At 45.9% G+C, this 144,179-nt stretch overlaps 1 protein-coding gene and 1 pseudogene across 1 annotated transcript; one reads left to right on the forward strand and one right to left on the reverse strand.

The window, feature by feature from the left end:
* Positions 1–41,966: 41,966 nt before the first annotated feature.
* Positions 41,967–99,207, forward strand: LOC149345536 (uncharacterized). Its single transcript, XM_089586107.1, has 3 exons — positions 41,967–42,074; positions 71,535–71,646; positions 98,637–99,207. Exons 1-3 carry the CDS (start codon positions 41,978–41,980, stop codon positions 98,977–98,979), a joined length of 552 nt encoding a protein of 183 aa, XP_089442233.1. The 5' UTR covers positions 41,967–41,977; the 3' UTR covers positions 98,980–99,207.
* A 16,618-nt stretch (positions 99,208–115,825) lies between these two features.
* On the reverse strand, positions 115,826–117,349 carry LOC149345537 (uncharacterized; annotated as a pseudogene).
* Between the last annotated feature and the right edge of the window lie 26,830 nt (positions 117,350–144,179).

Raw genomic sequence — 144,179 nt, forward strand, 5'->3', positions numbered from 1 at the left:
CGGTATCTCTAACTTCAGTTGCGTGCAAGACACTCGAACATATTTTGTTCACCAGTATAGCAGCACATATGGACGCACATTCATTGTATAATCCTCCTCAGCATGGTTTTCGAAGGGGCCTATCATGTACTACGCAGCTGACTGAATTTGCGCACGATTTGGCTGAGGCACTGGACAGGCGACTTAGCGTGGACTGCGTGTTTTTGGACTTTAAAAAGGCCTTTGATACCGGGACGCATTCTTTACTAATTCAAAAAATGTCTTTTTACAATATTAGCCCTCAAGTGATATCATGGGTAAAAGATTACCTATGTTTACGGCAGCAGTTTGTGGTTATGGATGGCGCCGAGTCTCAAAGAGTGCAGGTTGTGTCTGGTGTTCCCCAGGGCTCCGTGTTAGGACCACTATTGTTCTTGCTCTACGTGAATGACATTGGTGACGGAATAGTATCTCAAATGCGGTTATTTGCGGATGACTGCGTTCTTTATAGTGTTGTCACTAGTGATCGAGATGCGGAAATGTTCCAAGAAGATTTGAACAGAATCTTAGAGTGGTGCGTTAAATGGAATATGAATTTGAATTTGTCCAAGACTGTCCATAAGAAGTTTACAAGAAAGAAAAACCCTGATGTGTATTCATATGTTATTAGGAACACAATGTTAGAACAGGTATTCGAATTTAAATATCTAGGCGTTTATTTTACTCCTGATTTGAGCTGGCGCCGTCACGTCGATTATATCTCTGCTAAAGCATGCAGAAACTTGGGATTTCTTCGCCGAAATGCAAGCACTTTTCCACTGTCATGTCGTGACATTTTATTCAATACTTATGTCAGGTCGGTTCTGGACTACGCGTGCACTGTCTGGGACCCGCCTACTGCTAGAGATAAAGATAAGTTGGAGAGGGTGCAGAACATTGCCTCTCGTTTCGTGTCTGGCACACGCGGGGCTCGTTACAGTGCATCGCGTACGAAGGATGCACTCAACTGGGAATTGCTTGACACGCGCCGAAAGAAGTTGCGTCTGAAGCTGTTTCATGCTGTTTATTATTCAACTGTTTGGGTTGAACGCGAAAGGTATGTGCAGGAGCCTTTTTATAGATCCAACCGTGTTGACCATGTTTTTAAAGTCCGCGAATTCGAGGCAAAAACTGAATTGTTTAAAATGTCTTTCTTTCCGAAAACCATTAGAGAATGGAATAGACTACCGAGCGATCGATGTTGTGAGTGTGACATCAAATGATGCGTTCTTTCGTTCTTTAATGATGTGATGCGATTGTGATGTGTTCTTTTGAAGTGAGATGTACATGGCGAACGCTTTATGCTTGTAACTCTGCCTGCGAGCGGAGGTGTCATGTGTGCTTCTTTGTTGTACATTGCCCCCCCCCCCACTGTAATGCCATGGCGCTGTGGGTTCCCTACTAAATAAATAAATAAAGAAGAAGCCTGCATGAATAGGAAGCAGGATAAACATGACGCCGGTGCCACTGCAGCCTAGCCCACTGAAGAGTTGGTCCATGCACGTTTATTTATTTTAATTTATTTATTTATTTATTTATTTATTGGATGGGCAATACATAGTACTGCCCGTGGGACAGGAGAAAATTTATTTATTTATAAATACTGCTGTCTCTGAGGAGAGACATAGCAGGAGTGGGTAAATACATGAGTAAAAACAAGTGACATGGGTAGCATAGAAATAGATAACACAGAAGTATTAAAAACAGATCAACGGGCCAAATTGTCAGGCAACTGAACAATAAACTCTTCAATTGGCAATGAACGAAGTGAGCCATCCAATCCATTCCAAATTTCAACGGTTAGAGGGAAAAAAGAAAATTTAAAACAATATATATGTGGTTTGAAGGGAACAATGTTTAATGGGTGATTCCGTCGGGTTGCACGTGCGCTTGATGACGCAAATGTGAAGGGTGCCTGAATGCCAGATGATGTTTGAACGATCTTGTGCAGCATAATGATGCGTTCACGTGTGCGCCTATGTTCTAAAGTTTGTAATGATAAACTGTGCATATGGGAAGAAGGTGAAAACTTGCAATCATACCGGCTGAAGATGAATCTTATTGCTTTTTTTTAACTGATTCTAAACGGTCATTGTCGTGCGCTTAATGAGGGGACCAGAAAATTGAGGCGTACTCCAGGATGGTCCGAACTAGAGATTTGTAAGCAGTTAATTTACATTCCGTCGTGGTATTTTTTACGGTTCGTTTGAGATAACCATGTTTGCGAAGTGCTTTCCCAGATATGTTATTTATGTGAACATTCCATTTTAAGTTATGCGAAAATATAACGCCCAGGTATCTGAACTCACTGACGTGGGTCAAGCAGTTACCGTTGTTACTGTAAGAGAAATGCAGCGGATTCTTTTTGTTACCAAAAGTGATTGCAACTGTTTTAGTGGAATTATTTTTCATTTGCCATGCATTACTCCATTCACAGAACAATGAAAACACTTTGTTTAGTTCCTGTTGATCATCGGCGTTAGCAACGCTGCGGTAAAGCACACAGTCATCGGCATATAGGCGTAACTTCACTGCGGTGTCGCTAGTAACATTAGCTATATCATTATTAAAAATTATAAAGAGTAGAGGCCCAAGCACCGACCCTTGGGGCACACCTGAAGTTACAGTGACTGACGATGACTGTGCGTGGTTAAAAGTGACGAACTGGGATCTTAAGTATAAGTAGTCGGTTATCCAGTCCAGTAACTTATTGCCGTTAAACATGGTGCGTAGTTTACGAAGAAGCTTATTATGGCAGACCATGTCAAAATGGTTTGGAGTAATCTATAAATATTGCATCGATTTGATCACGGCTATTTAATGCGGAAGCGAGGTCGTGAGTAAATTCAATGAGCTGAGTGACAGTACAAAAACCAGATCGAAAACCGTGCTGACAGTGTGACAGTAGATTATGACAAGTAAAGAACTGAACAAGGTGCTTGTGAATAATGTGCTCAAGAGGCTTGCTGCAAGTGGAAATTAGGGAGATCGGTCGGTAATTACTAATTTGTTGTTTATCGCCAGATTTAAACACCGGGATGACATTGGCAATTTTCCAAGCCCGGGGAACGGAGGATGTGTCCAGTGATTTGTTGAAAATCACTGTAAGGTAACGAGCACTCCATTCCGAGTACCTCTTTAAAAACATGTTAGGTATGGCGTCTGGTCCCGCACTTTTAGTTGTGTCAATTTTTACTTACATATTGTGAACCCCAGCGTAACTTACTTCGAGGTTGGGTAACTGGTGTTCCGAGCTATGAATGAAGGGAGGATTGGTACCATCATCAAGACGACACAGAGAGTGAAGGTAGCTATTGAAGGCTTCAGAAATTGCTACGGGATCAGCGCAAGGCTGCTCGTTGATAATAAAGGGTACAGAGTCACGGGAAGAGGGTAATATTGTTTTCCAAAATTTTGATGGGTTCTCTTTCATGAATGTCGACAGTGTTGTGTTGAAGTAAAAGTGTTTAGCTTGTGTCATTTTTGTCTTTAGCTCCGACGTGAGTGAAAGTAGTAGTGAATCGCGGCTTTCGTTTCCTGGCCGGCTGCGCTTTCGCAAGTGCTTGATGCGTCTTATGAGATGAATTATGTCTCTTGTGTACCACGGATGCTTCGGGTTATGTTTCACACATTTTTTGGGGACGAAATGAAGCACACAGGTATGTACTAAATTATAAAACTTCTCTAACAAAGCATCAACACCACACGTTTCACTGCCTGTCACAAAATCACCGAAAGACGACGCTAGCAGTTCAGTAATAGCGCGGTCGTTGGCACGGGTAAAATCTTTAACAATATTGAAATTCGGCTTATGGGGCTCACAAACCACATTAAATTGCATGAAAACACCCTTGTGATCTGACAGTCCGTCGACTACATCACACTGAAATCCGTATTGCAGTAACTGTTCATTAACAAAAACAAGGTCAAGAACAGAGTTTACTCGAGTTGGACATTCAACGACTTGTGTTAAATCAAATGATATATCCATATTAATTACATCCGAACTTTTCATGCGTCGTAATTGACACGTGGTCTTGTTGACTCTGTCATTTCCGTTCGCACGTTGCTTCTGCTTGTCTCCTAGTTTGCTGTGATTGCCTTTATAAGCACCCTGATTTTACAAAATAAAGTCAGTTGGAAGACTGCGCTTTGTGTGTGTGTATTCGTGCCTTTCTTTTGTCCCGTCGTCTTCGCGCAGTTTTGTTTCGCTCTAATTAATTAGGGATTCACAAACAGCCTTGTCACGACCTGTTGAAATTAACAACGTCCAATCGATACATGGAGCATCGAAATCACCTGTAATGGTCATTTTATACTTGTGGAGCCTGTGTTCCGCTATGTATTCTGTAATGTGCGAGAAAATGTTTTCCGAACCGGGCGGCCAGTACACAGTACCCACAACTGTCACGAAACCAGAAATGTTTATCCGGCACCAAACAGACTCAGTGTTCGGAAGTTCAGGCAATACAAAAATTTCAATGACTTTTCTAATGAACAGAGCTATGCCCCCTCCTCTAGCAAACTGCCTGTCGTTTCTGATAACCGAGTAATCTGGAGCAAAAGTTCTACATCTGATATGGAGTTGTCCAACCATGTTTCTGTTACGCAAATAACTGACGGAGTGTAACACTCTACAAGCCAATTGAAATCTTCAATCTTATTAAGCAATCTTCTAGCATTTAAGTTCAAAAGAGTCAGTTTCTGCTTTTCTTTCTGCTCATTTCTACCTTTCTGCTCATTAACGAGTCACTCTGTGTCCCTAGGCACTGCAGCACGTGCAGCCTTGACAAGCCTTTTGGCAACATCATCCCAAGTGTAACGAACACTGTCGACTATCAGGGAATCGTATTGCAACCTATACTTATCTGCTTCTTTGCGGATATCAACCGAGTTGTCCCAGAGAGCCTTCCTAATGTACCGTACACGGGCAGAAAAGTCTTCACTAATGTGCGTATCAGATCCTTTTAGTTTTCTGGCGTTTTTGAAGAAGAAGAAGACTTTATTTCCACCATGTGCAGTACACAGATGGAGGACGACGGAAAAAAGCCGTCAATAGGCGGCTTGACGAGTCCGTCGCCCCACTTAATGAGCAGCGTTTGGTCAACAGCAATCAATTCACACAGTCAAACAAAAGAAAATGAAAACACTTGATCAGTGCAGAATAGAAGCAAAACAGAGTGGTCCGAAAAATGAAATCCCAGGATAAGTAAAATCAGTTATTCATCCTCAGTAAACATAGAGCGAAGCTTAGCAGTGGAGCAAATAAATAAATCAAAGTTAGTAGACAGATAATGGTTTAACAGTGATGGTAAAGAATAACATAGGCGTTCCATGCCAGAGTTCAAACGGGGATGGAAAGCTTGGTTCTAAAGTCTAGCAGTTTAAAAATGACAGGTCTCGCCTTTTCCGTTGTTTGCTTTTTTGTTCTTTATATTAATGATATTGTTCGCATCGATAGCACTGCTAAGTACATAATTTATGCAGATGACACTAGTCTGTTTTTTTCGGGTACTTCAACGGCTGATCTCGCAAATCGAGCTAATAAAACCTTAAAAGAAATAAATACTTGGACTGCTGATAATCACTTAAGAATTAACGTTAGTAAAACTGCAGCCGTCATGTTCCACCCACGTCACAAACACTTTGAACTTCCTCTAATTGAATTAAACAATACCAGAATAGAATTTGTGCAGTCTGTGAAAACTCTGGGCGTTTACTTTGCAGCAGATATGTCGTGGAATGACCATATTAATTACGTCGTTCAGAAACTTTCCAGAACAGTTGGTATCATGCGCCGCCATTGCTTTAATTTTCCTACGTCAGTCAACATGTTACTTTATCACTCTTTGTTCTCTTCCATAGCCAGCTACGGATGTATGGTGTGGGCAACAACAACAGCTGAAAATATTAACAAACTCACTGTCTTACAAAAACGTATTATACGCATTGCATGTAAAGTGCCGTATTTCTTCCACACTGCGAGCCTTTTCCACCGACACAACGTTATTCCAATGAAATCCATGTATAACTATAGGCTTTGCTATAAATATAAACTCGCCATAATGAAAAATGATGACTTCTTACTTACACTTGCTAGGTTAGAGCAAAGCAGAACTGTGTATGATACCCGCGCAGCAGAGCCTTGGAATGTTAAGAAATGCCGTACAAACTATGGCAAACAAATGTTGCAGCATACCTTACCGACACTTCTGAACCAGTTGTACTGCCACAAGAATCTTGATGTCTCCAATATTTCTCTGAAAGAATTGCCCCAAATATTCGTGTAGTTCTTTTTTTTCTTGCTATTACCATTTTGAGTGCACCTGTCAGTTCTGCTGTCCTTTATTTTCTCCTCCCTGTGTTTGACTTTATAGTCTCTTTGACCTAATATAGTTCTTTTTTCTTTTACAAGCAGAATGTACTGCTTACTGAACGTACATGTGTCATTCTATGTACAGAACATACGAGTTTTTTCTTACTATTTGTTTGATGTCCTATTCCGCCGCCGTCAATGCTGCACTGTAAGAGGAAGCCAGGACCTCTCAAGCTGTCTATACAGCTTTTTCCCTGGCTGTCCTCGCAACACCTATAGTTGCGGAAATAAACCTTCAAACCTTCAAACCTTGCCAAGCCTGTGACAGCGTTCAATACCTTCACATTGGATTCCAAGTTTGGAATACAGTAACTCCGATACTGAAGCTAATAGCCCCTCAGACGTTTCATTTGATCGTTCCTTCAAGCCATAGATGATTAAGTTATTCCTACGGGATCGGTTTTCCAGGTCATCATTTTTGCGGTCAAGTTTGGTAATGACATCTTTAAGGTTCTTAACAGTTATCTCAAGATCATGAACACGCTGAAGAGCGTCGTTAGCAATTGAAGCCAACGCCTCTATGTGCGTAATACGCTGTTCAAAGGTAGCCATTCTAGAGTTGAGCGCGGAAAGCTCTGCGCTGATTTGTGCTTGTCCAGCTAGCAGCTCCGTTAGCATTTCCTCGGACTTTGAACCTGGATTTGTCTCGGCATCGCCGGACAGTTGCAACAAAATTCTTAACGAATGCAGTAGGCGCGGCGGCAGTACCAAGATGAGGGCTGCAAACCCTTTTGTCTTCTTCATCCAGGTTTTTCTTGGATTGCCGCCTTTGCTGGTGGGGCAGCCACCGACGGACTACTACGCATCTTTATCGGACATTGCGGTTCTTTGCATCGATCCCGTCAACACGTCAAGTCATCCGGCCGTATTCCAAGATTTCTACCACAGCCTTCCCAGCGGCGCCACTGCTTCGTCGACGGAAGCAGCAAGAGCATCGGCATCAGCAACACCGGACTGTATAAAAGAGGCGTGCCACGAAGCACGCGGCAGTGACAACTGCGTCCGCCGGAACGGACGCGGCGCGCGTTTTTTCTTTCCTTTTCTCTTTCCTCTGATCTTTTGACTCTCCTCTATCTGCACGAGGCAGCGGTGGTGGCTTGGCTCGAGCCAGTAGCAGGCCCGTGCAATTTCCTTTTCATCCTTCTCTCAGTCACAACAACAACAACGCGGCAGTACCAAGATGAGGGCTACAAACCCTTTTGTCTTCTTCATCCAGGTGAGCAGACACTACGGAAAATGTCTGCGTAGCAACAATGTTTGCCTTCTTTTGCTGCCGTGCCCACGGCCCGTGCTTGATTTGATGTGTAGTTTATGTGTTTCACTGCGATTCTTGTTGCTCCTGGGGGCGACATCGAGGCGAACCCCGGACCTGATTGTTCGATTTCGGAGCAATTGAAGTTGATTGCGGCAGACATACAGGAAATAAAGAAAGGAAAAAATGTAACAGACCAGAAGCTCAACGTTATTGAGAAGAAGCTGGAAGAGATGGGAAGCCTTCAGGAAAAAGTCATGGAATGCAGCTGTCAGTAATGACAAAAAAAAATTGATGACTTAGAAAATAGAAGCCGACGATCAAACCTGATTGTTTTTGGCATAAAGGAGCAAGAAGAAGAGTCTGACGAACAACTTCAGACAATAGTAACAAAAGATATTCTTGAAGATAAGCTAAACGTGACGGCATCAGGTATTGAAAGAATACATCGACTCGGTAGACGAAAGTCAGACAATGAAGGCAAAGATAGACTGGTGATCTTTAGGTTACTAGACTATCGTGATAAAGTGAACATTTTAAAGCAGTGTTCTAAACTTAAAGGATCTACCTATTCGATTAGTGAAGATTTTTCACAAAATGTCCGAGAGGTGAGGAAAAAGCTGTGGAATCGAACCAAAGAAAATCGTGACAGCAAAGAAAAACTGAAGTTGACGTATGATAAAGTTGTAATTAATGGTTGTCTTTTCGCCTGGGACAACGATAGCAACGACATCGTTGAACTACAACCAAAAAAACGAAGAAAGCGAGGTAGAGCACAGCATGGAACCACGGGCCACTCGGTCAAGGGGCCGCAAACGTTGATCAATCTAGACGTGCGCAGTCTTATCAACGAATACGACGGTCCAGAATCTTGCAATCAAGTCATGATGAATGAAGTAAAATGTAACGAAATATTAACAAACACGTCTTTTCGTTGTCTCCATGTGAATGCGCGGTCTGCCGTGAAGAAAACTGCTGAGCTTGAGTACCTGTTTAAAGGGTAAGGTAAAATTAGAAAAAAAAAGTTTTTTTTTTCCTTTGCAATTTCAGAAGTTAAATTCTTTCTACACATGTTCCATGATTGCACTTTCCTCAGAAAGCCATATTTCGGGCTGAAAAACGCTTTTTCCGAAGGCTCTGGCTAGAGTTCCGTCCAGACGGAACTACAATTTGCGTTAGAGTTCCGTCCGGACGGAACTACAATTTGCGCTAGAGTTCCGTCTAGACGGAACTGCATGTAGCGATGGTGTTCCGTCCAGACGGAACTGTATCTGACACCATACAGTTCCGTCCAGCATTATCTGCCACAAGAGTTATGTCAAGACGGAATTAAAGCTGGCGTTAGGGATTGGGAAATCAGTTTGCTTGGATACTTTTGCATGTTTATTTAAAAAAGTGTCAATCCTGTTCCGTCTAATGTGTTACAGGATATTCTGCTGCATCATTTTATTTTCCAAGCAGTCAGTGTGAAATGGCAATAGAAAAAGTTTTGGCTTGGGTTTGTTGGTGCGTTTGCATAACGCTTGTTGACCGTTTGTGTACGTCTTTGTCTTTTTTGCGATACATCATCTTGCAGCACAAACAGCGACAGGGCTTCACATCACTTCGAGAAGAGTTTCTGCACTCTGCTTCTAACAGTGTCGTTTTACCGATCCTGCATGCGTGCACGGAAGTTATACCTTCGAGGATGCAACTAAACGCCGTACGCGGACATATATTTTGGTGCCGTATACATGCGTAGAGAGAGCATCTGGATACAGCTTTGTCAACTGGTTATTACAGAGGCAAAGAAATGCTTTATGTGGGTAGAAATCACCCATTTTGTATAGTATGGACAGTACGGACATTAGACAGCTTTAGTTTTACGTACGTAGAACCTTCACGCACGTAAACGTGAGCAGTCTGCGTAGCGAACGCTCGTGTCGCTTTGTGCAGTTTTAGCTACACGTAAGGGACGCAAATTGTGTAAATCTGCCATAGAACCTAAAAAAGTACAGATAAAGAAAATTAATTTTGTTTAGTCGAGCTGCTTGGAGCGGAGCCAGGCCATGCCACAGTGCCGGCGCTAAATACTTTCCCCCTTTTTTCTGACAAAAGTTGAGCGATTTCATTCCACCGAACTGCATGTTGTGTAAGAAAGAGAGTTGGGGTTTGCTGCCTCAGCGGCTAGCGCTGCCGAAGGAGAGGAAGAAGACAGAAGACGAAGCTGACGAAGCTCGGGTACGCGCTTGCGAACGCCGGCCTGCTGAGCAGCGCTGCTGGGACAAGGACTGTGGCCGTCCACACTAACTGTGCGAGTTTACACATTACAGTTGCATGTTATCTTCAAAGGGATTACATTCCTTTACGTCCCGCAGCATATTTAAATCATTGCTTTTCGAGAAGCGAAGGCGCGCTGGTATCCCACACAGGCTGGCGACGTGTGCGTACGGAGTCAAAACGTGCACCGTTTTGCTTTTCCCGCTGACTGTGCGGAGGGTCTCGCGATATCCCGCGAGGTTCTGAGCTTCGCGTGGTCTCGCGAGACCGTCGGCACACTCGTTGCTATGACGACCACAAACGCTTCTCCGTCAGGCTTAGGAGCTGCTGAAAGGCTTTCTATGTGGAAAAGAAAAGCTAGTTCTCACCTAAAACTTCATGCGAGAGCAAGAATGGACCAACTGAAGGCAAATACAGCAGTTTACAGCACGATACCACGTCGAGGGATTAGCGACGAAGCTGTTATCGTTGTGAAGCGGGCGGCCAGGGCGCCGCCATCTTGCCAACGCCACGTACGCAAGCAACGTGAAGACCGCAACGCAAAGATCCGAATCTCACGTACGTCCGTGCGACCCACGCAGACACTTCACATTCTGCGCTTGCGCACTGGTGACCCGTAAGCGCTCTACTTACGTGAAGCTTCTACGTAAGTGAAACTAAAACTGTCTATTGTATGGACGGAACTCTAGCTGCAGTAAATATTCCGTCTGGACGGAACTGCAGCAGCGGCAAATGTTCCGTCTGGACGGAACGCTAGACACTCCGTTTTCCGAACGCAAGTAGTCAGCGGCCACACCCCCTTTCCGGATACCCTCCGCGTTTATCGCCAATTTTTTCAACCAAAAAGTCCACCACCTGATTTGAAAGCTTGTCTGAAATCAGCTACATATAAAAAATTGTTTGGCAACTATTGTTCAGCTGTCTTTTTTTAGCCAAGATAATCCTATGACGCTGCGTACTTTTCCACGTTTCTTCAACTTTCATGCAGCTGCGTCCGAGTGCTTTCCCTTCCAATGAGTATTGTACTTTATGCCGGTGTTGGTTGTTGTTGATAAGATGACATGCCTTGGGCAAAGAAGGCCTTCGGCAGGCGTGAATTTCATGGCAGCCGCTACACAAATCGCGAAAAATCAAGAGGATGTCCACGACCTAATGGGACGCCGAACGCCAAACGCGCCAGCTCCTCGACATCAAAGCTTTCAAGATTTTATGTGTGCTTCCAGGAAGAGGATGTGCTACAGAGCAGCAGCGAATATGCCTTAATGGACATGTACGGCATTTGTGCCACAATTACACAGAGTTGTGTGTGTAGACAGTGCGGTGGAAGGGTTGAGCTCACCGAAATTCTGACAAAGCGCGCGTTTGTTAGGCTTCAGACCCTAAGGATGAAATCACTGGACGCTGTTATTTCATTTAATGATGGTAGCATCGCAAAGGCCAACGTTTCGATTGCGTGTGGATTGAACCCGGGGCGCAACACCATCGAGTGGCTCAGGCAAGCTGACCATAAGCGTATATACTTTGCGGACCGAGTAACACGACAGCTCACAAAAAAGGCCCAGCAAGCAAAATGACAAGCCCAAAGGCATAAAATTGACTGCGACAGTGTCTACGAAGTAAGAGGCTATTAAACCAATGGCTATGAATGTGTTTTTGCGGATAAAAAAATTGTGTTTCACATCTTTTTTCACTTTAGGCTCAATTATCTCAAAACAGTGTTTTTTCTTACAAAGGTACCATTATTTCTATTGTCTTTTAAGACAGACAGCTGATTTTCTTTTGCAACCATCTACATAAGTGTTGGCAACTACTGAACTAGAATTAAGCAATTTCACTGAGTAGTTTTTTCGTTATGAATTTTCAAATGTGAAAATAAAGCCGAAATTTAAATACTAGAGGTAGAAATATCATTAAAAATAAAATTACCAACGCATTTCAATTATTCTAGTTCAGTAAAAAGAGCGCAAAATTTGGAACAAAATGATATATATATTACCAGAGTACACCTATTAGTTGGCGAGAAACATGTACCTCAACATGGCCTAAAATGCATGGGAAGTATAGGGCTTACCCTGTGCCCTTAACAAACTAGACAAGTTTGAAGTGTTTGATTACGGAAACCTGGTACTCTTTTGATGAAGTAATTAATATGCGCGGGTACAACTCGTTCTTCATGAACAGATCATTAAATCGTGGTGGCGGCGTTCGTGCTTCAGTAAAAAAGTGTATAAATTGTAACCTAGTGTCAAGATTTTTTTGTGTCACTTCTGACTACGAAATGGTTTGCTTAAATTTTGACCATACTATTATTGCGGTTTGCTACCGGCCTCCTGATGGCCGCACTGCAGAATTCTTTTCTTTCGTTGACGTATTTTTGAATTTTGTGAACTCTAACAACTTCTGTGTCATTCTAGGCGGCAATTTTAATGTAAACCTGCTTTCCGATAGCAACACAGCAAAAGATTTTATTTTGCTGCTCTCCGCAAACGGCTGCATTAACACAATTGGTACGCCTACAAGAGTTACTATGCATACAGAATCACTCATTGACCTCTTTATTACTAATTTTGATGAAAAGAGCGTTGTGTCCGCTGTCTTTCATTATGACCTTAGTGACCATTTCCCAATTATGCTCGGGGTGAAACCAGGTATGAAGTACAAACCAGCGCGTGCTTGCTTTCATCAAGCGATTACTGAGAAAAACCTTGCTTCTTTCAGACAGGCTGTTTTAGATGTAGATTGGTCTGACGTGCTGTCTATGACAGACGTGGAAGCCACTTATCAAAGCTTTCTTGATAAATTTAAAGCATTTTACACCGCACATTTTCCGTACAAGGCGCACGTAAGACCTCGGAAAGGGCGCAAGGAGTGGATGACGTCACAATTGCTCAAGGAGATACAATCTAAAGAAAAAATGTACCAAGACTTCATTAATACACGCGACCCCGATCTATTAGCAAGATACAAAGTCCTCAGAAATAAGCTAAGCAAAAAGTTCAGGCGTGCTAGGGATTCGTATTACTACGTCAAATTCGAATCATGCCACGGTGATTCTCGAAAGTTATGGAACCAGATTAACAACGTTGTTTTACGCACACGCCAGACTAGCCCTCCTCAAGAAGTACTTATTCAAGGACGAAGTGTAAATGGGCAGGAGCTAGCAGAGGCGTTTAATCAATATTTCGTCACGCGAGAATACCTAAGTTCGTCAAACATGCCATATGATGCCCACATAAGTCAAAGTAGCGATTCTATGTATCTAAGTCCAACTACATCTTCCGAAGTATTCACTGCATTCATGAACATGAAGAACAGCAGATGCCACGATGCGGATGATTTGCAGATACGGCCTGTGAAGCATGTGCTAGATATTCTAGCACCAATTTTAGCACATATATTTAATTTAAGTTTGGAATACGGAGTGTTCCCACAGCGCATGCAAATTGCTAAGGTGACAGCTCTGTATAAGAAAGGTGATAAGCTTTCCGTTTCAAATTATAGGCCAGTTTCCGTGCTGCCAATCTTTTCTAAAGGACTGGAAAAAATTATACACACGCGAATATCATGCTTTTGTGACAAACACCAAATAACAGATTCGCAGTTTGGTTTTATCAAACATAAATCTACCGAGACAGCATTACTAAGCCAAAAAGAGTACCTCTTACAGTGTTTCATGGACAAGAAACTTGCCCTTGGCGTTTTTATAGATTTTTCGCAGGCTTTCGACTACATCAGCCACAACATACTTTTGACAAAACTGTTCGACTACGGTTTCAGGGGTCGTGTTCACGCGCTTCTTACGTCATATCTTGCATATCGCGTTCAGTTTGTTGATATTAATAGCTGTCGATCCTCAGTAAAAAAAGTACCTGCTGGCGTACTTCAGGGAAGTATCCTTGGACCGCTTCTTTTTAACTTGTATATCAATGATATCGTTAATCAATGCCTGCATGTGAAGTGCGTTATGCATTCAGATGACGTCTCACTGTTTTTCTCATCAAGCGCATGTGAAGATGTGATAAACGAGGCCAATAGGACACTAAGTACACTCCATCAGTGGTCCCTTAATAATGTGTTGAAAATTAATGTAACTAAAACTAAGGCAATTATGTTCAAACCAAAAAATAAAAACGTTATTCTACCATTCGATCTTCAGCTAGGTTTGGAAACGATAGAGGTTGTAGTTAATATTAAGATATTAGGGGTTCATTTCAACAGCCAGCTAAGCTGGGACAATCATGTTAACGCTGTCATCAGTAAGCTTTGTCGTGTCACAGGTATCATTAACCGGCATCGTCACTTACTTCCATGCAAAGTTAAACTTCTCTTATATAATTCGCTCTTTATGTCCCAAGTGAACTATGCACATTTAGTTTGGGGAACAACTGCAGGTACCAATAAAAATAAGATTTATGTTTTACAGAAGAAGGCTTTGCGTGCAGTACTTAATGTCGGTTCTCATATAAACACATGCGATTTATTCCACCAGTTCAATGCCATATAAGTATCTGAAATGTTTAATCTTAGACTATCTGAAAGATACAAGAAGGACATAAAACAAAATATAAATTACTTGCGTGACACGGCACACCTTTCACTAAATGTACAAGTTTATCCTAGCAGACACAGCGAACTATGGCATATTCCAACCTACCGCACAATATATGGTACACATAGTCTAACAAACACGTTGCCCCGTCTTCTAAATAAGTTTCAAACTGCACAAGTTGATCTTTCACGTGCATGCCGCCAAGTTATACACGATGTATGTTCCACTTTATAGATTCATTGCTTCTTTATCCCTTCACTGCTTCTTTATCTCTTTCGTTTCCGTATAGTGTTGACCTGATTTGAGTAACCGAATTTCTGTTGTTCGATGACGTGTATATTTCTGTTTCCTTTTTTTGTTACCATTTTTTCTTTTACACTTCATTCCTTGTCATTTCTCTAATAATACGCAAAACCATTTTTGATAACTATTGTTTGCATTTTGAGATGCTACTTGTTTAAAACATTTATGTTACCTGCTGCCCTGCAATGTAGGGGCCGAGGGACACGTCAAGCCAAAATTTCTGGCTTTTTTCCTTCGGCCCTCACCATGTGTACATGAAAAAATAAGTTGAAAAAATTTAAGAAAATTACACGCAATGTGCTGAGGGGCTGGCAGCAGCAATAAGAAACGATTATCGCTCCTATAACATTTGAAAGCATATTTGTGGCCTACCTGCAAAATGAAGCACACGTGTTTGCAAGAACCGTTCGTCATGCCGCTACCAGACCCACTGAAAAGGATTGGCTGGTGTGTCGCTTTTATATCCCGTCGGGTCCATGTCGATGCCGTTCCGAGGTTGTGCCATGCGTGGTCAAGACAGGCGAGATCGACGGAAGATGAGGCTATGGTTGCATTGCCATCTATCGGTTGACAGCAGGAACTGAATGGAGGGCTCGTGAGCGTGCATTTTCCATGAAGGAAGCTTGAAGAAGAAGCATTGCTCAGGAAGTATGGTCCAGCGATGCTTGCGGCTATCTGCAAAATGAAGCACACGTGTTTGCAAGAACCGTTCGCCATGCCGCTGCCAGACCCACTGAAGAGGATTGGCCGGTGTGTCGCTTTTATATCCCGTCGGGTCCGTGTCGATGACGTTCCGAGGTTGTGCCATGCGTGGTCGAGACAAGTGAGATCGACGGAAGATGAGGCTATGGTTACATTGCCATCTATCGGTTGACAGCAGGAACTGAATGGAGGGCTCGAGAGCGTGCATTTTCCATGAAGGAAGCTTGAAGAAGAAGCATTGCTCAGGAAGTATGGTCCAGCGATGCTTGCGGCTATCTGCAAAATGAAGCACACGTGTTTGCAAGAACCGTTCGCCATGCCGCTGCCAGACCCACAAATGTAATTAGACTCACAAAGGTAATTAAAAAAAGGTAATTAGTCTCCTGACGAGGCCCTGGCCCGACTGAGAGCAACAGCAGCGGATACAAAATACATGTAGACAGTACACATACAATTGGATATAATAATCATCACCGCGTTAAAATGCACATGAAGGAAGTTCAAAAAGAAAGAAAAACGTGTTATTGTTAAAACTTTGTACAAAGATATAGAAACCAGAACATAATAGCTTTGCAATTAGAAATTGTTATTCATAGGGGTTTGGCCTGCTATTTGGAGTGAACAAAAGTTGTATTCTGCGTTTGAAAGTTCTCAGACTTCTACATGATTTTGCGATCTCGAGAATGTGTTGATAATTATTACATAGTTTCATAATTTGATAATCAGTTGTCTGTTTTGCGTAATTTGTCCTTGGGTTTTCTATGACAATGAAAATCCTACGCAAATTGTGACCAGTATCTCTGCTTAGGTAGTGACTAACAAATCGACTGTAATTACTTGATACTTCAGAGAATATCCCCTTCAGCGGCGGTGTGTACAATTGTACACATCAAATTTGGCGCCTCGTGACGCCCCGCCCTTGCTTCAAGCGGGATGGTACATCACGTGGGCATGTAAACATGCCTCCTAAGTGGACAACTAGCGCCATCTAGTTTTTTCGCACCAAAGCTGAAGCCCAAGCAAACATTGAAAATGGACGCCACCGCCTTTTACGGAGCAGCGCGTGAGTGTATTGGAATTCTTTTTCTTTTTTCGTTTGTAAATCATATTTAGAACAATGGTGTTTATATCAGCGTAATATGTAAGGTTTGGGCTTTTCACGTGCAAAATGTTTTTGCAGCATGTGTTAAAGATGGCTGTGTGCCGCAGAGTGAAAAATGCGCGTGTAAAATTGTACACATGGCGCCTCAAGGCCGCCTCACCTGACAACGCTCTTTCTGCTTTTTATTTCATTTCTAAGTGGTTATGGAGAACTTATGCACATCTTTTATGTATTATAGGTCTTAGAAAGCACTCAGTATGCCGTCAAAAAGCATCGACTACGTCCGCTCAAGCTCTTTTGGCCAGAATAGCCGATGGAAACATCTCGAATGGGGACTTCTCAGACGATGAATTCGAAAAATCTGCCGAAATTGTGGTAAGTTTTGCCACTACACAAAAGCAGTTTTAAAATTTACTTCATGATTATTTCTAGAACTCTTTTATTTTATTCTAGCCTGCTTCAAACGGAGATCCTGTGCTAGTCGACCACAACATCAGTAGCAGTGACGATGAAGAGAATGTGCAGCCACCGCCAACGAAAAGAAAGAAAATCATGGTCAAGTGGATTAAGAAGAAATTCTCACCGGTGGACACTGAGTGCAAGTTCATCCCTAACAGAGGATCAGCTGTCCTTGAGCCGCTTGAGTACTTTATGAAGTACTTCCCAGGGAAAATTTTTGATGACCTGGCACGTTTTACGAACATTTACACGCTGCAAAGAGATGGAGTTGAGTTAAACGCCACATCGGAAGAAAGCAATGTTTTCATTGGCATTATGATACGCATGGGAATCTTGAAATTTCCGAGAATCAGGATGTATTGGCAGCAGGACACAAGAATATCATGTATTGCGGATGCAATGACATCCAAACGATTTTTCAAGCTGCGAGCGGCACTACATGTTACTGATGCCAGCGCTCCACAGGATCCACCCCATAACAAGTTTTGGAAAGTGGCACCAATCATTGAAGCTGTCAGAAGTCGATGTCTTGCTTTGGAACCCCTTGCAGACAGCAGCGTAGACGAACAGATTGTGCCCATTACAGGAAGGGTCCCCGCTAAGCAGTTTGTGAAGAACAAGCCAAACCCCGAAGGAATTAAAGTATTTGTCCGCTGCAGTTCGGACGGGATGGCTAATGACTTTGAGTTATATCAAGGGAAAGGCACTGGCGTAAGCAGCGACCATTCACACTTGGGCCTCGGCGGATCAGTTGTGATGCGGCTCGTGTAGGCGCTCCCACATGGTCTCAACATGAGATGCTACATGGACAATTATTTTTCTTCAGTGCCGCTTTTCCGAGAGCTGCAATTGATTGGGATTTTGGCCTCTGGTACGGCCAGGGCCAACAGACTTCTAGGCTGTGAGCTCAAGAGTGAAAAGGAGTTGAAAACGGAGGGGCGCGGAAGCTACGACTTCAGGATTGCTGAAGAAGAAGACGTAGTGATTGTTCGCTGGCACGACAATGGTCCAGTCAACATGGTCTCTACATTAGTAGGAATAGGCAACATCACCAAGGCGAAGAGGTGGAGTGAAGCAGCAAAAAAACATGTTGAGATTGACTGTCCGCAGGTAATCGCCCAGTACAATCAATTTATGGGTGGCGTGGACAAGCTCGACTTTTTGATGTCCTTGTACCCCACCATTCAAAGACAAAGAAATGGGCAGTGAGAGTAATCGCCCGCTTCATCTCCTTCCCCATCTGCAACAGTTGGCCTGAGTAAATTCGTGATGCCAATGCAGAGGGACTTCTCAAAAGGGAAGTGAAGGATGTAATAGCGTTTCAGTCAGACATTGCACGGAGCTTCATTGTAAGCAACAGAACAGCGCCTAACAGGAGGGGAAGACCAAGCACGTGCACAACAAAGCCTGCCCGAAAATCACATGTCGGCACACCTCTGCCGACAAACTCCACAAGATTTGACGGAAACAACCACTGGCCCATTCACATAAACGTCAACTTTCCGCAAAGGCCCCAAAATGCGGGCTGTCTGTCAAAGTCTCGAATCTGCTGTCGTAAATGCGGAGTTTTCCTCTGCCTGAGTGCCACCAAGGACTGCCACTATGAATTTCATCACAAAAAGTAGGAACCATCCAAGTAGGCAAGCTGAGAGGCATTGGAAATGCACTCTTAAGTACTTGAAAAAAGTTAACAGTACCTGAATATTGTTGTTCCTTGAGTAAGTGGACATAGACATATTTCGCAGCATAGAGGCGCCATGTGTACAATTGTACACATCAAAAAAATTTTTGTTCGCTCAATAAACATGTTTTTTTTTTATTACTCAGTTCGGATCGTTATTTAGAGGCAATAGGCGAAGGAATCGCAATTTTCTTTCGTGTTTATCTTAATTCGCGCCCGAAGGGGATATGTACGCAGATAATTTCTGTGTGTATATTTCGTGAAAGGGTCGGATATTTTGTGTTCTCATTAAGGTTACAGGGTGTACATTTTCTTTATATAGTGTTCTAATCGTCCTTCGCTGCAGTGCAGATAGCCTATCGTTATCGGTCTTAATTCCGGTTCCCGATATTAAGGCACTGTAATTAAAGTGTGAATGCACAAGTGAATAATAAAGCTGCTTTTTGAGCGTGGCAGGGACAAAATTTCGGAGGCGGCATAACATTCCAATAGATCTCGCTACTTTCATTCTTTTATTTTCTACATGATAGGACCATGTTAGGTTCGTCTGAAAAGTAACGCCTAAAAAGGAACGACAATCTACGCGCTCAAGCAATGCATCATTAAAGTTCAGGTTTATATCGAAGACATTGGGCTTATTTTTTGAAGAAAATATCATGTATTTTGTTTTCTTTGTATTTATTTGAAGCTTGTTTGTTGATCCCCATAAACTGAGTCTATGGAGCCTTGCGTTTGACGTGGCCTCAAGTGCCTCAAGGCTCTCTCCGGAAAAAAAAATACACTTGTGTCATCAGCATACAGCAACACTTCTCCCGCTGACGAAATGTTAACGATGTCATTGATGTACAGAACGAACAACAGCGGCCCGAGTATAGAGCCCCGAGGAACACCGTATTTAATGTTACCTTTCCCCGATGCAATGCCGTGTATGAATGTGAACTGGGACCTCGCATGAAGATAACTGCGTAAAAGACTTTGTGTGATGCCTCTAAAGCCATATGCTTCACGCTTGTTGAACAAGATATCGTGGTGTATAGAATCGAATGCCTTTCGAAAATATAAGTAAATTCCAACTGTAAATAAGTTAGCTTCAATATTACGAATGATTTTGTCTTTAATACGGAGCAGGGCCGTTTCGGTGGACTTTCCTTTTTGAAATTCATACAGCTGTTCGACGATAACTTTCTTTGACAATAATAAGGTACTAAATCGATTATATAGGATACGCTCTGCCACTCTAGAGAACAGTGATAAGACTGAGATTGGTCTGTAATTGTTTAACTCATTGTATTTACCACCTTTGTGAATTAAAGTAACACGAGCAATTTTTAATCTTTGTGGAAAAACACCAAGGGATAACATTTGATTGTAAATATTTGTTAGGGGCTTTGCGATTACACTAGCAACTGCTTTAATCGGTAGGGCTTTAATATCATCTTCACCAGCTGCGGACTTGTTGTCAAGGAAACTTAACAGAGAAATAACTTCATCTTCAGAAGTAGGAGCAAGAAATACACTGTCATTTACGACATCGTTAATATAGTATAAAGGGCTGCACTCTGGTTGGTTATCGGGTACGGTCACTGGAGCTCCGACATTGATGAAATAATCATTAAATAGACTGGCTAACGGTTCGCGAGAATATATTTTTTCATTTATTTGTAGTTCAGACGGTAAGTCTGCTGTCGGGGCGGTGGTCAACTCGCGAAAAGCTTTCCACGCTCTGCTGCTATTTCGGGCTAAGTTCTCAAGTTTACGTTGAAAAAACGCGTATTTCGCTTCCTTAAATCTGTTTTTTAAACCTGTTCCTGAAGTGTTTGAATTGATGCAGTGTTTCAACGTCACGTGTTTTTAGAAACAAACTAAACGTTTTTTCCTTTTGCTTGATGCGCTTATAAAGATCCTCAGTTATCCATGGTTTCCGGGCTTTTTTGTACTGAAGCACAGTTGATAAAGGAAAGGCAGCATTATAGCGGTGTTGCAGTGTGGAAATGAATGCATCGCATGACTGAGAGGGATCACTTTCAGAGTACACATTTACCCATTGTGAGCTAGCATCTAATGACGTGAACAAACTTACACTATGGTGATTAATATGTCTTGTAGTGTATTTTGTACTCTGAGAATTTCCATCCATGGGAAGTGCTGAAAATATGGATAGATGGTCGCTAATATCAGAACACAGGACACCGGACAAAGTTGTGTCCTTTGGAATGCTCGTAAAACAGAGTTCAATCAACGTTTTTGAATGCGTGGTTACTCTGGTGGCCTCGGTAATTAGGTTTTCACAACTATTTGCAAGCATAACTTCCAGAAGTTCGCATTTCGGTTGTTCAGCTGAAAACAGGTCAACATTGAAATCGCCGACAACAACCACAAGCCATTTTTTGGCATTTGCAAGAACCAGCAGTCTTTCAACAAAGCTAAGAAATTTATCAAGGATGCCATGGGGAGGGCGGTAAACCGCATGAACGAGTACATTACGACACAGAATTGCAACTGTTTCAAAATCATTGTTGCCGCATGTGAAATCTTGCAAACATTCAAAATGATGATGCTCCCGAACATAAATGGAAACGCCCCCACCGCGTCTTTCCGAGCGATAAACAGAAATATGTCTATAATCACAAAAACTGAATACCTCTGAGCTATCAGAATATCAGGTTTCTGAAAAAAACCAAGAAGTCAAAAGCACACGCCATAAGAGAAATACGTTCCGATTTCCACATGTTTGTTTCGGAGGCTTCTCGCGTTCATATGAAAGACAAAAACGTGCTTCCTACGCAACCAGTTTTCACTGTTATACAGTCTCTTAAAGGATTCTGTCGTGTAAGTGGCCATGATTTGATTTGGATGCCGCACTGGGCATGAACTGAGCGCTAGACAATTCGTTCGAGGTCATCTTCATTTGAGATCCTAAAAGCAGTTGCACCAGGGCATTTGCGAACGAAGACACGCCCTTCTGAAATCCAAACATACTGATACCCATTTTCTTTCGCTTTACGTTTTGCGAGCTAGCGCAGACGCTCGTTGGTTGCCGTCAGGTTGTCAAAGAATATGACGCCGGGTTTCTTAGACTGCAATTGCTTCCTTCTTTCAAACCATTTTGATCTCAGAGTTCGCGACAAAAACCTGACAGTTACCACATCTGGCCTGCCGGGTTTGGAGGGCCGTCTGTGCAATCCTTCAATGTCATCTTTGGACAGTTCTGCGGTCTCAAGGTGCTGAGCTATGTTATTTACCTCTGTCAAGAGGTCCTCATTTTCTTGTGGCTTAAGATCGTGGATTTCAATGTTTTGCCTTCGACTGTATTGTTCTAGGTCATTTATCATTTGTTTTAGTCGAAGCACAGCTTTCAGTTCTGGTGAACTTTCCATAGCCTCTACCCGTCGACGCAAGTCGCTAATTTGTTGGTCGTGCCTGGTTTGTGTGGTTCTTATGTCGTCATAAGTATCCGACAAATGCTGAACGGATTTCTCAATACTTGCTACAGTTTCGTGCAAGTTCATAAACTTATCCAATTTAGCTTCGAGTGCTGGAATTAGGGACAGTTTTCTGTTGATTTCCGCCAGTTCTGCCTGTATATTTTCAGACGGATTTTCTGTTTCATGTTCGCTTGCAGAAGGCTTGCAAGATCAGCATTTTTGTTTTTTTTTTCTAGTTGATTCTTTCATTTGTCGAAAGGACCGTTCTGATATGCCACTGCACTTGCCATGATGGAACTGCAAGTCACATTCTGAACATGTCATTACCAATTCGTCTGCATCAAAGATTTCATGGCAGGACCAGCACTTATCAGGCATAACACACTTTTAGCAAGCGACGGCCTAAAAACCGAACAAGAAAAGACGGCAAGGGCAGCAGCAGTAGCAGTAGCTTATTTGACTAATAGCAAATGCAATGTGGCGAAGTTTTCCACAAACCTGCAATGAATTGCGGGATGCGTTTAGGCACAGTAACGTTGAATCATGCTTCCGCTACCGCTGCTGCCCAAGAAATGAAGAAATCGGGATCAAGATCGTTGCTTTTGTAGACGGGGCTGGATGACGATTTGTTCACGTGGCCTTCGATGTAGTGGTGACAACAGCGCGTCGGACAACGTTGTTCCTCGGGTATACTTGCACGGCGGCGCTATCTGCAATGAATTGCGGGATGCGTTTAGGCACAGGAACGTTGAACCATGCTTCCGCTACCGCTGCTGCCCAAGAAATGAAGAAATCGGGATCAAGATCGTTGCTTTTGTAGACGGGGCTGGATGACGATTTGTTCACGTGGCCTTCGATGTAGTGGTGACAACAGCGCGTCGGACAACGTTGTTCCTCCGGTATACTTGCACGGCGGCGCTATCTGCAATGAATTGCGGGATGCGTTTAGGCACAGGAACGTTGAACCATGCTTCCGCTACCGCTGCTGCCCAAGAAATGAAGAAATCGGGATCAAGATTATTGCTTTTGTAGACGGGACTGGATGACGATTTGTTCACAGTGATGGTTAAACAGCGCAAACACACACAGACCAAGAAGGAGACAAGGCACACACAGCGCTGAACAAGTCCAAATTGTAACTCATAAAAGACGCCCATGTACAAGAAATAAACTGTAGAAGAACTGCGGATTGGGCTATTTCCTGTACATGGGCGTCTTTTATGTGTTACAATTTGGACTTGTTCAGCGCTGTGTGAGTCTTGACTCCTTCTTGGTCTGTGTGCGTTTGCGCTGTTGAACCATCCCTATGAATCTACACCAACTAGCCCAATCTGCAGTTCTTCTACAGTTGATTTGTTCACGTGGCCTTCGATGTAGTGGTGACAACAGCGCGTCGGACAACGTTGTTCCTCCGGTATACTTGCACGGCGGCGCTATCTGCAATGATTTGCGGGATGCGTTTAGGCACAGAAACGCTCAACCATGCTTCCGCTACCGCTACTGCTCAAGAAGTCTGCTGTTATATCTGCCCAAGAAGTCTGCTGCTGTTAGATGGCTGTTATATCCTTGGCAGGCTACGTCATTGACCAGCTGTGCAGCGAGATTCGCTGGTCTAGCGAGAAGTTAGCGAGGTGACTGGATTGCAGATATTAGAAGAAAGAGGGAAGCCCGATGCTATCACGCAGGGTATCAGCTGGCAAATCCAAGGGCAAGCACATGGTGGTATCCACGTGCCCATCGAGAAGCGAAGAAGCCAGACCAGACGAGAAGATTCCGCAGGGGCCGTGGTCACCAAAACAAGCGATGAACTGCATGAAGAGGAAGCAGCGGATAAACATGATTCCGGTGCCACTGCAGCCTAGCCCACTGAAGAGTCGGTCCGTGCACATGGCTGTTATATCCTTGGCAGGCGACGTCATTGACCAGCAGTGTAGCGAGATTCGCTGGTCTAGCGAGAAGTTAGCAAGGTGACTGGATTGCAGATATTAGAAGAAAGAGGGAAGCCCGATGCTATCACGCAGGGTTCACCTGGCAAATCCAAGGGCAAGCACATGGTGGTATCCACGTGGCCATCCAGAAGCGATGAAGCCAGACCGGACGATACGATTCCGCAGGGGTCGTGGTCAGCAAAACAATCGATGAACTGCATGAAGAGGAAGCAGCGGATAAACAGGATTCCGGTGCCACTGCAGCCTAGCCCACTGAAGGGTCGGTCCGTGCACACGACTGTTATATCCTTGGCAGGCGACGTCATAGACCAGCAGTGAGCGAGATTCGCTGGTCTAGCGAGATGCTGGCGAGGTGACTGGATTGCAGATATTTGAAGAAAGCGGGAAGCCCGATGCCATCACGCAGGGTATCACCTGGCAAATCCAAGGGCAAGCACATGGTGGTATCCACGTGCCCATCCAGAAGCGGAGAAGCCAGACCAGACGATACGATTCCGCAGGGGTCGTGGTCAGCAAAACAAGCGATGAACAGCATGAAGAGGAAGCAGCGGATAAACATGATTCCGGTGCCACTGCAGCCTAGCCCACTGAAGAGTCGGTCCGTGCAAATGGCTGTTATATCCTTGGCAGGCGACGTCATTGACCAGCAGTGTAGCGAGATTCGCTGGTCTAGCGAGAAGTTAGCAAGGTGACTGGATTGCAGATATTAGAAGAAAGAGGGAAGCCCGATGCTATCACGCAGGGTATAACCTGGCAAATCCAAGGGCAAGCACGTGCCCATCGAGAAGCGAAGAAGCCAGACCAGACGAGACGATTCCGCAGGGACCGTGGTCAGCAAAACAAGCGATGAACTGCATGAAGAGGCAGAAGCGGATTTATTTATTTATTTATTTAGTAAGGAACCCACAGCGCCGTGGCATTACAGTGTGGGGGGGGGGGGGGGGGGGGGAGCAATCTACAAAAAAGAAGCCCACATGACACCTCCGCTCGCAGGCAGAGTTAAAAGCATAAAGCGTTCGCCATGTACATCTCACTTCAAAAGAACACATCACAATCGCATCACATCATTAAAGAACGAAAGAACGCATCATTTGATGTCACACTCACATCATCGCTCGGTAGTCTGTTCCATTCTATAATGGTTTTCGGAAAAAAAGACATTTTAAACAATTCAGTTTTTGCCGCGAATTCGCGGACTTTAAAAACATGGTCAACACGGTTGGATCTATAAAAAGGCTCCTGCACATACCTTTCGCATTCAACCCGAACAGTTGAATAATAAACAGCATGAAATAGCTTCAGACGCAACTTCTTTTGGCGCGTGTCAAGCAATTCCCAGTTGAGTGCATCCTTCCTACGCGATGCACTGTAACGAGCCCCGCGTGTGCCAGACACGAAACGAGAGGCAATGTTCTGCACCCTCTCCAACTTATATTTATCTCTAGCAGTAGGCGGGTCCCAGACAGAGCACGCGTAGTCCAGAACCGACCTGACATAAGTCTTGAATAAAATATCACGACATGACAGTGGAAAAGTGCCTGCATTTCGGCAAAGAAATCCCAAGTTTCTGCATGCTTTAGCAGAGGTATAATCGACGTGACGGCGCCGGTGCTAATGCAGCCTAGCCCACTGGAGGGTCGGTCCGTGCACATGGCTGTTATGTCCTTGGCAGGCGACGTCATAGACCAGCAGTGTAGAGAGATTCGCTGGTCTAGCGTTATGTTAGCGAGGTGACTGGATTGCAGATATTAGAAGAAATCGGGAAGCCCGATGTTATCACGCAGGGTATTAGCTGCCAAATCCAAGGGCAAGCACATGGTGGTATCCACGTGCCCATTCAGAAGCGAAGAAGCCAGACCAGACGAGACGATTCCGCAGGGGCCGTGGTCAGCAAAACAAGCGATGAACTGCATGAAGAGGAAGCAGCGGATAAACATGACGCCGGTGCCACTGCAGCCTAGCCCACTGAAGAGTCGGTCCGTGCACATGGCTGTTATATCCTTGGCAGGTGACGTCATAGACCAGCAGTGTAGCGAGATTCGCTGGTCTAGCGAGAAGTTGGCGAGGTGACGGCATTGCAGATATTAGAAGAAAGCGGGAAGGCCGATGCTGTCACGCTATCACGCAGGGTATCAGCTGGCAAATCCAAGAGCAGGCACATGGTGGTATCCACGTGCCCATCCTGAAGCGAAGAAGCCAGACCAGACGAGACGAATCCGCAGGGGCCGTGGTCAGGAAACAAGCGATGAACTATATGAAGAGCAAGCAGGGGCTAAACATGACGCCGGTGCTGCTTCAGCCTAGCCCACTCATAATGGTTCCCTGGGTCAGTGGACGCCTTAATCGTGTTTATAGATACGTGGGGTGATGTGAGAGAGAGAGATGTGAGCCGCAAGCATTCACAAGATTGTGCCAGAAACGCGGCGCTGAATCCATAGGCCATCGGCGCTCATTGCGTTCATTGGCGTTGGCGTTGACCACGTTTTGCGGTCTTCATTGACGTTGGCGTTGACAACGGTTTACACTCCGAGACTCCGGCTGGACGTGGCGCGGATCGAATGCTTGCGCGAAAGCTGCTCTCTTCACCTATGCCGACCGCTGAATTCAACGACGGTCAACACCGCTTTTGCCTGGATTTCGTCTTTGAAGTTCAGATAACGCCGTCGGAGGCATCAGCAAGTTCCTTTTTGCCTCTTTCTGTGGACCTTTCTGCGTTTGGGCTCTCGCCGGTACACACGGCCCGCTAGGCCTAGCCACCCTGCTCTGACGGGGCTGTGCGGCTTCTGCTGAGTGGATCCTTGGCCCAACATTGGACATGGAATTAACCATGGAGTGGACCATTATAACCCGCGAAGAAGTTTCGCACCAATATGGTTAGTCCACCGTCGGTGAATCGAAACGACGCGATCACGAACGACAGAGGTATGACCCAGCGGCACACAATGAAACCAATTTCGCCCAGGGACAGGGCGGCATGCGGCGCTCTGCAGACTCCTCTGAGAATAGGCTTGGTGGCCTACTTGCTCGACAGGCGGTGGGTTCGAACCTACCTCGCGTACCCAAGAGCCTAACCAAGATGGTACTCCGGCCATCAAGCGGCCCCCTTATAATCGAGAGGTGTGGCCAACTCGGCATCGTTCAACTCATTCGTGACGCCGCGGGGCTCAGCTTGGCGGAATCTTCTGAAGACTGCATGCTACTCAACTTCAAGCCACACACTATGCTGATGGCCACCCATTCCGCGGCACGAGTGGAACGCTACTTAAGCATCGAGGACCTCACCTACGGCGACAACAAGATCGCCATCACCTCGTATGTCGCCACGTCGGACGGCAGTGGTAAAGGTGTGATCCAAGGCGGACGCTGTCATCCTAGCGAGCCTTCAGCATCCCAGAAATCCTCCAATATGTGGAGTCTGGCGCATCGGTGCGCAGTCGCAGACGGTCCTCATTCTCTTCAACGGTGAGCGAGTTCCCCCTTGGATCAGCTTCGGCGATGGCATGATTCGCTGCTACCTCTACAAAAAAAAAATACGAAGTCTGTTCGTTGTGCCGACAACTCGGACGTCGCATAGACATTTGCCCGGACCAGGAAAACGCTCGCTGCCGCGGATGCGGCATGGCCAACCCTCCCGAGACGCATACCTGCGAGCCTAGGTGCGCCTTATGCAAAAAGGGCCATGAACAAATGTCGCAACAAATGCCGCGAAATGTACAGCACTGCATGCATTGTCAGAAAACGCCGCTGGGAACAGGAACACCAACTTCTGATCTAGCATAGCCAAAAGACGCCTCCGTCTAATGAGAGACCGAAAAGGAAAACAGCGCAGCAAAAAGACGCACACAAGAAAGACTGACACAGGACTTGCGCTAACTTCATCTGATTTTATTTACTGCAAAGCCAGCAAATATATAGAAAATTCAAGGCATGCGCAATAGAAATACCGGTACAACAGCATCAACAGCGCATGCCTTGAATTTTCTATATATTTGTTGGCTTTGCAGTAAATAAAATCAGATGAAGTTAGCGCAAGTCCTGTGTCAGTCTTTCTTGTGTACGTCTTTTTGCAGCGCTGTTTTCCTTTTCTGTCTCAAATAATGCACCATCTAGCCCAAATTGACGTTCTTCTAAGCCGTCTAATGAGAGACGCAGCCGCTCCAAAAGCAGGGGGCGGACGAACTATAGACATCGATCCAGCTCCTTTCCGCGACTGGAACAGAAAGGCAGGTCCGCCTCCAAATCAAGGACTCCGTCACACCAGCCACCGAACCTGGGTTAGAACCAGGACACCGTCGGCACTCAAAGGGTAGGCAGGGAATATAACTCCAACCCCTCTGAGGTAGCAGACCTGAAAGTGCCGGTAGGGAAATTACTTCGAGAGGTCGGGGACCTAAGGAAAGAAATGCTGCTCTAAAACAGCAACAAATGCAGGCTGGGTCACCGCCTACGCCCGGTGGCGCAAGTAACCCTACCACCTCTACCTCTTCCGGAGCGGACATGCATGTTGAATCAACGCCCCTCCCCCCCCTATACGAAAAGCAGGCGGTTCCCTTTCCGAGGACCAAAAACTAGCCGGCAGCATTCACAAAATTCACGAAAAGGCTGGCCTCCTCCTTCTCGCGCCGGGCGCGCGTTCTTGATTGGTCAAAACGCCGGGAGTGGCTTCCAGGAGCTTGCGGGGAGTTCTGTCGTGGCGCCGCCGCTGAAGCTCCAGAGACGAGGGGGAGGATATCTCTTAGCGCACGCAAGTCTACGCCCTCTCCGTCAACATGGCGTAGAAACGACTCCGACGGTCTAGACTCTAGAACAATCGACGGCAATCCCCCCTCGCCGCGTCGGCGAGCAGTGGGGGAGGGGGCGGCCACATACACAAGGCTAGCTCTTTTGCTCTCCTGGGTTTCCTTCTCCCCCGTTTTACGTCCTGCGCTGGCGAGATACGTCTGCGCGACGCTGTTTTTGTTTCTTTGTTTCATAAATGCGCCGAATATTGTGACAGACATGCTCATGACATGCGGATTGGGTGTCTAATGCTTGTTAAAGAAAAGTGCCAATAACGCGCTTAGGATGTGTAGATAGTGAATTAAGCGTTGAGGACTGCTGTACTGCTGGCGCGTGAACTAAATATTTTGGCGCTTCAGTTAATATCTGAAGGGTTCAAATGAAAAGCGCTGAGATTAAATACTGTGGCGTTTGGACCAAATTAATCGGCAAATACTGTTGTACCATACCATTGTATTAGCACCACCAACGGTAATGACGTCTTTCTAATAGTTCGAGAGGATGAGAATGACATAGAGGCACTCTAAGGCTCCCGTGTTTGTTCCGCTGCTGCTGTGAATCCTTTCCTGTTATGCGTTTGCTGTTGTAACTGATTGGAAATGTCGAAGAATATGCAGGGCCTAAGACTGACGAAGTTCTGAAGGTAGTTACTGGAATTCATGACTGTCAAACTATTGTTCACACTAGATTACACGGTGTGGAAGCTAGGCTGACAGATATCGAAGGAACAGTCGCATCACTAAAGTTTTACAAAGAAAAGGTAGAAAAGTGTGAAGCAGCAATTCCTTTCGCACAGAAAGAAAAGCGGCAAACAAACCTGGCAAACAGGACGCGTGGATGCACGACTCGTGATCAGAAGCCGTCTGTGATATGCAGTGAAGGTGTGGTATATTAAATGCCGTTATCAGACGTGGTGATGCCTCAATCAGCGATTGATGGAACACGCACGCGACGTCAAGAACGGGAGAGAGAGATCACTTGTTGACCACATTCATTCACGCGATTATAAAAAAAGCAATTTAATGTCGTAGAGGAAGAAGCGGCACACATAACAAAAAAAACTGGACCATCTAGAAAATCGGAGCAGCCGGAGTAACATTGTCATCTTTAATAATGAAGATAGCACATCCTTGGCGGAACATGTCACGACGGAAATGTTTAGGGACACGCTCGCGGCAGATGCACGGTCGCTCGAACGTATTCACAGTATTGGAAGAAAGACCACGAACAGGAAACGACGCGTAACAATTCTCTTGAATGATTCATGGTGAAAACAGTGCGGAAAAAACAAACGGACGACGAAAGACACAACACAAGCGGTGACTCGCAACTGATTTTTAATGGTAGAAAACGTGCTTTAAATGCTTTCCTAATCAGGAAAACATCAAAGGTGAAAGAACACAACCAAAAAACCTGATCAAACATGACGGTGACAAGACGCACACACCATCTCATGGCGCATGCGCGTGAGACAGTTAGATGTCTCTTCCGGATAAATACGAGAGCTCTTTATCATTAAGAGCGATGGAAGGATCGCTGATGCACCCGCCACTGTTATCGTGCATATGAAATGCCTCTATAATTTCACGTGTTAATCGATCTTTATGCATGGCGAGGATGACGGTGTTAGAGAAAAGAGGAGTGCATGTGCCTTCCTTCCAATGACGGGCAAGCAGCGGTGATGCAGGAAACATCGTTCTAAGCCGCACTCCTGTTTTTCACAGGCACGACAACTTGGCCGGTCCATCGTCTCTTCAATTGACCGTCGTCATCCCCGGAGGCTGTAATCACACGCCGCGATTTAACTGCTGCGCAGAAGATCTGCTCCGAAGCAGCACTTCGTCGAGCTTCAAGGCACCGCAAGGACCGACTGACGTCACACGTGCCAAGGCTGACAGCTACATAAGCCGAGGAAGAAGTGACCTGCTTTCACTCTGGCAGCAGCGGTGACACACAAAACATCGTTCTAAGCCGCACTCCTGTTTTTCACAGGCACGACAACTTGGCCGGTCCATCGTCTCTTCAATTGACCGTCGTCATCCCCGGAGGCTGTAATCACACGCCGCGATTTAACTGCTGCGCAGAAGATCTGCTCCGAAGCAGCACTTCGTCGAGCTTCAAGGCACCGCAAGGACCGACTGACGTCACACGTGCCAAGGCTGACAGCTACATAAGCCGAGGAAGAAGTGACCTGCTTTCACTCTGGCAGCAGCGGTGACACACAAAACATCGTTCTAAGCCGCACTCCTGTTTTTCACAGGCACGACAACTTGGCCGGTCCATCGTCTCTTCAATTGACCGTCGTCATCCCCGGAGGCTGTAATCACACGCCGCGATTTAACTGCTGCGCAGAAGATCTGCTCCGAAGCAGCACTTCGTCGAGCTTCAAGGCACCGCAAGGACCGACTGACGTCACACGTGCCAAGGCTGACAGCTACATAAGCCGAGGAAGAAGTGACCTGCTTTCACTCTGGCAGCAGCGGTGACACACGAAACATCGTTCTAAGCCGCACTCCTGTTTTTCACAGGTTGGTGTCTTTCCGTGTACTTAAGTATATTTCTGTCATTCCTTCGTGTCCCTTCTGCTGCCAAAAGTGTGTATTTTGCTCTGAATGATGAGTGATGATGACTGCTTAACGTGTGTAGCGTGCAATGTAGAGGTCGACAGTGAACATTACCTAAGATGTAATCAGTGTGAATACGTCTACCACTTAGGAAAGTGTTGCGGCACCTCAGAAACTCAATATAATGCAATGAGGGAAGTGACACGAAAGACATGGCGATGTCAGACATGTCGTGTTAGCAAATCAAGAGGTAATGCGAAAGGAAAGCACAAGGCTGACGCAGCTGAGATCAGTGTTGCGCAGCAGAATGAGGACAGGCCTGACATCAGCTATATCTTATACGACATTCAAGAGAAGCTCAGCGCTCTCATGTCATTGAAAGACACTGTTGAAAACATTGAAGCATCTGTACAACTAATGTCGGATAAATATCACAAAATTCTTGCTTACACCGCGCGTCATGACAATGAGATAAAGGACATCAAGAACAGAGTCCAGGCGCTAGAAGCAAAGACAGGCATTGCATTGCCGTCCGTACAGGAGCAACTGAATGATTTGGAATGGCGGAACCGCAAGCTCAACCTAGAAATACACGGTATCAAGGAAACAGAAAATGAGGACCTGCTAGCAAAAGTAAATGATGTATCGCAGTCACTGGAAGTCACACCCCTCTCGAAAGCAGATATTGTATCAGTTCATCGACTGCCGTCTAAGCCAGATAAGACGCCCGGTGTTATCGTACGGTTTGCTACACAAAACACGCGGGACGAATGGTTTCAGAAAAGGCATGCGCTTAAAACATCTGGAACTTCAGTTTACATTCAAGAAAACTTGCCTAAGCATTGCAGGGCTCTTCTTTGGGACGCGGAACAATGGGCGAAAAGTCACAACTTCCAGTATGCATGGCACAGGAATGCAAAGATCTTTGTCAGGCGGAAAGATGGCGAGAATGCGTGGCGCGTCAAGACAGTAGATGACCTGGCAACGATAGAACTGTAGTTTCCATGGTTGTTATTTGGTTAAGCGGATTCTTTTTTCTTTGAATGTCAGGTGAATGTTACATAGATCCAGATGATATATACAACTTTCTTGGTGCAGGTTCCCAAACTTCGTTTAAGGTATTTCACGTGAACACGCAGTCGGCAAGAAATAAAAGTACTTTACTAGACACATTTTTCAGTCAGTCAAGAATTCAATATCAGGTTATAATGTTCTCTGAAACTTGGTACACATGTGATATGGACGCTTACAGACTTCCTGGTTATAATACATGCAACTTGAACAGAACATACAGTCGTGGAGGGGGTGTATCCTTATTATTACATGACACCATAAAGTATGAGCTGCTGCCATCTTTTACACTTTGCACTAGAGATATAGAAGTGCTATCAGTACTATGCGACAAAACCATACTGGTAACAATATACAGGCCACCAGAAGGAAATTATTCGCCTTTTTTTGTGTTTCTCGAACGTCTTTTTACATATGTTAATGAGAATAGACTTCATGTTGTCTGTGGCGGTGATTTTAATCTTAACATTCTTTCAAATTCATCAGCTGTGAAAGAGCTCAGTCTTCTACTTAATACACATTACATCAAAAATACCATTAAACTACCCACAAGAGTTACATGCAGTTCTGCAACGCTAATTGATTTATTTCTAACTAATTACGAATTAAACCAAACTGTGTCAGGAGTTAAGGCTTACGGCTTCAGTGATGATCTTCCAATTTTTATGTGTGTTAAGTTAGGTAGAAAACGAATAAACACCGCGCGATCTGTTTCGTATCAGAACATTTTGCCTTCAAGTTTGATAAGGTTTCGTCAGGATCTACAGAACGTCAATTGGTCTTATGTGATAAATGCTGCAAACGCAGGTGACGCTTTTTATTTGTTCCGTGACAAATTAAGTACGCTTTATAATCAATACTTTCCTGTTATAGAATATCGTACCTCTAAAAGAATTCGAAAACCTTGGATAACGACTCAATTGTTAGCCAAAATTACGATGAAGAATCAACTGTTTCGCAAGTTCTTAGCCACCTGGGAAGTCAGCGACTTGCGAGAGTTCAAAAAATACCGCAACAATCTTAATAAAGCACTGAAGGTTGCTAAAGCAAGTTACCTTGAAAATTAATTTCAAAGTACCGCCAGTGACGTTTAATTTACGTGGAAGAAACTAAACAATCTCTTAAATCGGTCAGCATCTTTAAGGTCTGTAGACGATCTTGTCATAAATGGTCGAACAATATCCGGTTCTGACTTAGCGAATGTATTCAATGAATACTTTACTAATTTGCCGACACCCACGTTGACCGGTGCTGCAAGTTCTTTTATAAAACCTAACCACACAAACAATATGTATCTCCATCCAGTAACTGAGAACGAAGTAATCACCGCGTTTACGTCCCTCAAAAACAGTTGCAGCTGCGATGCGTATAACATGCAAATCAAGCCTATCAAATTTGTACTAGACATCATAGCCCCCATTTTTACTGATATATTTAATATGGATTTCAGAGATGGTGTCTTCCTTGCATCAATGCAGTTAGCGAAAGTAACTGTCATCCATAAAAAAGGTGATAAAAATAATCTCAATAACTACCGTCCTATTTCTATCTTGCCAGTCTTCTCGAAAGGACTTGAAAAATTAATTCACAAACGGCTCAGATCATACTGTGAAACGATGAATATACTAAGCGACGATCAGTACGGTTTTCGCAAGTACCGATCAACTCAGTTAGCTCTTCTTAAGCAGAAAGAATATATAATTAAAAATCTGGAGGCAAAGAAATTTGTACTAAGCATATTCATTGATTTCACTAAAGCATTTGACTACAAATCGCAACCTTCTTACTGACAAATTACAATATTATGGTATACACGGCCCACCTTTAGACTTACTGAAGTCTTATTTTAGTAATCGCTCCCAGTACGTAAGCATAAACAATCACCCATCATGTCCGTTGCCAATTAACTCTGGAGTTCCTCAAGGCAGTATATTGGGTCCACTTTTATTTAACATATATCTTAATGACATTTCAGCAATTGATGCACGAGCAGAATTTGTAATATATGCAGACGACACCACCATATTACTCTCATCAGACACGTGCACAGAACTTCTTGATACCGGTAACTCAATTCTACATAACATTAGTAACTGGACAAGGGTCTAGTAATTAATGAAACAAAACTAAAGCCATCATTTATCGCGCAAAGTCTCGATCTGTTCCGCAAAACACAACACTTACCCTCAATAACTGCACAGTAGAGCTAGTATCTAGTTTTAAAACGCTAGGCGTATTATTTACAGAAACCTTGTCTTGGGACGCCCATGTGGACCATATAGCTTCCAAGTTAGGAAACATGGTAGGTATTTTTCATCGCCATAGAGACTACCTTCCAGAGAAAATAGCATTAATCTTATACAATTGTCTGTTCATGTCGCAGATAAATTATTGCATTCTTGTATGGGGTACTACCACATTAAGCAACAAGTTAAAACTGTCCCGGCTCCAAAATAAGGCATTCCGTGTTATAACCCGGTCTGCCTACGATCATCCGATTGCACCCTTGCTCCATAACCTGAATTTGCTAAGCGTTAATGATATACATAGATAGCAGCTTTGTAAATGTTTGATTCGTGGCAAACTACAGCACAATAATTATCTTATTAACCTTGGTGAGTTGGAAATCAAAGAGCCATCGGGTTATAACACGCGATATCCCTTATACTGGAAAGTAGAGCATTATCGAACTAATTATGCAACACAATCTCTAAAATATCAGATACCAACTCTTCTCAACAATTTTCTTCAAGAAAATATAGACATTCCTAACATTCACCTCAAACATTTAAAACAATTTTTTTTCCTTCATGATAATTCACGACACTATTTTTGTAATGTCCTTCTTAGTTTTATATCTTAAGCAATTTGCAGCTGTATCATACGTTTGTGTCCTTATCGCTATTTTCAATGCTCAGCGATTAAGAACCTAACCGTTTTTTCCTTTGTTTTCCTATGTCAAATGATGTGCTAGATATTTTTATGTGCCTTCATTGCTTCACATCATAATATGCTGTGCTACTCATGCTCCTTCCGTACCCATAATTTCTTCATTGTGTACATTGTCGACTTGGCCTATCACTGCATTTTGTGTTTGCTCCTAACCGAAATTTGTTTATGCGAAGCATACTACTTTAGCTACCACTTCAGCCCTTCACCGTGGTTATGCGCCTCCAAATCACGTGATACATGACGTCACACCAAGTGACACAATGATGTCACGACAGTAGAGAAACGGGGGCCCACCTCGCGCCGTCGCTGTGGTTGTGCGCCTCCAAATCACGTGATACATGACGTCACACCACGTGACACGATGACGTCACGACAGTGGAGAAACGGGGGCCCACCTCGCGCCGTCGCTGTGGTTGTGCGCCTCCAAATCACGTGATACATGACGTCACACCACGTGACACGATGACGTCACGACAGTGGAGAAACGGGGGCCCACCTCGCGCCGTCGCTGTGGTTGTGCGCCTCCAAATTACGCGACACGATGATGCTTCGCATTCTCCAGGCTTAACCAAGTTCAGCCTCAGCCATTTGTTCTTTTGCGCAGATACTTGAATCTATTGTATATTTGTAACTATTGTCTTCATTATTCCTTGTTACTAGCTTCTGATCGGTGTTCGGTCTGTGTTCACTGCTGTTTTGCCTTTGAGGGGATAAGGCCTTAGTCAAGCTGCGTACGCAGCTTTTTGCCTTGTCTCCTCCATTATATGTAATGAAAGACTAATAAAGACAATAAAGACGGGCAAGATTGCATGAGGAACCATTGGACCGGGAATTGTAATGTTCACTCAAACGAACATTTATGCATCGCCCCGTCTGGCCTATGTAAACAGCTCCGCAAGTACAAGGGATCCTGTACACCACTCCCACCCTGCATGGGACAAAGCGACTCTGATGGTTGATCTCGCAACCACCCATCGTTTTCTTTTTTGTGTTTGTCCTCTTCGCTTTTATCTCCACTTGCCTGCACACGCGGTGAAGTTTGCTCGGAGCTGAAAACACAACGTCAACATTGTATCTACCTGCGACATTCTTTAACCCGTGCGCTGCGCCATGAGTGTACGGCACTACCACAAACTTCTTTCTTTCCAGTTTCGACTTATCACCCTTCTTCACCCATGCAATAAGTTTATCACATGCCCGAGAGATCAAATGGGAGGGGTAACCGCTTGACCTTAATCGGGCAGCCTGACACAACGCACTCTCATTGATTCTATGTTCACAAGACTTGGAAATGGCGGATTTAAGGCACGAGAGAATGATGCCATTTTTTACTAGTTTTGTGTGACCCAACTTGTCACCGTCATGTTTGATCAGGTTTTTTGGTTGTGTTCTTTCGTCTTTGATGTTTTCCTGATTAGGAAAGCATTTAAAGGGCGTTTTCTTCCATTAAAAATCAGTTGCGAGTCAGCGCTTGTGTTGTGTCTTTCGTCGTCCGTTCGTTTTTCCCGCGCTGTTTTCACCATGAATCATTACCAACTAGCCCAAATCGCAGCCTTAATTATCTTGAATGATTTCTCTGAAAACGTCACCGTCATTCTTGTCTTTTTCAAACTGTAACCCGATGCTGTATCTATTAGTGAGGATTTTTTGCCAGCTCTAGGGGAAGTGCGGTAAAAATTATGCCAGTCGTTGAAGGTTAGTTGGGCGAACGGCGAAAACATGAGCTTTCGGTTTTATGAACGTAAAATCGGCGATGAGTAGTACGCGTGGGACCGCGTGCAAAACAAGAGAGCTCTTCTTAAACGTTAACACGAAGATAACGACACTGTTCCGAAAAGCACTGAAAAATGACCGAAAAGCACCGCGGCTCCCAAACACTGTTATGCTTTAATGCACTCAGAATCGTAAATAAAAGAGAAAAAAAAATAAAATAACGTTGGCCTCTATACTCTCCTGACATTGCGGTGATTACGGAAACCTGGCTGCACCCCGACATCCATGATTCTGAAATAGTTGCGGCTTCTTCGCACAGCTTGTGAAGGACGCAGAGGAGGCGTAGCTCTAGCAAACAAAAACAGTATCTCGCTTTAACGACGCCTAGGCATAGCCGTCCACTAAAGTGTTTGGTGCAGTCTTAATATGTGCGGCCCGTCGGTTCGCTTAGGTGGCGTGTACAGGGGCCCAACACCCCTGTCAAATACACCATACAATTATAAAATTTCCTTATCAATCTTGCCGGAATAGACTGCGGTAGCCTAAAGTTCGAGGGAAGAGAAAAGGAAAGCTGTGGCCTGTTGATCAGTCTAGTTTTTCGGCTTTCATTGCAACAACACGGCGTCGCTTCGAGCACTTCCTTCAGACTGGCTCGTCGCCAAAGCCAATACACAAAGGCGTTCAAGCAGTGCAGAATGTTGGGCGAGTTGGTAATACATGTTGCACTTAGCAAAGCGCAATTGAAAGACAGGGACAAGAACAAGAAGCACACAGGACAAATGCTTGACATCAATTACAGTAGTTCTTTACTGTTTTCAGCGCCCAATAAGCTCTCACAAATGTGTGGAGCTGTCAACGAGGTGAATGACCATCCTGGGTGCAGAACGAAGCATGCCACCCGTTTCACAACTTGCGTCACAGGGGTGGTCTACGAGATTCCGCTCTCGTGCAAGAAGTCTGACATACCTTATAGATGACATACCTTAGAGCATACCTTATAGATGACTTGGAATCTTTGCAAAACCGTGCCGTTAGATTCATCTTTTCTGATTATTCTCGTCATACTAGCGTCACCGCACTAAAGGCTCGCGCCGAATTTGATACGTTATCACATCGCCGCAAACTATCACGCTTGACCCTTTTCCATAAACTTTACCATCATGTTCTGCTCCATAACGATTTTTTTCAATCACCTGAATCTTTTCTTCCACGTCGCGACCACCCGCTGAAAGTTAAACGCATATCATGCCACACTTCTTCTTTTGCTAACTCTTTCGTACCACGTACTATAGTCGACTGGAATAATCTACCATCACACATCGCTTCTGAAAGGGATCTTAACAAGTTTCACGACCTTCTAACCCAAATGTCTGTTTAGCTTTACTAATTGATTGTACCACTTGCTGCATTGAGCTGTTTTATTATTTTTTGTTCCTGCGATTGTTATTGCCTCTAAAACGCTATCTGTTCTTTTTTCGTGTAAATTATAATGTATACTACAGGTTTTTGTTTGTTTCTTGTTTTGTTTTCTACATGTGCTTTTTGTATTTATGTTTTGCACCTTGGTGCTTGCTCATTCTTATTTTGCGTTGTGTGTCATTGCTCCCCCCTATGTAATACCCTCGATTGAGGGCCTTTAGGGGTTTATTGAATAAATAAATAAATAAATAAATTGGCCAGACAGGCAGGTGCCTGAACGATAGGTTGAGGAAACACCGTCGTGCTGTGCAAGCTGTAGCAACGGATGGGCGCCTAGCAGAACACTGCAAGTCATGTAAAAAATGTAAAGCAAATGAGCCGCAGCTCAATGCCACACGCACGTGCGGTAAAGGAAAAAAGAGGCTTGACAGAGAAATTATAGAGGCTTATTGCATTAAAAAGAAAGCTGAAAAATGTATCAGCACTCCTTCCCTGACCTTATCACGCAAAAGAAATTGCTTACCTTGATGCCTGTTCACGCGTAACCCACTTGTAATAAAGCCGATTTATTGCTTGGTTTATAATTTGTTTCCGCCCTCTATGTATCTGTATATATGTGTTTTTTTCCAGAGTAAAGAACTAGTTGATGTCAAGCGTTGGTCCTGTGTGCTTCTTGTTCTTGTCCCTGTCTTTCAATTGCGCTTTGCTAAGTTCAACACAAAGGCGGCAACTGGTTGCACATAGACCCACATCGTGCAGTCTTCCTGACTACCTGTAGCTAAAATTAATGGAGGACGTCATTAGCGAATTCATCTGTAGTTATTCAGAAAACAATAACCTAATCTACCTCGAACAGCATGGCTTTAGGAAAGGCCATTCTGCTCTAACGCAGCTTTTAGAAATAGTGCATGACTTTGCGGAGACAAATAATTCCTGAGATCAAGCAGACGCTATATCTATAGATTTCACCAACGCTTTTGATCGCGTCCGTCACACTGAACTGATTGAAAAACTTAGACTTATTGGCATTGACTCCATCGCCGTTGCGTGGATATTAGCTTATTTTCACTCCGACCACAGCATGTATCCGTAAACGATGCTGGATCTGACAGCCTTTAGGTGTTTTCTTGCGTACCACAGTGGTCGATCATGGTCCCATTCCTCTTCCTAGTCTATATTAACGACATCCCATCACGTGCAGATCCTAACGTAGCGATGTGACTTTTCGCAGACGATTGTGTTGTCTACAGTACTGTTCTGTGCCTGGGCGGTCAAATGAGACTAAACCTCTCACTGGACAACATTGCAAATTGGTGCGAAAAATGGGGAATGAGGTTCAACACCAGCGAAACCGCATCCATCAGCTTCACCCATAAAAAGATGCAATTTAAGAGGCACAGCTGTAACACGTTCCGACGCAGTAAAATTTTAAGTGCGACCTTATTCTGCAAGCTGAAATGGGACGCTCACATTGATAACACATGTGAAAATACATTCAGGCAGCTCAATTTCTTGCGTCGGAAACTAGCTACAGCCCCGTCTCACGTAAAATTTACCGCATATAAAACCCGCGTTCAGCGTTTACTTGAGTATGCCAGTATCGTATGGTCCCCGCCCCAGACTTACCTAATAGACTGAGTAGATAGAATACAGTGGATGGCACTCCACTTTATTTATTCCAGACAATCGCCGTTTGACAGTATCACTGCTCTGCGCAAACAACCTAATATACCGACCCTAGTATCAAGACGACGTGCCGCAGCCATAAAATTTATTTTTCTCCTTTACCACTGTCACACAGATAATGCAAGTTATATCATGCCACCCTTCCAACATTCTGACCGAACATATCATCTTAAGTGTATCATACTCTTTTGTGCACGATGTGACACATTTAATTAGTCACTTCTTCCATCCACTTTTGAAGCATGGAACCTTGCGCCAGAAGAAATTGTGAATGTTGACTCCGTTGGTTTGTTTGAAACTCAAATCAGTTCGCTTTTTCATGAGTAGGCCTAGCTGCGATTATTTTTGGTTCCTTGTTTCTCCGCATTTGAATGTTCTGTAATCACAGCCGAATGAACTGTTTGCTGTTGACTCTTTCGCATAGCATTATCTGCTTTGCATTGCCTTCTTCGCGCAGTTATTCTGCTTGCTTTTACTTCTTCCCTGCGCATTTTTAATTTAATTTGAATGCTTTCTTCTGCGTTGCACTTTGTGCTTTTTGTTATGCTTACTTTTTGTTATTTTTAGTCTTAAATGATTACTAACAAGTTTTATATTGAATGCTGTTCTTTCACCTTGTACTATTCGCCTCGTGACCCACCCCTGTATGAGCCTGTAAAGGCTCACAGTATATATAAATAAATATATATAAACAAACAAATATGGCGGACTTGGGCAACGAAACAAAATAAAAATGATATGTTATACAGTTCTTTTATGGGACATGTAATATTTGTATTTTGTAGGAAATTGAGCAATGAAGCAGAGCCTTCCATGTCCAGCAAAAAAACAAACACCTGAAAAATCCTGATATGAAACTCCTTTTCTTGATTCGCGCGATCTCTACCCTAGTTTGGGTTTACATAAAGCGGCAGAGTTTTGCATTGCGAATTTAAAAAAAAATGAGCTCCGAAACAAACAATGCCTTTGAAAACGAACGCGGGTGGGAACTGTTCTCTGAAGGGTTCGTTAATGTTCCAAGTTAACGTGGTGCTTGAGGACGGAAGGAACGAGCGTTCCCGAGAAAAGTGTGTCACTTCACGCAGTGAGAGCAAGGAGCTCGTTGGTCGGCAGATAGAAAAAAACACAATGTGCTTTTTCTGTCACTTATTTTGTGCGGTATCTCTAAGAAAGTTTGCACGATTGTCTTTATTTTTTGGGTTCTTTATAGCCTGCACATTTTTTGATGGACTATCTGCGCTCATACTTTTCGTTGCTGCCTCAGCCTGCACGGGCACGGCCGCGTCACAGCTCTTGAAGCGTGCACATTGATCCTTGGCTCATTCTAAGAAAGACCGCTGGTGCAACCTCCCGCGTGAGAGAAATGTAGCAGCCCTCCCCTTACCCGGTTTCCGCAAGGGGCATCTATCGGGCCTACAAGGTCGCGTTCTTTGATGACGAGCGAAGTTCCTCGTTGCATAGCGCAAGGTCCCGCTCCGTTAACGCTCCCACTTGGTTGTCGTACAACTCGCCCACACAGCTCAAGAAGCGATGCTCGGGTCGGGCACCCGGAAAACCTACTTTCATTCCACTCACGCTTGCGAGTTAGCCGCCCTTTGGTGCGCACTTTTGACCCGTACGGATTTCCCAGGAACTGGCTGCTCGTCCCAGCCAACTGCCGCTATATAATCTCGGCCTGGCATTGTGCGCAATAATGTCGTGGCCGGCTGCAAGGCGATATGGGTTGTTCCGCGGGTGTTGTGCTCCTCTGCCTTCTGGGAGCAGTGAGCGTCGCCAGTGCGTACACGCTGCTCGAGGCGGCGCAGGTGGTCGAAGGTGAGGAGGCTCTCTCTTTTCTTCCCTCGGGTTCTCGCGCCACGCGGCTCACTCAAAAGTGCAGACAGCCTCGCAGCTTAACAATACTGTACGCTCATGATACCAACGCCTTTAGCACACAGTGCTCCTACCATAAATTAGCAATAAGAGTCAATGATTATTTAAATAGGTTGCAGAATTGGTAGACGGCAAATAAAAGTAAGCTTCAGTCTCACTAAAACCACGTACATAATATGTAGGCCCATTTCAATATTATAAATATATTTCAATACTATAAAACCACATTCAATAGTCAATATTATGAAACCACTCTCCAACCACAAATTTCTAGGTGTTTCGTTCAATGGAAATCTCTCATGAAATATGCGTGCTTTTAAATTTAGTGAGAGGTCATAGTAAAACTGTAGGTTGTCTTTATAAAATTACTAATTTAATACCCACTCATTTCAAGATTTAAATGTATTATGGTCTGCTTTATTCCAAAATATTCTTGTTCAGGGAACCACTGGAACTGTTAACTATAATAGGCTGCCTTTTGTCCGAACAGTTCTGAGAGCCGCTATTATGGGAGACCGCGAGGTTTGGCTACAGAACACTTATGCGAGATATGTGCTATTCTACCAGCGCAACACATTTATTATTTTCTTTTACTGCTGCACATTCATGATTTGAAGAAAATAGCGCCAGAGCATGCATACCACGAAAAGACAAGGACGAGACACAAAGCGCTAACTCACAACTAATTTTATTGAAACCAGGCAGCGCCTTTATATGGCTAAGTTTCACTGAAAAAGAAGGAGGAGGGCAGGAAAGGTAAAGATATCGAAGCGACCATCACAGCGAGCACACATGAGCAAGCAGTAACCAAAACCAAAACAAAAAAGTTCACAAAGATTATTTAAGGGCGGCATCTAAGAATTCGAACTCGGACGAAAAAAGTGAAACAGATGGGGTGCTGACACACCTATTGCCAAGTTTCCTTATGTGAAAAGCCTCCAGACATTCACGTGCCTTCTTATCTGCGCTTTTGTCAAGAATCTTAGTCTGACTCAATCGTGCCTCGCATCCGTCGCAACCCATAATATGCGCTACCAAATGTGTATATTTATCCTTTAAATCTGATAAATTTCGGGCATGTTCCCCCAAGCGCTCATTGATGCAGCGCCCAGTCTGGCCGACATAGGTCTTCCCACACGTTAAGGGGATAGCATAGACCACTCCTGCGGAACTTCGCCATATAAAGGCGCTGCCTGGTTTCAATGAAATTAGTTGTGAGTTAGAGCTTTGTGTCTCGTCCTTGTCTTTTCGTGGTTTGCATGCTCTGGCGCTTTTTTCTTCAAATCAAGTATGCACCAACTCGCCCAAAAAGAAGTGTTAATGCTGTACATTCACCGTAGCAGATTGTATGCCACTCTAACTGACAGGACTGCCGCAATGTACCATCTGAGAACGCCGTACCTATCACTCGGACTAACTACGGGAATCAGAACTTTAGTTTCCAGGTGCCATTTTTCATCAACCAAATTTCACTAGACCGGGAATTCGTGACATCACCTGAGGTATTTAAAAAATCTATAAAAACATATTTGGATCAGAATCCTTACAATTTCTTGGCCTATACTCGTTGTAATACACATTTTTGACCAGTGGTTTTGCTTCTATGTAAACGTCGTGTGGCACAAAATTTGTCACTGATGCATATGGATTATATTCTCATTTGTAAGGAGTATATTTGCTGCTACTTTATTTGTATTTTCTGACTGGCTTGTACAAGTATTGCGTTCAGCAGGATGCGTTGTTGGGCAAGTTGGTTCATATTGCTTTAGAAAGATGGGATGCGCACATGAGACAATCACAAGAAAGAAGGCGGGACGGGCGCAATCCCGTCTTCTTTCGCCCGTCCCGTCCCGTGTTCGTGCCCGTGTTCGTGCCCGTGTTCGTCCCGTGTTCGTGCCCGTACCGTCTTCGTGCGCCCGTCCCGTCTTCTTTCTTGTGATTGTCTCATGTGCGCATCCCATCTTTCTAAAGTATTGCGTGATGTATTCAATTCATGCTTGTTTGTGTCATATTTATGGTTTGGTTTGGTTTATGGGGTTTAACGTCCCAAAGCGACTGAGGCTATGAGAGACGCCGTAGTGGAGGGCTCCGGAAATTTCGACCACCTGGGGTTCTTTAACGTGCACTGACATCGCATAGTACACGGGCCTCTAGAATTTCTCCTCCAAAGAAATTCTAGCCGCCGCGGCCGGGATCGAACCCGCGTCTTTTGGGTCAGCAGCCGAGCACCATAACCGCTGAGCCACCGCGGCGGCTGTCATATTTATCGGATTTCTGGGCGGAAAATCGTGGGGCTAGTCGGTCCAGTCAATGCTAGAGTTTTACAGAGCAGTACGTCTGGGGTTCTTGAGGTACAGTACACCCGTACTTTGAAACACGTGCAAGACTAATAGGAGTTCCCTCCAGACAGCGCAGGATCAGACCCTTCGCACATGTCTGGGTCTCCCTCGGTGCGCATCAACACTGCGAAGCATTGAACTTGCCAAAGAGGAGCCATTTCGACCTATGTTGCGCTAGACTCCCTGCGAATGTACATACATCATATTTCAAGGATTCCACAGCATCACCTTGCGCCTGTGCTGCCGCAGAGATTTCATTCTGCGTTTGCAAATGCAACAGTTCACTCTGGCAGCACGAACTCCTTCTCCACTGTTGTGTCTGCGGCTCCCATGTGTGCGCCTTGCTATTCAAGGAATAGAGAAGAAATCAAATCTCTCAAAGCTAGCCATTAACCAAATGACACTGTCCATGCTACGCTTTGAATATTGGGACCATACTGACGTCTATAGGGATGGCTCGGTAACCTCTACTAGTTCTGATTGCGCCGTGGTCGTTCCTGCGAGGAAGACCAAAACTCGCCAACAAATTTCGCATCGGACTACCTCTACTGGAGCAGAATCGGCCGCACTTCATGAGGCGGTAAAGTACAGTCTTTGTCAAAAGTAGCCAGGCTGCACGTTTTCCTTCTCAGTCGTATATTAAAGCTATTATGCCAGCCCTCAAGCTCTAAATCTCTGTATGGTAAGAGGAACCCTTGTTCTCACCATCAAATAACTTTTCAGTCTTTATGGAAGCCATGAGGGCTCTGTTATACGGATGAGAAACAAACCATGCAGCCTGGTTACTTGTGACAAAGGTTGTACATCTCACAACAATCACCTCAAAAAGGGGCTGCTTTCTGTGATTCCAAAGCTGCCCTCCAATGTCTTCAATCTGCCTTGAGCCATAGCGACCGTGAGCAACTTGAGGCGGAGGTGCGACATATGCACCACCGGGCAATCGAACGGGGTCACGAAATCAGCTTTCAGTAGGTACGAGGCCATAGAGACATTGCTGGCAACGCCTTAGCTGACGATGATGCTCGATCGGCTCCAGGTGGAATCAGCATTGTCTGCATACTACTAACAAGAGCTAACGCAGCAAGGCACCTTAAACTGCTTTCCCGAAACGTGACTGTGTAGTCGTGGCCTAACCCTGGAGGTTGGAAACCCCGGTCCATATGCATCAGCAGCGCGAACACAACACAGAGAGAAGAAGGAGAAGATAGTACAGAGCGCTGAACTTCCAACTTTCCAACTCCGGTGGCAACATTTCGACTATTTGCTTCAACTTGAAATACCATTCGGCCTCCCCACTGTGATACTACGCTGCTGCGCCGCATGTTGCCAGGAGTGGCGCTCACAAACGCCTATTCCAATCTCGTTGCCAAGGCAGCCGCTCCAGCGTGTGAGCAGTGCAGTTGCGGTGAAACGATCGGGCACCTCCTCTGCGACTGTCCTCGTCTTAGTCGAGAACGCGGCTTACTGGCTGCTACTCTCCACCGCTTGGACTCGCGTCCTCTAACACAATCCAGGATTCCGGGGCCTCAGACACAACCTTCCCCACAAAGGAAAGCGGTGAAGGCGATCAAGAGATTCTTAAAGGCCACGGGGTTGTGTTCCCGTCTATAAAGTTTAAGAGGGTTTAAACTGGGCTAGTTTGTAGTTAACATGGTCAAACATATTTTCGCATCAAAAAGGATTTTGTCTCAGCTGCAGATTGGTTTACCTTTGTTAATACTCTTCCAGGAATTGCATTTATTGTTTGGAAAGCAAAACGAAAGGGTCAGTTACAGAAGTCCCTTTTCCCGATTCCATGCAGTAAGCTTCCCACAGCTCCCTGATTGTCTCATCTCTGGATTTTAGCAGAACTGTGGTTTGTTGGAACACCTGGTGCAATGCGCCGCCAGATTTGGAGGTGAGTTAATCTGGCGGCCCACACATCCTCGGCCCAACGCTCCTGCACAGCACTCGACGAATCTGTTTGTGTGATTCACGCCACTAGATTCCTCTTCTCTAGGAATGGTTCCTTCCGGTACCTTTGCGCAGATTTCTTTTTTTTTTATTGGCGCGGAAAAAAACTACTTGACCTCATGCCTTTCAGCAACTTTTTCCAAGTTTTGAGAAAGTGCATGAATGTACAGAAGGGCGAAAGGCCTTTTCTTTTCTTGCTTTTTGCCTTGGTCCGTTCCTTTCACGAATCTTTTAAGCACTTTTTCTGCTACTGATACAAGCAGAGGTTTCGGATAACCGGCTTTTTACAGTCTTGCTGCCTGGTTGTTCAGACTACTTCGCATCTTGTGGCTGCCGGACTTTTTTATGACCTGCTCGAAACATGTCATTGCCATGTTTCGCTTGATAAGCCTTGAGTGGGCTGAGTGATATGGCAGTAGGCTATTCCGCTGCATGTTGCGTACTCCAAGTACGAGTGGGTTTCCAGAGATATAGCAAGATCAAGGAACAACAGATTGCCGTTTCTGAGAACTTCATGAGTGAATGCCAGCCCTTGGTGGGCTAACATGAATTGTTCCAAACTTTTTTTGTCCCAGGTTAGGTGTGGCCACAGTGTTGTCAGCGCAGACTAAAATGTCATCGACGTAGCGGAAGCACTTTGTGAAAGCAAGCGGAGCCAAGGCTTCTTCAAGTTTCTTGTCTCCTCTGACAAGGAAGAGATCACAGGAACAGGATCTATGGTAGATCCAATACATATTGCCACGTATCATTGTAGTGTCCGTTCGTTCACGCAAGGCCGCAGGAAAGAGGTGTTATCATTTGTGTTCGTGACGCGAGAAGCGACCGGACTAATCTCGATTGATCACAGCCATGCCGACCTGCATCTACGTGTTTCCAGATTACTCTAGATGATCTGGACCTGTTATCTCGAAGTTTCCTTGCCGGCTTTAAATTGAACGATGCCGCGAGCAGCGGGCATTTGTAGTTTGACGACTGACGAGCACGTTTGTTGCTTACGCCGCCGCCGAGTGATTAAGTTCTTTTGCGGGCGCAAATCAGCCCAAATAAAGAGCTTCGTTTCCAAGACTGGTTGGCGTCTTCCTGACCCTTTGGACTACCTTCACTACAACGTGACAATATCCCGTCACTTTAAGAGAATACCTCTCCTTTCAGCTCTACAAATAATGACGTGAGATATGTATTCAAAAGGCCGAGGAAATCTATAGTCCTGATCCCCCACTCATTCATAAACTTGACAGAATCAAATTCGTCTATACACATTTCTACACTTTCTAGCATTTGGTCCCAGGCAACACTGTAGGATAGGTCTGTGACTTCAATAGGAAGCATGTAACACTAGGCTCTTTTTTCGGGTATTCGATGACCTAATTCGAATTTGGGATTATGAGCGGATCTTTCACACGATGCTTGTTAAGATGGATCTCCAGGTACACAGTAATTTTTCTTTGCCGGCTTCCCTTATCTTCTACTATCGCTCGAAGCGAGGCGACTGGTTTTTTTTTTATCGTGTAGAAAGGTCTGAGAGTTAACTTCGTGCTTGTCTGCACTTCTTTTGCTAGTTTTTCAAGGCCAAATTTTTCGCAAAGCTTTGCAGCATGGTTCCGGTATTCCTTAAAGGGCCCGTGCCCACCCCAGCGCAGCAGACACTCTCTACCTCTCTTTGAGCGAGCCTCCTCTCCTTCCATTCCCTCCTCGAAATTCTTCTCTCCCGCTCCTCGTCGAGTAGGCTCGGCAAGGCAAAATCACCCCTTCCTTCTCCGGTGTAAGCCGGAGGCGTGGTGTCTGTGGAGTGCGTCACAGGGCGACGTCATGGCCCCGCCTTCAATAGAATTCTTTTCTTGGTTTTTGCATTTTCTCCGCACACTGAACGATCGAGAGGCGCGATCGGCTCGACCACCTAGACTTGTTAGCGAGCGCATCCTTTCATACATCTGTTTGTCATTCCCAGTTAACGAGCCACCTTTTCATTTTCTTTTAGGCCTCCCCACCGTTTCACGAGCGGAGGGGCGGAAGTCGGTTGTGTTCGAAACACACGGCGAAGCGCGGACCCGGCAACCGCCCGTTTGCTTTTCTCCATGCGTGTTTGTGTTCTGTGTGTTTGTGTCTTTTCTCCGCTCCAAAGCATATGTCAGTCATTGGAGTCAAGGCGTACGCAAGATGCACGAAAGATAAGGGGTGTGTGTGCGGAGCGGTCAAGTGGGCGAGCGAGGGAAAGGCTCTGCTGCACTACTAATTAAAACCTTGTTTTGGAGGGCTCGCATAGAAGAAAAGAAACTGAGAAGGGAGCGCGCACGCAGAGCGTCTCGTGACGTGATCACGGCGGGGGGGGGGGGGGGGGGGGGGCGAACCAACCCCCGAAGTTTTACTATTTTTTTACTTTTTATGGCTAGGGTTCAAGGCTGTCGCCGCACGCTCCCTCCGCAGTTTTTTTTTCTTGTTCCTTCATGCGGGTTTGTAGGCATGAGCCAGAACAGAAGGCGCTGCGGAAAGCCTTGTGCAGACGACGCGACGCCAAGGCTACGCCCAACCTTCTCCCGTCAGTCAGAACGATGCACCAATGGAGTGCCTTTAGCGAAAGTAGCTCCCCTTGACGTCAGCGGGGTGCAGAGTAGTGGGCCGGGCCCGTTTTTGAAGGAAGGAAAGAATGAACGGGCTTTGATTTGAATTTTCGCAGCTTTTCGGGGCGCGCATGGCTCTAGTATTTTGCAGAGGTTATCTTCGTTGCCTCATCTATGCAGTGGTCTTGTTTTTCAAAAATGTCCGAACCCTGGGCAGTGGCCCTTTAAGCCTTCTTTCGCACAGGTGCCTGGTGAAATTTTTAGAGACCGCTTCTTGTGTTTCTGTCTCATAGTCGCCTGCTTTTACTACGGCAACCAGGCCTGGCGAATAGAACAAATGGATGCACGACTCGTCATGAGAAGCGTATGCACATGCATTGAAGGTTTTTTATATAAAAATAAAAAAGACACTCCTTTTATAGCTTCAAACTGTCACATCACACACATGCGGAAACCAAAAACCTGTCTTCATTTTGATAAAGCTTGATAGAAGGGTCACTTACGCAATCTTTACCCTTCTGTTTGATGGAAAGCGCCTCAGCCAACTTTCTTTTTTCAAATAAAGTAAGCCCCGAGTCTGCGTTTGTTGTGTTGTCTTCTTGTCCGTTTCTTTTTGTGCGTAGTACCCCCTTTTATTTACCATGATTGACCGACTAGCCCAACAACGTACGCACTTAAGGTGTCTTATATAAGATACGCTTATCATGCGGGTGCCATTACATCGGCAAGACGGGGAGATGGCTCAATCAGCGATTGATGGAACACGCACGGGACGACCAGACCGGGAAAGAAAGATCCCTTGTTGACCGCATTCGTTCATGCGAATCTAAAATGGGGAACTCATTTTTTTGAAAAAACTGCTGTGGTAGCAAAAAGTAGCGACATGACGCAGTAATCATTGCGCGGGAAAACGTGGGACAAAGACGAGAGGCACAAGCGCTAACTATCTACACAGCGGAATTATTGCAGATCAGGAGCATATATACACTACTCATACAGCAGATAGAAAGAAGCAGAAACATAACAAAATGCCACATTCCGTCATGCCATCAAATCGAGCTCTTTCTTCGATAATGACAAAGACAGTCTGCTGACGCATAGATCTCCTGCCCGAGCTATCTCACACGCTACCTTGATTTCTCTAGTCAAGTCGTTATGATGCCGATACAAAATGAGTGTCTTGTCGAACAGGGGATGGCAGGATGGTACTGCGGCACATTTTTTGCATGCGGCCGCCAGGTGGCCGTCTGTGGTGATGTTACCAGCTTTAATGTTGTGCTCTAGGAGGCGCACATTCAAACACCTACCCATTTGCCCTATGTACACTGGCCATCAAAAGTAATTGGAAGGCGACTTTGTAAAAAAAATTTCATGTCTTTAAATCTAAAGCATAGTGGTCCAAGCTTGTTGGTGCACAGTGCCATTCGCAAAATCACAATTAGGCTGCACATATGTATTCAAGGATGCATGAATGGGGGGCCAATGATTAAATTTTTTCTTGAATATTGCCTTCCATTTACTTTTGACGGCACCTGTGCAGCCGACCACATGAAAGGTTAATTTTCTATGCCACTCCCTTCCTGCAGGACGGGGAGGCATTTCCGTGCTTAAATCTGCAGTGAAGTTTCGCGTTCGGGTAGGGCAGCTGTTTCTGCTCGCACTCAAAAGCTTTTTAGGGGCCGTGATTACTGATTTCATTCCAGAACGCTGCCCTACCTTCCTTAGATTGACCGAGACGTAGGGAATCACGGCTTCCTTTTCTTTCTTTCTTTTTTCTTCCATTTTCCTTCTCTCCTCTGTCGCTCATGTGTGACACAGCTGTTCTCCTGCGATGCAGCCCTTCGGCTACTGAGACAATAACATGTTTGGGATAACTCACCGCCTCCTAACGTTCTACCTGCTTTGGCGCATTATCTTCCACAGCATGTTCGCATGACCTGCAGAGAGCGCTCGACTAGAAGGACAGAGCAATGCCCCTCTTTACAAACTTTGAATGAGCATTGCTGTAGCTAGTTGGTTCTAGGCTCATACATCCAGCACGTATGATTGTGGTTGAAACGCAGGCACAGATCTGTCTGGCGCGGGCAACCCTTTAGTAAACGTTAGAGGCCTAAAGCACGCACTAAAAGAGTCCAAAATACGCGGTACACTCGGGTCAGTAAAAACAGGTCACCGAAAACAATTAAAAAATCATCAAAGTACCTAAAATTTTTTAAAATCCTAAGGTCATCTAGCCGCTCAAAAAGAGCCTTGTCACAGTAAGCGAAAAACATATCTTTCAAAATAGGTGCCGTACACGAACCAATGGAAGCACCCTGCTTTTGCAGGTAAATGTGGTTGTCAAAGGCAAAAAACGTTGACGTCAAGTAAAAAGATGAAAGCTCTAAAACAACTCCCCGTACTCATACCACTGGCGTTCTGAAATCAACGGCACGCACAGTAAAAAATTTTGCACCCTTAAAGGTGTAGCACTCATGGCTGCACCCTTTTCACACCCTCATTTTTTCTTATTTCTTTTGGAAAAGGGTGCGCTGAGCACGTTAGCACCTTTAATTCACCCATGGACGCTTCAAAGCTGCACGGGTGCAAGGGTGTTGTAGCTCCTTCGGTGCAAGGGTGCGTGAGGATGTACAGTATTCTTTGACTTGTCGAACAACATTCCAGTAGTTTAGTCACGGGTACTTTAAAATGATGTGTGCTATTCGAGTTTTCCATGAAAAGACAGCTGCAACCTTGATGCGAGCAGCTATGACTGAGATCTGCGTCCCCAAAATGTTATAATTAACTGAATTATTTTAACTGAAGTGGTAAGGGTGACTAAGCCCTTCACGCTGCAAAAGAGCACTGCGCGCATGTTCTCCGGCTGCTTCCTCAGGCGACTACTTATTGCAGTCCTTCAATGTTCCTCCAATCCCATTGTGCTATAGCTTTCAGTTGCTGTTCACATTTATCATAAAAGAAAGCAGGGCATCACATCTTTCAGAAACAAGTGCGTGAACAGAAACATACGCTATAGTCTGCGAGTCACTTCTTTCATTTCCTGTCTTGCCCGGACAAACTACGGCACCCAACACATTGATAACCTTCTTTGGAGGAGAAATTCTAGAGGCCCGTGTACTGTGCGATGTCAGTGCACGTTAAAGAACCCCAGGTGGTCGAAATTTCCGGAGCCCTTCACTACGGCGTCTCTCATAGCCTGAGTCGCTTTGGGACGTTATGCCCCATGAACTAAACCAAACCAAACATTGATAACCAAATTTTTGCAGTTTGCAATGTGTATCCTTCCATAATTGACGAAGCTGAAACTTGTAAAACCACTTGTCATTTCAAAAAGAAAATGAAGATGCTCTTTATGCGTACTGCTGACCCATCAAATACTTGTGATATGTAGTGTTTACAGTGATATCCTTATTCCTGTCATATTTTTTTTGTGTTGCGAACTGTTGCGTTTATTTATTTTTTGTTTATTTATTAGTTAACTGCACCGCCCCGCAGTGCATTACTACAGGGGGGTACAGACTTCATTATAGGTATAAAACAATTATTGCAGTGCATGGCAAAATGCTTCATTAGATGTAATACGTACAATGCTAGATGGCAAACTGTTCCAGTCCCGAACAGGTATAACAAAAAAAAGAATAACGCAGAACGTCACCCTTGCAAGAAAATTCCCTGACCTTCAAGCGGTGGTCCAGTCGCTTTGTTATATAATGAGGTGCCTGGATATATTGTTCGCGGTTTATGCCGGTTTTCGAATAATAAATCTCATGGAAAAATTTCAATCTGATGTACCTTCTGCGGTCCTTCAACTCTTGCCAGTTAAGTTTCCGTTTGGTTCCCGTCATACTAACTTGCCGATTATAATCACCAAGAACAAATATAACAGCCCTATTCTGAATTTTCTCTCATTTTCCTACGCACTCAGATGTGTGTGGCTCCCACCAAACACATCCATATTCAAGTATGGAGCGTACATGACTGAATTACAGCTGTGTTTTTAAGTAACTTGGTAAATGGCGAAAATTCCGCCGTAGAAAACCCAAACGTGATGCTGCCTTATTCGCAATATAATTAATGTGCTTATTCCGTCGTAAGTCCGATGTAAAAAAGACGCCTAGATACTTAAATGAATTGCTTATGTTTAGAGTAAAGTCGTTAATTCTATACCTATACGGATGATTAGTACGTTTTCTTGTGAAGGTGACGTGAACAGTTTTGTTTATATATAAGGACATGTCCCAACGTACACACCAGTCTGTTACAGTATCTAAACCAGTTTGCAGGATTTGCGAATCAGAAGTGGAATTAACTACTCTGTAAACAACACAATCATCGGCAAACATCCTGACTGAAGACTGTATGCCAACTGAAATATCATTTATATACAGCAAAAACAAAAGTGGTCCCAATACTGAGGCTTGGGGAACTCCCGACGTAACTGGTGCATACTGTGAATAAATACCGTGTAGTGTAGTGTCGCGTCGCGAACGGCTAGCGGTACGCCTCGGTTCAGTCCTGAGGCAGCGATCAGTCCCAGCGGCAGCGATCAGCGCACACGCACGAGCATCGGCGCTGTTGTCTTCGTCCTCTTCTTCCTTACGCCAGCCGCCCAAGGTTCGGGAGCCGAAGGCCTGTCTTACAACTGCCCCCGGGCGAAAAGGCGCCATCCTGGCGGCCTAGGGTGATGTGACGATGGCGGGGTCGTAGTATGGTTTGAGGCGGTCGGTGTGGACAATTTCACGGCCTCGGCGACGATGATCAGTAGACGGTGTAAGGGGTTCGATGAGGTAATTGACGGGGGATGTCTTCTTAGAAAATGCGGTAGGGGCCCTGGTACTTGCTGAGAAGTTTGGAAGAAAGGCCGGGACTTGAGGAAGGAACCCAGAGCCAGACCAAAGAGTCAGGAAGATAAGTTGGAAGAAGGTCAGAGGGATCACGGGTGCTTTTCTGCAGCTGCTGGGCGTGTGAAGTGAAAGACCGGGCAAGCTGGCGGCATTCTTCGGCATAAGTGGCGGCTTGAGAAATAGTCGTAAATTCAGAAGCATCAGGGCGGTAAGGAAGAATGGTGTCCATAGTACAAGACGGCTCACGGCCGTAGAGGAGAAAGTATGGAGAGAATCCGGTGGTGGCTTGAGCAGCGGAGTTATAAGCATAGGTGACGAAGGGTAGAACGCGGTCCCAGTTGCAGTGATCGGAAGCCACATACATGGCCAGCATGTCGCCAAGAGTGCGGTTAAAACGCTCAACCAGGCCATTTGTCTGCGGATGGTAGGCAGAGGTGGTGCGGTGAACGATGTTGCATTCCTGAAGGAGAGCTTCGACAACTTCAGACAGAAAGGCCGGACCTCTATCACTCAGCAACTCTTTGGGAGCACCATGGCGAAGAATGATGCGATGGAGGATAAAGGATGCAATGTCGTGGGCGGTACCATATGGTAAAGGCGACGTTTCGGCGTAGCGGGTAAGATGATCGATGGCGACGATGATCCAGCGGTTGCCGGCCGATGTGCTGGGGAGAGGGCCGTAGAGGTCGATGCCAACACGCTCGAAGGGCTGCGCTGGGCAAGGCAGCGGTTGCAAGGGAGCGGCGGGTCGGCGAGGTGGGTTTTTTCGGCGCTGGCATGCGGTGCAGGACTGAACGAACTTGCGCACATAACGGTACATCCCGCGCCAGTAGTACCGATGTCGTAGGCGGGTGAAGGTCTTCAAGAAGCCGGCATGGGCACACTGGGGATCATCGTGGTAGCAAGAGCAAATGGTGGAGCGGAGATGGGTCGGAATGACAAGCAGCCACTTGCGACCATCCGGAAGGTAGTTCCGGCGGTAATGAACTCGTCTCTGGTGGCGAAATGGTGGGACCGACGACGCAGAGCACGGGAAGGAGGTCGAGACGATTGGCCAGATAAGAAATCCAAGAGGCAAGCGATCCACGGGTCTCTGCGTTGCTCAGAAGCTTTATCAGCGGAGTCGAGCGTCAAAGAATGCAGGGCGGATATAGAAGGCGCTGTCTCGGACGGCAGAGGGGAACGTGAGAGGGCATCAGCATCGGCATGTTTACGGCCGGAACGATAGACAACGCGGATGTCGTACTGTTGAAGGCGCAGAGCCCAGCGCGCCAGTCGACCAAGAGGACAGCCAGCAGAGGGCGTGGTGATCGGTGACAACGTCAAAAGGGCGCCCGTACAAGTAAGGGCGGAATTTGACGATCGCCCACAGGATGGCTAAACACTCCTTCTCGGTGACAGAATAGTTCGCTTCAGCTTTTGTTAGTGTCCAGCTGGCGTAAGCGACAACATATTCGGCAAAGCCAGGCTTGCGCTGCGCGAGGACTGCACCGAGGCCGACGCCGCTGGCATCGGTGTGGAGTTCCGTCGGAGAACGAGGGTCGAAATGACGCAGAATTGGCGGAGTGGTCAAGAGGCGACGGAGTGTCGTAAAGGCTTCATCACAGGCTGGCGACCAGGCCGAAAGGTCATGGCCGGAAAGGAGCTTGGTCAGAGGGTCGATAATAGTGGCGAAGTTGCGGACAAAGCGGCGGAAATAGGAGCAGAGGCCCACGAAGCTGCGGAGGTCTTTTACAGAAGTCGGTTTCGGAAATTCTTCTACGGCCCGCAACTTTGCCGGGTCCGGGAGAACGCCATCCTTGGACACGACATGTCCGAGAATAGTGAGCTGCCGAGCTCCGAAGCGACACTTTTTTAAATTGAGTTGGAGGCCAGCGTCGGTCAGGCAGCGAAGAAAAGTCTCAAGGCGCTGTAGGTGAGACGAAAAATCCGGCGAAAAGATCACAACGTCATCTAAGTAACAAAGGCATATGTGCCACTTAAGCCCGCGGAGTAGGTTGTCCATCATGCGCTCCAATTTGGCGGGTGCATTGCAGAGGCCGAATGGCATGAGATTAAATTCATAGAGCCCGTCGGGTGTGACGAATGCAGTTTTTGGGCTATCGGCCTCTGCCATCGGCACCTGCCAGTAACCAGAGCGCAAGTCCAATGAAGAGAAGAACTCAGCGCCCTGCAGGCAGTCGAGGGCGTCGTCGATACGAGGGAGAGGGTAAACGTCCTTGCGTGTAATCTTGTTCAGACGACGGTAGTCGACGCAGAACCGGATGGAACCGTCTTTTTTCTTGACAAGGACCACCGGCGATGCCCAGGGGCTTTGCGACGGCTGTATCACGTGGTGCTTGAGCATGTCGATCACCTGTTCGTCAATGATGCGGCGCTCAGCGGCTGACACGCGGTACGGACGTTGGCGCAAAGGGGCATGGGTGCCAGTGTCAATACAGTGGGAGACGGTGGTTGCGCGGCCCAATGAAGTTTTCTGGTAGTCAAACGAAGCTGCAAAACGGTGCAGGACGGCGACATGTTGGGCCCGTTGGGTAGGCGTCAGGGCGGCGTCGACGGAACGGTGAAAAACATCGAGAGGGGACGGATTGGCGGTTGGAACAGGCGTAATGGCGCTCACGTGAAGGCCGGCCGTGCTATCGACGAGGGGGTAGGCTGAGGCGGGATCGAGCACGGCAACACTGCCAAGCGATTGGCCACGGAGCAAAGTGGTAGGACAGGAGAACGGGTTGGACACATAAATAGCGCTTGAGCCACGAATAATTGTCAGCACGGCATGAGGCAGCAAAACACATTTTTGGTCAGCGCAGCGTAAAGAGGGCGTATATGTTACAGTTGCGTCGGAGAGAGCAGCACAAGAAAGACGCACGAGCACTGAAGAAAAAGGCGGAACGTCAGTGTCCTCTGAGACAGCAGCGTCGTGCACGTCTAAGGGAGCGTCACGGAATGGCGATAACTCAAGCTGAGCAGGGGCGCAGCCAATAACAGCGTGATGTGTGGAAAGGAAGTCCCAACCAAGGATGACGTCGTGAGATGAGCGGGCGAGGACGATGAACTCGATTGTATACGGGACGTTCGCGATAAGCAGGCGGGCGGTGCAAGCGGCTATGGTCGAATGTCCTGAGCGCTGGCGGTGCGGAGAGAAACGGCAGGAAGAGGCGTCATCACTTTTTTGAGTCTGCGACAGAGGGTGTGGCTAAGAACAGATACGACGCGCCAGTGTCAACAAGTGCTTCGACGGCGACTCCCTCAACGAACACGGTGATGATGTTGGCGGAACACGGTGATGATGTTGGCGGGCACGGAGACAGGTCTTGAGCGAGTCGCTGGCGGCGCAGTTCTTGCCTCCGGAACTGCGGTCGTTAGTTTTCCGCTTGCGGAGCGGGTGGGCGGCGGAGCATCGGAGAGCGGGAACGTCGCCCAGGGGACGGCGAGCGGTGAGAGCGGAAACGGTAGCTAGACGAAGACGGATCGGGAGGCGGCTCATGTGACACAGGCGAGGAGGTCGGGGATAGATCGTAAGTCGGCTCACGCCTATAAATATACGGACGATAGTCGCGACTGCGGCACAAGCGAGCCACGTGGCCAGCGACTCCGCAGGCGTAGCAAATAGGGCGGTTGTCTTGCGTACCCCAGGGGTTGAGAGGCTGCGGCTGTGGTCTTGGGCGAGCAACCGGACGATAAGCGGTTGGTGCAGGTTCGCTGGGGCTCTAACAGGTGATGGGGAGGCCCGTAGGCAGGCGCAGCAGGCGAAGGCCGCGGTCGCGCCACAGCATCCGCGTAAGTTAATGGAGCCGTGATCAGTGGCTGCTGAGGAGGTGGAGGAGGAGAGGGCACTACCTCGGCGACCTGCTCCTGAATGACACGCTGGATGTTGGGAGTGAGCGGCGGCGCAGGAGTAGGTAGGCTGGTCGAGGCCTCGTCAGGAAGGCCTCGTCAGGAAGAATGCCAGCAGCTTTTTCCTTTTGTCTCATCTCGTGGGCATGTACTGTGCATACTAGTTCATGTCTGAATAAATGATTGATTGATTGATTGATTGATTGATTGATTGATTGATTGATTGACAACAAATGTCACTAAAATGGCATATATAAACTTAGAGAAAGTATGCGCGGAAGGGTATCTGTTTCAGCCGGCGTCTTCGCTTCAGCGGACGCGGTTGTTGCGACGCGCGTCTGTTCTTTCACTCTTTCTTCTGTTCTCTTTTTAACTCTCCTCTATCTGCACGCGGCAGCGGTGGTGGCTCGGCTGGAGCCAGTCGGCAGGCCAGTGCACTTTCCTTTTCTTCCTTCTTTCAGTCGCAACAACAAATGTGACTCCACAGCAAGGAGGTGCAAAAACACCGTGAGACACACATCGGGGTATTATAATTATAGTTCGAGATGCCGGAACGTTAGTGCAAAGTTAGAAATGTCGTCGGCAGCTTTTCGTAGGAAATGTTTTGCTTCCATTCAAGAGTGCACCCGAAAAAATAAATTGATCAGCGCCTTTTAAAGCAATAAAAACCTATGAAACTTTAAAGCCGTCGGAAAAAGGGTGCGATAAGCACTCTTTGCACCCTTTTAGGTGCCCAAAAAATACAGGCACAGCTGTAGCGATCCTACTCCTGCTATGGGTGCGACGAGCATATTTTGCACCCTTTTCGAAGGGTGCAAGGGTGGAGTTATACACACAGAAATGCACCCTTAAAGGTGCAAATTTTTGTACAGTGCACCGCACTCGTCAATTTCAGCCTCGACACAGGACAGCAGACCAATATGCGGCAAATAATAAAACAAGTCTTTGATATGAACAGAAAAAGCTGGGATATTTTTGTGGTTAGTCAATCTGTAGTAGCCATCGACTGCAGATGAATCTTTTGTCAAAGAAAGGTCAACGAAGAAATTTCAGGTGCCCTTGCAAAAACTTCGCCGCGCACTTTTTCCACGTACCTGACTCAGAAGCGATGACGCGAAAAGAACATTCCACTTTCCGGGTCTCACCAGAAAAAAACATGTCCAGAACGTCAATGTCAATGCTGTCTACTTAGTTCAGAACGTTGATCAGGTTGAGCTGCTCACACAACTTCTTCGCTGCGACTTGACCTTCAAATCAAATCAGTTTATTTTGCCCCCTAGAAATTTCAAGATGGAGGAGACCTGCACGAAAAAGCTGCCCATTGACAGCTTGACTGGCCCGCAGCACCCAGTTTGGCACAGCGGCAGCATCCGTTACCAGCACACACACATGTAAAAAGAAAGATAACTCATGTACAGTACAGCATACAATGCAAAAATGTCAATCATCATTGGTAACTTCAAGCGAGAACAATCATATTTAAATAATATTGCAAACAGAGCAAAACACGAAAAAAAGGAAATAAACGAAGACATACACACTGACCAGGAAAACATTAAAGTATCACAAATGAAATAAAACAAAATATTTTATGTATTCATGGATATGTTACAGCACTCATGGAGTTCACAGGTAGGTAGTAATGCTCAAAATATTAGTTATGTTACTATGTGTTCGTACAGAGCACGAAGCTCCTTATACGTGCACGAAAATAAATCAAAGTCATTCAATTCATACTCGTTCAGTAAAGATGGAAGCAGATAACAGAGCCCTTCTTTTAACAAATTTAGGTTAGGAGTGTGCAGAAGCCAGGTTTCTTTATGCCTTGTTTTGTAAGCGCAGTCTCTTACTTGCATTTTGGCAATCCTATGCAAGTTGTCGATATTGTTTCTTGTTTCTCTTTTAACTCTGAAGCTTAACCGATATTTATAAAGGTTGACGATTTTAATTATTGTTGAAGCACGGAAAAGGTTCGCACTGGGAGCTGCATAAGGGGCATTGTATATATGACGTGTCTATTTCTTTTGCAGTAGGTGAATCGTCTGTAGGGTAGAACGTGGGGCCGTTCCCCAGATCAAATGGCAGTAGTTAAGATGAGAGCAAAACAGTGCGTTGTATAATAACAGTTTCACCTGTACAGGTAGTAGGGATCGCATGCGACCTATAATTCCAGTAAATTGAGCTAGCTTTTGTGATAGATGATTTACATGACCATCCCACGACATATTGAAAGCTAATACCACCCCAAGACATTTAAACTGTTCGACAATATCAATTGTATGGTTATTGAGCAGAATATTTAGGTTTGGAGGGACATACATGGTCTGTTCTGAAAGTAGTAGGACTCATTTTTTTAAACAAAATTTATTCAAGAGAATAGTACAAACGATTACAATTTTCCAAGGTAGCAGCACCCTTCCGCACCTACACGCTGCTGCGAATGAGTTTTACAGTTTTCGTACGCCTCCGGGAACGCCTGCACCGGAATGATGTTTAGCTCCCTCGTCACGGCGTGTTGAACCACCTCTAGCGATCCGTGATGTTTCCCCTCGAGTGTCGATTTTATTCTCGGGAACAGAGAAAAGTCTGGCGGGGCCAAGTAGAGGCTGTAGGGGTGCTGAGGCAGCGTTGCCGCCTTGTTCTGGGCAAAAAATCGGGATCCTCATTCGCACGATGAAGAAGATCCTACCGGTTGGCCTTTTCCTCCTCTGACAACACTCCCGGCACCAACTTCGCGCACGCTTTCCTCATGGATAAGTTTTCTGTCACGACCTCAAAAACTTGGGTTTGAAGAATGCACAAGTCATCAGCCATCATTCTGATACTCATTCTACGATCACTGTTAAGCAAATGTTTCACTCGCTACACATTTTCGTTGGTCTTGCTGGTCGAAGGGCGTCTGGAGCGGTCGTCTTCCTCCACTCTTTCCTTACCTTCTCGGAAAAGCTTGTGCCACTCAAAAACACCTGATCTACCCATAGAAGAGTCACAGTAGGCCTCCTTAATCATGTTGTGAGTCTCTTTGCCCCTTTTACCAAGATTTACTCAAAATTTGATCGCGTATCGCTGATTCAGTAAACGCTCGACGATTCTGCGTGACGAGACGTTTCGACAGGGGTTCACAGCACAAGCAACCTCCTCTCTTCAACGGCCGAGAGCCTAGTGCCGATTTTCCCCAGCATTTCTAATATCCCCCTTCAACGATCCTGCACGCGCAGGCCACCTCTCGTCCGCCCGTTCGCCCAGGAAGAAACCAGTCCTACTACTTTCAGAACAGACCCTGTACTTATTTTTCGCTCGAAAGATTACTGCTTTTCTTTTGTTTTCATTAACACGCATGGAGTTAACAGTGGCCCAGTCATGTAATGATTTCAATGTAATATTGCATAAATAAATTATTTCTTGCAAATCGGAACCTGAATAGAAGAGGCTTATATGGTCGGCATATATTACATATTTTGTAGTCGTGGATATATTAACAAAATCGTTGACATATATATTGCAGAGCAACGGCCCTAAAAATGCTCTCCTGTGGCACTCCACAATCTAGAGACTTAATTTCAGAAGTTTCGTTGCCTATCCGAACAACTTGTTGTCGATGGGAGAGGTATGAGTGAAGTAGTTGCAGTGGCAGTCACCGTATTGTTGAAGCTTTTGGAGCAAGATATTGTGATTGACAAGATCAAACGCCTCTGAGAAATCTACAAACATACCAACCACAAGTGCCTTATTCTCAAATTGACACAGAATGTATTATTTTTGCTCAAGCAGTGCCAGTTCTGTTGATTTTTCTTTACGAAAGCCATATTGGAATGGCGTGAGCAAGTTACAAGCATCAAAGAATACTGATAGCCTCAAATGTAAGATTTTCTCGAACGCCTTTGAAAAAATCGGCAGCATGGACACAGGCCTGTAATTGCCGAAGTCGTTCCTGTCACCTTTTTTATACAAGACACTAACTTTCGCTATCTGCATTTTATCTGGAAAGACTCCGGCAATCAAGCACATGTTAAAAAGATCAGCAAGAATCGGTGCAATGACATCGGCTGCGTACTTGACAGGCCGTATCTGGATGCCATCGATATCATCGCTGGTAGAATTGTTCATATTTTTTAATACGTCTGTCACTTCCTCTGCCCTAGTGTGGTGAAAAAAAAGCGACCTGTCGTTCATAGTATGCACATATTTGACCCCTTCAGAAGTTACCCCATTCGAACCCATATTTGCAAAGAAATCGTTAAATGTATTTGCTAGTTGGCTGCCGCACAAAAGACCATCATTCACTTGCAATTTCAGTGGGACAGCATGCGACTGGCCACGGTGTAACAGCATGCTTAATCGAGACCGCAATACATCAAACCGCCCGTTTCTCATCTGAAGGAACGTAAAGTGGTACACTATTCGCGCCGAGCGCAACTTTCGGGTTAATTTATTTCGAAACTGTTTAAAATGTTTCAGGTCTTCAGGTTTACGCGTAGTAAGAATTTTCGGGTACATACTATGCTTAGTGTCAATTTCGCGATAAAGTTCAGGAGTTCTCATGGCTTACGTATATTCCGATGCTGTCGGCGCTGCTTTAGAGGAAAGTGCATGTTGTAAATGCATTTAAATATTGCGAGAAAGCAGTTATATGCCTCATTTGCGTCACGGTGTTTACCTACATTCCTCCAGCCTGCACCGGAGAGCGCTTCATAGAAAGCGTCTAATGTTTGATCCGCAATTAATTGGTAGGAAAATGCTTGCTGAGTGTTTATTGTGTTGCCAGCTTTCGTTGCGCAAAGAAATACAGGAAGATGATCGCTAATATAGCAAGAGAGGACTCCCGCATGAAGGGTAGGTAATGCAGAATTGGTGATAAAGATGTCTAAGACAGATTTGCAATTCGTAGTTACCCGGGTGGGTTCCTTAATCACGTTAACAAATCCATTGGAAAGTATAACTGTATTAAATTCTCTTTGGAGTGAATTAGTACAAGTCTTGAATAAACAGCGCGAACGAAGACGAGCACAAAAGACAAGAAAACGGACGACACAGCGCTGTGTCGTCCGTTTTCTTGTCTTTTGTGCTCGTCTTCGTTCGTGCTGTTTATTCAAGATGCCTAACCAACTAGCCCGCCAAAACGTGTTAGTACAACTCATGTCTATGTTGAAATCACCATCTGCGATTAAAGTGTATTTATTCTCAGCAATAAAGTGAAGAAAGTTGTCATAAAAATTAAGGAAAGCTGGAACATTACTATGTTATGGGCGGTAGCAAACTGATAGGACTGTGCGGTCAATACACAAAGAAAGTATTTCATAGTCAGCAGCAGTTGTGCTGTAGGGTTCAAGGGAATGGCCAGCAAGACTGTCATGAAGTAGAAGCGCTATTCCGCCTCCGCGACTACTACAACGGTTGAGATTGAAAGAAGTGAAACTAGTATGCTTAAAAACGTCATGATCACCCGTGCTCCAGGTTTCAGTCAGCATGATGCAAGAAACTTGAAAAGAAAATCCATCAAAGTATTCCTCTAGGCAAGAGAACTTGTTCCTAACAGAACGTGTGTTTTAAGTGTATACATTTTAGAGACCCGAATGGAAGTTTATCTGCAAATTGATTAAGTTGTGGTGGTAGATAGTATTGCTTGGTCATATTCGCGATAGTAGTTTAGTACCAGTCCCCCTACAGTTTGTCAAGGTCATCTCGGCTTTTTATTTGAATGGCATGTGCACCCTGCGCTTTTTGCACAAGAATTTTCCCATTGGTATACCAAGCAAACTGGTACATTTTAGCTTTAGCCTTGCTTTTTGTTTCCTTCAGCAACTCACGGCGGTGCTTTGTCAGGTTCTCCTGGACAAAGATAGATTCAGTATGATCCTTAAGATTGGTTTTCTTTTGTAGCCATTCATCGTGGCCCGCTGTCGTGTGAAACGGGCGATTATCCCGGGCACTTTGCCATCCTTAGCAGGCAGCCTGTGAACATCTGCGATATCCGATTCCTCGATATGTGGCACTTGAAGTGCATCTGCCGCCTGGTTCAGGCAGACAACGAGGTCCTCGCCAGGAATTACAGGTATCCCATGCACTTCAATATTTAGTCGCCTGCTCCTAAATTGAAGGTCATTGGCCTGCTGCTGGAGATGAGCCTGAACAGTTTCGCGTGTTGCACACTTCTCGTCAAGCTCCGTTACAGTTTTTCTCAGTGACTTGATTTCTTTATCTTGGCTTTCGATTTTGCACTTAAATTCATCAAACTTGTGCGAGAGGAACTTCAGAGATTTTTCCATACTCTCAACTTTTTCCGTCAGACTTGGTAAGCATTCCAGTTTTTGATTGATTGATTGATTGAATGATTGATTGATTGATTGATTGATTGATTGACGCGAGAATGAGTTTGATATCGTCATCCGGCCCGCTCAGTTCACTAGAGGAAGGCACTCGACCAGTGCGACACGCGGCGCACCGCCACAATTTTTTCTCGCCTTCATGTTTCCCTTTGAAGGATATTTCTGTTACGCCAGCGCAACTGCCGAAATGATATTGTAGAACGCACTCGCTGCATTTCACGGAACCCCCATCCACTTCGATGGGGTATTTGCATTCTGCACAGTCCACCGGCATTAAATTCAATTGAGAGGACATAGTAGTAGCGCTTAAAAAACAAGGACGACAGAGTAGAGAAAGACAACACAGGCGCTAGACATCAACGTACTTTATTCTCGAGAACAACAACGAATTTATAGGCGACAATCGGGAGCATAAAAATCAACATTTGAATCGCATGCGTGATGGCACTTCCCGATACAAGAACCTCAAATCTTTAGTGCACAGATAAACATTTGGTTTGCTCACGCAGGTTTGCCGTTCCGAGTGAATGAGAAAGGCTTCCAATACTTCCCGCTCTTTCTGATCTGCACTGACATAAATCACACGTGTCTGCTCAAGCAAAGGGGTACATTTTTTGTCATCATGTTTACAACGTTTGCAATGTGCCGCTAAGTGTCCCGGACCTGATATCGCAGCTGCCAAATTGTTATGCTCCATGAGGCGAACATTGATGCAACGGCCGGTTTGGCCGATGTAGCACTTTCCGCACGATAGCGGAATCCGGTAGACCACATTGGTCCTGCAGGCCATAAACGGCCTGCAGCTGCGATATCAGGTCCGGGACACTTGGCGGCACATTGCAAACGCTGTAAACATAATGACAAAAAATGTACCCATTTGTTTGAGCAGACACGTGTGATTTATGTCAGTGCAGATCAGAAAGAGCGGGAAGTATTGGAAGCCTTTCTCATTCACTCGGAACGGCAAACCTGCGTGAGCAAACGAAATGTTTATCTGTGCACTAAAGATTTGAGGTTCTTGTATCGGAAAGTGCCATCAAGCATGCGATTCAAATGTTGATTTTTATGCTCCTGATTGTCGTCTATAAATTCGTTGTTGTTCTCGAGAATAAAGTCAGTTGATGTCTAGCGCCTGTGTTGTCTTCCTCTACTCTGTCGTCCTTGTTTTTTAAGCGCTACTACCATGTCCTCTCAATCCAAACACCAACTAGCCCAGCTTTCTGCCTTAAATTAAATTCAATAGTTTACACTCAATGAAGTAACCCAGGGAATGAACTGCAGAGCATGGTCAATGAGTTAGACAGGCAGAGCAGAACGGTGGGGCTATGAATTAACATGCAGAAAACGAAAGTAATGCTCAACAGTGTCGAAAGGGAACCGCAGTACACAGTTGGTAGCGAGGTGCTGCAAGTGGTAAGGAAATAATCTACTTAGGGCAGGTAGTGGCCGCTGATCCGGATCATGAGAGGGAATTATCTAGAAGAATAAAAATGTGGTGGGGCGCATATGGAAGGTTCTCCCAGATAATGAAAGGCAGTTTACCAATATCCCTCAAGAGAAAAGTACACAACAGCTGTATCCTACCGGTACTCACCTATGGGGCAGAAACGTGGAGGCTAACGAAGAGGGTTCAGCTTAAGTTAAGCACCACGCAGCGAGCTTTGGAAAGAAAAAAAATATTGGTGTACCGTAAGTTGACAGGATGGGTGAGTAAACAAACACGGATTAATAACATCCTAGTCAAAATAGGCTTGGGCAGGACATTTAATCGGAAGACGAGATAGCTACTTGTCCTTAAGGGCAACATACAAACGGCCGCTTTCTGCAGAAAATACCGCTTAGTAATACAGACTTAAGAAGACAGCCTACGCCCTCCAGAAGGCACATTTCTTGCGCTTCGAGATCGGCCTTGCTTGCGTTTAGACGATTTACGGCAACCAGTTCATGCGGCGGTATAGAATATATTTATATTTATTGATACTGTAATCCCATAGTTGGGATTTTAGCAGGGTGGGGATACAAATTAAGCAGTTGAACAAAACAGGCAAAAGTAAACAAAAATTAACAGTGCAAGCTGAAGCTCTTCTGCAGCGTTGGGAATGCAACAATTACACATATACAACAGAACAGTGAAATAGGCAATGCAATAAAATCTAGGTGATATGTTGCGAGAACAACGTCAGTGACGGGTGCAGCACTTCAGTGTTAGTAAGGTTAATCCAATCGGAAATAGTTCGTGGAAGGAGTGAGTATTTAAAGCAGTTATTTCGAACACGATAAGGAGTTAAAGTTAGCTGGTGTCGTTGTCGCGTCGCATAACCAGACGAAAAAATAAGCAAATCGGTGAGTTCCGTTCTGTAGTGTCGCTTGATTAACTGATACATAAATTTAAGTCGTGCACAACGATTTCGCTCCGATATTGTCGGAAGGCCAGCTTGGATTAAAGGATGTGTTACTGATGTACGTCGGTAGTTGTTATATATGTATCGTGCCGCCCTCTTTTGAACCTTCTCTAATTTATACATGTTAGTTAGCGTGAACGGGTCCTAAATGATAGAAGCATAATCTAAGGTAGGCAGAACAATACATTTGTAAGCAAGTAGGCGTACAGATGGGGTAGACAATCGCAATGCCCGTCCCAAGAAAAACAGTTTACGAAAAGCGTTACACGTTATGAAGTCAATATGTTTATTCCAACTAAGAGTGTTAGTGACCCAGAGCCCTAGATATTTATATTCTGTTACTTCTGTCAGCGTCATGCCGTTAATAGAATAATTGAAAGGTAAGCCTTTCTTTTTGTGGGTGATTCTCATTAGTACAATTTTTTCAAAATTAATGGACTTTTGCCATGCTTCACGCCATGCGAACATTGTTTGCAACGCACTATTAAGTAATAGCTGATTTGAAACATTTCTTACTTCTGCATAAATAACACAATCATCAGCGTAAAGTCTTATTTTTACAGGAATGTTAGCAACAATATCATTAATACATATTAAAAACAACAGAGGACCAAGAACAGAGCCCTGAGGGACGCCAGAGTGAACTGTAAGCCTGTCAGAAGAATGATCATTAAAAACGACGAATTGTTCTCTATTTGAAAGGTAGGCTGAAATCCATTTTACTAATTGTTCGTTTTGCAGTACTGTGTCCAATTTATAAAGTAACTTTTCGTGAGTAACCTCATCAAAAGCTTTCGAGAAGTCAATAAATACGGCATCAATCTGCGTTCCATTGTTAATTGACGAGGCAAAATCATGTATAGTTTCGACTAGCTGTGTACAAGTTGAGTAACCCCTCCTGAATCCATGCTGATACTTAGTAAAACAATTATTAGCTTCGAGAAAGTTTGATATGTGATTGTGAATTATGTGTTCAAGTAGTTTACAATCAGTTGATGTAAGTGAAATAGGGCGGTAGTTCTTGATCAATCGCTTTTCTCCACTTTTATCAAGCGGTTTCACTCTAGCAGTCCCCCAGTCTCTCGGAATTTGACCTTCATTTAAGGACCTTGTAAATAAAACAAACAAATATTTAGATGTCCACTGGACATATCTTTTAAAAAAGGCATTAGGTATGTTCTCTGGCCCAGGTGATTTCTTTATATCAAGGTTAAGTAACATGTTTAAAATGCCATGCTCACTAATTACAAGGTCATCCAGAGGCGGCAGGGAAGCTTCAAATTTTGGAAAGCTATTATTGTCATCAGTAAATACGGACTTAAAGTGTTCATTGAATACATTCGATATCGTTTGTGCATCACTGACCAGAACACCTTTGATTTCAAACTCATTATTGATCCTTGAGGTTGGGGAGACCAAACGTCTACATGTAAAAATAAACTTCTGAAATTGCAGAAGGCTGCGATGAGAGCCATAGTGAATGTATCTTTTATGTCACACGTTAGCTCCTATTTCTCAACATACCATATCATGGAGATCGGAAAAATGTACGAATTTCGCATTCTTAGGTCATATAAAGTTCAGGTTAAACAAAACAATATGTTATTTAGAGACATCGCTAACTTAATTTAAAATCCCTCAAATTACACAACACGATGCCGCGAACACTGGCACGTTCCGCATCCGCGCACAAACTATGGCTTTGAAACACTTTACTCTGCTTTGCCATACACATTAAATAAATTTAAAGTTACACAACAAAATATTACCAGCTATTCTTTTTCTTTTAAAAGGTTAAAAGAACTTTTTTTCTAATGCACCTGTATATCTATTGCATGAGTACCATTATAAAGTGAACATATAATAATGTCTTGTATTGTTGTAATTGCACAATTTTGGTTGTACTGCGCTGCTTCTGGCTGATTTTTGTTATCTGTTATCTTTTTCGTGTAATCTGTGTTTTCTGTCCTGCACTGCCGAGTATAGAAGGGTAATGGGAGCTTTCTCAAGCTGCTCTTGAGCGGCTTTTACTCCCATACACCTCAATGACATCTTATTGACATCTTAGTTGAAATAAAGAGGAAGAAATGAGCTTGGGCAGGGCATTTAATGCGAAGGCAAGATAACCGCTGGTCCTTAAGGGTAACGGAGTGGATTCCAAGAGAAAGCAAACGTAGCAGGGGACGGCAGAAAGTTAGATGGGCGGATGAGATTAAGAAGTTTGCAGGGATACAGTGGCGGCAACTGACAAAGGACAGGGTTAATTGGACAGACATGGGAGAGGCCTTTGCCCTGCAGTGGGTGTAGTCAGGCTGATGATGATGGTGATGACACCTCAAACATGTATGTAAACATGCTTGTTTGAAATAAACTCATACTCATACTCAAAAACGCCAGAATTTCTCGGGGTACTGTGATATAAAGTTGGGCAAACATTTATTAAAGTAACGCTGTTTGTCAGTGACAGTGTTCTGTTTTAGTTGAGAAGTAAGCAAAATGATTTTTTGTTCCAATTCTGGGGAATCACACTTTGCTTTGTTCTTTTTCATCCGTTTCAGTTTTCTTTTTAACTGCAGTGTCGCCGGAGAAATCCATGGGTTTTTTGCTCTCTTTTTAACAATAACCGGCACGTGGCATTCAATACATTCATGTATCATAGCTGTAAACCAGTCCCAAAGTTTGTCAACACTGTCATTGTTATTACAAAATATATCGAAATTGAGGGAAAGAATGTCGACAATTGAAACATCATCAGCTCGAGAGAAGTTTCTAAAATGCATTTCAGAGCAATTTTTATCAATAGTCAGGCCTGAAAGAGTTAGTAGAACGGCCTTGTGATCAGAGATACCGGGTATCACTACACATTTAGTTGTATCTAAAATTGTGCCAGAAACAAAGAAAAGGTCTAGTATGGATTTTGAATTTCTTTGTATTCGGGTCGGGTGCTCTACAGTTTGCGTCAAGTCATATGAGAACGCTATATCAAGCATGGCCTCACTTGATTCATCACTATGAGATTTGATCTCGAAAGTTGGCCAGTCAATATCTGGTAAATTGAAATCGCCTGCTACAGTAATCCGATCGCTTGGCTTAATAAAAGTTCTCATATAATCTCCTAGGTTATTTAAAACACTGACCGGTGATCCAGGCGGCCTATACAAAGCTCCTACAATATACCGGACATTGTTGTGGTATGCCTTACAGAAAATGCATTCAATATTAGGCACTTCAGGCATGCTCAATATATTTAAATAACTTTTAAAGATTATGGCAACTCTTCCTCCTTTGCTACCGCGGTCTTTCCTAAGTACACTGTAGTCAGCTGGTGCAAATTCGCTATCGCAAACGGTTTCTCTTAACCATGTCTCCGTTAAAACCGCGATATCTGGATCTTCGCAAAGTAGAATTCCTTCTAACTCGCTAATTTTATTTAATATGCTTCTGCAGTTTACATTTAATATTTTTAGTGATTTAGGAACGTGCTTGTGCTGTCAGTGATTTTTACTGTTTAATTTGAAACGGGCACCCTTCACTTCATCCCAGCCGTACATTACACTGTCAATGGACAATTTATTGTGCACCAATTTCACTTTGGCCCATTATCTTTTTCCTGTGTGCATTTTTTCCTCTTCCACAGGTGCTTTCGTATTTCCCGCATCCTGGCAGAAAGGTCTTCTGAGATTGAAATCGCAGATCCCTTTAGCTTGTAGGCTGACTTTAATGCCGACACTTTTCTCGGTAATCTAGAAATTTCACTATCACAGGGCGTGTTTTATCTCCCATTTTGCGACCAAGTCTATGACACCTCTTAATGCCAGTGACAGTTAACTTTAATTTCTCTTGAAAGACCTCAGTAATAAGTTTTGTTTCAAGTTCAGCTGCTGTCTCTTCATCCTCCTCAGCTAATCCGTATACAACTAAATTGTTTCTGCGACTCCTATCTTCCAAGTCATCGACTTTGGAAATGAGTGCTGAAAACTGCTTATCAACCTTCTCGACAGTGTCCTCTATTACATTGCTCAAAGTGTTCAAACCTACCAGCTGCTTTTCAAGACCTTCTATGCGTTCGGTCAGAGCTGAAATGTTCCGCTCAATGTCGGTTTGAGAACGTAAAGCTTCCACAGCTGAGGCTAATTTTTCCTGGCCGTCCAGTAATTCTGAAAGCATTTCTTTTTCTGTAGGGCCCGGATTTGCCTCCACATCGCCACATACCAATAGGACTCTTGGTATAGAAATGAAATAATTGAAAACATTCATCAAAGGTAGTGGGCAAGGCAGCAGCACTAAGAAGCGGTTATCACTTCGATAGCATTTAGTAGGTAAGTACCGACCAACCTGCAGTACGAAACAGAAATGGTTCCTTAGCATGTTGCCGCTGAGGCTGCTGCCATGCCCACTGATGAGGCTCGGTGTGGTCTGTTCTTTTATAGCTGGGAAGCGGGTCATGTGGTCCGACGTAACCGCTGTTGGCATAGGCGTGGCGGTGATAGCTGGCGCTGTCGGGTCCTCCAGAAGGCAGATGTCACCGACACATGTCGATGATAGTGGATGCGCCCCAAGGCTTTCATTGTGGCGTAATGCAGCGCGGAAACAACTGCATGACGATAACTCAGCTCGCAGCAGAACCGCCACAACCTGCAGTACGAAACAGAAAGGGTTCCTTGGCATGTTGCCGCTGAGGCTGCTGCCATGCCCACCCCTCGTCAATTTGGGCTAGATGGTGCATAATTTGAGACAGAAATGGTAATAGCGCTGCAATAAGACGTACACAAGAAAGACTGACACAGGACATGCGCTAACATCATCTGATTTTATTTACTTGCAAGCCAACAAATTAATAGAAAATTCAAGACATGCGCAAAAAGAACACCGGTACAACAGGCATCAACAAAACCGTTTCAAGACTGAGATATCGTATCTTGAGCAACACCAACCATAGAGAAGACACATGGCTGTACACTTTGTGGTGTTTATTTGCCGGCTGTAGCTCCCTTGCATCACGAAGGAGCAACTAGCTAAGAAACAAATCCTTTCCTGTGACTGTTCTTTTTACACCACGTATCTCACCACCTATGCAGAATCGGTTCCCCGCACAGTTGAGCTAATGATGCCGTTTCTCTTTTTCTGCTGTCTACCAATTCCAGGAAAATGCTTGCACGAAGGGAAGGAAATGGAGCACGGCGCCATCGTCCGAAGCAGCGATCCATGCGAGGAGTACCGCTGCGACGCCGACCAGAAAATGATCCTTTTCGCCCTGTGAGTAAGCCTGCAGTGGTCGCGAGTGAAGGTCTCAATTCCACGACGTTAGGTGGCGCCACCAGAGCAGGAAAAGATCTAGGAAGACTGACATTCGAGCGAGTTGGTAAAGCACGTTGAAAAATTTTCAGCGCACACAGGACAGGGACGAAGAAGAGGACACCACAAGCGCTGACTCGCAACTAAGCGTTTATTCGCAAACGCAGAAAATATATGCTCAAAAGAAAAAACACAAAAACATCAAAACTTATGGAATCACGCAGGCGAATCCAGATATAAAAATTCCTGTTCATGCAGGACAACAGATGAGTCACTAACACGTGTAGGCTGGTTTTTGTGGATATGATAGGCTTCTGATACCTCTCTCGTCAATTGATTAGGATGCCTAAACAAAACATTTGTTCTATCTAGTAAAGGCTTACAGCCCCTGCATTCCATACAGTGCTTGGCAAGACTCGAAGAAGGCGGTTTTCCCAACGACAAGTTGTGCTCTTGTAAGCCTCCCGCTTATAAGCGGAAAGCGGAAAGTGTGCAATGTGAATCATGTAAACCGGTACATCAAATGCGAAAAAGGTGTAGTGTACCAGATTCCGTTGTCTTGTGGGCGCAGTTATGTCGGCCAAACTGGCCGTTGCATGAATGTTCGCTTAAAAGAGCAAAACTTGTCGTTGGGAAAACCGCCTTCTTCGAATCTTGCCAAGCACTGTATGGAATGCAGGGTCTGTAAGCCTTTACTAGATAACACAACTGTTTTGTTTATGCATCCTAATCAATTGACAAGAGAGGTATCAGAAGCCTATCATATCCACAAAAACCAGCCTACACGTGTTAGTGACTCATCTGTTGTCCTGCATGAACGGGAATTTTCATATCTGGATGCGCCTGCGTGATTGCAAAAGTTTTGATGTTTTTGTGTTTTTTTCTTTTGAGCATACATTTTCTGCGTTTGCGAATAAACGCTTAGTTGCGAGTCAGCGCGTGTGGTGTCCTCTTCTTCGTCCCTGTCCTGTGTGCGCTGAAAATTTTTCAACAAAGATCTAGGAACTTGACCCTTAAGTATGCCATACACGTGGATGGAGAAAGAAAGAGCAACACACGACAGGTTAAAAATTCGGAAGGTAAAAATTGGATTAATTCAATGGAAAAGAAGCATAGTGTAGAACTATAACGATACTGGAACCGGCAGATCAGGAACAAATCGTTCTATGATAACTCAAGAGGCAGTGCCCTTCTCATTGAAGCTAGATCAGGGTGTCTACTAACGCGCAGCTACAGAAAGAAATTTGACGAAGAAGGTGACACATGTGCTGTGTGTAGTAAACCTGTAGCAACAATTGAACGTTTCACACTCAAATGCAATGGTATCCATCCGGATGACGATGTAGCCACAGTCACTCTTCCTGACGCTGTAGGGTTTAGAGATAACAATGATGATGCAAGTAAATATGAGGTTGAAGTTTTTAACAATTTGCAACACAGCCAAACCAAAATAGAAAAGCGAAGCATGGTGACAACTGCACCGCCCCGTTTTAATGGGGACGCTCCCACCCATCCAATTACTTATCCGTCCGTCCGTCCGTCCGTCAGTCCATCAGTCCGTCCGTCAGTCCGTCCGTCAGTCCGTCCGTCCATCAGTCCGTCCATCCGTCGGTCCGTCCATCAGTCCGTCCGTCCATCATTCCGTCCATCCGTCCGTCAGTCTGTCCGTCAGTCTGTCTGTCTGTCCGTCCGTCCGTCCGTCCGTCAGTCCGCCCGTCAGTCCGCCCGTCCATCAGTCCATTGTAGAAAAAACCAGCGCTTACGAACACGGACAGAGGACAAGGGAAACAGACTGACGGCGCTGACTTACAACTGAATTTTATTCATACGTACGAAGTCAATTTATACATCTACACAGACATGCGCAAAGACATCTTGTCAAACCCGGATACACTGTTGCCACTCACAAGCGTAAATATAGAGAAAACAAAAAACAGCAATCATCCATTCAAGGCACGTGTGTCATTACCTCACCCTCCCTACCCAGAATGAAGCAGGCTCATTTCCCATGTCCTCTGTCCGTGTTCGTAAGCGCTGGTTTTTCTACAATGGATCACCACCAACTCGCCCAATCCTCAGTTCTTCTGCAGTCCATCAGTCCGTCCGTCCATCATTCGTGTTCAATGTGTAGTAAATCTGTAGAAATAACTGGCATCTTATACTAGTCTGAACGAAAAAACGTAGCGTTGAAACAGGACACAGAAAGATGAGGACAGGACAGGGCTACAACTTACAACTGAATGAAATCGATCGACGAAAGACACATCCCTTCTCGAGCAAAGACAAGCATGCGCAAACTTGTGATAATCTAGAAAAATCCGGTAAAAAAAAAGAGACGAAAACGGGACGAATAGCCACCGCTCACGAAGACTGTCGTACAAACATTAAGTACGTCTTAGAAACTGTCTTTCCTTTTCCAATAGGTAAATAGATGGTGTCACTACTGCGTTGTGATATTTCATGAGCTTCCAAGATTTCCCTCGCCAATTTATCTTTACCCCTTCCTAAGATCTTCGTGCGGTTCAAAGAGGGAAAGCAACCTGTGCAGCTCTTGCAATGCTTGGGCAAGTGCTCCTCAGTTTGCTGACGAAGCAAAGATGCATGTTCACTCAGCCTCACGTTTAGGCATCTGCCCGTCTGCCCAATGTACACACTTCCGCAGCGGAGAGGGGATTTGGTAAACTGCCATTCATGATCTCAGAGAGCCTGCCATATGCGCTCCACCCCACTCTTATTCTTCCAGTTATTTGCCTCTCTTGATTCGGATCAGCAGCCAATACGTGCCGTAAGTACATGTATTCCCTTACCACTTCCAGCACCTCGCTGCCAATTGTGAACTGGTGATCCCTTGAGAGGCTGTTGAACATTACTTTGGTCTTCTGCATGTTAATGCATGCGAGTTCAGTGCACGTTAAAAAACCACAGCTCTACACTGTGGCATCCCTTATAGCCTGAAGCATTAAACCACATAAAACCAAATTAAAGCGAACCTGTACCCATTTTTAACATGGTGCTCTTGCTGCCACCGTATGTTGTAGGGACTCGCCCTGCTCTGTACACTGAATTTATTTTTCCTCGATGTCATCCAACCTAGTTAACTTAATTAACAAGGGAAGGCGCCGCCGTCGAAGCGACTCTAGAGCCAACAGTAGGCGCGAGTGTTGCGGGCGCGGTATCAACCTGCATAGGTTGATACTTTTCGGACCCATGAGGTCCTCATGTGCGGGCGTTCAGGTGCGGCGCTGAGCTTTTTCTTGTTTTTTTTGTTTTTTTGTACGAACGACATCTGTTTATTTCAGGTTGCATAACACGATTGCCGCTTCAAGGGCGCTCGATCGTTTCTGTTTCCCAGTTTCCTTGTTTTGCCTTGCCTTTCGACTTCAAGCGGTCTTGTTTCGGTTTCAGATTCGCAACACGTCACCCCCCCCCCTCAGCGCCCCCTGAAAATGACTTCAGTCTTTTTCCTATTTCGTTAACTCTAGAGGATACACGAGACTGACTGGTCTCTTAAGAGTTGTTCCTCCATGCAATCTCAGAAGGCACGATCGGAACTTCCCGTCTCTTACCGGAATCAGTTTACCAACCGTTGCTATCTTTCACTGCTACCGTGTTGAAGACTATCACGAAGAAGAATCAAGTTGCCTTCCCTGATCGTTTTTGGTCCACGTTCGTTCTGACTCTTCAGATTTCGCAGTTCCTCAGGGTACTCCCGGATCCACTTACGCCAGAAAGCTTATGTGGTCTGCTGGCATAGAGTCCACAGTCTCTGAAGGGATATGCTGATTTGGTACGCTTTGCTTTTTTGGCACACTTGACAGTGACGCGAGGCGTCTTCCTGTCAAGAAGAAGGAAGGGCAAAGAGGTTAGGGTTCTCCCGGTGCGCCGTATACGTACGTAAAAAGTCTTCAGTTCAAGACAGCTTCAATGTCGCTAAGGTAGTTGCTAGCTCGTCGAAGGACAGAAACTCTGAAGTGATAACTTTCCTTTTGGCTGATCCAAAGAGTTTGGTTGATCCGAAGATTCGCTCATAAAAGACCCCAACATGGGGCATGCTCTATTAATAACCTGGATTAAATTCGTCGCTTTGCAAGGAGTAAAACACTTCTGGTTTCCGGATAGAGCTCCAAAGGTGCAAAATATCTAGGCTGGCTTTCTTGAAGGAAAGCGCGTTGTCACTGCAGATGACTGCGCACACCTCTTCTTGAGATTAAACGTCTGAAAGTCATCAAACCATTTCGCCGCCTTGTCCATTGCAAGGTCTAAGTCAACTGCCCATGTTACGGCACAAGTGAACAACGATATACAGGACTTGTACAGCGAGTATTGAAGAAGCGTATCTTTTTGGGTAGCCGGAAGGACGCCTTCACAAACAGGAGAAGTACACAGCAGAACGCTGGAGCGTTGTCCTGTGTACTTCTCCTGCTTGTGAACGCGTTCTTTCCGCTAGTTTTCCTCTTACCTTGTACAGCGAGTTTTTTTTCTTTTCACCAGATGTAGTCCTGCAAAGTCCACTCCTGTGATCTCGAAAGATTGAGGCTGGGTCGCTCGATCACGTGGAACTGGTGCCGTCACTTCAGTCGCTAGACGTGCATTGTAGCGTTGACAGGTTAGGCATCCCTTAATGACACGTTACACCTATCATTTTCCTTTCCATAGCTCGCTGCGTTGTTCTTAACTTAAGCTGAACCCTAAAAGACAAACAGGGCAATGTCATCAGCAATATGGATAAGATAGTTCAATTAGCCGAAGAGTTCTACACAAATCTATACAGTAGCGAATGTAATCATCGTTACTGAGGGAGGCAGTCAAGCACAGCAATGGGACATCCTGCCAGTAACGAAGGAGGAAGTAAAGAAAGCCTAAGGAGACATGCAAAGAGGGAAAGCAGCCGGTAAGGATCAGGTAACAGCAGATTTGTTGAAGGACGGAGGAGAGATTGTCCTACAAAAACTAGCCACCCTGTATACGCAATGCCTTGTGACCTCGAAAGTACCAGAAGCTTGGAAGAACGCTGACATTATCTTAATTCATAAGAAAGGACACGTCAAGGACTTGAAGAATTACAGGCCAATCAGCTTATTGTCCGTTGCCTACAAGGTATTTACTAAGGTAATCGCTAATAGAGTCAGGAAAACCTTGGACTTTAGTGAACCAAGTGATCAGGCAGGCTTTCGTAAAGGATACTCGACAATGACCACATTCACACTATCAATCAGGTGATAGAGAAATGCGCAGAATATAACCAACCCCTATATATAGCCTTCATTGATTACGAGAAAGCATTTGACTCAGTGGGAACCTCAGCTGTCATGCAGTAATATCGGAGTAAGGGTGTGGAAGAGTGTTATGTGAAAATATTCGAAGATATATATAACGATTGCACAGCTACTATAGTTCTCCATAAAGTCAGCAATAAAATTCCAATACGGAAAGGTGTCAGGCAGGGAGACACGATCTCGCCAATGCTCTTCACTGCCTGCTTACAGGAGGTATTCCGGGGACTGGAATGGGAAGAGTTGGGGATAAGAGTTAATGGAGTTAATGGATAAGAGTTGGGGATAAGAGTTAATTGCCTTGCTAAGCCACTCAGGACAAGAACTGCAAAGCATGATCAATCAGTTAGACAGGCAGAGCAGAACGGTGGGGCTAAGAATTAACATTCAGAAAACCAAAGTAATGTTCAACAGCCTAGCAAGGGAACAGCAGTTCGCAATTTGTAGCGAGGTGCTGGAAGTAGTAAGAGAATATGTCTACTTAGGGCAGGCAGTGACCGCTGATCCGGATCATAAGAGGGAACTAACTAGAAGAATAAGAATGGGGTGGAGCGCATATGGCAGGTTCTCTCAGATCATGAATGGTAGCTTACCAATATCCCTGAAGAGAAAAGTATACAACAGCTGTATCCTACCGGCACTCACCTATGGGGCAGAAACGTGGAGGCTAACAAAGAGGGTTCAGCTTAAGTTAAGAACAACGCAGCGAGCTATGGAAAGGAAAATGATAGGTGTAACATTAAGAGATCGGAAGAGGGCGGAGTGGGTGAGGGAACAAATGCGGGTTAATGACATCTTAGTTGAAATCAACAGGAAGAAATGGGCTTGGGCAGGGCATGTAATGCGAAGGCAAGATAACCGCTTGTACTTAAGGGTAACGGAGTGGGTTCCAAGAGAAAGCAAACGTAGCAGGGGACGGCAGAAAGTTAGGTGGGCGGATGAGATTAAGAAGTTTGCGGGAATACAGTGGTGGCAACTGACAAAGGACAGGGTTAATTGGAGAGACATAGGAGAGGCCTTTGCCCTGCAGTGGGTGTAGTCAGGCTGGTGATGATGATGATGGTGAATGATTTTTTTTTTTACCAGCTGGCGGGTTCCTAACTGTGGTACTTCTCTCTCAACTGTACAAAAGTATCTCGTTCTCCTCTGTGCTTTGCTTTATTTTTTGTTTATTTATATATTTATTTATATTATTTATTAGTACCTCAAAGACCCCAACGAAGGGGTATTACATGAGGGGCTGGAATATTCAGAAGCACATTTCTTCGATGGATGATCTCAGTGACGATGAGTCGATCTGATCCACGATAGCGTTTGGCAGGTCATTCCAGTTCATTGCTGTGTGAATAAAAAATGACGAGAGGTGCGCAGAGGTGCGCGCAGGGGGAGGGTAGATCGACTTCCCATTATTTGTGCGATTAGGGGTGCGATGTGCGGTGCTTATAATAGAGTTAAGAAATGGATGATAATACAACTTATGAAACAGACACAGTCTCGAAGTTTTTCGGCAGTTAGCTGAGTTTGTGAGAGGAGCATTGCATTTTAGTTCAGTTCGGTTAGAGAAAGGATCATGGTAAATAATTATTGAAAAAATGGTGAGATATGAGTTGCAAAAACGAAGATGGGCAGGTAGTAGAAGCGATTTCTTGGGGAAGGCTGTTCCCGTCTGTGGCGGTTCAGAAAAAAAAATGAGACAGCGAAGGTGGTGGTCCGGGAACGTGGGCGCGCAACTTGAAGTGGATGGCTGGTTCGATATGATATGCGTGCTGCTCCTGTGATGTATGGTGCTTGATTAAGGGACGAAAAAAAGTGGTTGTGGTACAGTGAAAGGCTGGCAATGCGACGTCGACAGAAAAGCGGTGATAAACCGGATTCTGCTTTGACATATGAAACGCTGGTATTATATGAGTACGACGCATAAAGAAATCTAACATCGCGATTTTGAACTGATTCTAATGCTTCGGCGAGATATGCTTGGTGTTGATTCCAAATGGGTGACGCGTATTCGAGTTTTGGCCTAACGAGTGATTTATAAGCTAGTAATTTTACATGTGCCGGGCGTTTTGCAGATTGCGTTTCAGAAAACGGGAGGTTTTGTCATATGCGGAGATATTATTAGTGACATGTCAGCTCCAAGACAAACCGTGAGAGAGGGTTACACCGAGGTATCTGTAAGACTGCACTAGTTCCAGGGGTGTGTTAAGAATTGTGTAAGAGAAAGAAAAGGGACTGCGCAGGCGAGAGAAGTACAGTCTTTGTCAAAAGTAACCAGGCTGCATGGTTTGCTTCTAGCTCGTGCAGTGGAGCCCTTACAGCTTCTCTGAAGCTGAAATGGTCGTTAAAGGTAAGGACTGGGGGTCTTCTTGCTTTGCAACATCTTTTGATGTTTAGGAAAGCCGCAAGGGCTCCACTATACAAGCTAGAAGGAAAACATGCAGCCTGGTTACTTTTGACAAAGACGGTACATGCATTTACATTTGTTGGCATTTAGCGTCATTAGTGAATTATTGCACAATTCTGAAACGCTGATTAGATCGTTCTGGGGAGCAGCTTGGTCAGATATGTTATTGATTGTGCGGTAAATGATGGAGTCGTCTGCGAAGATACGTATTTTAGATGAAATACACTGAGGTAAACCGTTAATGTATATTCAAAACAACAGAGGACCAAGGAGAGATCCTTAGACCACGCCGGAAGCTACTGGAAGGGGTCTAGATAAATTACTGTTGACTAAAAACCATTTGCGTACCATTGGACGAAATTCCTGTATCCACATTATAACGTTAGGGTCCAGGTTCAGCAGTTGAAGTTTTAGTAACAAGCGCTGGTGAGATAATTTATCAAAGGCTTTCCCAAAATCCAGATAGATTACGTCAGTTTGCGCATTAGTGTCCATGTTAGTACGCAAGTCATGAACAAAAAGAGCTAAATGGGTTTCACAGGCGAAACCTTTCGGAACCCATGCTTCGAGGGACGAAAAAAGCTGTCACAGTCTAAGACAGAAATCAAATTAGATGACATGTTCCAAGATTTTTCATGACACGCTTGTTAGGGAGTAAAGTCGATAATTTAATGGAGATTTTCTGTTACCTCCTTTGTAGACTTGAACGTAATAAGGGAGTAATTACTCATTGGCATCCACCCAAGCGCAGCCATACGGCTACAAAGGAAAGCTATACAGCTTTTTCAGAAACTTCGTAGTTAAAGAAAAATTCGTCCTCGTCCGGGGTTTGAACCCGGGACCACCGCTACACTGGAGCAGTCGCTCTACCAACTGAGCTAACCGGGACGGCAAGGTCATGGTAGGGCGAGAGCGAATTGATCAATAACTCGAAGTGGGAACAGTGTTGGTCAAATGTTTAGGGGAATCCCCCAAGGTGGAGTAAATTTGTAATAAGGGAGTAATTACTCATTGGCATCCACCCAAGCGCAGCCATACGGCTACAAAGGACAGCTATACAGCTTTCTCAGAAACTTCGTAGTTAAAGAAAAATTCGTCCTGGTCCGGGGTTCGAACCCGGGACCACCGCTACACCGGAGCAGTCGCTCTAGCAACTGAGCTAACCGGGACGGCAAGCTCATGGTAGGGCGATAGCGAATTGATCAATAACTCGAAGTGGGAACAGTGTTGGTCAAATGTTTAGGGGAATCCCCCAAGGTGGGGTAAATTTGTAATAAGGGAGTAATTACTCATTGGCATCCACCCAAGCGCAGCCATACGGCTACAAAGGAAAGCTATACAGCTTTCTCAGAAACTTCTTAGTTCCAAAACTCCACCAGTGTGTTACCGCTGTGGCATGACCGGACACATATCCCGATATTGCCGCCGACGAGGCCCCATGCAACAAGACCGCCGCTCATGGCCGAACCCTTCTCTTAACCCCGATGTTGAAGTTCAGCACCCAACGCTGGGGTAACTACCGTGCGGCACTGTTGCGAAACTCCTCGCCTGCCTCTGACCGCAGCCTGACTCCACCACCTTCACGTCAACGACGATCACCATCCCCTCGGCGCCGCTCTCCCCCTCCGGGAAACTAGACGGCGCGGCCGATCAAGGTGAGGCCACCGGCGATGCGATGACATTGATACCTCTTCCTGTGTTTATGCTAAAGAACAAACTTGAAGTACTTATATCGACGGAATTCGAACTATGGCGTTAGTAGACACCGGTGCGACGGTATCTGTAATGAGTTTTACGTTTAAGAATAGTTTGGGACGAAAAGTAATGTTCGGCTGGGATCAGTCTGTGGTGTTTCGTGGTGTTGGTGGTGAAAGATTAGTTCCACTGGGTGTCTGCTCCGCGAATGTTGTTATCGGTGGACAAATGTTCAGGACTGAATTTACTGTGCTGTCACGTTCTACACATGACGTCATACTTGAGACTTTTTGCAGCAATGTGGTGCAACATTAGATTGCCGTACAGGAGAGATTTCATTGAACGCTACTCTGATGTCGGCTGTAGTGGAAAGCTCCTCTCTTGATTTCGGAGCGTTCTCTGTGTCGCAGGACACAGTTGTTCCGGCGACGTCAGCCGTATTCGTGCCGGTTGTTACATCTAAAATTTTGTGCGACGCATTTGACCCGTGGTGGAGCCCACTGCACTTGCGTGCGCTAAGAAGAGTGTCCTCGTGCCTCGTTGCATAGTCCCCGTGACGGGTGGCCACACCGCGCTGTGGACAGTGAACTATTCGGAAGAGCCCGCCGTATTACCTCGTGGCATGAAACTTGCGCATTTCGAGGACAGTTTGTCTGTTTCAATCGCGGCGCTCAGTAACCGCGCTTTGGAAGAGCTGGAACACACCTGTGAAGAGTCCAAAGTTCAGGCTATGGTTAATAAGCCTCTTTCTACAACCGAGCGCCGCATTTTGGTGGAACTGCTTTCGAAGTATGTCACTGTGTTTGATTTCTCCAGAGAAAATTCAGCACCCATTCCGCGTTCTCGCATTCATCATGTGATCGACACCGGCTCCGCGCCTCCAATACGACAGAGGCCTTACCGCGTATCACCGACCGATCGTGAGCTAATAGACCAACAAGTTCAGGACATGTTAAACCGAGGAGTTATCCAGGAATCTTCAAGCCCTTGGGCGGCTCCAGTTATCCTCGTCAAAAAGAAAGATAATTCGTGGCGATTCTGTGTGGACTATCGTCGCCTGAATGTCATCGCCAAAAAAGACGTGTATCCGCTCCCACGCATAGACGATGCCTTCGACTGCCTTCAATCGGCCTCTTACTTTTCCTCGGTTGATTTGAGATCAGGGTACTTGCAAATACCAATGCACCCGAACGACAAAGAAAAGACGGCGTTTATCACACCTGACGGACTGTATGAATTCAACGTTATGCCTTTTGGACTTTGCAATGCACCTGCCACATTTCAAAGATTTATGGACATTATTTTGCGTGGTCTGAAGTGGCAGATTTGTTTGTGTTATTTGGACGATGTTGTGATCTTTGGGAAGACATTTAACGAACATAACAGCCGCCTCGCTATCGTCCTCGACTGCATTGAAAGAGCGGGCCTGGTCCTTAACTCCAAGAAGTGTCACTTTGGTGAACGCCAAATAATTGTCCTGGGTCACTTGGTTGATAAGGACAGTGTCCGGCCAGATCCCCAGAAAGTTGAGGCTGTCACCAACTTCACAGCGCCGAAATCAGTCAAGGAACTTCGCAGGTTTTTAGGGCTATGCTCGTATTTTCGCCGTTTTGTTCCGCGGTTTGCCGACGTCGCCTCCCCTCTCACGTGCCTTCTGCAGAAAGACGTGCCATTCCAGGGGACCCCTGACTGTGAGTCTGCATTCCGCCACCTGAAATTTCTCCTAACGTCGGGCCCTATCCTGCGCCATTTCTGCCCGTCTGCTCCCACCGAAGTTCACACCGACGCCAGTGGTGTCGGAGCTGGCGCTGTGCTCATCCAGCGCCACAGCGGAGAACAGCATGTGATAGCTTATGCCAGCCGGTCGCTGAGCAAGTCGGAACGGAACTACACAGTTACCGAACAAGAGTGTCTCGCGGTAGTTTTTGCTGTGCAGCGCTTTCGTTCCTACCTGTATGGCAATGCTTTTACCATCGTCACCGATCATCATTCGCTCTGTTGGTTCGCAAACCTCCGTGACCCCTGCGGCCGACTTGCCCGCTGGGCTTCACGGCTACAAGAGTTCAACTTCACTGTCGTGTACAAAAGTGGCCGTCAACACGCCGACGCTGACTGTCTCTCGCGCTGCCCGTTGTGTCGTAAGACGGTGCGGGCAGGGCACTTTTTTCTTATTTATTTTTAAGCCCACACTAATATCTGTCTCTCGCGCTTGTGCGGGCAGGGCACTTTTTTCTTATTTCTTTTTTTTAAGCCCAAACTAATATCTGTCTCTCGCGCTTGCCGCTTCCGACGACGGGTTGCGACGGCGACAACTTCGACGACTACCTCGCTTCTGTATCGCCAACGTTTCCTGATCCTAACCAATTCAAGACTGAACAGCGCAAGGACACGACGTTAACGGCCCTCTTCGACTCCGCCAGTAATTCCACTGCGGCCCGTTTCTGTATTCGCGCCGGTTTACTTTACAAGAAGAATTTCACGCCTGGCGGTGCACGGTTTCTTCTCGTCGTGCCAGAAAGCCTTCGCATACCTTTCCTTCAACTGATGGACGACGATGCCATGTCTGGCCACTTGGGAGCTACTCGTACCCTTCACCGCACACAAGAACGGTTTTACTGGCGCAAAATGCGCCAAACGATTCAGCAATCTGTGTCCAGTGCCAGTGTTTTAAGCTTCCTACGTCGTGTACTCACCTATGGGGCAGAAACGTGGAGGCTAACAAGGAGGGTTCAGCTTAAGTTAAGAACAACGCAGCGAGCTATGGAAAGTAAAATGATAGGTGTAACGTTAAGAGATCGAAAGCGGGCGGAGTGGGTGAGGGAACAAACGCGGATTAATGACATCTTAGTTGAAATCAAGAGGAAGAAATGGGCTTGGGCAGGGCATGTAATGCGAAGGCAATTAGATAACCGCTGGTCCTTAAGGGTAACGCAGTGGATCCCAAGAGAAAGCAAACGTAACAGGGGACGGCAGAAAGTTAGGTGGGCGGATGAGATTAAGAAGTTTGCGGGGATACAGTGGCGGCAACTGACAAAGGACAGGGTTAATTGGAGAGACATGGTAGAGGCCTTTGCCCTGCAGTGGGTGTAGTCAGGCTGATGATGATAATGATGACGTCGTGTTCGCCAGGCCAGCTGCATCCTATCACACCTCCGACCACACCATTTGAGCAAGTCGGCATCGACCTCCTGTTAGGCCCTTTTCCACGATCTGCGAATGGTAACCGCTGGGTTATCGTGTGTGTTGACCACCTAATACGACACTGTGAAACAGCCGCCATACCGTCCGCCACTGCTTCTGATGTGTCTATTTTCCTCCTGCGTTCTTTCATTCTCCGTCATGGACCTCCTCCATGGACCTCCTCATGGACCTCCAATTTTTGAAAAACTACTTTTGCAAGAATTTGAATCTTCAGAGTCTTGCCAAGGATATAAAAAAGAGCAGGGGTAATAGCCTAAATGCTTGCTTTACAGCCAAGACCCACAAGCCAGAAATACCTTCCCAACCATTGGCAGTGAAGAAGGATCTTGGCAAAAGAATGTCAGCGGTTTCTTGCAGAAGCATCTTAAATTAAGACTTGTTTTGGATTCAATTCAAGTTTATTTGCATCTATACATGTACAGATGACGGGAGTGCAGACAAAAAGCCAAATGGATTTGGCTTGACGGGGTCTGTACCCCCTACAGAAATTTCACTATGCACAATAAAGAGAACGCAAAGATACAATAATGGATAAACGAAAAAAAAGTATTAGTGAACATTCTATAACATTCTATGCTATAACAGAAATACATACGGCCAAAAAAAAAATCAATGATAGAATGCTGAAAGGATTTAAAAAGCAGAAAGCATAAAATTATACAAATAAAATAGCTTTGAAATTCACAAACATAAATAATAAGTTACTAACAAGCAAAGAAAATTGGTTAGACATTCATGGCGTCAGTGTATACTACAGCAAAGCAAACAAAACAAAAAAACGAATCCACAATGAGCCCATAAAAGGAGAGCTACGTTGTTATTAAGTTTCTAATGAGTTTAACAAAGATGGCAGTGTGTGGCGTAACATTTGTTGACCGTAGTTAGTGCGCGTTTTAGGAACGTACCATGTTTCTCTGTGACGTGTGTTGTAAATGTTAGAACTCATTGTCAATAGAGATAAATGCTCGAAGAATTTGGTGTTCTGTTTTTTCGCAGTAGTGAAACGCTTGAGTAAAATACTACGATATATGGAGGTGACCGGCTGTAAGTTAAGGGCACTGAAAAGAGGCTGCGTATGAGCGTCATATGAGGAATTAGCGATAGCGCGCACTGCTTTCTTCTGCAAAAGATAAAGCTTTGTGATGTTAGACATTGTGGTGTTTCCCCACACTAAATGGCAGTAATTCAGATGGGACAGAAAGAGACTGTTGTAAAGCAGCTTTTTCACGTTCAAGGGAAGAAAAAATCGAAGTTTCGTTAGTATCCCCACAACACGAGCGATTTTGTTAGCAACTGAGTCTGTACAAAGATTCCAAAGTAAGTTCTCTTGAAATACGACCCCGAGGCACTTAATGGATGGCACAATGTTGATAACCGAGGAACCCATTTGCAAATGGCCGTCAATGTGGACATTTTTGTTTTTAGGTTGAAAAAGTACAGCCTTTGTCTTGCTTTTATTAATAGACAGTGAATTCAATGAACTCCATCGATTGAGTTCGCTTAAAGCAGCGTTCGCAAGAGCCAACAGGTCCCTTGCACAACCAGATGTAAAAAACAGACTAGTGTCGTCAGCGTATATGATGAATTGGGCAGTGGTGTCAATATTTATTATGTCGTTAATGTAAATATTAAATAACAAAGGTCCAAGAATGCTTCCTTGAGGTACACCAGAATGAATGGGTAAGTTATCTGAAAGACAGTTATTTATTGAAACCCTCTGACACCTGAACTGCAGATAGCTTTTGATTAAGCTAAGGAATGGGCCCCTGAAACCATAAATTTCAAGTTTTGTTAGCAGTGTGGTGTGATTAATTGTGTCAAAGGCCTTTGAAAAATCGATGAAAATGCCTAGTGTCACAAAATTTTGCTCAAATGCTTGTAATATTAGTTCCTTTTGTGTTAGTAGAGCTAACTCTGTCGAACGACCCTTTCGGAAACCGAACTGACAGTCAGTAAGGATATTGTGTTTTTCGCAGAAAGCGGTCATTCTGAGTGTTATTAATTTTTCTAGGCATTTTGAAAATACAGGTAAAATGGATATTGGTCTGTAGTTAGACATGTTGTTTCTATCACCGGCTTTGAAGAGCACTGTAACCCTTGCGAGTTGCATGCGCTTAGGAAATATACTGTTTACAAAGCACAAATTATACACATGCTCAAGAACTGGACATATCAGATCTAAAACGTGTTTTACGGGGCGTATTTGCAGGTCATCAATATCGCAGCTTTTACTGTTTCGCAGAGCGGAGAACGTGAGACAAATTTCTTCGGCGCTAGTTGGATGCAGAAAAGCACTATCGCAAGTTTTGGAATTGACGTACTCTGCGGAGCGAGGATCGTGCAAACTATTCACTAGGGACACAAAATAATTATTAAAAGCGTTTGCTAAATGCGCGCCTGATGAAAGTTCCCCATTAATGATCAATTCTCGTACGCCCTCTGGATGCTGACGTCCAATGTTAAGCACTGCGCTAAGGTTTCTCCACGTGATGTCCGTCCGCTTTACAGCTTCAGGATCAAACAACCTATGAAGGTAATCTTTCTTAGCTTGTCTGAGGGTTGCAGTTAACTTATTCCGAAATTTCTTAAATTCGGATAGATGGCACGTGTCTCTTGTGTCCAAAAAACGTTTGAATAGAGCATCTTTTTGCTTGATTAGTTTCAGAAGTGCACTGGTTATCCAAGGTTTTCTAGCTTTTCTAGGCTTCAGTGTTTTAGGGTGAAAAGATTCCGAGTAAGCCTTTTTGAAAAGACACAGAAATGACTCGTACGCGGCGTCTGCGTCAGACTGATTGTACACGTCGAGCCAATTTATTTTTGATATTCTTGTATGGAAATCCTCGAGTGTAGCTGGATTAATATCTTGGATAGTGATCGGGGGACACTGCTTTGGCTCTTTACTCGAGACATACGATTCCAAGAGAAGAAATACTGGCAAATGATCGCTAATATGAGCGCTGATTACTCCGGAGTTAATAGTTCGAGATTCAGTGTTTATAATGAAAACATCAAGCAAACTTTCACAGTCCTTGCTAATGCGAGTTGGAGCAGTAATTGTGTTGAAACATGCATTAGCTTCTAAAAGTCGAGTGAAATCAGTACTCAGCTGCGTTTCGTTCAACATGTTAATATTTATATCGCCGCCCAAGACGAGTTCATACCTGTTTTCATTTATCCAGGATAAGAATTTTTCCATAAATGCGAAAAAGTTTGCAACGTTCCCGCCTGGAGGGCGATATAAAACAGAAAATATGCTTTTGTTGTGAACGACAGTCAAGATTTCAAAGTCCGCTGTAACCGCCGTAAACTCGTCGATTTTTTCACACTGAAAATTCTCCCTGGCCATGAAAAGTACGCCTCCACCGTTCCTGACTGAGCGATTTAAGTAGTGTCTTGTGTAACCTGGGATCTGTATAACTTCGTGGTCGTGTCGGTACCATGTTTCACAAAGCATAATAACATCAAATGAAAAGCCAAAACATGAAAACAAGGCACACAGCTCATCAGACTTATTGCGCGCTGATTGAGTGTTCAACAGGAAGAAAGATGTGCATGGCTTTTCATGATAAATTTTAGTCACATCCGCAGGGTTCACCGATTTGCCAGCCATTGACGGGAATGGCTGTTGGCAAATTGCTCGGAATCCTAGTTCCTCACTTCATCTTATCGATGTCCGCAACGCAAGATATGCGCAGCACATTCGACGTGTCTGTCTTGCGCGCGAAAATTTTGCCGCCCTTTGTCCACGCGTACTTCCATTCTTTTGATTTCTTTCGCTCCACAACTTGTCCAAGAAGTTTCTTCAAGGCGGGGCAAAGGTGCTCATTAATAAATACCGGGGGAGAACTTGAACCATCAGCACTCTGGTAACCAAAATCAGAGGTATAAATTCGATTTTTCCTGGCCTTTTCAATCACCGCTTCCCGTTTCGCACGAGAGCGGAACTGCACGACAATGTTAGGGCATCCTTTGTCTTTCCTTGGCACACGATGACACATTTCTACATCGGAATCAGAAATGGGTTCGCTTATGACGTCTCCTAGTTTGCTCAAGATTGAAGGTACGTTCTCGTCGTCGCTGACCGGAACGCCTTTAATCTCAATGTTCCGGTTCCTCGAGTACTGTTCTTGGTTTGTCACCCGGTCTTCAAGATCAGATAGTTGTTGTTTCAGTCCTGTGCATTCCTGTGATAGTTCGGCATTTTCTTTCTTTAGCGCTGAGTTTTGCTTTTCTAGTTTTGCGCAGCGCTCAGCCATAGCATCAAACTGTTCACTAAATAAATCAACGGATTTTTTCAGTTCTTTGTATTCCTTTCGAAGCTCTTTCTCTAGTGCACTGCGCATATCTCGCATTTCCTGTTTAAAATCTTTCAACAGCTTTGTCACTTCAGTAGGCATTTCAAATTAGCAGTTCAGCAAACACGTACAAGAGCTTGGCAGCAGCGGCAGAAAGAAAAAGAAAGGAAAAAAAAATAAAAATTGGTTACAAATGATTGCACAAACCTGTGTGTAAGATGCGCAGATTTAGTGAACCGGTCGGTACAGCCGCTGCTGCCAAATGACGATCAGCTGCGAGGTGCAGTCCTTTTGTAGTCGGTGCCTCTTTACGGCAGCCAATCCTGGTCCACGGCTCGCTGACGTCACACTGGAGGCCACGACAGTTTATAGATGAGCGGCGATACGTGCGATAGTCGGAGATGCGGCACGTGCAACGGTGATCCGCCGAAGATGCAGACCAAAGCCACCGGGAAAGCGGGTGGTGTCCTGTGTGTAAGATGCGCAGATTTAGTGAACCGGTCGGTACAGCCGCTGCTGCCAAATGACGATCAGCTGCGAGGTGCAGTCCTTTTGTAGTCGGTGCCTCTTTACGGCAGCCAATCCTGGTCCACGGCTCGCTGACGTCACACTGGAGGCCACGACAGTTTATAGATGAGCGGCGATACGTGCGATAGTCGGAGATGCGGCACGTGCAACGGTGATCCGCCGAAGATGCAGACCAAAGCCACCGGGAAAGCGGGTGGTGTCCTGTGTGTAAGATGCGCAGATTTAGTGAACCGGTCGGTACAGCCGCTGCTGCCAAATGACGATCAGCTGCGAGGTGCAGTCCTTTTGTAGTCGGTGCCTCTTTACGGCAGCCAATCCTGGTCCACGGCTCGCTGACGTCACACTGGAGGCCACGACAGTTTATAGATGAGCGGCGATACGTGCGATAGTCGGAGATGCGGCACGTGCAACGGTGATCCGCCGAAGATGCAGACCAAAGCCACCGGGAAAGCGGGTGGTGTCCTGTGTGTAAAAAGCGCAGATTTAGTGAACCGGTCGGTACAGCCGCTGCTGCCAAAATGCTGATGACCCCTTCATCACAAAAAATTCAACAGCTGTCGCTGAATACCTATCGCGTGTTGCGTAAATCAGAGAAAATCGAAAGAAAATTCTCTCGGCTTAACCGCGCGTTTGTTTGGGCTCAAATTTCGCACAGAGGTTGCATTTGGTAGTCAGTTTTGTTTTATACTACATTTAGGTGGGGTACTTGCCTGATTCAGTCAGAATTTTTTGGAAATCCCCATCGTATGTGGCGACGACGATCCAAAACTGAAAGACATCGCAGCAATGGTACCCGTAGCGCCATCTCGCACCCACCGGAGAAACCCAGCTGTGCTAAGTGGAGAGCTCGTTTCTCCGATGGCTGCGAGATGGCGCCACGCATACCATTGCTGCGAAGTCTTTCGATTTTGGTTCTCCGTCGCCACAGACGATGGGGATTTCCAAATAATTCTGCCCGAATCAGGCAAGTACCCCACCTAAATGTAGTATAAAACAAAACTGACCACTAAATGCAACCTCTGTGCGAAATTTGAGCCCGAACAAACGCGCGGTTAAGCCGAGAGAATTTTTCTTCGATTTTCTCTGATTTGCGCAACAGTCGGTAGTGAGTACCAGCGACGTCGGCTTTGGGTTTTCGGTAGATATAAACGATTTGTTTTATTCTATAACACAATCTGGCGGGCTAGTTGGTGGGAATCCATACGATTTTAGCAGCGCGAACACGGTTAGGAAAAAAGACAGAAGGCGGACAGGACAGCCGTTACTGGGGCATAGTAACGGCTGCTGCTAAATGTTGCCCGTCCACGTGTTTTACTCTGTCTCGATAATTTTTGGGTTTTCTTGTTTATGACGTGGCCTGGTTTCGGCTCGACGGCCTTCTACGCTATCAAGGAGTAGCCAGACGTATCACAGTGGTGTTTGTTTTATGTTTGTTCTTTTTCCACGAGTGGCAGTGATGCATTGCATAAATTTGGGCGCTTCGCATGCAAAATAAATCAGTTGCAGTATGGCGATTTGTGGTGTGTGTCTTCTTTCAGTCCTCGTTTCATTCTCGTGCGCTCGTTAAAATTTTTGAGATGTGTAACCAACCAGCCCGCCAGTTCGTCCTGAGGAATTTTATCTCACGTATTGCATTGAATACGTTTTATTACAGAATTGTAAATGATCTGTTCCAATAATCTACAGCATAAGCGTATGCATTTAAGTGATATGGACCAGTAATTAGCGACATTATTCCTAGATTCATCTTTATGAATCGGTACTATGTTGGCTACTTTCCACTCGTCAAGCAGAGAGCTTGTTTGAAGAGAGTTAGTGTACAAAATATCTAAATAGTGAGCAATCATATCAGGACAGGCGCGCAGGACATACGAAGAAAGACGGTCTGGTCCGCCTGCAGAGCCACCTTTAATATTCTGAAGAAGTTTAACGACAACGCTGTATGTAGTAACAAGGTCAAGAATAAGAGTGGTTAATTCCTCGGAAACAGTGGGGAGGTGACCTGAATAGTGCTGAGTAAAAACAGACAGGAAATAAGAGTTGAATGAGCAGGTTTTTTATCATTGTCATGTACCATAACACCGCTACCGTCTATTAAATTCGGGATTCATACAAATTCTCTTCCATGAGATTTCATGAATTGCCATATTTCCTTAAAATTTGTCGAGCATAGATCCCAAGGCTTAAAAATAGTTATTCTGGCTACCTTGTCATTGCTTTTTATTTCTTTATGATGACGCTTTAACGAGTCATAAAAATTACGATCCTTATTTCTTTTGTATCTGCTTAGGAGGCGGAGTCTTTTGTAGATAAGTGATCTGGTGTCTCGAGTTAACCATGACTTGTTAGCTCGACGTTTACGAGATACGCATTTAGTAGGAATGCGTTGGTCGATTAATTGTTGTCCAACGCAACAACGCAGTCTTGGTCACTTATGCCGGAAGTCACTACAACGTCCGTATTGATCAATGGTCTGTTAGTAAAAATTAAGTCGAGGACAGAAGCATTCTTACTTCCCTGTCTTGTTGGCTCCGTAACAAATTGATACAGCTAGGCCATTAGCTAGTACAAATTCAGAAAAGCCTGCCAACAAGGCACCGGACAGTCACAACGCATTCATTGTGATCCCACCGGACTTGGGCATATACATCGCAGTCTATGAAAAAATCTTGGTTTAGTAAAGATAGAAAATTCAAGAGAAAATTAAAAATGTCGGGATTTGTACACGCGGAGCAGCGGTAAAAAGAACCAACAGCTAAATGTCGACCATTATCAAGCTGAACGTTACAATAATCGGACTCACCTTATTGGAGGAGAGAAGGCAACGCAAAGACCGCAGGCATGCGTCGACAAGCACCTCCACCCCGAGTGTCCCGGTCATGAAGATGCATTTCGCAGCCCACTGGGAGAGATTCGGAATTTAAATAGAGTCATGAACCCAAGATTCTGTACGTATAGCAATATGTGACCTAACGGTAGAAAGCAGAGCTGCAAATTTATCTGGTTTATTTTTTATACTTGGGCAGTTTACGAAAAGAACAGCAAAGGTCATCGATCCAGACACAACGCTATCACGCCGAGCTCCGCCTATTTCTGTCTCTTGTTTCTGGATAGCTTTTAGAGTCAATGACTTGGTTGTGCTCGGTGTCAAAGGAAAACCATTTTCCATGTATTACCAGTTTGTCATGTAGTTTAAAAGGCTTTGCCGAGTCGCGGGCATGCTGGAAAAGTTTAGAGCGCGCATGCCTCACTGCAAAGGTGAAATCCTCACGAATAGCAAAAGCTGTTTCCTTTAGCCTAGGGGCGAATGATACTGGCTCCTTATCTTTGAAATTCGAGAATCTAATTTGAGACAGGAATGGTAATAGCGCTGCAATAGTCTTAGTACACAAGAAAGACTGACACAGGACATGCGCTTCAGTCTTTCTTGTGTACGTCTTATTGCAGGGCTATTACCATTTTTGTCTCAAATAATGCACCATCTAGCCCAAATTGACGTTCTTCGAGGATCTAACCACAGTCGGACGGGATCTAGCAGTCTGATACTGTCCCAGTCGATGTGCATGTTCAGTGCTGCTTTATAGTAGAGAAAAAAAAAACACCGAGCCTTTTCTTCTGATTCAACCGAGCCCTTATCCACAGAATCAGGCAAGCAAAAAAGAACGAGATTATTTCGACGTAATTGCTTATTGGCATCCTGTAATGACGACCTCATCTGAGCAACCTCGCGGGCCAGATAGTGAACTGTACAAGATTTCGAAGGTTCCTGATTAGGCCCATTTTCACTCAGTGAGTGTTTATTTATTTTGTAGTGTAGCAGCTGCGCTCGCTCGCGGTGGGGAGCTGTGTGAGTAAAAGACGACAACGATTCAGAGGCGTGAAGCTCGCTCGCAGCCCGAACGTTTGCCTGGACCTTTGCTGGACGTTGGAAGGCGGCCAAGGTACTGCTGAGCCGCAACCCCTTCTTACATTTGGTGGAGGCTGCTGTACGTTCCCCCTCACATCCTAGAGCTCCGTAGCCGCACCTTACCTTCGCCGTCCGTTATGCCCGAAGTCACCAGCCAGACAACCCCCATCCCTTCGCCTACCATCTTCTGTTCTGGCGGGCTCCGGCAGCGCGATCCCAGCGTCTTCAGCGGTGCCGACGACCAGGATGTCGACGACTGGTTGTCGTCGTACGAGCGCGTCAGCGCCCACAACAGGTGGGACGATGCCACCAAGCTTGGTAACGTCCTCTTCTATCTCACCGACGTAGCCAACTTGTGGTTCAGAAATCATGAGGCCGACTTGCCGACCTGGTCGTCCTTCAAGACCAGTTTCTCGGAGGTATTCGGCCGCCCGCCTGTGCGCAAACTACGCGCCGACCCACTCCTCCGCTCCCGCGCTCAGTCCACCACCGAAACCTTCACAAGTTATATAGAAGACGTCCTCGACCTGTGCAAGCGCGTCAACCCATCCATGCCGGAGTCTGACAAAATCAATAACATCTTGAAGGGTATCTCCGACGACGCGTTCCAGATGTTGCTGGTAAGGAATGCACAAACAGTGGTGGACGTCATACAGCTATGCCAAAGCTATGACGTCCTCAGGAAGCAGAGAACTTCTGCTCGTAGTTCAGGCGTGCTCGACGAGTCACTTCCTGCGCTGGCTGTCTGCAGTTTGGTTTCTGACCCGGCCTCGCTGCTTCCCCAGTTGAAGGCCTTTATACGGGAAGAGGTGGCCCGCCAACTGTCCCTCCTGCCTGTGTCTGGCGACCCTGCGCCATCTCTTGATCCCACACTTCGACGCACCATCCAAGAGCAGGTCGCACAGTCGCATGATATGGCATTGGGAAGATCATTTATAAATATGAGAAAAAGGAGTGGTCCTAGCACCGATCCCTGAGGGACACCAGAGATGACTGTGGTATTTGACGATCTATGGTTGCCTATTACTGTATATTGTGAGCGGTCGTGGAGAAAGCAGTCGATCCATGACAGGATTAAAGGGTCGATGTGGAGGCAGGAGAGTTTTGTCATTAAACGCCGGTGTGGAACGCGATCGAAGGCTTTGGAGAAATCCAGGTAAATGACGTCGGTTTGAAAAGAAGAATCTAAGTTTAAGTGAAGGTCTGTAGTGAATTCGAAGAGCTGGGACTCGCAAGAATGGCCTGACCTAAAACCGTGCTGTTTTTCATAAAAGAAAGCGTTATTGTCGAGGTGTGATGCGATCTGCGAATATAATATGTGCTTCAGTAGCTTGCATGGAATGGATGTTAATGAAATTGGGCGGTAATTAGAAGGGTCGGATCGGTTGCCTGCCTTAAATACTGGAGTTACTTTACTAGTTTTCCAGTCATTTGGTATTTCATCATTTGAAACCGACTGCTGAAACATAATTTGCAAAATACGGCTAGAAATGCTCACAGTTCCCTTTAATATTTTTGCAGTTATGTTGTCTGGCCCAGGGCGCTTGACACTTTAAGGTTGTCGATGAGTTTAGTGGTGCCCTCATGGGTTATAAAAGCTGGTGGCATTTGGGAACAACTAGTGGCAGGTATTCAGGGAATATGGAGAGCAGGTTCGTGCGTGAATACGGAGGGAAAATATGAATTCATGACATGTGCGCGCTCATTCTCAGGGACATGTAAGCCGTCTTGGTTAATCAACGAAATGTTTTGAGTACGGTTTTTGCAAGGAGTGACTAGATTCCAGAATTTTTTCGGGTTGACGCGCATTATGTTTCCAAGATCTTCGTGAAAAAATTTCTTTTTAGAACGCCGTAGTAAGGTAATGTATTCATGTAGGCACCTGCCATACATTTCCCATTTTTCAACTGAATTCGTATGCTTGGCCGCACGATAGGGGCGCTTCTTTTTGTTTGCTAACTGTCGTAAGGCGTTGCTATATCAGGGCTTGTTACAATCACCACGTATGCAGATAAGAGGGACATGTGTTTCGGCAAGGGATGAGATTTTGTTCTTGTAGAGCAAGCAGTTTTGTTCTACTGATCTAGAGGGTGCGGCTTGGTGGAAAAGGTGGAAAAAAGTTTCTAACTCGAAGTTAATAGCGCGAAAATCTGCTTTACTGTAGTTGCGAATGTACTTTAAGGAGCGTTGCTTGGTGTAGATGGGAACGGCAAAATTGAATACAAGCACCTCGTGATCGCTTAGACCGGTGATGCTTGTTAATGACTCAATTAATTCAGGTTTAGAAGCGAGAACAAGATCGAGAATGTTGTCACCACGAGTAGGCACTTTAACTGTCTGGGTAAAGTTAAACGTGAGCACTAAGTCAATAAAATTGTTCGACGGACAGGAGGGTGCTGACAAGGTTTCCCAGTTAATATCGGGAAAGTTAGTCTCCACAAAGTAGGAAGTTGGCATGGACAAAGCGGGAGTGCAGATCGAGTAGGACGGAGTGAAGGTCGGTAAGAAAGGAGGAGTCGCAATTAGGAGCCCGATAACATGCAACAATAATATTTGTACAGGTAGGTAGGGATAGTTTAACGCAAAGTATCTCGTGGGGGGAACTAACATGGACGGGAGATGTATGCAATTCAGATTTCGTGAGAACAAGGACACCACCACCCCTTCTTCCCGCTCTGTCGCGCCTGTAAGCAATAAAAAATTTCGTTTCGGAAAGAAGCTCTGTGTCCTCGATATCTGAAGTCAGCCAAGATTCGGTAAAAATAGCAATATCCGCAGTGCTATCTTCAAGAAGGGATCATACTGCTTCTTTCTTTGGGAGGTAACTGCGGATATTTGTCATACTAGGGTCATTTTCTTAGAAGCCCGTGCATCTCTGTTTGCTAATGATGATTGGTGAGGAATGGCACGTAGACGGCGGAAAGGAGGTGGTGATCATGGCTATGACGACGACAGCTGTGTTACAGAATCGGTTGTGTCATTGTACACGTGTTGCTTGCTACCAATAACAAGCTTGTTGAAACGGATCTTGAACGAAGCGTTAGTTTGCTGAGCATACTCAAAACGTTTTTTCCGGGCCAACTTAAGACGGGCTGAATAATCTTCGCGAACATTAAACTCCGAGTTTTTAAGCTGAGATGTAGCTGAAAGAATTGTTGGTTTGGTTTTGAAACGCGCAAATTTTACAATAATGGGGCGATTTTTTGCTTCCATGTAACGTCCCATTCGGTGCGCACGCTCAATGTCAGCAGGATGAATTGACACACCCAGTTTCTCGCTGCAGAAGGAAACGACATGCTCTTCAGATCGCGCCCACGTTTCGTCTTTTACATCCGAAATTCCAAAAAAGATAAGGTTCGGCCTACGAAGGCGGTTCTCCGAGTCATCACATTTTTCGGCGAGCTGTTTGATTTCAAACGAAAGTTTAGTACTGTTCTGGCTTGTGTTAATGTGTGGGCAGGGGCTACTCGAGTGATCGTTCTTAACATTTCTTTCCAAATCATCGACACGCAGAGACAGGTGTTAGACTGGGTACCGCGAATAGCTGACAACTCAACAATTATTGTGGCATGAGTTTGTTCGAGGCGAGCGAATGCTTCAGAAATAGACTCTAATGATACAGAGGGCCCAGGATTAAGTTCAATATCACCTGACTGGACGAGCGGCAAAAAGACAAGGAATGCATTAAAGTAGTGGAACCATGAAAGGCGCAGTATCCGGCGAACACAATCAAGCATTTCAGGGAGAACGACACCGCGAGTAAGAACGGTTCATTTGAACGGATGGATGCCGAGGACGGCAGGTAACTAACCTGCGTAAGAAGGGGCGAGATCATGACCGAGTTCCGAGCGGTGAAGTGCCCCAAGTGGCTCCAGAGCAGATGCGTCTTTTCTAGTCGATGCGTATCTCCCGCGCTGATAGTTCCACCAGGTTGCCAGGTGTTATACTTGACAGGGGGCGGGAACGGCGATGGAAGGCAGGTTTCAAGTTCTTCGTGGTCGGTGACGGAAGGGTACCAAGGTAAGTCGATGAAGTCGAAGAATCCGGGGGGTTTGTTGAAACAGGGAGGCGGTGTGGTGATGCAGAGTAGAATAAAAGCCTGCGTAAGAAGGGGCGAAATCATGACCGAGTTCCGAGCGGTGAAGTGCCCCCTTATAATCCTCATCATCGTCGAAACCTCATCCTTATCATCCCCGTCTGCTGAAGACGTTGCCTCTTTCATCTTGCATCATCTCGTTCTACGCCATGGTCCGCTAAGGAACTTCTGAGCGACCGCGGCCGTGTTTTCCTCTCAGACACAGTCGAAGCCCTACTTCGCCAATGCCGCATTGTTCACCGCTCTACAACAGCCTACCACCCTCAAACGAATGGCATTACTGAACGCTTCAATCGCACATTGAGCGACATAATCGCCATGTATCTTACCTCTGACCACTCAAATTGGGACCGCATTCTCCCATTTGTGACATATGCTTACAACACTGCTACACAGAGCACAACTGGCTTCTCTCCCTTCTTTCTTCTTTACGGCCGCGAGCCTACCTGTACCATGGATACCGTGCTTCCGTCCGCCCTGATGTCTCCGAGTCTCTTACCCTTTCTCAAGCAGCGACCTATGCTGAAGAATGCCGCCAGCTTGCCCGCTCTTTTACAACGCACTACCAGAATCGCCAGAAGCACGTTCGCGCCCCTACCAGTCCGCTTCCATCTTATAACCCAGACTCGCTCGTGTGGATTTGGGTTCCCTCAACCAGTCCCGGTCTCTCCACGAAACTGATTTCAAAGTACCACGGCCCGTACCGTGTCGTCTGCCAGACCTCGCCAGCGAACTACATTATCGAACCCCTTTCGCCGCCCCACGATGAGCGCCGTCGCGGCCGTGAAACAGTGCACGTCGACCGCCTCAAGCCTTACTACGATCCGCCTACCGTGTGTGCTCCCTAAGTCGGCAGGATGCGTCCTTTTTCGCCGTGGGGTAATTGTAGTGTAGCAGCCGCGCTCGCTCACTGTGAGGAGCTATGTGAGTGAAAGGCGACGACGATTGAGAGGCGTGAAGCTCGCTCGCAGCCCGAATGTTTGCCTGGCCGTTGCTGGACGTTGGAAGGCGACCAAGGTACTGCTGAGACACAACCCCCCCCTTACAATTTATTTACAAGATACTCAGGAAAATCATGTAAACTCGGTCCGCCATTTCATTCAGTGAAGCCCTCATTGTACTATGCTGCTCTTGCACAGCCCTTAGTTCGCGAAGGAATTGCGTCTGAACATTTCCTAACCGTGTCAAGATTTCGTGAATGCCATTGATAATGGTTTGCTGTGGGGTCCTGTTATCAGGACCAGGGTTTCGCTCAACATCCCCGCAAAGCAAGAGTAAAAACAGGGCCATAGATTTAAAACAAAGCCGAGTGCTACTTCAGAAGCTTTGCTTACGAGGCAATATACACTCAAGCACAGCGTTGGGAAACGACACCGCAGTAAAAAACGAATTAGACGTGCGCTACGTCTCAGCGTAGGGTAAGTATACCTGCAGAAAAAAGGGGGTTGAGCCCATATCGGGAGCGATGTCGCGCCCCCGACAGGCGGTCGGGGGCGCCACCTGTTTTGACTGAATGTTTTGGCTGAATTGAATTCGACTGTCTGTTCCGTTACAGGTGTCACTACGGCCGGTACCAGAAGGCGCCACCTGGCTGTCTCCTCGAAAAGCGTAGCGGAAATTTCCCTGCCTGCTGCCCCTGGCCGGACTGCAGTGCTGCCTCCCTAGGGGAAGACAAAGAGGGATCGACGCCAGCTAACTTAACCAGCGCGGAGGAGCTGCTGTCACTTCGAGAGGTGTCTGATGCGATCGTGTCTACAAGCGAACGCGATATGAACAGGGGATCCAGAACTTCTGAAGCTGCTGCAAGCTCTTCTGGAGCCTCAGTTGTTGCACCTGAGCTGGATTCATCGGGTGCTGCAAAAACCCCTTCGGCCCAGAGCCAAGCGGCAGTGCCGTAGGGATGTGACCATGAAATTATTGGTTCCAAAATTCTGCTATCTTGCAAGTTCGCAGCAGTGCTGACGCCCATCAGTGCTTGAAACTACTGTGTCTTTCTCCGAATTTGGCATTAAGTTACTGAATTTGGGCCCCACACTGCGGATAACCAAGCTTTACCAATCAAGTATGGAATACTTCACCTTCGCAGGCGCTAATGGCTGCGCACAGTCGCCAAACGATATCTAACTTTTTTTCTTAACCTATAACTGCGCGTGTAAGTTGATTTAGCAGAAATAAACTCTGCGTACAATGATCGTCTATGCGTCAGTGAAATATTAAGTATTTTTGGCCCGTTTCGCTCAACGTTTTTCAGACCAATGTTTCCGAAAGAAAACAGCGCGTCGAACAATGGACGAAAGAAGCTTGCCCGAGTATGACTCTTGCCCGAGTATGCTTGCCCGAGTATGACTCTAGTACTCTCAATCAAGATTACCGCCGAGGAGGCGGTGTTATTATGTTAATATGAAAGGATATAAAGTATGAAAGACTGCCTGCATATACACGTTCTTCAAGAGATTTTGAAGTTTTGTCTGTTCTCTCGCACCGCAAACTTTTTGTTACGGTATATCGCCCACCAGCAGGCAACCTTGACACATTCTTCAACTTCCTGGAGTCCCTTTTTCCATACACAAATGACAACGGCCTAAGTCTCGTTTGCGGAGGAGATTTTAACATAAACTTGCTTGACTCGTCTAGTCCTGTTAAACACTTTAAGCTAATGCTAGAAATGTATTATATTAGAAATACGATCAGTTTGCCAAAAAGAGTCACGTTACAGTCATCTACGCTAATTGATATTTTTCTAACTAATTACCAGTCGAATTAGCTTAAATCTGGTGTCTTAGCTTACGATATTAGCGACCACCTGCCGATTATTCTATGTGTCAAACCTCCTAATAAAGAAAAATTAGCACAGCGTAAAGTTCCGTTCCAACGGATTTTGCCCAACCAGCTGGAAGCATTTCGCAGGGATGTCATGAGTTGACTGGTCAGATGTTTTCAGCAGCTCGGATGCAAATTCTGCTTATGATTGTTTCATTCAAAAGTTCACTGACATTTATATATCTTGTTTTCCATTTTGTTACTATTAGTTTATCCAGAAAAATAAGAAAGCCATGGATTAATGGCGATCATATGGCAAGAATAAAAATAAAGAACGACATGTTCCACAGGTTCATTCACCAAAGATATCATCCTCCTGAGAGAATTCAAGAAGTATCGGAATAAGCTAAATAAAGATATTAAGAAAGCTAAAGCACACTACCTAGAAAAGTCTTTTAGTGCAGTTAAAAATAATAGTAAATCAACATGGAGGAAACTAAATGAAGTTCTGTGCCGCTCACAAAGAACTAGCCCCAGTGGAAGAACTTTTGATAAATGGAAAAATAGTTAATGGGGCTTCCCTAGCCGACGCATTTAATGATCACTTCGCTAGCCTCCCTACCCCTCAGCTATCTAGACATACAAAGCTTTCTAATAACCCTCCTTGCCCACACAGCTTATTTATTGCACCTACTTCAGACGAAGAAATTTCTTCTACATTTTTGAATCTCAAGAATTGACGCAGCTGTGACACTCAAGGTATGCAAATCGAGCAATTAAAATACGTTATTGATTGTATAGCACCTGTACTAACGCACATTTTCAATCTGAGTTTTACTACAGGTACCTTCCCGAAACAGCTTCAAGTAGCGAAAGTGAAACCAATTTATAAAAAGGAGATCACAATGACCTCGGCAATTACCGTCCCATATCAATTCTGCCAGCGTTCTCTAAAGGATTAGAAAAACTTCTTCTGGTTCGCCTTGTTTCCTTTTTAGATACATTAGACGCATTGTCGAACGCACAGTACGGGTTTCGGAAACATCGGTCTACCCAATTAGCCCTACTTGATTAAAAGGAGTATATTTTACATAATATAGAAGCAAAAAAACTTGTGTTGGGTGTGTTCATTGATTTCACCAAAGCTTTTGATTACCTGAACAGAACCTTACTCCTCGAAAAGTTGGAATCTTATGGCATTCGCGGAAATGCATGGGAATTAATTAAGTCGTACCTCTCTCATCGTTATCAATTTGTTGAGGTCAATGGTCACTCTTCACATTTGATACAAACGCACACTGGAGTTCCTCAAGGGAGTATTCTTGGCCCCCTTTTGTTTAATCTATACTTAAATGATATCGCCAGTCTTGATGATCGAGCTAAGTTCGTAATTCACGCCGATGATACTAGCATATTCTTTTCTTCCGATGACAGCACTGAATTGTTTATGATAGCCAACTCTCTACTCGCTAAGGTAGCTGCTTGGGCACAGGAAAATTTCTTGGTAATCAGCATTCCTAAAACAAAAGCGATTGTTTTCCGTCCTAAGACACGACCGATTCCACCTAATTTAACGCTTAGTTTAAATAATACGGAGATAGAAATAGTGAGTGAATTTAAAACGTTGGGAGTGATCTTCACGGAACATATATCCTGGGACAGACACGTCGATGAGATCTCAAGTAAGCTCGCCTCGATTAACGGCATTTTGTACAGACATAGAGATTTCCTAACTAAAAATATTTTGTTACACCTATATAATTCCTTGTTTGTCTCTCATTTACAATATTGTAGTCTGGTCTGGGGTACTACTACCCTAACATAAACAAGTTGAGTATATTACAGCGAATGGTTATTAGAATTATTACACGCTCTCAATACGACTGTGATATATACTCTGTAATGCAAAACCTTGGCATAATACGTTTTGAAAACATGTACAATTATCACCTGTGCCTTGGGCTTATCAGGGAATAGAAAGCTAAACGCAATAGTTTAATAAGGTTTGCCGAATAAGGAATGAAAGGCCCATCACGCTACCCCACACGCAATCTAGAGTTTTGGAAAGTGCATTCCTTCCGGACTAATTATGGATTTCAGACACTCAAATATCGAATTCCTAATATACTAAACACGTACCTAAAGGATAACATTAATATTGTAACGTGGCGGCCAGCCGAAGAATGAGACGTGGTAAATACGAAAAAGAGATGATTTTAATGGCCGCTGGCCTAGCGCGAGCGCTCCGTCCCGCGCCACTGCCAGCTTCGTCTTCGTCACACTACCCGGGGCCACCGAGCGATCGTCCCGATCGGTGACGAACAGACGCGTGAAATGGCGATGGTCTTGAGTGGAGTGTTGAACAGTTATACAAGATGGTGGAGTGCTGGCCGCCACGATCAGAAAGATGAGAGAATGAGTCCCGGTCCACGAAGCATCCGCGCCGTAGGGTGCCAGGAGCTGACGGCCGAGGTCTCTGGACGCACCGAACGGCGGGGGCAGGGGGGCGGTGTCTTCACGTCTTGGGTCGGTGGGGTCTTGGGTCGGTGGGGTCGTGGGTCGGTGGGGTCTTGGGTCCGTCGGGTCTTGGGTCGTCGTGTCCTGTGGTCCGGGCGGGGGACGGGGCTGGGGTGAGCGGCGAGGTCGGTTCAGGTCGGGCGGGCTGGGGCACGGCCGTGCGGCGCTGACCAGGTACTCACGGCCGACGTCCACGGCAGGCCCAGGACGCCGAAGCTCCGTGACCAGGATGGCGATGAAGGGACCCCAGCACCTCACACCAAATGTAACGTGGCGGCGTGATTTTAATGGCCGCTGGCCTAGCGCGAGCGCTGCGTCCCGCGCCACTGCCAGCTTCGTCTTCGTCACAATATTCTTGATCTTAAGCCACATGAACTGAAATCTTTATTCTTGTAATGCACCATTTTTTTCTCTTTTTTGTTACCTTTGTGTGTTCTGTATATTTTTTACTTATACTTAATCTTTGCCTAATTTAGTTGTCATGACTGCATACATTTGTGAATTCTTTCTTTGTTATGAACTATCAACCAATGCCGCCTTTATGTTGCTGTATAACATTTGTGCGCTCCTTTTTAGCATTACATTTTTCTTTACAGTGTACTTTGTGGGGTTAAAAAGGGGAGATAAACACGTATTCCCCGTTTAAGCGCGGCTGACTCAGTTCAAAACCGCGCGGACCCCACCCCGTGGTCGCGTACGCTACTGAGCGCACGCCGACCACGGCGGGCCTTGCTCTACGGGAACAAAGGAACGACACACTGGCTAACACAAACAAGGCATTTATTGCTATAACAACAATAACGCCAGCTAGCAACAAAATACACTGAGGAATCTAGGATGTCCGACTCACCTGCACGGCTACGAGCGAACGTCCGCCCACGGTAGGGCAAAGGGATAAACTCCGAGGCCCGACGGAACTTGCTGAGGGGAAGAAGTTTCCACACGAGGACGCCCGCGGCCAAGAGCGGAGCTTTGCGCGTGAACGTCCAACACGCTTCCCGACGCCGAGCAGAAGAGACCTAGCCTTCCCCCGCGCGCGAGCGGCCAAACACGCCATCCGTGGCGCTGCTGTCGCTGCGACGCGAGCGCCCTCCCCTGTTAGCTAGAGTAACCAAACTAAAGGGAGTGCTTTTCGGGGGCAGCTAACAACAGTGGGGTGCAGTGCGGGAAAGTGAACGCAGGGGACGAAGGCGTCCCCACATCACCCCAACCTTAAATAGACCCACGCGCCTGCAAGTTACATGCTATGGAGGAGTCTCCTGGTCTTCATGCACTTGAGGCAGGTCGTGCAGCGGAGGTCACGCCGACAGAGTGCACGCAGTCTTCCGCGGTATTCCGAAGGCGGCGTGAAGGTCTCCGCTGGGACGACTCGCATGGCCCGCGGACCAAGTGCCCGCAGGCCCGCGAAGAGGAGGGCCGGTTGACCACCGCAGGCCAAGATTCCGCAGTAGTCGCCAGGGCAACAGCAGCCAGAGGTGGCTGCTGTCTGGTCTCGCCACAGCTGCCCCGGATGGATGCGGCGAACAGGATACAGGCCGCTCCGTCGCAGCAGGCGGCAGCGAGACGATGTGCACAGGACAGCAAGCCGCAGTGGCTCCGCTGGATCTGAAAGATTGCCAAAACACACTCCGCATGCCTTTAACGTAGGTCACGGGAGGGGAAACGGCGTACACAAAGGCCTGGTGGCTCAATGCTCAACTCGCTAGCAAAACGTGTCGGGCGGCCGTGCAACGCAAAGTTCGAGTGAACAAAGCCCTTTCTTGAGTTGAACGAGAATGCTCAGTTCATGCGAGGTTAAAAAAAAACCGGGCGGCCAGCAAAGTGCGCCCCCTCTCAACACCACGGTCCGGTGGTCGTGTCACTTTTGACAAGGTGCAGGCAGCTATGAATAGCCTTAGGCCTCACTACCACTGTGAAGGTCGACGACCCCCAACAAAAGAAAGACCCGAAACGGGTTTCGTGCGCGCAGCCGCGAGGAGACATCAGCGTTGTGGGGTGGTCCTCCCCGCTCACTGCACGAAGCCGCTGCTGAGTGATCGGCGCCCACCGTATCGGACGGTGTCGGAACGCCCGGTGCCGAGCTGCAATACCAGCGAGCTCGTTACGGCACCCGTGGCCCCAGGCCACCCGGCTCCCAGAGCCGCGACTCCCAGAGTCGAAAAAGAGACAGCGAGAAAATATATACAGAAAACACGGACCACCCACGCGGCTTCCGTACTCACTCGCTTCGGGCTCGGCAACTCCGCGGGCGCTAGGCCTCGCGCTCCCTCGATGCGGACCTAGTGGTTCTTGAAGAAACTCCAGGAAGAAAACTTCACAAAAAAAACATGCTGAGCATGTCGAAAAGTTCAAACATGCTGCAGCGCAATACACGTCGCACTCAAGAAAGCATGCCGCAGGTCCTAGCGATCAAAATTCACTCTAGGCCTAGCACTTGTCAAGTCCGGACAAAGAGCGTTCCTCGAACCGAACAGACTGTCGTCCAATGTTCCAAGAGCAGGCCCCACGTTGGGCTGCCAGATGTGGGGTTAAAAAGGGGAGATAAACACGTATTCCCCGTTTAAGCGCGGCTGACTCAGTTCAAAACCGCGCGGACCCCACCCCGTGGTCGCGTACGCTACTGAGCGCACGCCGACCACGGCGGGCCTTGCTCTACGGGAACAAAGGAACGACACACTGGCTGACACAAACAAGGCATTTATTGCTATAACAACAATAACGCCAGCTAGCAACAAAATACACTGAGGAATCTAGGATGTCCGACTCACCAGCACGGCTACGAGCGAACGTCCGCCCACGGTAGGGCAAAGGGATAAACTCCGAGGCCCGACGGAACGAGCTGAGGGGAAGAAGTTTCCACACGAGGACGCCCGCGGCCAAGAGCGGAGCTTTGCGCGTGAACGTCCAACACGCTTCCCGACGCCGAGCAGAAGAGACCTAGCCTTCCCCCGCGCGCGAGCGGCCAAACACGCCATCCGTGGCGCTGCTGTCGCTGCGACGCGAGCGCCCTCCCCTGTTAGCTAGAGTAACCAAACTAAAGGGAGTGCTTTTCGGGGGCAGCTAACAACAGTGGGGTGCAGTGCGGGAAAGTGAACGCAGGGGACGAAGGCCTCCCCACCACTTACAGAGTTCAATGCTTCCTTGTTTGATATTATTATCTAATCTTCCTCCTACTTAGAAACTTTTATTCACTTTTTTTTTCTTTCGCATAAAAGAACTGCGTTCAGTGTATATACCTTTCTTATCAATTTGTTAACAAGTGTGTGCTTTTGGTGTGTGCAAGTCGTACATTTTTTCTTTTTTTATTGTACGAGCATAACATTCTATACTTTATCATATATATCTGTTTTTGTTTCTCTTATTTGTTTTCTGTTTTTCTTCGATGTAAGATGTGTCGGGTTGTCGGCGTGTACTGCTGCTGCTTTGTAGGGGACGAGGACTTGTCAAGCTGCTATCGCAGCTTTTTGCCTCGCCTCCCCCATCTTTGATGGAAAATAAATGGAAATGGAAGAGACGCCCACGAGCGCTGTCTAACAACTGACGGAACAAGGCGCATAAAGAGGCGTAGTGAGGTGTGCATAAACGTGCACTGCTGCTCGATCGCCGGGAATTAGGGTTACCACGTCACAAAAGGCTGTGCCGGGAAATCCTAGAAGCACTAGACATTCAGCAATCTAATGGCCAATGTGTAGGTGCACCCTCCCTCTGATCGTCTGGGCGCTGGATCTCCTAGATGGCAAGGCCAGTGCTTTATTCTTATGCTGGTCTCCTGCTTCTCTAATGGCCACTCCGCCTTTCTCAGCCCTGTTTTTTATGACTTTTATTCTCTCTAGTGCCCCTACTGTTCGACCGCTTTTAGCCGCCCTTTTTTCTGTGTATTTTATCGCTTTTACCTGTTTCAGAGAGTGAGTTTTTTTCGCTTTCAGCTCGTTTTCTACCCCTCCTTCGTAATCTTATTTCTCCGTGACATCACTACCCTGATTCCCGTTGATCGCGCAGCAATACACGTTTTGACACCCCACATATTGCGGAAAAAGCAACAGTAAAATACAAGAAGAAACCAACCTGTCCGATAATGGCACCTTGTCCTCTTGTAGATTTCTCTTTGTAGCATCGAATCACGTATAGTATTGAGCTGTTTGTCGCATCTTGTTCTTTGTAGCATAGTGCCTTTTGTAACGGTATGAACCCGCAAAAACCAGGTGCTCATTGCTGCCTCGCTGTAGTCTCCTGGAGTTGAGTGATGTTACGCCACGCGTATTGATGCAGTAGCTTTTATGTTGCCCTCTCACAAAAATTTACCGACGATTACGTTACTTCCTAATGCGAAATTTGAGCGCAGCAAATAAGCTGTTTCACCTTTTCGATAGATTGAGGCAAAGAAATCGAGCAACACATGTATGCGCTATCACAGAGTTTTTTTTTTTTTTGAGGAAAGGAAATGTATCTCTCTCGCATATCTGGGTGGACACCTGCACCTGGCCGTAAGGGAAAGGGGGAAGATGGGAGTGAACGAAGACGCCGTATTAGCTAGACGCGCCTTTGTTCATTCCAAGCCATTCAGCTGGCATTACGGAGTGGCTAGCGTGCTCGTATCGCACTCCGGAGACCCTGGTTCGATTCCCCAACTCGACCAATTTCGTTCTCGGTTTTATTGATTTATGCGGTCTAACTAGAAAGGTTAATTAGGCTATTTCATATTTATATTATTGCATTTCTATCCATCGTGTTCTGTCATTAACCTGTCAATTGTTGGAACTGTCTAGGATGTTCGACACAACGTATATAAAACGAGCAACGTCTTTGAGTGGGGAAGTGCGTGCTGGTGGAGGGAACGCGGCTTCGTACTTATCTGTTTTTTTTCAGCAGCGTCTCCTTCCGCGGACGCTGTTGTCGCTGCGGCGCGCGTCTTTCTTTTCTTTTCTTCTGACGTCTTCATTCTCCTCTATATTAATTAGTCTAATTGATTAATTAAGCAATTAACTAAACTCAGTCCAACTTAGTTGCAGCATCACTATACGATCCCTTTGATTGGTTGCATGGTTACTAGCCAAAGTACAATTGGCCCCATTTGAAATTCGCGCACTGTGACGTCACGAGCATTTCGACCAATTGAAAAGCGTGACATTGGGGGCGGAGCTGGTTACGAGGCCGACGCCGACGCCGACGCCGACGACGACGCGAAACCCAGGAACGGACGCCAAAGAGCTGCGCTCTAAAAAATCGCCGGCCTCTTCGCAATTAAATTTCATGCTTGGTGGAGAGAGATCAGATAACCTCGCGTCATTATCGCAACCTGGTCACCGTGGCAGCCATCCCAGCGGGTTGTGAGCTAACTGGCCCCTGTGCAAGTGGCAGTGAAATAAACTAAATGTAGTCACCATCTTCCCACCATGGCGTTGCGCATGAGCGCTGCGTATATTCAGAGGGTAAATCCCCCGGTGGCTCCGAAAGAACAACCTGTGCCTCGCAAGCCCCACCGGTGGCCCTGTTTGAAGAAACCGCCTGCCGGGGCAGAGGCGCATCGCTCATCCACTGCATAACTGCACAAGTAGTGGTACAAGGACGCCCCGCGATCTACCGTCGATAGGGTGTGACATAAATACCACGTGACTACCAGTAGACCAAGCACTGCCGAATTTGAAATTTTGTCACCCAAACTTACAAAGGACCCCCAAAATTTTGCAAGTCGGCCCACCCCAGAAAATGTATTTAGGAGGAGTAGTGGGTCGGAAAAGCACAATTCTATATGATAATTCAATATACGCTTGTGTTCTCCAAGTCTCTTCTCTATCCGTCTTTCTATTTTTTTGCGCTTATACGTGTCTGATAATTCAATGCACAGTACTCAAAGATTGGAGAAGGCGACGGCTCGTGCATGCCATATAAGAGCAATGGAAGAAAATCGGTTGCAGATTTCCGGAAAAATCGCAAAAAGAACACACTGACTGTAAACACCATAGCAGGCAACCTAAATGTTATCGCATTGGCTTCTGTAAGGATATGGTTACAAAGGCCCCTAAGTTTGTCTGGCACTCTCTGGTTGTGCATTAGGCTGCAGCAGAAATACTGTTTCAGTGAAAAGTAGGCAAAAGACAGCCTCCGTGTCGTCAGAAAGGGCGACTACACATAGAAGAAGCTGCTTATCCTTTGATGACTTATGATGATGAACACGTGTATGGTTCTGCCGTGTTGTGCTTTGACACGTATGGCCCTGAAGCACTCTTCGGGAAAACAAACACATTTTTTCAGCAGATAAGGGCAATTCGACAGTTCGCCTGGATAAGCCCGAACATGAAAATAAGGTGCTCTCTTCTGGATGACAGCGAAACGTATGTCGGCCCAACAGTCAAGTTGTAAAGGGAATGTCAAAAGCTCCTGGCCGGCGTACTTTTGCACCCGAAAAGTATGAGGATGGCACGATGAAGGAAGTGATTGATTTACTGGCCGGAGTGTTAAAATGTAAGATGGCGTGCCGAAGAGAGGCGCGTGCCGCCGGCACTAGAGTCGAGTTCCATTCGGCGGAACTTCGGCGTCATCTTCACTGGCGGCTGGTACTGCTCCTGCCTAGAGATGTGAAGGCCTGAAAAAAACACTGCAATTTTGGAAAAAAAAAACGGTTTTTTTCGTTTTTTTTTCAGACGACGAAAAATGGAAAGAAACATCGAAAATTTCACAATGCAATTTCAAGGTTTTATAATTTCTTGCTTTTAGTTTAGACTTTTGATTTTGCTTTGAAAATCATTACAATGTGCATAGTTGAACGATTCGAGAGCAGTCGTCATCGCCTGTGCCAGGTAGTGCTTTTAAAACGTTCTTGCTGCGAGTACGTGGGTTGAAGGCCAGGTCACATATAAGATCCAGGCTTGAATTAAAAACATACTAATACTTGAACTCACGGCTCAAGTAGAACAAAATGGCTGCAAATTCTACAGCGTGGCACACATGGCATAAATAACATAGGCTGCTGTGTACGTAAGCGGTTTTAGCCAAATACAAGCCTAGCTTCTTGATTTCAAACGTAGCAGAGTAGAGGTCATCCGCAGGAATTTGATCCAAGACAGGGGTCTGGGACTCAGCGATGCACGTGGCCCCATCTGCCTGATGGCAAGGCCTTTGCACCAACCAGCCGCTAACTGGTCTGGCTTGCCGACTGCTGCCGATACCACAATCAACTGCCAGCTGCGAACGAAACTGGTCACGTTTCGGGAACGTGCCAACAAGGATTCGCAACAGGCTTTCAGGGGAACGCGTTCGAAAGGTTGTGTATGTGCAGTCGAACCTAGCTGTGGACACAACTTCAGGCCATGCTGCTGCGCGTAGTGCCGCATCCAGCGACAGTGACTCTGAGTCCGATATGGAGTGACTTATAGATCAGTTTTCATTATCCCTTTCTCGGTGCAATAGAACAAGAAGTTCGTTCCACAAATATGATATTTATATCTCCATATTCGCCTGAAGTGCAAATCATTATTTATCTTCTCGGTGCAATAGAACAAGAAGTTCGTTTCACAATACATCTATAACTGCATATTCGACTGAACTTCGGAGAATTATTATTGATCGTCGTGCTGTTGCAAATAAATCTGTTTTTGGTACGTTTTGCAAAATTTCCAATTTTTCGTGAAAAAAACCCGAAAAGAATGGTTTTTTTCACGCCTTTCAAAATTTCTTGAAATTTTACATCTCTACTCCTGCCGCGTAAGGCCGCTTCTACTGCTACAGTAGCCCCCCCCCCCCCCCCCCCCCCCCCCCCCGCTAGTGAAGGAGTCAAGTGAAGCTGGGAGCCGGAACGATACCTTCCGCTGCTGGGGGGAAGCAGGGAAAGATGGCGGAGGAGGACAGGTGGGCGGTTGGGGCAGAGAAACCACACACGGAGGCCCTGTGGACAGGGCGTCTTCTGTGAAGGCTGGCTTCAAGCGGTCGATGGAAATGGTGTCAGTGCGCCCATGAAGGTCCACGATGAAGAACTTCGGGGTTCTTTCGAGTACACGGAATGGGCCGTCGTAGGGGCGCTGAAGCGGCTTGCGGACAGAGTCCTGGCGAACAAAGACGTGGGTGCAAGTCGCTAGTTCGGATGGAACGTATGAAGATGGCCGAAACTGGCGTCGGAGATGTGGCGCTCGGAGATGACGGCAAAAACGGCGGAGTTGCGTCAAGTAATCAGTAGGGTCGGGACTTCTTGACGAATGGGTGGATTCGAAAAATTCACCAGGAAGACGGAGGGGCGAGCCGAAGACAAGTTCGGTCGGAGTGCAACGAAGATCTTGTTTTGGTGCAGCACGGAGGATGAGCAGAACCAGTGGCAGGGATGCAGTCCAGTAGGTAGTGCCGAGTTGGGCTTTGAGGGATCTTTTTAGCTAACGATGGAAACGTTAGATCATGCCGTTGGCGAAGGGACGGTAAGCAGTAGTGCTGATTCCGGGAGTGCCAAGTAAATTCATAAGGTTATTATAAATATTGGCAGAGGCTCAGCTTGGTTAAACCCTGAAATTGCGAAAGCAACTTCATCCGTTTCTTCCCCCCGCATCCGCCGTGTCTACCGCCACTCTGCGCCGACGGTTGGTCGGTTGCGTCTGAGAGAAGGATGAAAAGGGAAGTGCACGGGCCTGCCTACTGGCTCCAGCCGAACCACCACCGCTGCCACGTGCAGATAGAAGAGAGTTGAAAGATATGAGGAAAGATAAAGACCACTCATTAAACTTGGCCCTGCACTTGTAGATGCACCCGCATCAAGCGATGTTGACCGGCGTGCTCGCCAGGCTGCTGCATACGCACGTTGTTTAGCTAGCCGTTCTTCCCGTTCTTCGTCTGTTTCTTCGGCGCGGCGCCGCCGCTTGCCCGCAGCAGATCGTTCCAGCCCCGCCTTGTACACATCATCCGACATAGCGCACTGAGAGGAGCGCAGCTGCCGCCCCCCCGTTTTATCCCGCTCTAGCGAGCGCCCTCTCTCGGCAGCGGCGCAGCCGGCGTGTAATGCTGTACCTCCACCATCGATGGCGCGAGCTGGGGCCCCGGCTCTCGGTCTGTCGTGACGTCACACGGTCACGTGACGCGCCGCTGTGTAAGGAGGCGCCACGAGCATCGATGGCAGAAAAGTGCAAGCAGTATTGCTTTCGCAATAAAAGGGAAGATTCAAGGTGGGCGCCACGGTCGGTGGTAATGGTCGAGGGAACGCCATACCGGGAGACCCAACCGGCGACGAATGTTCTGGCGATGGTGTCACTGGTGGCGTCAGGCACAGGGAATGCTTCGGGCCAGCGAGTAAACCGATCGATGCAAGTGAGAAGATATGCATGTCCAGCGGAAGGTGACCAGGGGCCCAAGATATCGATGTGGACGTTGTCAAAACGGGCGGATGGCGGAGGAAACGAGCCGAAGGGAGAGGTCGTGTGTCGCTGAGTTTTAGACTGCTGGCAAGCCAGGCAGGCACGGGCCCAGGCATAACGTTTTGTGAGAAGATGCTGCGTGGCGCGGATTCCGGGATGGGACAGGCCGTGGAGGGCGTCGAAGACAAAACGACGAAAGGCAGATGGGACCAAAGGGCGCGGAGTGCCGGCCGAAGTGTCGCAGATGATGGGGACGGGGCACGAAGGGAGGAGAATTTCACGAAGAACCAGCGGCCCAAGGTCCTTGCGAAAGTCCAGAACTTCCGAATCAGGGCGGCAAAGTCGATGTTCGTTGATTGAGCAGCAGAGGCGAGGGAGGCCGTAACACGCGACAGAGCGTCCGCCGGGCATTGTCCAAACTCTGCACATGTCTGATGTCGGTCGTGAATTCTACGACGTACGAAAGGTGACGAATTTCACGAGGCGAGAACTCCTCCGAAAAATGACGCGCTCTACTACGAACAGCTTAGCCACAACGGATCTGCGCCTGCCTTCTATGGATTGCTGAAAATTCACAAGCCAAGCGTTCTGATGCGTGCCATTGTAGAATACACACACTCCTCCTGCAGAACGTCTCAAAGTTTTTGCACAGTTTCCTTTTCCGCTCATCGGTCGAAGACCCGTAGCATCTCGACCGAGGAGTACGAAGTGTCGTTCGACAAGCAATCTCTGTTCACGAACGTCTCGATAGACCTGGCTCTGAATATGTGCTCTCGACGCTCATGAAAATATTCCCAGATATCCTCGATAGACCTGCGCAGGTTCCTGGATTTGTGCCTAAGCAAGACGTGCTACGTTTACATAGGCCAGTCCTACAATCAATCAATCAGAAGTAACAACGTCTGCTTGATGCTATTTCCGTGTCCACGGGTATTGAGCGAAGTTTTCTGTGAATGCTTTTCTATGGCTCTGGTGTTGTTACGCGCCAGTGACATTGAGAGCAACCTCGGGCCCCGAACCTTGCGCTCTGATTCGCCTATTGACATCGAATCTTTGCCCTCTGACCGCGGATCAAATTAAAGTTATTTTAAAATTGCTGAAAGATGTTCATACGCGCTCTGTGCAAAGTTCTAATACTCAGGCAGAACTTGCAGCCGATGTTAAAGCTATTAAAACGGGTGAAAAGAGCATCAAAAACAAAATCGCGGTTATACAAAATCGTCTAGAAGTAATAGAAGGGAATTACAAAAAGCTTGATGAAGTCAGGCATGACGTTTCCAGCATACAAACTGAAACTGAAGAACTTTCCGAGATAGTGAGCACTTTGCGAACACGGATAGACGAACATGGTAACAGGTCACGACGTGAGAACTTAATATTCTACGGCATTCCAGATTCTGACGAGACATGGCAAGAGACAGAAGAAAAACTAACTTCTGCTCTTAACAGTTCAAAGTCGAAGTCGAAGTGTTTATTTAGACAACTCAATGGTACAGTTGCCTAGGGCGCAGACTAAAAGGCAAAAGGATGCCTGACAAAGAGTCCACGCCCTTCTTGCTCCCATTCGAGAGCACAAGACATTCAGCGAGTAAAATAGACACAAAAACGAAATGGAAATACAGAAAGGATTGGTTAACAGTGAACTGCAGTAATTTCATCTTGAACATTTATCTACAGTTGGAGAAATACTATGAGAGACAACAGAATAAAAAAAAAAGAGTGGTTATGCCTGGAGTGACAACAGATACATGGTGATGCAATTTTTGAAAGCTTTCAATGATTTGCTTTCTTGAATAATGTTTACAGCAGGATGGTGATCGTTTAAAAAACTGGATATTCTGTAGCTAAGTTTCTGGGCGCCGTAGTTAGTACGTATTTTTTCCTTATTATAACTTATGTGCCGTATGTTGTAGCTATGTGGTTTCGTGAGATACTTATGACAAAAGGCGGCAGGATCAGAATGCTGCCGCCTTTTGGTAAGTGGCTAACGCTATCTTTTTGTTTATAACATTCCACAGTGTAAGCAATTGGTGTTTTCTAAACAATGGGGCAGTGTGGCTAAGGTATGGTGCATTATCCATTAGTCGCAGAAATTTCTTTTGTAATAAGTATATGTTTTCTATGCTTGTTTTAGGTGCTGTGCCCCAAACAAGAAGACAATAGTGGAAACGCGAATGTACCAGTGTGTAGTATAGTTGTTTCTTTAGCCACATAGGCAAAAGGTCCTTTAATTTATACATGATACCAATGGACCTAGAGATACCTGTGCGAAATTTTTCAATGTGAGGGGACCAGTCGAGATGTTCGTGAAATATGACGCCAAGAAATTTATGAGATATTGCACGTTCAATAGATTCATCACAAAATTGAATCAGTATTTCTTGTTTAATGTACTTGTTACGTGCGCGGAATATAATGTACTTAGTTTTTTTAGTGTTTAACTGCAGTTCGTTAGTGCGGAGCCATGTGGATAAGTTTTGCAGCCATATATTGGTTTCTACTTGGAGGGCTTCCAGATCTTGTCCGCAGAAGAATACATTGGTATCGTCAGCGTACAGTACTATTTCTGGTGTAGAGGGCACGTTAATTACATCATTTATATAAAGAAGAAATAACAGCGGCCCAAGGATTGATCCTTGCGGAACTCCATAATGTATCAGACCTAAGCTGGACTTTGCATTCGGAATGTTCGTGTACTGTTGACGATTTGAGAGGTAATCCTTTATTAATGTGAGAGCCGTTCCTCTAATGCCATATTTATATAACTTGTATAACAATATCGGGTGCTTGATAGAATCGAATGCTTTCCTAAAGTCAAGAAAAACACCTATTGTATATATTTTCTGCTCAAAATTGTCTATTATCTTATCCTTAATTTTTATTAGCGCCATTTCAGTAGATTTCTCTTTCTGAAATCCATATTGCTGTTCTGCGATGATATCGTTTCGCTTGCAGAAATTTAGTAGTCTCATGTTTAAACCTGTTCAACTACTTTCGAGAGGACTGGTAGTACCGAAATTGGCCTATAGTTATTTATATCATTTCTATCGCCTCCCTTGTGTATGACGGAGACTTTTGCAATTTTTAGTTTGTCTGGAAATATTCCGCTACTCAAAATAAGGTTGCATATATGCGTAAGTGGCTCACTAATCATGTGACTAACGGATTTTATAGGTTGAACTTTAATATCACAGCACCACATGCACTGCTACTTTTTAAGTTTTTGATTACTGTGCAGATTTCCAATTCTGTAGTTGGAAACATGAACATTGAGCTTTCGATGTTGGATGTGAGATACGATGTAAAATCACAGTTACTTGCCTGAGATTTACTTGAAGCCCCTGATATGAGAAAATGCTCATTAAGTTTGTCAGCAAGCGACGCCCCTGTGTAAGGCAAACCATTTATAACAAGTTCAGAGATGCCGTCTCTTTCATTTTTGGACATTAGCTTGTTTACGGTATTCCATACCTGTTTAGGGTTGTTGCAGATATCAGTAAACTTATGTTCGTAATAACTGGTCCTGGCTTTTTTAATATCAGAGCTTAACTTGTTACGAATTCGTTTATACTCAATCAAACTGTCTATATTTTTCGTTCTGATAAAAGAGGCAAATAGTCTGTCACTATTTCTAACTCTTTTCAGAAGTTCAGCATTTATCCATGGTTTTCTGGCTTTTTTGCACTTTTTGAATTGCACTGTAGGAAAGGCTTGATTATAGAGCTCGGTAACTGTTTTAATAAAGACGTCATATGCTGTAACGGGGTCAGATAGTTGAAAAACCTCTGTCCAACTTGTTTCTGCTACTAAGTTTCTAAATATTGTGGTCTTTGCTTCATTAATGATTCTATAGGTAATCGGTGCACTGATTTTGGAATGACTCTGTGTTGTAAAGTATGGTTTAAATGACAGGAAAATCGGCAAATGGTCACTAACATCAGCTATCAGTACACCTGCTTGCACATCATCCTTTTTGTAGCTTGTGAAGCACACATCTAGTAAAGTACGGCACATATCAGTCACTCTAGTAGGCATATGTATCACATTTTCACAACCAAACGAGAAAAAAATATCAAGCATCCTTTGCTGATTAGATTCAGGCAATAAGAGATCGATGTTGAAATCACCACAAATAACTACAGGCGACTTAAACTGCATGCACTGTTCTAACATATTTTCAAGAAATACTAAAAACATTGCCTGTGATCCAGAAGGCGGCCTGTATATAACGGCAAATATGGTACCAACACATTTTAACATGACACACTCAAAGTGCTGATCTATGACACAGAAATCTTCAATGGTGACATAGTTTAGGTGGTTCATTACATAAATGGCCACACCTCCCCCTCTCTTATTACTCCGTGAAACTGATGCGCATTTGTATCCTGGAAATTGTATGACATCATAATCATTGGTAAACCAAGTTTCAGTGAAAGCTAAAAATTCAAATTTATGGTCTAGTGCATTTAGGAGGGTTTCTACAGAATCCTGTTTATTCCGAAGGCTTTGCGCATTGAGATGGAATAAGGAAAGTTGATTTTTTTCTCGTAGACGCTTGGAATGTTTAAACGAATCAGCATCATGATAAGAATATGCGAACGAGGCTGTCATTTTCAAGGGTGCTGCTATCAGTTACCGTGGTGTGCATACGGCCTGTTACTCAACGTATCTTATCCAGATCGTTAGTCGTCCTAATCCTGATAACTCGGCTGCGGGGGCCACGACGAACAAACATTTTTCCATTCTTCAACCAGGCAAACTCATACTCTTTTTCCTTGGCCGTTTTTTTCATTTTCCAAAAGAGCGCCTTGTTCTGTGCTGTCAGGTTTTCATTGAAGAAGATTTTAGATTTCGCTTCCTTTAGCTGTCCCTTTTTTGCAAGCCATGCGTCTCTGGTTGAACGGGATAGGAAGCGTACAAGAACAGGTGTAACCTTCTTAAAACTCTCCCCGACCTCACTGTCACTACTAGCACTCGCGTTGTTAGTGCTCTCCTTGATAGACCGTGAGGGCAATCGATGAACAGCCTCAACATCTGCCTCGGAAAGCAGCGGAAGTTCGAGATCAATGGCCAAGACATTAAGCTTTTCCAGTAGGTTTTCATTTTCATGATGGGGCAGCCCAAGTATTTCTAAATTTTGGCGTCTGCTGTACTGCTCTAGTTCGTTAACTTGTTGCCTTAATTCCTGGTTTTCTTGTTCTGCTACCAGAACCTCGAGTTTTTCCACTCGCTTTCCGAGGGCAGATATATCTGCATCCTGTTGCTTCATTTTCGACAAAACTTCGTCGTATTTTGTGGACATTTCCTGCATAAACTGCTCAATACCATCGACAGTGGCCTTTATCTCTCCTAGTGCGTCGATTTTCGATTTGATCTCAAGTACTTCTGTGAGCACGAGACGAACATCTGTAATTTCACTTCCAAGATTCATTTCCGGTTCCTCGCTTGTTTTCTGGCCACTATGGTTGCTTCGAGCCTTAGCTGTTTTGCATGTTGGGCATTTTCATGCTTTTTTTGCAGTTTCTGCCTTTTTCTTGTATGTGGCTTCACTTACCCCAGAACATGTGCCAAGATGATACACACAACAACACTCTGAGCATGTCAGAAACGCTTCATCCTCAGAAAACTGTTCGTTGCATGCAAGACATGTGTCAGCCATTTTTCACTTGTCACGACAGACCGAGCAGTCAGCAGCAGCGGCTACCAGAAAAAAAAAATAGCTAAAATGCATTTCAAGGGGAAAAGAAGGAAAAAAAACCAACCTGTAAATTAAGGTGATCTTTTTAGGGCACGGATAGTAGGTCCTGCGGTGCCACTGCTGCTGAATGCTTGTGAAGCAGATCCCCGGTGGCAAGCTGCTTTTATAGCTGTTGGGCGGTGACGTCACGAGCTACGTCGATGTTAGCAGCCAGTTTCCCAGCCACGTTTCCGATCGCCAGTCATTCTGCGGTAGCTCATCCGGGGCAGATGTACGCAATCGGCTCCTGTAAATTAAGGTGATGTTTTTAGGGCACGGATAGTAGGTCCTGCGGTGCCACTGCTGCTGAATGCTTGTCAGTTGATCCCCTTCTTCCTGATGCACTCGAACACGTGCATCGCTTCAGAGTTTTCAGGCCGAATAAAGGTCACCCCGCCATTGGGAAATTTTTTATGCGAAGCATACTAAAATAGCCCAACCCAGCTCCTCGAGCGCGGCGGTGTCGTTACCATTGACCTTTCGTGACCTCCATGTCATACCACGTGATGCGTGACGTCACAGCAGATGAAAAACGGGGGCCCAAGTCGCGCCCTCGCGCGAGGCGTCGTGACCAAGGATGACCACGGGGTGCGTGACGTCACAGAAGATGAGAAACGGGGGCCCAGCTCGCGCCGTCGCCCGAGGCGTCGCGACCAAGGAGGACCACGTGATGCGTGACGTAACGACATAGGAGAAACGGGGCCCCAGCTCGCGCCGTCGCGCGAGGCGTCGCGACCAATGTGTTTCCAGCTTCTGCCGCTAGGTGCGCTGTAGTGAACACGTGATGCCGGAGCGGCGGTATACAAGGGGGTGCGCCCAACGTTTTTAGATCCCTTTCAGTTTGAAAGCTGCGGTGCGCGGATTGTCGCCTTTCCGTTTCCTTCCGTGCGGTGGCGCTCGCCAAGCTGTTTGCCCGACCAGCGTGGCCCTTCGCGTCTACGCCATGGTCGCCGCCGCCTGATTTGGAGCAGCCAGCAGATATCAGCATGGAAGATATCAGCTGTCCTGTGCCAGTTGTTGGCAGTGACGCTTATCTTACAGTATACAGAAGCTTCAAGCAAGGGTGCTTAAAGCATCCCACCAAAAAGATGCTAGAGTTTACCAACATTGTAAACAAAGCAATCCCGATTTCTTTGAAGGAAGGTTCCGTTTTTGAAAGGGACATTTTTTGGGAGCTGCTAGACGAGCTTGAATTGCAAAACCTTGTTCGGCTTGGATGTGCAGAGCATATGGCCACTTTTACATGCCAAGTGCTGCATTTTGTCATAGTGACACGCATCCACTTCTAGGCGAGAGACGTGAACCGTCGGCTAGAGAACAGAGAAAATGTTGTCATTGCAAATAAAAAAGCTCGTCTTCAAGTAGCCATTCCCTCCGTGCTTCCGACTTAGTGTGTCTGCATTTAATGCTTGTCTGTGTTCAATGAAATTAACATTCTAAAAATGAAAGTGCAGTACGCTGCTCCTGTCTGTGCTATCATTGCAAATAAAAAGCTATTCTATAGTTATTCCCTCCCTGCATCCAGCTAAGTGTGTCTGCATTTATACTTGTGTTCACTGAAATTGGAATTCTAAAGAACGTGCAAAATGCTGCTCGCATGTGCGGTGCTTCGTTGATAATATAGCGCGGAATTTCGTGACTGATCTAGAAGCGGAACATCGCTAGTTTTATCCTTTCATTAATGTTTCGTGCATTCTCCCGAAGAAATATTGATAGCTCTACTCCAACATACGCATATCATCAGCGCTAAACGTCGCAAACGTGATGCAATAAAGCGCAATGCAAACGATTGGTTTTTTGCGAACTGGCATCAGCCTGCTCTTTATCTCACCCTTACTAGTCAGGCGAAACAGTTCTTTAACCATGAGACCGAAGTTTCAACGTGACAGCCCCAAAAGTACAGCAAATTTGAGTTCGCGTGTTCGCTCCGAATGTTATCGCGGATGAGGACAGGCTGTCACAGCAACTGCCAAGCGCGAGCGCTCCGGCGCCTCCGGGCCGACAGCGACAGCAGCGCCGCGTGGTGAGTGGAAGCGGACGGGGGCCGCTTTCTCGGGCGCGGCGCGGGGGAGCTTGCAAACTGAAAGGGATCTAAAAACGTTGGGTGCGCCTGCCTCTGCTAGGCGTACACGGGATAGAGATGCCTCCTGGAGACAGGGCTGCTCGTTGGAATGAGAAGCAAAAGTTGCGGCGTGCTACAGAGACAGATGAAGAGCGTGAAGAACGTCTAGCCAAGCGGCGTGCTCGATATGAAACTCGGCGACAATATGCTTCGCATCTGACTAGGCTTAACCTAATCTAAGCCTCAGCCATTTTTTAATTGGAAAACTAAAGATATCATTCTCGCTGCACGTAATAGTTTGAAGGACTCGAAAATCACCCCTACTGAAGACGTTTGAGCTGCAACAAGAGTCGCTCGTAAAAAGCAAGCTTCAGAATTTGCTAATAGCCAACCTGGTGCCCCAAAACACAAACTGCGCTACAAGAAGTTGCATAGTAGTGACAACTGCTACATGTATGACTCGGCCACGGACGCTATCGTCAACACTCCGACACGCAGGGCAGGCTCTGGTTCCACCGCAGCCGACTGCGAACCCAGCACATCCTAGGCACACGTGAGGGTTAGTGGTCGGGTGCCTACAGCCTTTGTATCGGTTCTTTTCACTAACATCAGACGTGTTCTTAACAAATATAACCCGCTATCATCTGCCATCGAAACGTGTTCTGCAAAAATTATTGCTTTAATAGAAACCTGGCTAACCGCGCATGTCCGTGATTCTGATATTTTTCTTAACGCTCATCGTTTTGCATTCCTTCGTTGAGATCATGGAAAACAGAGAGGCGGAGGCGTGGTGTTGGCGATTCCAAACGATATGACTTGATCTTGTGTACATGTTCAGACTGACTTAGAAATGGTATTGGCAGCAATAGCGCTTAATCACCAGAAAGCCATAATAGGAGTTTGCTATCACCCACCATCTTCCTCCGCCACCTTCTGCAAGGAGCTTCTGGATATCATTCATTCTGTTACTACACGTTTTCCCGCATCTCCGATGTTTCTACTTGGTGATTTTAATTTTCCCAACATCACGTGCAGCTCCGACATTCCCATTTTCTCACCCTACTCGTCTCTAGCCAGTGATCTCGTCTCATCTCGTCTCTAGCCAGTGTGGGGGCGGCGAAAGGGCCGAGCAAAGGATGCTTACCATGCGTTTTGCTTTCACCCTTCAGGCGTTGCTGCTGTCAATCGGCGGTGTGCTCCTTCCTGCTTCGGCCTCTGCTTCGCCGGCACCAGCGTCAACGGCTACAAGAATCGATGCGGACAAGAATCGAGTTATAGTTCTTGCCTACGGAGCGATAACTGATTTCTCATTTTGCTTTAGAAAGATGGGATCCGCACATGAGACAATCACAAGAAAGAAGACGGGACGGGCGCCCGTCCCGTCTTCTTTCTTGTGATTGTCTCATGTGCGCATCCCATCTTTCTAAAGCAATATGAACCAACTTGCTCAACAACGCATCCTGCTGAACGATTTCTCATTGTTGTGCCGCGCCCACAGAAGTGCTTGCGTATTGCATATGACTGTTTTTGTGTTTTGAAATTGCTTGTTTGTGGAGATGTGGAAGAAAATCCTGGACCAGCAATAGAGGAAATGCTACAGACTCTTGTAGATCGTCAGCAGTCTATTAGGTCAGACATAGCTGACTTGAAAGCACGACTGGAGAACAGAGTCACTAATGCACAGTGTTGGTGTACGTTTGACATACCTCGGGAGCAAAGTAAACGCGATGTAGGGAATGATTATCTCGAACGATGGTGTTAGCTCAGCTGTAACAGACATACAGGTTACTCTCCAATCGCAGCATGCAAAATTAGTCGATCTGGACGATAGAATTCGCAGATCGAACTTAATTGTTTTCAGAATTGCAAATATACCAGACGAAACAGAAACAGACTTCAGAAATAAAGTTATAACAGAAACATTCGAGCATAAACTGGGCGTAACCTGTCCGTCTGTCGCACGTATGCATAGACTTGGAAAGCCTAAACCAAATCGACCAATTATTCTTTCTTTCCAAGATTTCCGAGAGAACCAAGCCGTCTTGTTAAACGCAAAAAAACGCAAAAAAGAGAAATAAAAGCTATTAAAAAGGACCACCGAAATATATAAAGTTGTACATAACTAAGCAAGCTGATGTCATACTGAATTGTAATGAAGATCATGAAGCAGTGCAAAATGCATGTAGGAAGAAATGAAAACAAATTAATCAGAATTAGGGCTCATTGCTAAGGATTGATCGTTTAAAGTGCGCTTTAAAGTTGGAAATTGAAGGAGAATTTTTTAGTTCTATCGGTATAGTGTTCCAAACAGCAACTGATGAGAAATGAATTGCCTGTTTCCTGCAATTGGTGCGTACTTTAGGTTGGACAATATTGTTATTGAGTGCGAACCGAGTTACGTTGGCGTTTACAAGATCACACTGTGGTATGAGAGGAAGGGAGATTAGATTCTTGACAAGTTTGTACATGAGAATGACAAGAGAATATCTAACAAGCTGTGATACGGAGAGGATGTTATGATCCTGAAGAATGAAGGCTGCATCAGTGTAATAAGAACCGTAGGTTAGTATACGAATGTCTTGATTTTGAATTATCTGCAATGATCTTAGATTAGTAGCATACGTGGTTCCCCTACATACTAAACAGTAACTGATGTGTGGGTGTATATATGGGTAATATAAGGGTATTAATGTACTGTTAGAAAAGTACGAAAAGAAATTTCATATTTGCGAAAGTACCCTTTTAATACATTGACAAGATGCTAAAACTGTATACATATACGTTTACAAGAAGTATACTTTGGATGAATTAATTTCATATTTCCGAAAATACACTTTTAATACACTGACAAGATGCTAAAACAGCATACATGTTTTTTGATGTATTTGAAAAGTGCTCGAAGTATGCTTTAAGTGAGGCATTTTTGACATATTTTAAAAATATATTTTGAAAACCAAGCATCAAATTTTAGGAACGTATTTCTGACATATTTTTGTGCATTCATGAATACACAATATGTTTAAATTACAATTTAAATAGCCTACCGTATATCCCCAACGTATTAGCTTTTGCTAAGGAACGGGAGACGCTGACGAACTCTTGTCACTCGCCCCCAAGAACTGGGCAGCTCCAGCAGAAAAACTGTAGCCAGATTCTGTCGACGGCGTTTCGCAAACACCATAGGCTTGTGCAGCCTATCCCAGGAAGCCTTGGCTGCTGCCTCTTCTGACCTCGAAATGGATGCCGTAGGCCTGCGTCGTTGATTCAGGGAGGTCCACGGCAGCACAGACCCGAAGTCTGACGGCTGCCGCCTCCACGCTTCAATGAGGCTTAATGGTCTTGCGTCGGTGATCCAAGGGAAGCCACTGGCAGCTCGAACCTAACGTCCGACAGCTGCCACTTCTACGCTTGAACGAGGCTTAATGTTCTTGCGACGGTGATCCAAGGGAAGCCACTGGCAGCTCGGATCCAACGTCCGACAGCTGCCCCTTCCACGCTTGAATGACCAGACTTGTGCTGCGGTGTCTTCCTCAGCACCTCGGTTTGCTGACACGTCAGCAATCCGCTCCTCGTGCCTGCCTCACGCAAACCCCACGCACACGGGCGACGCAGTGCTGGCACGCACAGCGCTCCGCTGTCCGACGCGCTACTGCCGACACGCCGCGTTCCAAAAATCCTCGCCAGTGTGGAGTGCACATCACATATGCTCCCCCTTTGGAAAAGTTTTTTCACAGAAAAAACTGCCATCGGTGCACACAACATTTCTCATCATGTAGACCGTGGATAACTGCGGACTTATACAAAAGAATACGTAAAAAGAATAAATTGTACCACAGTTTCATTAGCTCTCGAAATTGCGACATATTGACTGAGTTTAAAAGATTCAGAAACAAATTAAACTTCGATCTGAAAAAGGCAAAAGATGATTATTACGAAAGAAAATTTCACGACATTCAGAACGATCAACGCAGACTGTGGAATACTGTGAACGATTTAACTGGCCGAGGGCGAAAAACACATACCGTGAATGAAATTGTAATCGATAATGCCAGCGTAGTTGGGAAAGAGCTTGCGAATGAAATGAATCGACACTTTATTAGCACAGGGGTATATAGTGGACAAAACTCAGAAGTTGATAGTTTTATGACTGGAGGGCAGGTTGATTCCATTATGCTTGCACCAGCGACCCCTGCTGAAATTGAAAGAATTATCATGGGGCTAGAAAACAAAGCTGCAGGCGGGGAAGACGAAATAAAGACCTTACCTGTCAAGCATGTCGCTCATCTTATTAGTCCTGTATTAACTCATATAATAAACGAGATGCTTACACGTGGTGTGTTCCCAGATGAATTAAAAATAGCTAAGGTCACCCCTGTTTATAAAGGTGGAGATGAGAAAAAGCTTCCCAACTACAGGCCGATATCTGTTCTGCCGGTATTTTCGAAGATATTTGAGCGTGTTATCAATGATAGGCTCTCGTCTTTTTTTTCATAAACACGATGTAATTACCAAGTCGCAGTATGGCTTTCAAAAGGGTAAGTCTGCAGAACAAGCTTTGATAAACATAAAGGACCAAATAATTGAAAACATCGAAAACAAACTGCTTACTCTGGGAATCTTCTTGGACTTGAAAAAGGCATTCGATACTGTGCAGCACGATATCCTTCTTAAGAAGCTTGCTGTGTACGGTGTCCGAGGTGTAGCGAAGAATTTAATTACATCATATCTCCCAAATCGGTATCAGTATGTATGCGTCGACAGTCTGGTGTCACAAAAATTGAAAGTCGAATATGGCGTCCCTCAAGGATCAATCTTAGGACCCCTCTTATTTCTTGTATACATAAATGATATAACGTCAATACCAAACTCCCCTGAAATAATAATGTATGCTGACGACACAAATATCTTCTTCACTGGCACCACAAAAGAGTGCATAGAATCATCAGCTAACAGTTACCTCCTGCATCTTTCTAGATGGCTTAAAAGCAACCGGCTGAGTTTAAACACATGCAAAACCAAATACATAATTTTTAAGCCAGCAAATAAAAGAGACCCCTACTGTGTTCATCTGAAATTTGAGGACACGCTACTGGAAGAAGTCACAGAGCAAAAGTTCTTGGGCGTATGGTTTACAGAGGACCTTACATGGAATGCTCACGTTAACAAATTAAAAAGTGAGCTATCTCGAGTTACTGGCTGCATGTATAAAATACAAAATATACTACCCACCTGGTTGAAGCAAGCATTATACAATTCACTTTTTTATTCAAAACTCAGTTACGGCATTCTAGTATGGGGAACTACGACAGCTTCAAACTACAACAAACTAATCATGATACAAAAGAAAATATTGAGAATGTGTGAAAACTATATTGGTGACAAACGAGGACTCCGAACAAAACCGCTCTTCATTAAACACATTAGAGCAGATCAAGTTTATTATTTCAAACTACTTCAGTGGATTTATAAAAATAGGCTGCACACAATACCCGTAGACAGTTGCACTTCATACCTAATACGTAGACCACACCATCTCAAGCCCGCCACAAGAACTAATTACGGAAGGCAAAAATTGAATTATCAAACAATTAACATATTAAACAGTGATCACTTTAATGTACAATACACACAATCCTTCCACAACTTCAAAAAGAACTGTAAAAACCTATTAGTGGGCAGTGACATTGCATTCTCTTTTTGTTAACTTGCGCTCATCCCTGATAACACATGTAACCTCAGCTACGTTGCATTATGTTATGTTATTTCTATTATTTATGTTATATTATGTAATGTTATTTCTCTCTTCGGTTGTAAAATATATTTGCCATTGTTTCAGCATGTACCCCACACATCAGTCCAAACCTTGTTTTTTCCGGAAATGCTTGTGTGTACTGATCTATTTACTGCATATGCGATTTATTTTTCGGACCAATGAATTGTGGTTTTTCTTTTCTTTGATTGGCTTCTGATGCAAGCCAATTTTGTTATTACATAATAACTATTGCATATGCCTTTTCTTCCTCTTTAAAATATACCATGTTCAACAAAAACTAATGCTGTGAAGTCATGTGATCTAAATAACTGAATTTTTTTTTGCTTTCTGTTGTGTGCTAAAAATGTTTAGCAAATATGTGTGTAAATGACACGTTATGCTGCCTTGAACTGTGGGGGCGCAGAGGCTCTGTCAGGCATTTTGCCTTTACCTCTGCCCCCTACACGGAGTGAATCCGTGACACAATAAAGAAAAAAAAAGTTAGACTTCGCTGAAGTCCATGAAGTCACTGTACACAGTCACACATGTAGGCACATGGAAACGCGCACACAGGGAAAGTGTGGTCAAACACTATACACCTGGCAAATGGCAAAGTGATAACTATACAAAACAGCAGAGATAAACTTTAAACACGTCTATACCATACAAGTGAATAGGTACACACTGAACAATCCATAGCCGCCGAACGAAAGAAGAAAAAAAAAAACAAACTACAAGCTCTACTACAATGCATTTGCACAGATTACAAACACTAGATAGTAACACTGTAGGTACATTGGGCATCATGCTCCGGCAACTCACAAACGATCTCTTAGAAAACGGGCTCTTAGGACAAACGCTTTTCATACCGTTTGAGCATATTTATATGAAATAGCTTCTTAGAGTGCCCCAAGTCGATTCAATAATCCACGTCATTATTTTTGCCGGAAACTACGAATGGACCTTGCCACTGCATCAAGAGTTTATTGTGGCTACTCGGCAAAAGAATGAAGGCACTGTCTCCAACACTTAAATACCGCTTCTTTCTATTCCTATTATAGTATCTTTTCTGCGATTTCTGGGCACGCAAAAAATTTTGATGTGCCGCATTCACGGTTTGCTCGAGGCGTTGTCTTAAATCAAGGACATACACATATGTCGACTTTGTCTCTTCTCCTAGCTCTTCGCTTGTGCAGAGCTGTCGGAGGACTGCGAGCGGTCCTCGCACATGCCGTCCGAATATCAATTCAAAAGGAGAAAAGCTTAGACTCGCCTGCGGCACCTCTCTGTATGAAAACAAAAGCGGAGCGATGTAACTATCCCATGTTTTGCGCTCCTCTTGACTGAGCTTCCGCAGCATCTGTTTGAGTGGGCCATTAAATTTCTCCACCATCCCATTGCACAATGGATGGTAAGGGGTCGTGCATAGATGTTTGAGCGCCAAGAGATCATTGAGCTCTCTCATCATTTCCGAAGTGAATCAAGAGCCCTGGTCAAAGAGGATCTCTCCCGGAAAACCTATCCTGGAAAACATCTCCACCAAACCTTCTGCCACGGTTGCTGGATCTACCTTTGGCAGAACCACAGCGTCGGGATACCGCGTGGCGAAATTCGAGGGTGAGGATATGCCTATTGCCTTTCACCGATGTGGGCGACAGTGGGCCGATAATATCGACAGTCACCCGATCAAAAGGGATGTCGATAAGAGGCATGCGTCCCAACGGGGCTTTCCCTACTTTGCCCTTCGGGCACGTCCTCTGGCAGCTGTCGCACGACCTGACATACCTTTTAATCTCCTCCTGCACTCCCGGCCAGTAGAATTCTTCCAGAACTCGGTCTGTGGTCTTCTTAATTATCTGATGCCCCGCCAACGGGCTATCATGGGCAAGCCTTAACACCTGCGATCTGCGAGACTTTGGCATTACTACCTGTCGAACTTCTCTGCCAGAGGCGAGATAATAGAGGCGGTACAGCAAACCCTTTTCGACAGAATACGAGTGCGAAGTGCCATGTTTATCATGTAACGCCTTTCCTATTTTCTGCCAACACGCCTTCAGTGAACCAACTTCCCTTTGCTCTTTTTCTAACTTCTCCTTGGTGAACTGCATGGGACCGACGCATGGAACAGTATTTTCCCTACTTTGTCCAGAAGCTTCCTTCCCAGCCAATACCACTTTCGGGCCCTCGCTGTCGCCATTTTCGCAGGCAACCTCGTCATTGGCTGTGCCAGCGTGTAAGTTAGCGACGGGCTTTGATTTATTCCAATTTATATCTGGATTTGACTGCTCACAGGCCTCTGGTGTATTTCTAATTATGACATCGTACAATGGTGTCTCCATGCACTTCACCAGGGCCGTCCCAGTGAAATAAGGGGAAGCGATATAGACTTCTGCCTCGGGAACTTCCAAACTACTGCCGTCAATGAGGAACACCGTAGATCTCGAGCCGGTGAGAGCTGAGTCAGGAACTAGGGCCCTCCGCACAACCACCGTATTGCTCCCCGTGTCCCGTAAAACACGTACGGGTAGGCCACGGAGCTCTCCCTCTAAGACCGGCATGTGTTGTGCGTCTGAAAGATTTTCCCGGACAAGCCCGACCACCACCTTATCCTCAGCTGGTTCAAGCATACCTGCTATTGTGGACCTCGCTTCAGGCGCAACACACTCTGGCTGAACGCAACAGGACAACTGGTTTTGATTTTCTTTCTTTCTTGAGCAAGAACGTATTTCATGTCCTGTTTTCCGGCAATAAACGCAATAAAGCTGCTTTGGCTTTGAGTGACAGTCGGCAGCCTTATGTCCTAGACGATTACAAATCAGGCACCTCACTGGTCGTTTATTTCATGTAGCATTCTTCTCTGTCGGAACGCCCATCTCGAAAAGATATTTGAACACAGACCGGTTTCTTTGCCGCTGGGCCTCAAGAAAGTTGTCTGCTGCCTCAGCCATTTTCTCAAGCGTCCTGCATTTTCTTCGTGAAAGACATCAGAGCGCAAAACGCGGACACGGACGGGGAAGGGAACAGGACGAGCGCTGCTGTTGGTGCATATTCGTGAAAGACATGAGCGCAAAACGGGGACACGGACGAGGAGCGCTCGTCCTGTTCCCTTCCTCGTCCATGTCCCCGTTTTGCGCTGTCATGTCTTTCACGAATATGCACCAACAAGCCCAGCTTCAAGTACTCCTGCATTCTCTTTCCCGAAGGAAAATCGCCAGACGACTATGGCAGTTCCTCATAAACTGTTCGGCCGCCACGAAGTCCCGTAAATCATTGTACGTTGTGGCCGTTCCCGACATCTCGACCCATCGATCGACAAGACTGAGCAAGCGCGCTGCGTATTGCTTGCCTGTTTCTTAATCAAGCGGCTTACTTCCACGAAACCTTTCGCGATAATCCTCTGCTGTGAACCGAAAATGTTGGAGCAAGGCTAGCTTCCCCTTATCGTAAACCATTGAATCTGCTGGAGATAGTCGACTGAACACACGGAGAGCCTCCCCAGTCAAACACATACTGAGTGCTGTCGCCCATTTTTCTTTACGCCAGCTGTGCCCTTCTGCGATACGTTCAAAGCGTTCCAGGTATGAATCCAAGTTATCCCTGCGATCATCGAATGGCGGGATCAACTTATGAGGGCGAACCGCTGCTATGGGCCCCGGTGCGGACTCTCGGTTACCTCCACCAGCTTCTGCAAGCCTTAATTGGAGCTGCAATCTACGCTCCTCAACCTCTGCAGCAGCGCGTTGGGCTTCTGCTTTGGCCTTTTCGTGCTCGCGTTCTGCTGCACGTGCAGCGCGTTCCTTCTCCTGCTCAGCGGAAACCCACAAACGCAGCTCGCCATCTCTCAACCCCAACTTTTCGCCAAACTCAATCAACTCCTTTAGCGTTGCCATTATGTCTTTTTACGGACCCACGAAAGGAAGAGAAAAAAACACGGCTTCGTCCCGTCGCGCGGACGCCAAATTTTCGCGAATCGGGGGGACGCATCCCCGACTGCTGAAGGGGAACGCTTTCGCGTGCAGGTTCGAAGAACAAAGGAATCGGATCACACAAAACAAAACGAAGCCGTGTTTATATTTTAAAAGAAAGGAGCCAATGAAAGGAACGAAAACACTAAGGGAAACACACGCTAGGCACGCGTAAAACACAACAGATAAAAAGGAGAGTTGACCGGCTACAAAGCGTCACAGGTGGTGCAGGAATGCCTTGCAGGTAGCACAGATGCGGGTTGGCGAGTTGCGATGCTTCGCTGGCGTTGCATGCTGGGAGGCGGTGGTAGAGAGCCAGGAGATGAGGAACGGAGATGACACGAGATACGCTGACGAACTCTTGTCAGTCGCCCCCAAGAACTGGGCACCTGCAGCAGAAAAACTGTAGCCAGGTTCTGTCGACGGCGTTCCGCAAACACCGTAGGCTTGTGCAGCCTATCCCAGGAAGCCTTGGCTTCTGCCTCTTCCGACCTCGAAATGGATGCAGTAGGCTTGCGTCGTTGATTCAGGGAGGTCCACGGCCGCACAGACACGAAGTCTGGCGGCTGCCACCTCCTCGCTTCAATGAGGCTTAATGGTCTTGCGTTGGTGATCCAAGGGAATCCACTGGCTGCTCGGATCCAACGTCCGACAACTGCCCCTTCCAAGCTTGATTAACCAGACATGTGCTGCGGTGTCTACCTCAGCACCTCGGTTTGCTGACACGTCAGCAATAGGCTCCTCGTGCCTGCCTCGCGCACACCCTCCGCACGCGAACACGCGCAACGCGGTGCTGGCACGCACGGCGCTCCGCTGTCCGACGGGCTACTGCCGACACCCCGCCTTCCAAAAATCTCTCACCAGTGTGGTGTGCACATCCCATCTGCTGGACGTTCTTTATAATATGGGGTCGACACCATGATCCTGGCCTCTGAAAACTGACGCACCGTGTTGTGAACAAGGACCACACTCGCTTCATGTCCCGTGAATTCTGGATTTCGCACAATAATCTTCGTCAATACAGCAGATTGTGTTGCTGGGCAAGTTGGTTTGAGAAGTACTTGAAGCTGGGCTTGTTGGCGCATATTTGTGAAAGACATGAGAGCCCAAAACGGGAACACGGACGGGTAAGGGAACTGGACGAGCGCTGAACTTTCAACAGGATTTTTTCAAAGAACGTTTTATAGCTTCCACATCACTGCAGCGTAAAAGAAGACGAGCACAAAGGAAGAAAACACTTACGACACGGACAATAGCCTTTTTATAGCCTTTGCCCTTATTCATGCTCTTGATCGCGGACAATCACTTCTCACAGATATGCATCAAGGAACAGCATTTCACTGTGGCGAAGAACAACTGACGAGTCACTAATGCAACTATGACCTCGCTTCTTGATATAGAAGGCTTTCACAAACTCACGTTCTGTCCTATCTCGGGTTTTCAATAGCACTTTGCAATGAAATAGCCGAGGCTTGCAGGCTACACGCTTCTATTTCGAGCAGGCTTGGCAGCGGTCTAGAAGGTTGCCTCTGTTGTTTAATGAATTCTTGTGTTCAAGCAGGCGCTCATTAAGACAACGTCCGGGTTGTTCAACATTCGGGTTGAAGCAGTGGCGGCGGCAAGACAATAGGGCGTAACCTGAACATTACTTCCATTGTTTCAGAGCCGCTTCACCGTGGAAACTTTTTACCCGCTAAAGCCGACACCAGGACGACCAACGTAAAGCCTGCTGCTGACCTGGCTATCCTGTTTGTCACGTGGCCCGGTTATCATCAAGGCAGCTACAAAAGGACCACCACCGATCATCGCCGCCACATTCGGGTTGCAGCAGTGGCCGAGACAAGACAACAGGGCGTATCCTGAACATTACTTAGATCGTTTCAGAGCCGCTTCACCATGGAAACTTCTTACCCGCTAAAGCCGACACCAGGACGACCAACGTAAAGCCTGCTGCTGACCTGGCTATCCTGTTTGTCACGTGGCACGGTTATCATCAAGGCAGCTACAAAAGGACCACCACCGATCATCGCCGTCACATTCGGGTTGCAGCAGTGGCCGAGGCAAGACAACAGGGCGTATCCTGAACATTACTTAGATCGTTTCAGAGCCGCTTCACCATGGAAACTTCTTACCCGCTAAAGCCGACACCAGGACGGCCAACGTAAAGCCGGCTGCGGACCTGGCTATCCTGTTTGTCACGTGGCGCGGTTATCAGCAAGGCAGGTACAAAAGGACCACCACCGATCATCGCCGTCACATTCGGGTTGCAGCAGTGGCGGCGGCAAGAGAACAGGGCGTATCCTGAACATTACTTCGATCGTTTCAGAGCCGCTTCACAGTGGAAACTTCTTACCCGGTAAAGCCGACACCAGGACGACCAACGTAAAGCCTGCTGCTGACCTGGCTATCCTGTTTGTCACGTGGCCCGGTTATCATCAAGGCAGCTACAAAAGGACCACCACCGATCATCGCCGTCACATTCGGGCTGCAGCAGTGGCGGCGGCAAGACAACAGGACGTATCCTGAACATTACTTAGATCGTTTCAGAGCCGCTTCACCGTGGAAACTTCTTACCCGCTAAAGCCGACACCAGGACGACCAACGTAAAGCCTGCTGCTGACCTGACTATCCTGTTTGTCACGTGACCCGGTTATCATCAAGGCAGCTACAAAAGGACCACCACCGATCATCGCCGTCACATTCGGGTTGCAGCAGTGGCGGCGGCAAGACAACAGGACGTATCCTGAACATTACTTCGATCGTTTCAGAGCCGCTTCGCCGTGGAAAGTTCTTACCCGCTAAAGCCGACCAACGTAAAGCCTGCTGCTGACCGGGCTATCGTGTTTGTCACGTGGCCCGGTTATCATCAATGCAGCTACAAAAGGACCACCGCCGATCATCGCCGTCACATTCGGGTTGCAGCAGTGGCGGCGGCAAGACAACAGGGCGTATCCTGAACATTACTTCGATTGTTTCAGAGCCGCTTAAGCGTGGAAACTTCTTACCCGCTAAAGCCGACACCAGGACGACCAACGTAAAGCCTGCTGCTGACCTGGCTATCCTGTTTATCACGTGGCTCGGTTATCATCAAGGCAGCTACAAAAGGACCACCACCGATCATCGCCGTCACATTCGGGTGGCAGCAGTGGCGGCGGCAAGACAACAGGGCGTATGCTGAACATTACTTCGATTGTTTCAGAGCCGCTTCACCGTGGAAACTTTTTACCCGCTAAAGCCGACACAGGGACGACCAACGTAAATCCTGCTGCTGACCTGGCTATCCTGTTTGTCACGTGGCCCGGTTATCATCAAGGCAGCTACAAAAGCACCACCACCGATCATCGCCGTCACATTCGGGTTGCAGCAGTGGCGGCGGCAAGACAACAGGGCGTATCCTGAACATTACTTCGATCGTTTCAGAGCCGCTTCACCGTGGACACTTCTTACCCGCTAAAGCCGACACCAGGACGACCAACGTAAAGCCTGCTGCTGACCTGGCTATCCTGTTTGTCACGTGGCCCGGTTATCATCAAGGCAGCTACAAAAGCACCACCACCGATCATCGCCGTTACATTCGGGTTGCAGCAGTGGCGGCGGCAAGACAACAGGGCGTATCCTGAACATTACTTCGATCGTTTCAGAGCCGCTTCACCGTGGAAACTTCTTACCCGCTAAAGCCGACACCAGGACGACCAACGTAAAGCCTGCTGCTGACCTGGCTATCCTGTTTGTCACGTGGCCCGGTTATCAGCAAGGCAGGTACAAAAGGACCACCACCGATCGCCGTGACATTCGGGTTGCAGCAGTGGCGGCGGCAAGACAACAGGGCGTATCCTGAAGATTACTTCATTTGTTTCAGGTTGGTTACAGCACCTTTGCGTTACGCACTCTTCTGTCACTTATTGTCACCGCCACTGATATGCTCCCACTTGTAGCTTAAATGCTGTAATTCCGTTCTGCTAGTGCATTGTATGAGTACTGTTTTGTGATGTCTTCAGATGACGAGATTGCCTGCGCATCATGCAGCCTCCAGATTGTTGATGAATTTATGACATGCGCAGACTGTTGTGAAAAATTTCACTTGGGAAAGTGGTGTGGTGTAAGTGCAAAATGTTTCAAGCAGATGAAGAAAGTAACGGAGAAAGCCCTAAAATGTGCAAGCTGCAAAGACTCTGCGACAAGTAGTGATTTATCCAATCAGCCCAGTGATCTGACAGACCAGTTAACCCAGATAAACAGAAAGCTGTCCCAAATACAGGTGCTGGAGTCTAAGATCAACAAACTGCCCAGCTTACAGGACACTGTAAAGAGTATTGAGACATCGGTTCAGCATCTGTCTGATACATACGATAATCTGAATGCCAAGCTCGAAAAGCAGGATAAAGACATCAACGACTTGCGCCAACGGGTGGAAACACTTGAGCAGTCATCGGATACAGCAGACATTCGCGAAATGAAACAAGAAATTAATGATTTAGAGCAGCGTATGCGCCAACACAACATTGAAATCCATGGACTGAAACCTTCCGACAACGAAAACTTGATGGATGAGCTTAATAAGATTGCTTCCAAACTCGACTTGCCACAGTTATCCGACGATGACATTGAGGCACTGCATCGCTTGCCACATAAAGAAGGGAGAATTCCGGCAGTCCTGGTCAGGTTTGCAACAAAAAACATGAGATCCAAATGGTTCGGAAAACGGAAAGACGTGAAAGACGCAGTATCGGGAATTTGGTTTCTGGAGAACCTTACCGCGGCAAACCGGCGACTGCACTGGCTGACGAAAAACACGGCGAAAGAACAGAGCTATCAGTTTGTTTGGGTGACCGAGGGCAAGATATTCGCGCGGAAGCAAACCGGCACAGGCGCCTTAAGGGTCTCAGCCGAAGATGACCTTGACAAGATAGCATAATCTTTTGATAGGACTTTTTTGTTGTTTATTTTTTTTAATGATAAGATGGCTTATCATACTACCACTTCATTCAATAATTTAATGCGCACAGACAACCACTTCAAAGCGCAATGCCTTTTGTTATTTCATTTAAATGCCAGGAGCTTAAGAAACAAACAAAATGATGCCGAGGCATATCTATCTGTGCTGCAGTACCCATTTGATCTTATGGCCTTTTCCGAAACATGGTTTGTTGACGATTCTGATGCCATCTGCTTTCAGAGTTATAGGCACATCTCTGTATATCGTGAAAACAAACGAGGTGGGGGCGTTTCCATATATGTGCAAAACCAACACCGTTTTGATGTACTCTAAAACTACACGTATAACTGTGAAGACTTTGAATCGGTAGCAATCACGATGTACAATGTTGTTGTCATTGCCATTTACCGACCACCCCAAGGCGCTCCTCAAGCGTTGTTTAATTTTTTAGACCCTCTTTTTGAATTTGTAAATAATTCAAAAAGGCACGCGGCAATTGTGGGGGACTTTAATATTGATTTGCTTTCAAATTTACCAGCGAAGACCCAGTTATTAGAATGTATGCTAGCAAATGGTTGTGAGAATATAATTGATGCGCACACAAGAGTCACCCTAAGTTCTAGTACACTAATTGATCTATGTTTTAGTACCTTTTCAACGAATGCCACTAGATCTGGTGTTTTAAGCTCTGGCATTACTGACCACTTACCAATATTTGCGGCTTTTCCAATACGACAGACTGTTGTACATGAAACTGTTCGTATACGGTTCATAAACACGCAGAAGGTTGAAGCCTTTATGTCTGTGGTTGAGAAGGAGAATTGTGCAGATATATACGATATTATGGATCCTTCTAAAGCCTACGATGTATTTATTACTAGACTGAAAAAAATGCTACAATGATGCATTTCCTTATAAACCTGTGGTTAAGCACAAAAAGGCTCGAAAAGAATGGGTGACTAGCGAGCTTTACAAGCGTATTAAACACAAGGATAGATTATTTAACTTGTTATTGCGTACACGTGATGCAGTACTACTACAGGAATTTAAACATTATTAAACATGAATTTAAACATGAGATTATTTCTATTATTAATTCCTTAAAGAACAGTTCGGCAGCTGGCGAAGATGAAATAAGAGTGATACCAATCAAAGCAGTAGCTGAATTTATAGCAGGACCTTTAACACACATCTGCAATCGTATGTTCGAGACCGGTTGTTTTCCAGAAAAAATGAAAATCGCTCGGGTTGCTGTAATTCACAAAAAAGGACCATATAATGATCTAAGTAATTATAGGCCTATTTCGGTTCTTCCGCTTTTTTCGAAAGTCGCCGAACGTGTTATATATGTCCGTTTGACTAGCTTTCTTTCGTCACTGCATGTAATTACGAACTGTCAATATGGGTTCCAAAAAGCCAAGTCGACTGAATCCGCATTACTACGAGTTAAAAATAGAATTCTTAGCAATATAGAGAGCAAGCTTTTTACTGTAGGAATTTTTTTAGACTTTCGAAAAGCATTTGATTCTATTAAACACAACATTTTATTACGAAAACTTGAGTTGTATGGTATAAGAGGTATTGCACACCAACTAATGCGTAGTTATCTTCAGTCGAGACTGCAGTATACATCAGTGCACGGTGTTTCATCCCAATGAGTGTTATAAAATATGGAGTTCCACAGGGATCTATACTAGGGCCTTTACTTTTCATTATTTACATTAATGATATAGTAAACATTCCTTTAACCAATGATATAATTTTATATGCCGATGATACTAACGTTTTCTTTCATGGTGAAAATCTTAAACAACTTGAAATTATTTCTAATACTTGGCTACTGGAACTTAGCACATGGCTTTTCCTAAGTGAACTTGAATTAAATACAAATAAAACTAAGTTTATGTTGTTTTGTGCAAAAAATAAGCCCATATCACATGTTGCGCGACTGTCGTTTCGAACTTCTGAGATGGAACAGGTTGAACATCTTTCGTTTTTAGGAGTTACTTTTGACAGGAAACTTAGTTGGTCATATCATGTTAATAATGTCCGCATCAAGGTGGCAAAATCAGTTGGCATGCTATACAGGCTTCGCAATCTGTAGCCCGTTTGGCTCAAGAAGCGACTGCATTTTTCTCTTGTTCAGTCTCATATAAATTATTGTCTGTTGGTATGGGGAACTACCACAAAAACTGAGCGCGAAAGACTATATGTGCTCATTCGGAAAGCTGCACGTTTATTTCAGCCAGCAAATGGACAAGCTAGTGCTTCTGAGCTTATGATCCGCCACAATCTACCGTCTTTCATGTATTCATATCACCTGAAACTGAGTAGGTATATATATAAAGAGATGACAACAAATTCTGCGGCGTTTTGTAGTCTGTACCTTGATAGAGATACCGGTTATTCATTGCGCCGTACTACCTTACTGATAGAAAGGCCAAGAACAAATTATGGTACACAAACTATCGAACATCAGATTTCAAAGTTCTGCAATTCCTATCCGGATATAATAGCTACTGCAAAAAATGTTTCATCTGTACATCAGTTTAGGCAAAGAGCACGTGCCTTATTGTGTCATTGATGTTCTGGTTTGTCTTTCTTGTTTTGTTTTTGTTAAATATTCCTATGTTTCTTCATGTCGCTAATAACCAAAGTGCCGTTTATTTCTGGCAGCTTGGGCATATGCATATTGCATGTAGAATTATATAATCATCTGATCTGATCGTGATTAGGATGTATGATTATGGCGATACCTTCAGGAGACCAATAGTCTCCTTTTGTCTTGCCTCGTGGGCAATACTTGTATTGCCTAAAAAATGAATAAATAAATAAATAAATAAATAAATAAATAAATAAATAAAATGAATACCCCTTGCCGCATGTAAGCGGGAACTCGTAGACTACTCTTTTCTTGCAGCCAACATGTGGCATTCGGTGTATGAAGGTGCACTCTTGTACTTTTTTTCCTTCCAATGCGTGAACACATTCCGACGAGTTTTCGCGGCGCTGAAAATACCACATGGACGCCATACTTATTGGCCGCCTTCATGAGGTAGTGAGAAGTGTGGTGTACGTAAGGTACAACTTCAGGTCTTGCATGCTTTTTTTCTTGAGGTCGGTTGTGTTCCTTGCTGCCCTTCAGCTTTTTCAGTAAGGACTGCGCCACGGAGAGAACCAGGGAAGCCGGGAAGCCTGCTTTCTGCAGGCTGGACACCTGAGAAGCAAAGCTTGCGTGCATGGCATGGTGGAAAGACTTCTTTAGTGCGGAAGCTAAACACTGGGAAGCGATAGTCGTCGTAACGGTCTTAGAGTGGTTCGAATGGAAAGGCAACAAATCTTTCTTTGCGCGCGCATGGTACTGCCAGCAAACGTGTGAATGAGGAAGGACTGTGTCTCGTCCTTCCGACGTCCCTCGTCTTCTAGCTCTAAACTGTTCACAATCCTCACTAAAACCAGATCAGACCCGCTATTTCTCAGCACAGAGACACGTTTACCGTGGATCTCTTCCTTATCAACATGCAAGTGTTGGTTATAAGACTACCATTCATCCTCACTGATGCCCTTCACTGCGCTGACCTGATCATCGAGTTTACTGTCGTGCGACTCCTCTACTCGATCCCTTTTCGGGTATAGAGCGCAAGCAGCTTTTTCCCGCCGGCTCAGTCTGCACTCATTCGTTTGGTTTTCTCTCTTGTTGCAGTTGTCGTACTCTGGGTTAGCCTGTTAAGGCGCACCACGTAACCGGCAGTTGGCCGCGCGATGTCCTACACGATTACTTAGAAACATCGTTGTGAACTTCTGGACGCTCTACCAGGAGCTCTTGATCGATAAACATCAGACTCTTACTTGGCTATTTCATCCTTTATATTGGCTAAATTCTTAATTTCCTGTGCCTCCATGAACTGGCCGGCGTAGTCGGTAACTTCGCTCAAAGGCTTCAATTTTCTTTCCTTCAGAAATATTGTAACCTTGGAGCTGCAACGTAGCCAAAACTGTTCAGTAACTACGGGGTCCTTGACCCCCACAAAAGACTTCTATGCGTTAGACATACCCATCCACCGATGGAAATAACCACTCAGACGACATGCAAATTGACTGGCAGTCTGTGCATGCACCGGTTTTGTGGACCGAAGCTTTTCACGAAACTCATCTGCAGTCAACCGAAATCTTTTCAGCAGAGTATCTTTCACGTTACTGTACTGCAACCACCCAGAAGCTGGCATTCGTCCAAAGACGCCAAGAGCCTCTCCTAGCAGGCACATGCTCATGCCCTGGCCTAGCGCTACTCTCTCGGAACGATGGAGGTATCCATCTAAGTCATCTCTCTTTTCATCCAAAGGCGCAATTTGCTTTTTCGGGCAAACGGTAGGTGGTGGTGGTGGTGAAAAACTTTAATACTCAAAGAGAGTTTGAGAGTCAGAAAACCCCGAAGCATAGTCGGTATCCTTAGTCCGGGACATCGCACGACGAGGCCCCGTCTCGCGCCCGCGTTACTAGAGCCCTTTGGGATTCCAGTATGGAGCAGTTGAGGAGAGCATTCTCCCATTCCTGTCGGGTGGGGGTGGGGGAAAGGGGAAGGTGAGGATTTTGAGTACATGCCCACACCATGTAAAAGATATCGCAGATGTTCACAGTACGAGCAGCGCCCATTTGTGTTCGGATCAAAGTGTTTTGCTATGGCAGGACAGAGAAGAATTCCTGTCTGCAGGCGCCGCAGAGTTCGCTCCTCCGCCTTACTCACCCCCTTGGCAGGTGCCGGGTAGAGGCAGTGGCTGTCAAATAAAGAATTAGGATTTCGCGGAACCGCAGCAGCGGTTTATGAGCTTCTGAGCTAGGAGAGCTAGGATGAGGAGCCCGGTGTGTGACCGCTCGGGCAGCCGCAACAGCGGCCTCATTGCCTCGTAGACCATGGTGGCCAGGAGCCCAGATCACGTTTGTTCGAGATGGATCGATGGGAGCGAGGCTTAGAATTTTTGAGGCCAGAGGTGATATTTCCCCTGCAAGATAATATTCACAAGCCTGGCGAGAGTCTGTGATAACCGTTCTCGATTTTGGATCGGCGGCAGCGAGAGCTATTGCAACTTCCTCCGTTCGTGTTGAATTTTGGGCCCGAAAAGATAGCCCATCGACACTCATTCCCCGGTGGACTACGGCAGCCGTGTAGAATCGCACGTGCGACAGCCCTGTGATGCCCACGTAGTAAACGCCCTCTTTAGATCCATATTGCTTCTCGAGCGTGTAACCCGCGTTTGTCGTCTGCCTTCATGTGAAGCCATGTCCATGTTACACGGGAGCAAAGCGACCGAGAGCATGTGGCGCCACAACACCGGGATGTTCTCCGTCCTCTCTGGTATGCATGTGTCTTGGATCTGTAAGCGGTTTAGCAGGCGGCGCTCAGGAACCGTCTGCAGTAGCCGCCTATATTGGTTCACGATGTGGGCCTCCCGCAACTACTGATAGGAGTTTGCCACTCCCAACCCCTTCAGTTTAGCGTTGGAGGTAGTCAGCGGGAGGTCCAGTGCGCGCTTTGTTGCCTACCTGATGATGGCGTCAATGCGCTCGTCTTGTTTGGTGGTGCGTAGGTATGACGCGGCGTAGAATCCGGCTGGTCATGAAGGCATGGGCGAGCCGTAGGACGTCCCTGCCCAGCAGACTACTCCGCCTGTTGGAAACGTGGTGGATCATGCGCCCTACCTGTTCACCTATGCGCTTGAGTTTCGCTATGGTAGAGTCCTGCTCAAGTTTGTTATTGATTAACAGACCCAGGATCCGGAGCTCTGCCACTTCTCTGATGGGACCACCCGACAGAGATATGTGTAGAGACATGTTGTTCTTGTGGTTTGTCCTGGCGTGTAGAAGCTCTGATTTGGCCGAAGCACATTGGAGACCACAGTCGGTAGCATATGCATCGACTATATATGCATCGACTATATAGGCATCGACTATATAGGCTAAGGCTGTCCTCCATCTCTCCAAGATTCCCCTCGGTGGTACAGATCGTAATATCGTCTGCGTAAGAGTGCGTGTTTTGTGCCTATGTTTTGTGCCCGAGCCAGTCGCTAACTACAACTTTAATTCTAACACCCCTCTCTCAAGAACCATTCTTCTAATCTCGCGCTCTTCCTCCTCTCTAGCACGTGTTGCTCGTCTTTCCCACTCCTCTTTGGCACGCGATGCACGGCGTACCTCGCGTTCCTCTGCCGCTCTGGCATCTTGACGCGCCTATGCTCTTTCCTCGTGCGGCCTTTTCACGTCGTCTTCAAAGCTAGTTAAACCACCCTCCTTAGTCAACTCTAAAATATCCTTGAATTCTATCTCTGCTGATAAGTCAGCACACCCACGGAGCTATTGGTGACAAATGGGTCCTAAATAGAATCCTGGCAGTCTAGCCAAATTTTGTAACATAAAAGCATGCCGACGATGTTGAATAGTAAGCGCTCTGTACGCGTGCAAGCCTGTAAAGCAGAGAAAAGGCTTCAAAGCGGAAACTCAAGACGCCACACTTTATACATGACTAACAACAGACAAAACAGCGCACTGCACATACATCAAGATAATGCTATAGAAAACACCGCAGTCGCACCACACTAATGGTCCTCATGCGTAAACCACAAAATCACTCTCATACAAGCTTGCTACCAGACGCGGGTAGCTTGCTACCAGACGTGGAGTAGGGACAAAAACCCGGGTGGTACTTTGTTTCAAGAGACGCTGCTGTTTCACGAGAGGAGTGTTGAGGGAGATCGGGTGGAGGGAGTCGGTGCGTCCACGTCGCCTGAGCTGGATGTCGGCGTTGGGGTGTCCTCGTACCGGTGACGAAGTCTGGCAGGTAACAACAGACGCCAGCTGAGCGTCGTTGCGGAGGTTTTCACACAGGGCCCGGGTTCCGAAGACGGGGTCAGCGTCGTGATCCACGGTACCGGGGCATCAGCCGGCGTGGACCACGCCTGGTCAGTAGGCCTCACGATCGAACATCGCACTGTTAAGGTTGAGGTAGCATGGTCGGGCGCCTGAGAGAGAATGAGGGACATCGGAGACGAGGATGCGGGAAAAGGCAAGGAGAGAAGACTTTATACAGCAAAATTTACATTATTTACAAGTGAGCTCAGTAGCGAGACGCTCACGGCTCGAACGCTGCATGAGGACTGCACATGAGGAGACCATCAGATGAAAAAGCCCCTCGGCCGTACCGCTGCCGAAGTTTTAAAGAGTTCCCTTTCTCTAGTTTGCCTAGATAGGGGCCGGGCCTGCCGAGGAAGGAAGGAAGGAACCAACCCCCAAAAGAATCATTTGGGCTCCTGGCCACCAGGGCTTACGAGGCAATGAGGCCGCTGATGCGGATGCCCGAGCGGTCACACACCGGGCTCCTCATCCTAGCTCTCCTGGCTCAGAAGCTCATAAACCGCTGCTGCGGTTCCGCGAAATCCTAATTCTTTATTGCGACAGCCACTGCCTCTACCCGGCACCTGCCAAGGGGCTGAGCAAGGCGGAGGAGCGAACTCTGCGGCGCCTGCAGACAGGAACTCTTCTCTGTCCTGCCATAGCAAAACACTTTGATCCGAACACAGATGGGCGCTGCTCGTACTGTGGAGAGATCTACGATATCTTACACATGGTGTGGCCATGTACTCAGAATCCTCCCCTTCCCCTTTCCCCCACCCCCACCCGAGAGGCATGGGAGACTGGTCTCCTCAACTGCTCCATACTGGAATCCCAAAGGGGTCTAGTAACGCGGGCGCGAGACGGGGCCTCGTCGTGCGGTGTCCCGGACTAAGGATACCGACTATGCAGCGGGGTTTTCTGACTCTCAAACTCTCTTTGAGTATTAAAGTTTTTCGCCACCACGACCACCTATCGTTTGCCCGAAAAAGCTAATTGCGCCTTTTGATGGAAAGAGAGGTGACTTAGATGCATACCTCCATCGTTTCGAGAGACTAGCGCTAGGCCAGGGCATGAGCATGTGCCTGCTAGGAGAGGCTCTTTGCGTCTTTGGACGAATGCCAGCTTCTGGATGGTTGCAGTACGGTAACGTGAAAAGATACTCTGCTTAAAAGATTTCGGTTTACTACAGATGGTAGAAAAAACAGCGCAAACTTAGACAGAAACACATAAAAGAGGGGAGACACAACAAGCGCTGTTTCTGTGTTTCTGTCTAAGTTTGCGCTGTTTTTTTTACCATGAATTCACACCAACTAGCCCAAATGTCTGCTCTGCTACAGATGAGTTTCGTGAAAAGCTTCGGTCCACAAAACCGGAGGATGCAAAGACTGCCAGTCAATTTGCATGTCGTCTGAGTGGTTATTTCCATCGGTGGATGGGTATGTCTAAAACATAGAAGTCTTTTGTTGGGGCCAAGGACCCCGTAGTTACTGAACAGTTTTGGCCAAGTTGCAGCTCCAAGGTTGCAATATTTCTGAAGGAAAGAAAATTGAAGCCTTTGAGCGAAGTTGCCGACTACGCTGACAAGTTCATGGAGGCACAGGAAATTAAGAACTTAGCCAATATAAAGGATGAAATAGCCAAGTCAGAGCCCGATGTTTATCGATCAAGAGCTCCTGGTAGAGCGTCCAGAAGATTACAACGATGTTTCCTATGTAAACGTGTGGGACATCGCGCGGCGAACTGCCGGTTACGTGGTGCGCCTGAACAGGCTAAGCCAGTGCACGATAACTGCAACAAGTGAGGACACCAAACGGATGAGTGCAGACTGAGCCCGCGGGAAAAAGCTGCTTGCGCTCTATACCCGAAAAGGGATCGAGTGGAGGAGTCGCACGACAGTAAACTCGATGATCAGGTCGGCGCAGTGAAGGGCTTCAGTGAGGATGAATGGTAGTCTGATAACCAACACATGCATGTTGTTAAGGGAACGATCCACGGTAAACGTGTCTCTGTGCTGAGAAATAGCGGGGCTGATCTGGTTTTCGTGATCATTGTGAACATTTTAGAGCTAGAAGACGAGGGGCGACGGGAGGACGAGACACACTCCTTCCTCATTCACACGTTTGCTGACAGTACCGTCTGCGCGCAAAGAATTGCCTTTCCATTCGAACCATTCTAAGACCGTTAAGACGACTGTCGCTTCCCAGTGTTTAGCTTCCGCACTAAAGAAGTCTTGCCACCATGCCATGCACTCAAGCTTTGCTTCTCAGGTGTCCAGACTGCAGCAAGCAGGCTTCCCGGCTTCCCTGGTTCTCTCCGTGGCGCAGTCCTTGCTGAAAAAGCTGAAGGGCAGCAAGGAAAACAACCGACCTCAAGAAAAAAAGCAGGCAAGGCCGGAAGTTGTACCTTACGTACACCACACTTCTCACAACCTCCTGAAGGTGGCCAATACGTATGGCGTCCATGTGGTATTTTCAGCGCCGCGAAAACTCACCGGAATGTGTTCACGCATTGGAATGATGAAAAAAGTACAAGAGTGCACCATCACACACCGAATGCCACATGTTGGCTGCAAGAAAAGAGTTGTCTTCGAGTTCTCGCTTACATGCGGCAAGGTGTACGTTGGACAAACCGGACGTTGTCTTAATGAGCGCCTGCTTGAACACAAGAATTCATTAAACAAGAGAGGCCACCTTCCAGTCCACTTCCAAGCCTGCACGAAAGACAAGCGTATAGCCTGCAAGCCTCGGCTATCTGATTGCAAAGTGCTATTGAAAAGCCGCGATAGGACAGAACGTGAGTTTGTGGAAGCCTTCTATATCAAGAAGCGAGGTGATAGTTGCGTTAGTGACTCGTCAGTTGTTCTTCGCCACAGTGAAATGCTGTTCCTTGACGCATATCTGTGAGAGGTGATTGTCTGCGATCAAGAGCATGGATAACGGAAAAGGCTATATAAACGTTCTTCTTGGAATAAATCCTGTTGAAAGTGCAGCGCTCGTCCCGTTCCCTTACTCGTCCGTGTTCCTGTTTTGGGCTCTCATGTCTTTCACAAATAAGCACCAACAGGCCCAGCTTCAAGTACTTCTTAAACCAACTTGCCCAGCAAAACAACCTGCTTTATTGACGAAGAGTATTGTTCGAAATCCAGAATTCAC

This window comes from Amblyomma mixtum, chromosome 4 (genome assembly GCF_055824585.1).
Source record: "Amblyomma mixtum isolate Tamu chromosome 4, ASM5582458v1, whole genome shotgun sequence".
Taxonomy (NCBI): Eukaryota; Metazoa; Arthropoda; class Arachnida; order Ixodida; family Ixodidae; genus Amblyomma; species Amblyomma mixtum.

Bases quoted from the DNA above. Each gene is read 5' to 3' on its own strand.
- LOC149345536 (XM_089586107.1), top strand. From the start codon at position 41,978: ATGGGTTGTTCCGCGGGTGTTGTGCTCCTCTGCCTTCTGGGAGCAGTG. The intron at 42,075-71,534 runs GTGAGGAGGCTC...TACCAATTCCAG, and splicing joins GGCGGCGCAGGTGGTCGAAG to GAAAATGCTTGCACGAAGGG. The intron at 71,647-98,636 runs GTGAGTAAGCCT...GTTCCGTTACAG, and splicing joins AAAATGATCCTTTTCGCCCT to GTGTCACTACGGCCGGTACC.